Genomic DNA, 144,179 nt, shown 5'->3' with positions numbered 1-144,179 from the left:
CCATCAAACGAGGTTCCCATTCTGCCAAATTGTTCCCTGTCATACCTTGGTATGACATCTTTAAGAGTTCTTTTTTTTTTGCGGGGGCAGTGTCTTTTGCTAGATAACAGTTAGCGAAATAGTGGTCTGCCAACATCTGCCCAATGACAGTCGCACCGACGGGATAAAGGTCTCTACCGGCCGTCATTTGCAGGATCGATGAAACTCTTTAGAATATTGTCAATTATAGCTTCAGATATGAGGGACTCAATACCATGGTCAGCAAGCATGTTAAGGTAGTGTGACGTGTTAGATTGCTCCGCTTTCAATAAATCAATATTTGTATCTGCAAGAATACATGTTGGAAGTGCTAAATTGGGTTTTGCATGCATAATGAGCAATTAAACAAATTTTGAAACATCTACGGAAGGGGGTTAACGTCGGTTAACGACCCGTTTTCATTATGTGAAATGGTGCAATTTCCGCTGCATTGAAGTTTACGTTCCCTTTTGAAACTGACAAAGAATCCTTAAAAGAAACGGCGTGCGATTTTTTCGTGTTTGGAAAAACTCCAGGAAGCAGGAAGGCCGAATGTGCCACTCTTAGCATCGTTTGTGTTAACTTCTTTGAATTTTATTAAGTCTACGTCATTATACACAGTGCACTCGCCGTCACCCAGAAATTAATGCCAGTACTTAAGCCTCCTAATGTTAATGCTTAATATCGTGAATGACCCATTTTTAACGGGTTGGCAGTTCTCAACAAAACACTTAAAATTAGTTAATTTCGCCATAGAGGGTCTTGAGCTTCACAGCATGCGATCCACGTCATCAAGGGAAGCAAATTTGATCAAGGGACCCCTTTGTCTTTTCTAGCGAAGATTTCGCCCTTATCGGGCCACACGAACCTTTACGACTTTGCCTTTCTTTGGACCCTGCCCTCCAAAAGAGGTTACTTTTCACTCACGTCAGTTTCTCGTTGAAAAGGAGAGAGAGAGAGAGAGAGAGAGAGGAAAACATCTTTATTTGCCCTTCTATAAAGGCTTCTGCGTTGCTGGGGGAAGGAGCTGATGTTCCCAGTCGCCCCCAAGAACTGCCTCAATGTGTTGGAGGAGGGCCTCCCAGTGCTCCTCTTCTGTCAGTCGTAATGAGGAGGTGGTCAATTGTCGGACTGAGGGCGCGTACCGGCCGGCGCTTTTCATCCGCTTGCGGAGAGCGAGTTTGAGTTGTTTTGGGGGATCCTCTGGGGGGTCAAGCCACTCCGCCCAAGTGCCAGGAGTAGGGGAAAGGGAGTCTGTGTATATGTTTCTTGTCTGTATAATCTCTAAGCAGTACCACATGTAGTGCTGGTTGTTAGGGTACCCGTGACCGCAGCGTGGGCAGCTAGGGTGGCCAGGTTTATTTTCTATGTAGTGCATGATATGTGGGGTGCGTAGGACACCTGCTTGAGCTCGGCGGATGCAACTTGTCTTCGATCGCAGCCAAGAGATGGGAGGAACGCAGTGTGTGTCTTGATCGGTGCGAAGGTCTACCAACTTTTGGTGCCTGGCTTGTCTTTCTTCGACGCGGCTGGTGTGGCGGTCGTATTCCTCCGGCAGCGCAATTGGAGGCTCAGACTCGCGGAAGAGAGTTTCGCGCGCGAGTTGGTGAGCCGCCACATTTCCTGGTATCCCTTGATGACCTGGGATCCAGCAGAGTTCAACCGAAAGCTCTGGTTGGGAGGTTAGATGCACTTCGAGAATGTTGCGAATGTGCGTGGCTATTTTATTGCGGCAGAAGAGGCGGATCGCATCCTGGCTGTCAGTCAGTATAAGCAGTTTCCGTCAGCCGGTGAAGTTCGTGATGGCATCTGCTATGGCTAACGCTTCAGCATGAACGGGATCACTAATTCCTAGGAAGCGACGAGTACTTTGTCCGTTCCCGTAGTACGCGGCGGTAGCAACTATACCGTCGTCTGATACGGCGGCGTCGGTGTAGACCGGAGTGTAACCCTGGTCTATCTTCTGCGCCACTAAATGGCGGGTGGCACGCTCTCTGTGGGCTCTGCACTCGTGGTCGTTTTCCACACTCATGTGGCGGGGGATAGGATGTACAGTCAGCCTTGGCAGGTGTTCCCAAGGAGGGCGTTCTTTAATGTAGCCTTCTGGTTCCTCGATTTGTGCCCCTAGGGAACGGAGTATAGCTCGTCCCTGTCTAGAGGCGCGCAGCCGTGACTCTTGCGCTTCTTTGTGGATGTCTATGCGGAGTGATATTGGAGTGTGAACTCCCATTAGTCGAATCTCATGTAGTGGGGTGTAATTCGGGAGTCCCAAGGCAACACGAATAGGTTTGCGCAGTTGCGTTTCTAATTTTTCTATCTGAGTGCGTGTTAGCCGCATGTAAGGGGCTGCGTACATGATGCGCGGAATGATGAACGCCTCGAAAATTCGTAGTAGTTCATGTTCTTTTACCCCATGTCGCTTCCTTGAAATCCGTTTCATCATGTGCGTGATCTGATTGATCTGTGTCGTGATTTTTTTAACCCAAGTGTCCGCTTTGCCTGGTTGGTGAAGCCCAAAGCCGAGCACTCGAATTTCTTCTTTCCTTGCTATGTTTGTGCCGTCTAGTGTTAATTTGATTAAATTGCGGTTATGGTCAGAGCGGCCGGCTGGACCATCCTCCACGACGATGTATTCGGTCTTAGAGGGGGAGCAGCTGAGACCAACGTCTTTCATGTATGCGGTGATGACATCAATCGCTTGCTGTAGTTGGTGCTCCTGGTGCCCGGGGGAACCCTGACAGCACCACATAGTCAGATCATCAGCATATATGTTGAAGTGAACGTCGGTGATGGGGTCTAGTTTGGCGGGCAGGTCTTTGAGGACTATGTTAAAAAGAGTTGGGGAAAGAATAGAGCCTTGCGGCACTCCTTTACTTGGTTTGAAAGGGCCTACCAAGCGGCCGTCTACAAGGACCTCCGTTTTTCTGTCGCTTAAAAAGTTCCGTATGTAATTATATAATCGCTCACCGCATTGTATACTTTGGAGCTTTTCTAAGATGGCTTTATGACTTGCGTTGTCGAATGCCTTGTAGATATCGAGCGCTACAATTGTCCTTAGTTGTGCACTGCTGGGGGAGTCGTAAATATCGTGCTTGAGGCGGAGCATGCAGTCTTGAGTCGACACGTGCCGCCTAAATCCTGTCATGTCTTGGTGCAGCACTGCCTTGATGTTTATCATCCACGTAAGGCGCTCTAGAATCATCATCTCCGCGAGTTTGCCACAGCATGACGTTAGTGATATTGGGCGGAGATGCTCAAGGCGATTGGGTGGTTTTCCCGGTTTTGGTATGGGTGTCATTATTGTCTCTTTCCATTCTTTGGGAAGAACACTGGATATCCACGCTTCGTTTATGTACCGAAGTAGTTCATTCATAGCGTTTTCTGGCAAATTTTTGATAAGTTTGTATGTGATTCGGTCCTTTCCCGGTGCCGTGTTTTTCTTTATATTACTTAAACAGTTGTCCAATTCTTGCCTGGAGAACGGTGCGTTGATACCTTCCTCCAATGATTCCCCAGGACCAGGAATGTAATCGGCTAGAGTTTCTGGCTTGTAGCTGTCGGGGTGTATCGTTCGGTGGAACTCCTTAGCGAAGTCTTCGTCTGAAAGCCCCATGGCCATCTGGATCTTCTTCGTTGTGTGCCTAGGCCTGGCTTGTCCCAGCAAGCTACGCAGGATTTGCCACGCTTGCTTCGTGTCTAGTGATCTGTTGATTTTAGTGTGGCAGAAATCCATCCACTGTTTCGAGGCCAGTTCATTTGCGTAGCGCACCCTATCCTCTGTAATGTTTCGCACGATCTTTTTTAGTTGTTTGTCTCTTTTAGTCCTGCTCCACTTCTTCTTTAGTTTCTTTTGCTTTGCGAGAAGGTTTAAGAAGTGCCGGTCTGGAACGGCCTCCTTGAATTCAGCAGGGCAAGTCGTAGTGTGCTTTTCTTGAGCCTCTAGGACCAGTTGGGTCCAGTCGCACAAGGGAATGTTCACTGTCTGTGCGTTTCCTATGGCCTCTCGGAATTTATCCCAGTCAGTGTGTTTTATTTTGGCCGTATTCCTCTTTGCTGTCGTTCCCAGGTCTAAATCCGCAAGAAGTACGCAGTGATCGCTGCCTAAAGTTTCTAAAGTGTTGCTCCATGAGATTTCTCCTTGTCCCTTGTGCCAGGTAAGATCGGGATTAGAGTCTCTCTGCACACGGTTCCCGTACCTGGTGGGCAGCATTAGGTCATTTGTAAGAGTCATTTGGTGCTGTTCCATGGCATGTTCCAAGAGTCGCCCGGATTTTGATGTTGAGGTGTAGCCCCATGCTACGTGCGGGCTGTTAAAATCTCCTGCAATGACTACGTCTTTGTCTCTATGCTTCTGTAGCAACCCATGAAGCCAATTCTTGGGGCTGTGATGCGATCCTCCTGGGAGCCAATATGCGTTAACTAGGATTACATGGCGATCTGAAAATCCCGGGTGTACTTCTACGGTGACATGTTCTTGTCTTTCGTTGTTGCAATGAGTTGAGTCGTGCTGAATGGCTGCCAGTGATTTGTGTACCAGCGTGACACACATTGTGGGGGCGCTTTTTTCTTCCGGATTGCCTTTCCGCGTCTTTTGTACGATACTCTTCTGGGAGAAGGTTTCGTAACCTGAGATTCCAAATTCACCCCTTGTTTGTTGCAGGAGTATAATCTGTGGTTTTTTCTTTAATGTATCCAGATATTTTGCTAGCAGATTCCTTTTACGCTTGAGGCCGCGGCAGTTCCATTGCAGTATGGTCAGGGTTGGTCTAGGGAGGGGCTGTCGTGGTACTGCGAGATCATTGGGATGAGAACCTCTGATTATGACAGGACTTGCTGTTGTCGTAGGCGTAGTTTCTTGCGCGCTTTGCTGTGTATCGGTGGCACAGTCCTGGTCACTCATCATTGGGTGAGTGACTGGCTTCTGGCGCAGACGATTCAACGGCTCGTCTCTTAGGCATGATACCTATACGGGCCTCAATGTCACTTATGCGTTCTTCGAAACGTTCGGAGAGCCTGGCGACTACAGTATCTATTACGCGCAGTGCAATGGTGTCTATTGTAGTCTCGATTAGGCGACGATGGGTTGCCTCTATAATTGCCTCAACTGTGCGCAACTGCTCCTCTTTTACAGCGTTCATTTCCGAGCGTAGTTCTTGGAGCATGGTGAAAACATCGCTTATGGGGGGGACGGGCGATCCGCTCGATGCATCAGTTTCCATTTGAATGGGTGGCGGTACACATTCGTCGGTTTTTTGGACTGGCTCATTCGTTAATAGGGGGTGCGAGTTTGTGTCTAGTCCTAATGCTTGCTTGTATGTTTTGGTGGCTGTTATTGGTGTGATGTGTGTGGTCCGCTTGTTTTGGTTGTTGCCCTGTAGGGGAAGGGAGTAAGGACGGAGTGGCTCGCTCACCTCAGATCCGGCACCCGCCTCTCGCAACCTCTGCGGCGCCGTTGTCACAGTGATGGTCTGGTGGGGGGTACCCGTATTTTCTTTGGATGCTCCACAAGTGTTCGTCTCTCGGCTTGTTTCAGATGAGGCACATCGGGGGGGGTCTCACCGGTTGATCAACTGCAGTTCTTTGGAAGTTACCGCTGACTGCACCTCCTGGTGGCTGCTGCAGTTGGACACGTCGCGGCAGGCGAGGTTCTTGTGCGTCGTGCTTTGCGTTCCTGCGCGAAAGGCTAGGACTTCTTCGCCGTGAGTCCGGGGGATGCTTGAGCCATTTTCCCAAAAATTCATGAGTCCGGGCTGGTTTATCTTCTATTTCGCGGGCATTATTAGCGGCGATAAGGCGCTTTCGGCGTGTGTTTGCCAGTCTTCTTGCATTCTCGTCCGCGGCAGTTCTCGATTTGCAGTCGGGGTCTGTAGCAGGATGTTCACCGTTGCAGTTGTAGCAGCGTGTCTCGCAAGAGTGGGCCACCTCCAGCCCCGGGTTGGCTGCAAAGATGCCTCCGCAGTTGGGACAGGTGACAGTAATGCCTTTTTTGGGACATACTTCGGATTTGTGTCCGATAACCATGCAATTCAGGCATAGTATGCTTCTTGGGCGATGAGGATAGCAGCGCATGGCGGTACGGTGAAATAGCACGTAGTGGGGCACCCTTAGGCCTTCAAATGTCACAAGGATGGTGTTGGACCGACCCATGGGACGGGCGAACAGAATGCGGGTTTGTTCTGATTCCAGGTGTTGCCGAAGCTCTTGTTCGGTTGTTTCAGCGGAGATTCCATGTACGACATTCTTGCAAGAGTTCTCCGGCGTGGCTGTGTAAGCCGAAAACGGATGTGGACCGTCCTCTAGAGACACTTGCTTGATGGCTAGAATTTTATCCTTGGCGGACTTGCGGTAGGTGTCGATCACCGTCAGGTTTTGTCTGGGGCGAGGTTTGCAGTAGGTGTCACGTCGTTCCGCCGAGTTCAGTCCCGCAGCATTTATGACAGCATTGGCGAGAAGTCCACTAGCAGGCAATTTGCAGGACTTACTAAGTCTGCGTAGCTTGCCCCTAGAACTCGGATATTTCTCTCGCACCGATAGCGAAGAAAACAGGAATATATAATAAGCCGGAATAACCGGAATAAGGTAACTGCAGTACATTATTACGGCTCTCAAAACACAGATAACTGCTTTAACAAAAATCCCAACAGTAAAAACCTAACCACACAGATTATTAACCAGGGAAATCTGCTTTTTACATCGCACATGTGCAGGATTACTGTACCGAGAGAGAGAGATTCCTTATGTCGTTAGTTTCGCAAAACATTTGTTCGCAAAAAATCAAAGGCTAATGGTCAGCAAAAACTGACCGATAATCAACGGCTATACGTAGTTCACTACCAACAATTTACCCACTCACTCACTCACCATTGAAGCGAGACCAGTCTCGCTTGCGTGGCGACCAGCCCTATGTATTTAGTAAGCCCCACATGTTCATTTTTCTAAGCTTGCTAAAGCGAGAAAAAGTTCTTCTATTTCGGGATCGCAAATCAAATGAATTGTCGTAGTTACGGGAACAGTAACGACATTACATTTTGCGAGTCTCATGCCAAGGCCAGAAAAAAGAAATCCAGGTGCTTGGTGTGAACTATCTAAAAGTGGTAAGTATAGAGTTCGAAGATGCATGGATGCACATAAAACTCGGCGGACCGTAGTGTCATCAACTGCGCATCGAGGCGCCTACCTAAATCGCTGCTAACCGACGATCGCTCAGATTGTACGGCACTCCGTTGCCCCTGACATCCAGAAAAACAAGCGCAGTGTACCAAGAGGTAGGACCTTCCACATGCGCCTCCATACCCCAATCAAGCGAGGGATCATGGATGGCAAGGCAGGCTAAGCAAACGCATATGGTGTTGCGTTTTCTAAAATTTAAAAACGCAATTTTGGGGTGCAATATTACCCTGTGACAAACTGTCCCGTTCATTAGTTTTCTTCTCTCGATCCTAGCACTAGACATCAAAGAAGCATTTGACAACATGCCCCATCACGAAATTCTACAAGGTCTCTTCTCCACTAACTCTGGACAACGTCTGTACGACTACATTTCCTCTTTCGTAACTAACCATACTACAGCGATGAGAATCGCGAACCACCGTTCCGGCACTTTTCAAACTACCGACGAGTCGCGATAATTCATACTCGGAATATTCACAGTTTCGCTTAATTCAAAACGAATTTCAACATTTCCGTTGGCACGCTGTTTTCGATGTATTTTAAAGACGCTTGATTCAAACTGCCCTCTTGCGGAAATTCGGTTAATTCGTACATTTTACCTGTCCTTGCCGGAAGATATCTGCTAAATATTTTGCTTCTACCTCTACATTTGCATTTTTTCAACACGTTTATGCGATCCGCAAGTTTTAAATGAGTGCACAGAACTCTCGCAATAAATTGGATGCCTTACTGGCATCCAAAACTTTGTTCTGAACACTCATGCGAAGATCGAGCAATCATCCAATAGTGATTTTGTTCACAAAGTGAGCATAGCAGTTCTTTAGTGTGAGTGAACAGTGTGTTATTAAAGATATGTGAATTTTTCATTCAAACAGAAGCAGGGAAGTTGCCCCGAGTCATATTTATGAAAAAATCTCATAATTCAGGCTTCGGATAATTCAATCAAAGTCACGGCGTTCCTCCGAGTTTGAATTATCGCTAGTCGACTATACACCTTAACTACTTCGGGATTGGGGTGACGACTGCCGGCCTCCCAGCGCCCTTCACTAGTGATGGTGAGAAGAAGGGGCGTGGTCGGTGCCTGGATAGTGGGATGCAATCACAGGACCACACGGGGAGGGATAGCGATGCGTGAGGGGCAGAAGAATACGGACTGGCGCCAATGTAAATTTATTTATTTTCATTTATTTACAGGTACCCTCAGGGCCGAAGCATTACAGAGGGGAGTGGGTTTTAAGATTCACGAAAAATTACAGTTCCCAGTGCATGTGAAGCAAACATACAAAAAGTAGGAATTGCGCGAGAACACATCATAAAAAAGTTGCAAAGTTCTGTGCACAAAGGGTCAATAACTACAAGGAGAAGCCAACATTGCTTTTACGAGAAAGAGAAAGCCACCCTTCTAAAGACCAATATCCAAACTGCCGAAGTCTGAAGTCAAGGTCCACCTACTCTCAGCCAGTGTCCAACGCCAATGCCCGAGCTACGAAGCCAAAGGAAGTGCGGCGTGTCCCTGAATCGATGCTAGCGCAATCGTATAGTTGCCTGTCTCATAACGCCATGGACCTAGGGTTGAAATCCCACCACATGAAGCGATAATTGTTTAAAGGAGCCATGAAGACAAAATACAAGTTGGGTTTATTAGAAAGACTGCTTAGTCCCGATAACAATGATACCAATATCATCGCAATCTTGTAACAAATAACGGAGATATTAAAGAAAACGTTTGAAGCAGTTGCGACCCCCTAGCCAATTTCCCGCAACTTTTCTATGACGTCACGGAACCTTGTTTGTGCGATTGGCGGCCGCCTAACGGACCTGTCGCGACGATACATGACTGGACGTCTGTAATGGGGCCTCGTGTTCCATTTGACCGCATCACTTGAATTCTAACGTGCAGTTAACGCACTGAAAATTTTGTTTTATTGTTGGCCCGTATGACGTCATTCTTGCTCATAAAACGTCACTGTGGCGCAAAATTTGAAAGTTTTTAAATACTTCTTGCTTTTTTTTCGTTAAAAAACGTATTTTGTGGTTCTAATGGAGCTGAGTGAGATACTGAATCCTAGTTCTTTTAATGTCAAAGAAGTTGTATTTTCTCTTCATGGCTCCTTTAAGCGCGCACTCCCAAAACCTTCTCGCGGGCCTCTTCCCCCTGACCACTTTCCCTCACACTTTTAGGCTTAGCGTTTTCACTCTTAACGCGTCAAGCGAGAGAGTTTTCTTTTCACGATCCACACGGACAGAAGGAAGTTTAAACAGCTCTGCTCTTAAAAACAACCGCTTGGAAAGTTAAAAACGGCACAAAAATGTTCCAGCTCGAGCTACATAAAAACGAACATGAAAAGAACATGGGTCCAGCTTGTGCTGTTCCAGGCAGAACCAGAAAGAAAAGAGAAGGGAAAGGATGTACGCGGAATCACCAGACTGCGCGAGCAGTGCGAAGGCAGGAAAAGTGAATTGCATTGAAGAAACCTTCGTTGAAATTATCACGAGGAGAGAGAGAGGGAGGGGAAGAGCGCGAGGGTGGTAGCGAAGAGAGGAGAAGGGGTTGCGTGGAAAAGGCGGCTGACGACAGTTCCCTAAAGTTCAATTGATTCTGTGGGCAGTTTTTAAGCTAGCAACATGACAAGATGCGTTGGCGCAAGCTTTTTGGGCGAATGCCGCAAGCATTAGTATTTAATGCGGCGCACTGAGAACGATCACCCGCCACTATCAAGTCGTGCGGAGTTCAGCTCTGTTCATCGTCATCACCATCAGACCACCATCGGAGATTATGATACACTGATTGCTGGAAGAAGACATCACTGGGTCTCCGCACGTGCGCAACGCGGCTTCTACACCACCGGTAGGTGGCAATGAAGTCAATACTATCAATTTTCAACCACCAAGATCGATCGTTTTGACGGTGACAACTTCTGTGTCGCGGGAAGGTACATATGTCGTTTACAGGGCGTAGCCAGGGGTGAGGGGGGTTCGGTGTCAGAGCACCCCCCAAATTTATGACTCCAGAATAATGACATATGTTTTGGGTGCACGGCCTGTCTCTCTTTCATTTATTTGTGTTTCCCCAGTGGCGTGTAATACCCCTCGAAATATATTTATGGCTACAATACTGGCGGTTTCTATTTTGCACAATCATCTTCTACCGTTTTTATTAAGACCACAGCAATGATAGTCATCGTTTTTAAATTTTCAAATATTATATTTTTTTAGCTCCTACTTCAAAAGTACTAGTTCCTTCAACATTACACTTCCGTTCCCTATTAGTGACTGCTCATACAGGCAAAATGTGACTTTATCTGGCTCCAGTTACAGTCCAATTACCCTAATATAGCACATTCCTAAATCATCGGGAACAAAAAAAACGAAACCAAAATAATTGAGTCCTGATCATTCTTTTTCTTTGCTGTTGTCATGTTACTTTCCAAGCCTTCATAAACCTCCCGGCATTCTATTCAGTTACCATGATATGATTCCGTCTGGTGTGTGCGACAAAAATTGCTATCGAAGCCGAAGAAGAAGAAGCAGACCACCAGAAGTGTACCAGCTTTCCACCACCACCACCGCAGCACCTTTGCGTTTGAGCGATGGACCTTTTTTTCACTGAACGCCTCAACCACCGCAACTTCCTACTCAGCGAGTCGTTCGACTGCTATGACGGCTTAGGGCACGGAGCTTTTCAGAAGCGTTTGTTTCTGATTTGCACCCTCAGCATATTTACATTCAGCTGCTACAACTACATCGCGTCGGTCATTGCCGGAGACGTCGACCACTGGTGCAGGCAACCCCCGCACTCCAACATGTCGGCGATTGCCTGGAAGACCGACGGCATCCCCCTGGAAGACAATGGGCAACTGAGCAAGTGCCGCCGATACGACAACCCCGACGAACACAACCTCAGCCGGACAGTTCCTTGCGAATATTGGGACTACGATGGTGACAAAGCGATGACCACCATGCGAAGCAAATGGAACCTGGTGTGCGACAGACAAGTGCTCTTCAAGGCTGCTCTCTTGAGCGAAAGGGTGGCATCGGTCGTGTTCGGGGTCATCGCAGGATACGTTGCAGACTGGGTAGGTCGCATCCCGGTTATGACTATGGCAGTCACGCTGGTTTTGGCATCAACATTGTGCAGCTGCTTCGCGAGTAGTTACGTACTATACGTGGTGTCCAGATTCTTTGCTCAGGGCGGCGCTATAGCTACATACCTCGTCAATGGAATCATGCTCTTTGAGGTGACGACCCACAAGAACAGGCCGATCCATGTCGTCATAAGCGGAGCAGCCGCCTCTGTGCTTTCGGAATCATGGATTGTAATAATGACGGAAGTAAGGATGGCTTGGGAGGTTAAGCAAGTACTCTTTGTAGCACCAACGCTGCTACTGATAACGACATTCTTCACTCATCTGGAATCACCCCGGTGGCTGATATCAAAATCCCGGCTTACAGAGGCGGAAGACGTCATGCTTGACGCTGCCGAAATCAACAACTTCCCCTTGCAAAACACCGCCTGCCTCATCCAAGACCTAAAAGACGAATTCGCCAAGGCACCACCCCAAGTTACCTTCACTGAAGCCCAAGACCACCTTCTCAGTGGAGGTTCCATCCGGAAACACGCGTTTGGCACATTCGCGCTTTATTTTTCTCTGGTATATGCTTTGCGTGCGGTGAACATGCTGACTGTGATGCGAAATGAACCTCGGGTCAAGCAGGCTGCTTTTGTGGTCACCTTGCTTTGGTACCCCGCGATGATCCACCTACTCAGAAAGGTCACCATGAGAAAATTTATCATAGCCTGCTTCTCACTACTTGACGTACTTATGTGTCTGCTCAGCCTCCTGATCACATTCGAAGCCACAGTAGTGAGCGACGTATTCCTCGTTTTAGACAAAGCTCTGAGCGCTCCGGCGAACGTAGTCTTCGTCGCCTACACGTTGGAGCTGTTTCCTACTGGCGTACGTGGCACTGCTGCCGGCTGGGTCTTCGCCGCTGGAGCGACGGGCGCCCTGTTCGCATCGGCCAGCCTCACTCTGCGCAAGGACATGCGCCAACACGCGACCTTAGCTGCCGCCGCAACTTTTCTCTTCGCGTCAGTACTGGCTCAAAGGGCTCTTCCGACGGACACCACAGCGGAGTGTGCGATGATTTCAAGCAGGCGGGAATCCGCAGCTTCCAGAAAGGTGATGAAACATATGAAAAGCTCACTCGAAACCCCTGCAACACCTAGACTGAACTGATGTTATCGAAGGCTCCTATTTGCCAGAATGACTCTTGTAAGAACTCAAGACAACAGCACTAACATTTGCCACAATTTACCTCGCCATCTGGCTGGACAATCAAATTGAATCTAGAATAACTTGTGGCCTCATTTATTCTGAATAGTGTTCCGGCAGGTAAAACTTATTTTGAGTTTTCGGCAAGCCTGCCGAAACGTCTCGGGAATATAAATTAAAACTATCGTTTTTACCCTGTCTCAAAAAAGCATTTGCTTCTGTTGCTCAATTTAGGGAGTGGAAACTATGCGGCGTCGCTCTGCTTAATCAGTACAAACAGAGACCAATGGCACGGTTTAACGTAATGAAAGTTTACCAGCTCTAAGTGTTTTTAAATGTAGGAATGACATCATGCGACAAGAAAATGCCGAATCCCAAACGCGTTCTGAGGACAAAACAAACAAGTACAACGAGGCATCGGTCGCTAACCGGTGCCGGGAGGTGACTGGTGCCGCTCAAGCGCAGAAAGAATTCCAGAAACCGATGGCTTTTGGTCGGATTGCCTTCGCCTTTCGCACCAAATCACTGCCCCCACTCTCCCTATCACGGAGCTATCACCCATGCTGGCGTGCGAGCAGTAGTTGCCGAAGGCCACCGAAGCGATGCGACACCGCCCCATGCCCTCCTTGACACCGAGCGCAGCAGCGCCCCCGAGAAGCCGTCATCATCATCATCAAGTCCACTCGAACGAGACGCGCACTCGCAAGGGCACTTGCGCCGCAGCATGCGGCATATCGAATGTGCCCGTGATGGGGAGTTGGATGCACGCGTAAAGCAGCGGTACACATTGGCATAAGATTTCCAAGGGGATCTTTACACTGTTCGATATAGACGATAATTCGATGTATACGAGTTCGATATATGTCCGTGTTTGACTGTATATGCCTCGTAGGACAAGCTGTGAGGAAACAATCAGAGCACAACACGAGGACTGCAAGTCTGGACAGGGCAACAGCTCTAGAGCAGTGAATACCGCTGCTCCACGTGCAATTCAAGCCGCATTAAAATGGAAGGGTACCGTTGGGGGCTTACCCCTGTAATGCCCAAACAAAGAAAACCATGGATTAAAAACTCGACTGCTTTATCGTATTATAATTTGTGACTCAAAAAATCAATAAACCCGAAAAGAAATTTTTTCCACCCGAGGCTATGGAAAACATACAGTATCATATATACATAAAAAGTAGGTATATGTATACCTACATATATAATGTAGGCGTATAAGGTATCATATACCCATTTATTTGCAGGCATGTAAGTATCTACATATGAGGCATTTTTTTATGAAATAAGCTAGATCCACCTAATGCGAATTTGAGAAACAAGCGGATGTTTATTACCGGACCTAAATGCGGGTCCGTCAAAACTATTATGGGATATTTTTTACATGTCAGCTAGGGGAGTTTATGGCCACAAATAATAAAAATTATGCCGTGAATTTTACCGATATTAACGTGATAAGTTTCGATCTGGGTCATATTGAATTTAAACATTCAAGTTGGTCCTGCATTCTTAGGAAAAAATTATTTAAATTTACTTGCAAGCATTGTGCGATTGAGTTTTTGGTGATAAAGGCATTAAAAATCTGCAACAGGGCCTCAAATACAGTACAACTATACATGGAGAGCAGGTGAATGCCCTTGGGACCATTAGGTGCTCTTTTCGAATTCTTCGCTAGGATAATATTTTTTGACAGGCCTCAAGGAACTCACGAAGTCAGCAAGCTCTTCATTGCTTTGACACGAATTTCCAAAACGCTTCACAAGAAGGCAGCTCATGTATTAACTTTGATGAAGTGGTTGCTAGTGCTTGTACGCGGGGGCTATTTAGTTAAGCACTCAAATGTTAAATATGGGAGTAGAATATACACATAACCAGAGTTATTTCGTAGGAACGGGGAGACGGAATGAAATCATTGTTTCACACCTGTTTCATTTCGTTCACTTTTTCCATCCACTTAATCGTTGGCACCTGGGGACAGATCCTTGGCCAATCTCCTAATTGCCACCTGAAATCATACTAAGCCAGCTCCGAAACGAAAAAAAGAAATTTTCGAAAACACCCACGAAACAGTATGAATACTCAAACCAAAAGCAAACTCGCATTGCGCAAATGCATTTGGCTCATATTGATCCGTGAAAATCTGGCATATTTTTAATGCGAACTACGACCTGCGTACACTTTTTCAGAGCTTTTTCTTAACTATTTTGTAGCCACCCGTTTTTAGGGGAATGATGCGGAGTTTTTTTTTTCTCACTGCAGCTTTATCCGACTCAGTTTCGGTTTCAGAATCTGTTTCGGTTTCAGAATAAAAGCATGTATATAATGTATCACACACGCGTAAAAGGTGTATCATATACCCATAAAAAGCAGTTGTAAACCCATCAGGCGCGCTAGCGAGGGAGGGGGCTATATTTCTAACTGAACACGAGACTCCATGCGGCCAGTCATGGAACTATTGTTTTTTGAAAAACCCTCAGGAGGTATCAGAAATGATACAGTGGGCGCTTCTGATGCAGTCGTGCCAACTGTATCAGAAGTGATACAGTCGGCACAGGTGGGAGTAACCAACTACAAAAGATTGCGTATCTTATTCAATACTTTGGGCATCACATGGTTAAAGGAGACTCGTGGCAATGGCAATGGAGTGGAAAGAGCTTTGTTGGGTGCCGGTGAGATGGCGGCAGACGTGACCACAGAGTTCAACAGGAGTAGCAAAAGCTTGATATGGACCACTTGGTACATTACGCTTGATAATTACTACGGCGCAATAAAACAGCGACGAAAAAGGAACACGGACAAACTGGGTTGTTCGTACGCATTTCTTCTTCGTCCCAGTTTTATTGCGCCGCAGTAATTCCCAAACAGAAATAACAGCAGCAAATCAACAGAAGCTCCGATGAGGCCTTGTTATTTTTTAATGTTTTAAGCATCCCCCCTAATTTTTTCCCGTGTGCAATCTTTCTGTGTGACCATTTTTTATTCGTGATTGACAGCGGTCCTCGCTCTTAAGCGTGGTCACTTTGCATGAAATCATCGTACGACCTTTGCAAGGACGTAAGCAGCATCCTGAGGAACGGAGAAAGAGTAGATAGGCTGGGAAGTAGGATACTACGTACGGAATTTTCTGGGAAATTTTTTGCGGTCTTGGCTTGGATTGCGATATCGAGAGAAGAAAAGCCCTTCTGGCTTGGAGCCACGTTTCGCATGTCGTGGCAAAACCATTTTATTCTCGGTAAACAAGCATCGCAAGAATATGCAAAGAACGCGCTCCGCTCAATATTTGGAGCGAACGCCAAGCAGCAGGTACCCATTCGCGCAGTACACCCAAGACCTAAACTTTAGGCCATGTTCAATAATTGAGGAGGGACTGCAAGAGGGACTTGTCCCAAAGTTTCTTTGCGTTGCTTGTGATATAAGGGCTTTTTAGTGGTCCTTCCAATATATGCTTTCGGAAAATGGAACACCAAGTCTCTTTGTAGGTTTTAAAGCGAAGCTTTAGTTCTCACGGATGGCGTTTAACGCAAATACGACCTGCACCACAGTGAACGTTTTCTGATAATAATGGTTATTACGGGTGAAGTGTTGCAGCGCTTCTCTTCGTAGCTCGGCGACAGCTCCCTTGCGCCCCCTCAACTAAATGTTGATATGCAGCAGGGGAAGGAGGCTACTCAGGCGTGGGACAGCGCGACGTAAATATATATGCCTAACGAAACGTTGTGAGGTGAACATCGACAGCCGTTACCCAGGGGCAGACGTAGTATGAGAATGGCGTTGTTCTGCGTGCCAAAAGGCTGGTAGCGAAAACTAACATACCCTTTTTAGGTTTAGGACGTAAGACCTAACATCACATCTTGGTGCTAAACACCTCAAATTGGTACCCACTCAAAAAATTTGTTCACTGAAAGCCAAGGAGCAGGCACCGATTTGCGTCGTACACCCAAACCCCAAACGTTACATCTACTGAGTGCACACCGGAGAATTGATGTGTGTGTACACTAGAAGAGTGTTAACGCAACTCCGGAGTAGCACATACACAGTAGCACATAGAGTAGGAATCTGTAGGCAGGGCCGACCGTCGCGTAAAAAGGGGGGCCGGCCGCTCCCATAAATGTTGCCCGCACTTGTGGCCTACGCAGGGCGCAGACGCAGGACGCAGACGCGGTGCTGGTGCTCGAGCCTGGAAGCGAACCTCCTTCTCTTATTCTTCGAATCACGCAACAGCCTACCGATGACGACAGTGGTGTTGAAAATGCTGCAACAAATGCCCTCCCCCTCTAGCGAACAGGAATAAGTGAGCGAAGAAAAGCTTTGAGAATGCACACGAGCTATATATAAAAACTGCATAACCACGTTAACAACTCGCTTTAGATGAGATAATAAAGTGGTATAACACTCTAAAGATGCGTACGAACAGTGGTGTCATCAATCAAGATCAGTATGTCCAATTTTCATGGCCAGTCGAGATCATTTCGGCACCGGCAGCTACAGTGCGAGTGCGCGTGATTGGTGATGCTATTACCCGAACTCCAAACGCCGCAGTGCGTGCATCTGTGAACAGAGACTCTCCGATGAGTCGGAGGGAGCGTGATGATGCGGATACGTGCTCGAGACTCGGCAGAGGGACGGAGAAGACTCGGTCGGGGATGGTTCCGAAGAGGAACGTGGAGTCCTTGAGAAGAATACCGGGACGTAGGGATTCAGTGATCGCGCGGGGGACGACCACGGCATCGATGCCACGCACGGCGCTTGGTACGTCGTGCCCTGCGTCACGCATCCAAAGTGAATGCCTTCTTCGCGAAACGGAGGTCAAGGACTGGGGTAAACCTTACGTGAGGATCATTTTGGTGAGACGCCAGGCATTCAAGACCAGGGTCGCCGATGCGAAAACCAATGGTGCGAGTTCTACGCTGGCCTGTAGCAGTTCAAAAGGAACTGCGATCTGGATAGCCAGAGGCCCACGGCAGTGCATCAGATAAGGGAACCGCAGCTCAGCAAGGCAACTTTGTTGGTTCGCCCGTGTACTCTCGCGTTAACGACGGCCTCGAAAGGTGAAGCAAAGAGACGTGCTGACGCTGAAGAAAAAAAGGGAAGAAAGCGTTTATTCAAGATGACGTCACTTTTACAACTGTAGTATCGGGGTTCTCGCATTACGGCGCTTTCGTGGTTTTACCACCAGGGGGCTAAGCCGAAGAATGCACAGGGATACGACCACCGTGGGGTGAGGTGGAAACGACGTTGGCGGAAGCTTTGGGATTTGGAGTGAGGGGGAACCTCAACTTCAAGGCCATAAAGGTGACGCAAAGCCGACTAGAATGGTGGTGGTGGAAAAGTATACAAAGGAATCGGTACGCAGGATGAGTAATCTAACATATAAGAATTTAGAACAGCAGGGGGGAGAAAAAAGGGTGTGGGAGCGATGAGAGTTTTAAACAAGGTTGAAGAGAGATAAAGTGGAAGAAGCAAATCTATAATGTTAGCAAGGATAAGGTAAAGTAAGTGGGAAAAAACAGGCAAGTCGGTTCCTGACGACCGACGCCCCGATTCAAAGGGAGAGCCACTAATCCTCATGATCATCAGTGACATCATCTTGAATAAGCGGTATCTTTCCTTCTACTCTTCAACGTAAGCACACGTCTCTTTGCTTTGCAAATTCAGAGCATTCGCAGACGCGACACAACAGTGGAGTAGCCGACGCTAGCACCGTCCGAAAAGTAAGCGCTCCTCATCCCTTGAATAATATGTAAGCCGCCAGACAGGCAGCACGTTTTTTTGTTTTGTTTTCACAAAATCAGTGCCGAAATGTTTAGCCGATGTCGATAGACAATTAGGCCCACGTGCAACATCGTACAGGGGAGAAAATGGCGGCCCGCATCACAGTAACGAAATCGGCTTTCATCGAGCCACCAACAATGAGTCCACCCAGCGAAATGATTTGATTAATTGATTGTAAGGTTGAACGCGCCGACGCAACGCAGGCGATGAAGCGCGCCTAAATGGAGGGCTCCAGATTAATTTTGATCACCTGGGGATCTTTACGGCCTCCGAAATGACGTACACACGGGCGTTTTTGCTTTTCTCCTCCATCAGAAGAGCAGCTGCAGCGGCCGGGAATCGAACCCACGACCTCGTGCTCAGCAGCGGAACGCCTTAGCCGCTGAGCCACCTCGGCGGGTATCCAGCCAAATGTCAAAGCAAAGCCAGAGTACAAAACACGGACATGTTCCACCAAGTATTTCCTTTGAGCAAGCAAATGTCGTACTACGCCTTTCAGTAGTTTGTGAGCGCTCCTTCCACGCCTGAGAGCCAACATGGCTGACATCGCAGCGAAACCAACTCCATGTTTGTCGGACCCGGGGAGTCTGGCCATTCCATGGAAGGAGTGGTACCTCTCCTTGAAAACATATCTCTTCGGGATGCAACATTTTCATACCGCAATAGAAAGCGGCACTTCTGAAGAATTTGTTAGGAACAGAAGCAAATACAATCGCTCCTATGATCGAGTCAACCAGACCGGCGGGTAGAAATGTTATCAACGAATATGAATATCTTGTCAAAGGCCTCGCCGCTCACTTCGACGTAGCGGCATCAAAGCTGATCAATCGCGTACAATTTCGAAGCTCACGTCAAAAAGAGACCCAATCGGCGTTCGCGTTTGCCGGCCGTGATCAACATTTGGATCGACAAGGCAACTTCGGCGCCCAAGAAGCCTCCTCACTCTTGGTTCGATTCATCGTGGGACTTACGTCAGAACGCACCAGCGAACGCCGGCCTGTAGAAGCCATGGCATTTCCGTTTGAAAAAGCCATCAAAGTTATACAAAACAAAACAGAAGTCCAACATTTACTTCAACAATGTCGTGCAACTAAGGATGAAATCATTGAATCGCCGACGAGACGCAACAATGGATTCCAGCCCGATTCCCCGTCGCGAAGTTCGCTCCAGTACCCTCCGGAGCAGGACTCCATCACCATCTGGTCCGCGACTTAGTCTCTCAAACCAGTGGTCGGCGCTCCCTGCCTCCAAAGTGCGGCCGTTTTTCAGGACTTGACATCCTCTCCAACAGTGCCCAGACCTAGCGTAACCATGTTTTCTATGCTGCTAACTAGGCCTCTTTGGAAATGTGTACCACACGTTACATCCTGCAGTCACGCATCCGCATTTACACCGCGTGAAACGGCAAACACGTCCACCGGTATGAAACATCGCAATCCCACCCGAATACGCAGACGACATAGTCGTCGTCAACCAGCTCGGCCAACACGCAACTCCATCACGCCCAGGATTCTACGCTGACGTCAAAGTTCATGAAACTTTACTTTCCTTTCTGGTAGACACAGGATCAGCTGTCTCAATATTGTCCGAACAAATATTTAACCGTCACTTTGGTGCGCAAATGCCCCATGCAGCTCCAGCACGGTTTCTCAAATATCACTCGGGTGTTATATCTGTATAAGGATGTCTCACACGCCGTGTTGAGATTAAAAATATTCAGGAATCAATTTTATTTTAGGTTGTGCCAAAAGTCGGACCTCCCTTCGGCATAGATGCTACTTATGCCCTCCATTAGACACTCGCGGGAGACCAGCTTCGATACTGGAAAACCACTACAGCTCCTCTGAGTCACAACACCCATCATCAGGAGGCAAAGCACAGACACCTTCATGTAACTTTCCGGACTGCTTCACGCAATTCTAACCACTTTCACTCCAGGACTGGGACACGTAAAGAACTATATAAATTAAGTCAACGTACGCTTGTCTCTAGTCACCAAGCAGCTGACGTTGCGCAGATTACCACTAGCATTACGCAAACCAGTATCCAATAAAATTGAGACACTACGCAAAACTGACGTCTTTGAGCGTATATGTGCTTCAGATTGGTTGTCTCCCATAGGGGTCGTTCGGAAGCCGAATAGTCAATCAGGATGTGCATTGATTTGCGAGAACAAAATCAAGCTGTTGTCATTGACAGTTGTCCTCTTCTTCATATAGAGAAAATACTCCAGTCGCTCCAGGGCGCCACGCACTTCTCCAAACTGGACTTCGCATCTGCATATCATCCATTTCCTTTACATGTCAACAGCCGTAACCTGACAGCATTTATACCTCACCAAGGTTTATTTCGTTTTAAACGAGTTTGTTTCGCTCTCGCATCGGCCCGAGCAGCTTTTGAACAAATATTTCACGACATCCTGCGAGGTTGCAATGGAGTGCAATACTATATTGATGATTTCATAACATATTGCCCCTCTCAGTTGAAGCAGGATCAATATCTGCGACTATTCTTGCAATGCATCTCATAAGAAGGCATGAAACTCAATGACAAGTGCATTTCGTAGTATCTGCAAATGTCATTCAGCCGTTCAGCAAGAATCTCAAGCAGATCGACTCATCTGCCCAATCATCAAGCGTCTCGCAGGTCCGCTGGTTCTTGGGACTCGCTGAATGTTACTCCAACTTCATACACATTTAGCAGACATCGTCGAACCGTTCCGTACGCTGCTCGGAAAAATCGTCCATTTGTATGGGGCAAGGAAATAGATGATAACTTTCAAAGGTAAGCACACTCACATATAGCACCAATTTTGTCCCTCTCCTATCCAAACAACCCCGTAATAGTCGCCACAGATGCATCAGATTAAGGCATCGGTGCAGTTCTACAACAACAAGATGTAAATGCTATCCGCACAATACAATATGCCTCTCGAGCACTTATCCATGGCGGAGTGTAAATGATCCACAAGGGAAAGAGGAGCGCTTGCATGTCTTTGGGCCTGTGAGAAATTACACTGATTTCTTTGGGGTTGTCATTTTACATTGACTAATGCTCCCAGGTTCTGGCAACACTCTTGTCATCCAAAGGATCGGGACGCCGCCCTATACGTATCGGGCGTTGGTCAGCTGGGCTCTTGAATTATACTTTTGATGTCCACTATCGAAAAGGAAGCAAAAATAAGGTTGCTTACGCGCTATCGCGAAGTCCAGAAGTAACTGAGCCAGAAAAAACACCTTTCGCAGAATAGGTCAGAGCAACAGTCCATTCCCTCTTCTCTAAAGAAGAATTTCAATGTGTACTGTAAAGGATCTGGTTATATCAGGGGTTGTGTCGTATTTGGGTGATCAATGGCCCCCAAAAAGGCAACTCTCACTTAATCTTACCCATACTTTGAAGCCATGCATGGGTTCTCCCTAGTGGAGAATTTCATTAGTAGGGTGAATACGTTGTACCCCCCTCTGTTCTACAGAAAGGCATCTTGCAACTCGCACACCAAGGACACCCGGGTATTATCCTGATGCAGGCATCTCTTAAGACAGAATACCGGTGGCCAGCATTCACCGCGATGTCGAACAGGTAGTCGCGGACTGCCCTACTAGTCACTCAGTTGACGAGTACGAGAAAACACAGCACGGTCCGTTGCAATCAGTCGCATATCCTGAAAAGGCGTGTTGAAAATTTGCGATTGATCATAGGTTTATTTGTGACAGCGATAGAAAACTGTCGCTACATTTTAGTTCTCATGGACTACTTCAACAAGTCGCCAGAAATCGGTTTCACAACCTCAATTTCCTCAACCAGCATTATTGACATTATTGACGGAACATTTGCTCCAAAAGGTCTCTCTGACAAATCTCTTCATAAATTTCCATATCAACTTTCGTGTTAAAACTGTTGTGGTTCGCTTGTACTATAAACTGAACAAAAATAAAGTGTGGTGAATAAGATAATTACTGAAGACGACCAGTTATCATTACTCTGCACATACACAAAATATTCCACATATATAGCCCACAAATTAAATTATATTGCCTATCTTATCAGACATCGCGATACACCACATATTTTTTCTTTATAACGAGAAGTTTCAAAGGCTGCGAAAGTTATTTTTGGAGGTTACCAGAGTAACTTCCGTTCGTTTCGGGACTCAAAATATCTTCATTAGATTCCTTAGAGAGTATCTTCTTAGAGGATATATTTTATGATATCTTTATAGGCCATGTTTCTCAAGTTTGTGCACACGTTTCCTCTGAGACAGACTTTCTTCTGAAGCGTTTTCTCCACGATGCGCCGAGAATCTATTCCGAGGTTTTCGACGTTCTCCTGCCTCAGGAGTGCGTCTGAATCTTGTTTAGTGTAAATTTGAAATCAGATCAAATCAAATCAAGTTTGTTGTTTAACAGCAATAAAAGAACTATCTGTAAAGCTTTACCAAGAAGGGTTCCAAAGATATTAAACTGCGAAGGAACCTTTTAAACAATAAAGCAAAAACAGGCTCAATACGCACGGCAGCAACGCAAGCTTAACCAAAGATACGGCCCATATAAAACTGATCAAAATTCTACCAATTGACATAGTTACCTCAGCAACAAAATTTCCGGGAAAAAGATCTTAAGCACACCGATGTTTATGGCACGTGGGCAACAAAAAATGAAAAGGGGAAATGAAAGTAAAAAGCAGGTAAATCAGTTAAATGTCCCATATACAATGTAAAGACAGAAATGATACATTGAATAAAAAGAAATCCACAAAAGCAAAAACTGCCAATCGCATAAAAACGAAAGACTTTGGAATAGTGGCAAAACATTGGGCATAATGTGATGGTCTCTATACTTGGGACAGCAGATTTCTTTCCTGCAGGTTGACGTCACAATGAGGCAGAGAGGAGACGAAGGACGAGTAAACTATTTTACGTGAGCCTTAGGTGCTGATGTCTGGAAATTCGCCTGGTGTTAAGCTTCCTCTAATCGGGGATACCTTGGCCTGCGCTGGCCACCCGGGCCCTCTACACCAGGTTACGCTAGAAGGAGACGTCGGAGCTGGTCAACAGTGCCAGCCACTGCTGGTAGGAAGATAAACACTTAATCATTTGTTGCCGGCCGAATTGCCATCGGGCTTTCGCGTAGACCGAGTCCTGTTTTCGTGGTAGCGGACGCCCTTTTCCCAATCATGTTTCATTCTAGCTCTAGTTATCTCAGTTCGAATGCCTCTTCAGCTTAGAGAATTTAGCAGCGCCAAAAAAGCTAGACAACTCTAATATCTCTTCAGAGTACAGCCACCACTTAGTAGCTGTGTTCGAAAGCTTGTAGCGGTTGCCACCGAGCCCTTGAATAGAAAATAACGGCGGTTTATCTGCCCTTACGCGTGCTTTCTTTCCAAACTGAAATGGGCCACTGCAACTTGCCTGTGCCACCGGTGGTATTAGTTCCATCTCCACCAGGATTTTTAAAATTCTAGAGAGAGGAGGTTTTGTCAATAGTTCGCGGTAGTGGTGCCTGAGGGTGAGGTGTTGATACATCGCTAAGATTTATTACACTACTATATAGTATGCCAAATCCTTACTAAGTTCTCCCAAAACAACCCGTATTGCACCCTACTGGAATTTGAAACCAGTAGTCTGTCACGCTGACACCGCTTCTGCTTGTTGCCAACGAGTGCCGAGCATATCACAGATCGTTTTTACCAACACCCGTTTTTGTAGTAAAACGATCAAAGTATTGCTATGCGTGATCCCAGGCACACACAAAAACAAAAAAACTGTGGTTGATTCCTCTGTCATAGAAATCAGTAAAACGAGTAAGTGAAATGGGCAGCGAGATCTGCAGCTGAGCATGATTTGCAGGTCGGCGGCTGCCTTGTGGGCGTGCTTAGCGAGCGACGTCCTGCTGGCGGGTCGCTTCGGCAAAGCTGCTCTGCCATCCGTTCCATGACGAATATGACGTCAGTGAAATCTTGGTGTTTCCGGCATAAAACAGCTTCGTATTAAAATGTAAAACCCGAAACCAAACAACCCCAACTATAACGTACTCTTTAGTACTAAAGGTTGCTTTCCCGCAAAAAGACCCTGTGTGCAGGGGTGCACCCTTTACAGCCGCCTGATTCCTTTTACTGGCGTCACTTCCGTGGCGGATATGACGTAAGTAAAATCTTTGTGTATCCGGGAATAAAACACTTTCGTGTTAAAAACTTGTGACGAAGTACTGCAAACATATGTTCGACGCGGCGTCGTTTACAAACAGTGGACCACGATAAATCGAGGCGAATTTCAGCTCCCCCGCGGTTCCAAAATCCCCCAATTTAAGCCAGATCGATTATATTGGCACTATGCAACAACTTCCCTTGAAAGTATATTACGGTAAGGAACGTAGAACGCACGACAACGAAATATTCGCCGAAACGCCGCTGGCGTCCATAAGCACCGGAGAAAACGCCCAAGCCAGAAAATCAGCCAGCTGCGCACGCAAGATGGCGGCGCCCTCCTTGGAACGGTCTACACTGGATTTCTTTTTATGCATCAATTATTATTGCCACACAGAACAGGTGACACATTGGAACGTAAGGGAATACAAGAGGCCGTATACCTTGGTTTTATACAAGTACGACGGATGATAGTTCACATTCTTAGGTGATATCTCATGCGATAATGTCATAACTGATGGGACTGTGTACCAAAGCATAACAAACAGAGGGAAGTGAATTGGATGAAAAACAACTCTGCTTTAATCAATGCCAAAATACCGAATGCACACTTTGCAACTCGAAAGCCTTATATGTCTCATTAGAAGCTGGACTGCGAGTGACACCGGCATCGACACCAATGACGCAAATGCCCCAAAAAACGATGAAAATCCGGTGGCGAACCAAACCATGCGAGCCGTTTAAAAGAGTTGATGTGTGATAGCAAAGTTAATGTGGGTTAGTGATTGATAGTACTGATGGGTAAGGTGAGATTAGGGTTGATTAGGATGAAATAAATTGGGGTAAGGTTAAGACGTACATTACCATGGAGTAATCATTCATTATTGACTGATAGTAAAGATTAATAAGGTTGAAATACGGTGGATTAGGATGAATAAGATATATCAAGGTGGATTGGGCACATAGAGGTAGATTAACGCACATATTAAAGGGACACTGAAGTGATTTGTAAACATTGCGGGATTACTAGCGCAAATTGTAGTTCGGAGTCCGTAGGCATTGTTTCGACCACTCTGGCCGCGTTTACGCGAATTTATTTAGTAGAAAAATCAATTCGAAAATGCTGTCCTCCTCTCTTTACGCTCGCCCATTTTCTGTGGCGTTTTCGTGTGACGTCAGCAGGAGATGAGCTGGAAAATGGCTGCGCTACTGCACGGTTCGCCGACCAGCCGACCTACCGATCGAGTCAGTCGGCCCAGCGTTTCGTCCGCCGGCCGCCGACGGGTCGTCGCTATTCGCTCGCTCAATTGAAACTAAGCCACAACACCTTTGTGAATGAAAAAATGTGCCTTTCCTTACTTTGTTAGTTTGTACACTGTGTCAAACTCAGAGTCCGGGTCGCTCCACACAAGCGCTGCAGAAGTGCACATGCGACGCTTCGCTGACTTTACGCTAGTAGGAAAATCTAAGGCCAATTGAAGGCGGGAGAAGAGTCAGCGAAGTCAATATAGGTACTAAGAAAATAAAATCACCTGAAACATTTACCGTACAGCGCAAAACTAGGGAGCAGGAAGCACTTTTTTTGCGCTGGGTAAACAAGCACAGCGGTCAGCAGCACGACCGCACATCTGCGAACGCTTTTCCGTCAAACAAATGCAATTGCTAGACGTGAGATATTGTGGAAGTTTGGGGGACACTTACTGCAGGAGTGATATACAACAAATAGTCACATAAAATACTTAAAATGCTTAAAATAAATAAAAGTGTAAACTGGTCATACATTATAAACCTTGTATATCCGAACCGGCCAGTGCCGGCTCGTGGCCTAGCGGTCTGAGGCGCTGGAGTTTGTTTTGAAAGTCGCAAGTTCGAATCCCCAAGGGTACATGTATGTTTTTTTTTGTAAGTTGATTTTTTCGTCTGCAGCCGATGTTTTCTGAACTGAGTTCACCATCTTTGGGCCGTAACATTCACTGCTCCACGAGTGAGATCGCAGAACGCGCGCATACTAACAATGACGCGCTAGCGAGTTCTCGTTGGCGTGCTGTTGCCACAAGCACCGACTGCTTGCGGGCAGTGGGCCCAGGCCTGAATCAGCACACCCTTGGCCTGGTGCGAACTAGCTTTTTAGGAACAGACATGAGTGAGGCAAGCTTCGAATATGCGGGAAAAGCGCATGGCATTTGAGTGTCTGCGGTGACGCGGAGGGCGTTCATCTACTGCGTAGGCCTCGTCTAGTGATTTCTACGATTCCAAGCCGCCCTGGGAGGTTTATCTTAGACATTTGACAGCCGACAACATGGCAGAAGCGCGGTACGGCGATAATTGAGAAATCGTGAATGCCCATCCAACAAGATGTCAAGCATGTTGTTTTACAGAACCGAAACCGAAACTTTTGATTGCTAACCTTGGGCATTGTCCAATCATGGTGCCCCCCCCCCCCCTCCAGACGTCACAGCCTTTAGTTGGTGCGGCCGCCGCAAACCGCGCATAGTAGTTTTTCTTCTTTCGCGCTTTGTAAAATAATTACCGATTTGTCAACCGGATAAACGATGAATAGTGTGTTAATTTGAGCCAGTCTACACAGTGCAAGCAAAAACGGGAGCTTGACAAATTCACTTCAGTGTCCCTTTAAGCTGGATTGAGTTTGAACGCGTTATGTAAGATTAAGGTTGATTAAAGACGATAAAATTCGATTGTAAGATCCTTAACAAACAATTACAAGCAACAGGGCGAAGCATGCCCCTAACGCTAACATAAAACCTCGACTGTTTCTATTCGCCCCGAGCGCGAACACTGTCGGCCCCTGGCGGCGGCGGGACGAACCGCTCCTAGTGTGGATGGCGCTCTCGCGTCGTCTGCTTTTTCACGTTGCGTGCGGCGCAAGACGCGTGCTGCACACGACAAAACAATCAACATGTGTGCTCGTTTGGCAGTAAGCAATGACATAGTTACCTCTGCTTGCGCATTTCCTCTAGAAACGCAATAATCAGCGGCCGTTGCGGGTTAATGCGCTGGTTTAATTCCACGAAACATCTTCGCCCTGGTCACCGCTTGAGTGCGAAACGTGTTATAAACATTGCTTCCACACATTGCACTTTTCCTATTTTTGAGTGCAGTCGTCTACCGTTTCGGGAATGTCGAAGGGTGCTTTTTGAAGGTGGCGTGGTTTAAAGGATAAAAGTTTAGTACGCGAAACGGGTAAGAAGCGACAAGACCTGTGCATACGCGTGCAAATCCCACACCCTTGTAAAATTGCGCTGTGTCCTTACAGAAAGAAGAAACAAACGAAAACATTTACACTGCACACGATCCGTGCGCTATCGCCCATACATACCGGACACGTATTTTACACCCGCAAGCGCCTGTGTGATCGTGTCCTTCCCGTACCTTTTCTAAAATAAATGTCATTTTTGGACAGTCGTTGTTTATACTGAGGAGGAGGAATAAACATTTATTCAACTGTATCGAGTAGCTAATTTTACGTATTATTTAAAATACGTTTCTATGGATGCGCAAGAGTATTTAGGGGGGATTTTTCGGTAAAATTAAGCAGTTGTGAGTTTGCGTCTGTCATGTGGCATTTCGTGTGTCATTTTCATATATATCATTTTCAAATCCGACATGAATCACCTTGTCCAGAAACTCACTCAGCATAACCAAATGCCTAATATTGTCACGTCTTAACCTCTTAAGGTGGACCTAAGTTTAACGAAAGAGGAGAAAACGCGTAATATAATGCACGTTGTTGCCCACATGTGTGAAAGGTGTGTGCCATGACCCGCAGTTTTTTTTTCCACAATGCTTGCTTTCAATACAATTTTGAAAAAAGGCGAGCCACAATTCCTGAACAATCTCGGACCAAAGGGGGGTAATGAGTTTCGAAAATACGTACTGCTTTTTCACCGCTACTGAACACGACACCTAGTCTAGTTTCGATTGTAGCTAATACTGATAACCATAGTTTGGCTTTTCGCGTTACATGCGTTCTCTTCTCGCTGCTCTTGCAACGTTGGCAGGACCCCCCGCCCTTCCCGGACAAAAACTAAATATACAGAATTTCATTTTTTAACCAATCCTCAAGAATTAAATGACAAGAAAAAGGCGATATTCAGTTTACAAAACAAAGTAGTTACCGGGAACCCGTTGCGCTGATTCGCAACGAGAAATAAAAAAGGAAATGTTTTACTACATCTGCAACAGCGCAACTTCATTTATTGCCATCTTTAGGGTTCGTAAGTGACCTTATACGCAAGAATGCAAACACATCTCGCTGTTGCAGGCGCCTGTTAGATTTTAAAAGGAACGGAAATGGTCAACACAGCAGCCGTAACAGAAAATTTGTGCTCACTGTGAGGTCACAGAAGCTTGGTTTGCACACTGTAAACCTGCTTGTCACTTTGCGAAAACCTAGCTAAACATGAGATGTTGATTGTACTGCGTGCGTTGACAATTCAATTCGCAAGTTCACTTGCGACGAAAGCCGTAAATAAGTGATCCGAAACCGCTATTCATCATACCTTCCTTCAGAGTCGTCAAAACTTCATTTAAAAGACCCTTTAGAGCGGTTACATTTATATCTCTGCGCTGATAAAAATTCAGTAATTTTATGTTGCCTTTTGAACACACAAAAAATATCGTAAGCTCTTAGAAAGAATTTCGGGGTTACCATTTCAGGGCATCCCACAAATGCAGAAATGTGTCATGCTACCAGTGAAAGCGATTGAGATTGCCGTTGTAAACTGAATTTCAGAGATTGAGGCTTCCTGATTTGTTTTTATTTATGCTTTTATTGAAGGCTCAACGCCATAGTCTGTAAAGATCGAGCTTGCTACGAGCCACAGCGTACAAGTTCATCGTCACAATTACGGCCATTCTGAGATTCCCGATGAGTCGTCACTTTTTTTTTTGCGTAGTAATGAAAACTGACTGTTGCTTCCATGCTATACATTGAACGTTGAGTAACCGAACTACAGCATACCACTCTTGTTTGCACCTTTCGTGCGCACATACGGCGGGAAAAAGGCACGAAGCGCGCCCACAGTGTGCATACTTACGGGCCGCCAGCGGAGCATCCACACTAGCAGCGCGACGCTGTCGCCACCTACATGTCGAGCTCGCGGCGAATAGAAGGTCGGCGCCCACGTCATCGATGTATCCAAGCAGTTGTATTTATTAATTGTGCATTCCCGTCAAGTGCAACAACGGACTTCCATGCTTAATCTAAAACAACTCACAAACTCCGGTGCATGCTTTCATGGCATGACAAAGAACTCCCGTCGCGATGGGGTTCGCAAAAAGTTCATTGATCACAGTGTCAGTTCTTTTATCGCCGCAAAAACAAGAGATGTCATGGCGCGCCACATGTGCCGCTGAATTGTTTTGTCCCGCACTACGTCTGTATGATTCAGCACAAGCTTGTTTAGAACTGCATAATTTTCTAAGCCACAGCAAGTCCTGTAATGATTCAGCGCAAGGACGGTTTCTGGCACTTTAACTTCCCGCCGTCCAGGCGTGTGCTTCCACACAAAGTGAACTCCTCCCATCACGACCGCGCTCGTGGAAGCAATGTACTTGGAGCGCACTTTATAGAACCACGGTTTACGTTCTCGCGTGGTCAGGGCTGTAGTCAAGAAAAAGGGTGGTCCTCTAAAGACTGAACTATTGGCAGGGTATTCGAAACAAAACATCCAGTTGGGTACAAGCATACTACCAAGTGAACGTTCTCCTACAGACTTTTCGAGATCAACAACCGCATGGGACAAAGTGCGGCCAGCTGTGGGAACGATGAATTCGTCCAGGTCCACATTCACCACGTATTTCGAAGACCTCTTCGAACGGTATATGCAGTCCTGAATGGCTGCTAATTGCCCGTGAATCATAAAGTGTCTCCCCTCATTTTCTATGTTCCACCAGTGGAATTTGATACTCACGTTTGCACGGGTTTGAAGGTGCAGAAGAAGAAACGTGACAGCCTGGGATGCGTTCTCTAGGTATACATGGAAGGTTTCAACGCCCATGGTGGTGTAGTAAGTAAAAAATTCTGCTACATGGGAAACGTGGGGGTAGTTTCCGAATATTGGACCTACACACACTGACATTAATGATATTTGCGCGTTGAGGGGTTGGTAAATGATGAGCCAGTGAAGACTTGATTGGTTTTCTAGAGGACCGATGGCGACCTTCATAGGGCGAAGATTACCATTAGTGTATAGGCGGCAGGATATCATTGCTGTTACATACTCTCCAGACAGATGCTCGGGAACAACTCGCATTTTAAAAGAAACGGTGAATTTTGTTTTGCCATCATCAATATGACAAGCCAGTTCTGCCTGCATTGTAACATTGTGAGCCAAAACCTTGGATACTATGCTGACAATATCGATTTTCCAAGAGGAATCCTTGGCATCCTCAATGAAAGCAGAGTAAGTAAAAATGTCATTCGAATAAGTTTTGAGAAACATGGAATTATCTTCATATGTCAGAGAACGCGGAAATGGACCTCGTTGAGCGATGATCTTGGTAAGTTGCTCGTCGGAAGATTGAATTGCAAACTTCAGTCGCTTAAAATTGTCGTTGTTGCAGCAGTACTTCTCCTTGAAGACTTCGCCTGCGATAACAAAAAATTACCATTTAGGTGGTATCTGCGTACGCCGAGTGCAATCAAACTGGGTCTGACTGTAGTAAAACCTAATGTCCCTTCTTGGCTGAGAATTGAAGAGTAAGGCAACTGAGAGGACTTAGCCAAAAAAGCGCAATTCCAGGGAAAGTTCTTTTTTGACATGTTTCCTGCGATTTTACAGCAACGTAATTGAATAGCACGAGACTGAATGTTAAGATGGGGCTTACTATTGTCACAAGTTTCTAGTACTGGTTATTGTGAGGTAAATAGCGTGGCTTGTACGTTCGTTATAGCTATAGCCACTAATGTTCTGATGACTACGCAAAACTTTTTCTTACAATATTTTCTTCGTAAAACTTTTGTTGTGAGCCCCCTAAAGTAAACATAAACGTACACATTCTTGCTCGAACGTGCAGCAATAATTAAGGTTGTTTCAACAATTTTTACTTCTTACCTCTTCCGAATCACTTTGGGTAAAGTAGCCAAGGAAACACGTAATGAGTAGGAGGCCGCAATGAAATCTTCTAGGGGGTGGAATAGGAGGAATCTAGGGAAGATGTATTCAGCTCTATGCAGCGCCAGCTTAGAATTCCAAAGCTGGCACTTATCCCGCCTCATCATGCCTATAATTGAGGGAAGACCAAGGTGGTCATGATTTATCGAGTGCTCAGCTCAAAAACGAAACGCTACATTTCATCTGATACACCATGAAATAAACCACGCGGCATTCCACTACCCTGAAAGGCCTTCAACTACACAAAACGCGGGCTCAAGCTATTCGAGGGAAAGATTGCTCGACAGAACAAATGACTACCCAGGCATGACGCTCTTCAGTGCAGAGCCTGAATAGCGATCTGCAGATGAGGGACGAGCTGTGGCCAAATGCTAAATCTCTCACTCGCAGCAGAAATAACTTTGTGTGCAGCTGTGCGTTAGGACTCACAGTGCACAGTTAAATCTTCCCCCTTGTATAGTTATTGGTGGTGTAGCCTTAGTGAAGCCCTTTTAGCCCTTTTCGTAGAAAGGGTACACCCCTCTCTTTATGGGTAACAGGAGCCCTTTAACTGCAGACCACCGTGTGTCAGGCAGTCGTATGCCGGTGTTGGATATTTCATTGTTACAGCTGATTACTGCTCCAATAAAATTCTTTTTTCTAAAATATGCCCCACTCCTTGAATTTTCAAAGTTTCCCGCACAGCCACGCTGTTTAACGTGTTCTGAAAGCAGCTATAACCATTTTGTACTTCGATTTCTTCCATTCTAAGAGTAATTACATGCCAAAACGAGTGCGAGTAAAGTCACTTCTGTAACGTAGTTCCAAAACTTGTATTCTTGTTCGGCGTTCCTCTGGCCGTGCCTATATCCTCCTCAAATGTGCTCCCATCCATAACACTAATATGCACGATGTTTGTGGATTGGAGTTTTCGTTTCGTTTTATATTCGTTTTCTTCATTACGTCTTCGAAATATTTGCCAAAACAAATTAATAAATTTATGGAGATGCCAGTGTAGAATAATGCACTTGTTTTACTTTATTTTCGTTAAGTTGTAAAATTTACTTTCCTGGTAATGCAAATTAGAGGAAATATAATAAATGTCACACATTATAAGCGACAATTCCACGTTTCACTGCAGATGAATCGCAGTATCACTCGTGCTGTTCAGATGATAGCGCCCGCAAAATAGGGTAAAAATAGTTCCAACAAGCGCAGCAAACAATCTCCGGTTTCTGCGATTAGAAAGTGCTTTCTTGGAAGAAGCCCAGGGTCACACAGAAGTTTGTGTTACTCAGCGAGAAGTTAAATTTGTGCAATACTTGAACAGTTTCAAACTGCCATAAAGTCAGAGTAGTGTGGGACCTTGGCAAAGCACTACGGATGTTCACTTTATTGAACTCCCTATATGTCGTGTTATTTCAAGTGGCATAATCGCTTGCACTGCTATGCGAAACAACCATTGAACAAACCTTCGGTAGGTATGATCATCCGTAACGACGCGTACACGGATGCGCTGGCGACAGCGAATAACACAAGTAGCACCACCTGCCGCCGTCGGGAGGTGCTCAGGTGATGTACGGGGGTCTGCGTATATTGAATAACAGAACCGTCAGTCAGAAACACCAACTCGTAACACGCAATGACAGTAACTTCAGGTAATGTAAAACGCAGTGATCGTTGCGAATGTGCTGCAAGGAGTAGTTAAGAAAGTGGAAAAACCAAAACGTGCGTGAAGTGGAGAAAAACATGCCCGCTGGGTAAGATCCGGATCCGACCCGGCGAGCATGTTTTCCTCCGCTTTCCTTCCTTCCTTCTTTCTCTTAAAGACGATAGCCTTTTGGGGCTACTGAAACGCATAAATTTTGGTCTGTCTGTTTGTCTGTCTGTCTGTCTGTCTGTCTGTCTGTCTGTCTGTCTGTCTGTATGTATGTATGTATGTATGTATGTATGTATGTATGTATGTATGTATGTATGTATGTATGTATGTATGTATGTATGTATGTATGTATGTATGTATGTATGTATGTATGTATGCCTGCCTGCCTGCCTGCCTACCTGCCTGTCTGCCTGTCTGTCTGTCTGTCTGTCTGTCTGTCTGTCTGTCTGTCTGTCTGTCTGTCTGTCTGTCTGTCTGTCTGTCGGTCTATGACTCGATTCAGCCACCCGGCCAAAGTAAAACAGAAACTGCGCAATAGTCTTATATACCCACAGCCAAATCGAAACGTCCGAACCCGGTGTTAATGTTCATACTTGCAATTTGTTGAACAAGGAGGAATATGTTTATTGTCAGAGGGGGCATGAATGCCCTGTTGGTGAAGGAGATGTATACGGAGGAAGGGAGAGAATATACGAAAAAAAATCACTGTTCATTGTTCAATCACTTGAAATGGTGGATAGCATTTTAAAGTATACGGTTCCGTGCATATATAGTTTGCAGATTTCGTGAAGTAACAGGCGGTACGTTTATGACAGGTGTGCGTCCAGGTTATCACACCACTTGTAGAGACCACTGGTCAGTAGTATTCAGTAATTTTCTGTAGCGCTGAGGGGTCCTCTCGAATGCGTTGCAAATGCGCTTCTTCATCTGCGGGTGGGGAACCGAGGTCCAATAGTGGCTTGAGACTGGCCGTTAAGTGTGTACAGTGCCATATTATCAAATGATATAGGTTAGGGATGCACGTCTCGTCGCAATACGCGCAGGGTCGGATGTGCGGGCTGGGTACGTGGGTCCATTTATGTACTACATCAGGGGTTAGGGCCGTGTTAGCATATAGATCTTATTACCTATCACCTCCCCCGAGCGTGTGAGAGTCTTGAGCGGGTCTAGTACACCCACCGGTCTGCTATCTTGCAGCCTCTTGCGACTCTCTGTCTTGAATTGCCGCAGGTAAAGTTGCTACTCTGGTCATGGTAGGTGTTGCAACGGGGCGCTGGAAACACCTGGAGGTGTGTCAAGTCTCTTCCGTGCAGCGATATGGGCCGTGTGGTTGCCATGCACCCCGGGCGTGTGTCCCGGCGACCAGGCGATGCGGATGGCGATGCCTTCCAGTTGAAGGTCTCGGGTGGCATATCTATATCCGAGGCCGCATAATTAGGTGAAAATGTTCTGCTCAATTCTTTCAGGGCGACGGGAGAATGCATACTGATGCGAAATTTTCGAGCTGAGAGGGAGTCACAATGGTCGCAGATGTGAGGGACAGCGCCCAGGACACCCATGAGTTTGGCTTCTTCAGCTAGGCCATATGTATCAGAGATCGTCCGGGACCCATTTAGCAAGGGGGCGTCCGAAGATGTCCATGTGATCGAAACCTCATTGCCGCGCGCGGCGGCGTCCGTGAAGATGTCGACTTCGTTCTCCATCTTGTCGTTTTTGATGGTGCGAACGTATAACACGCGTGCTGTCGTCTGCCGCCGAGGTATAGGGCGACGCCGAAGGATGCTAATTGCTGGCCGCTACCAAGGCGGAAGGGACAATGAGTAACGAGTGGAGTCGAATTTAGTGTCCATGTAGTCCCATGAGCCTAGAGCCTTGCCATGCGGGCACTGCTGAAGATGATCCTGAAAACGTAGCTTGGTCTCTACGGAAGGGGTTGGGTACAATTTGGTGAAAAATGTCTACCGGGGTGAATTGAGGAATACCACTAATTGTACGGAGAATGTGCCATCTAATATATGGAAATCTTATAAGTGAGCTGGGCGAAGATTATATACCGGAACGCCGTAAGTGAGGCGCCCGTGGACCATCACACGGCAAAGCATTGTACAAGCCTGCTGACGGGCACTATCGAACTTATTGGATAGGCGGAGGATGGCATGCATGGTGTTGCGTGAGGTTGCTTTCCGATTGAGGATCGATTAAAACTGCTAATGAGCAGGCCGAGGAGACGAATGGTGCCGTTACGAGAATTCATATGCGTATCCCCGATCTGGATGGAACTGACCTGTTCTTAATTTGTGCCGTTTTTGCCGTCAACGCTGAGTAGCTCCGTTTTAGTGGGTGATAGCCGTAATTAGAACTGGGAAAGGTCGCGTTCATGGCGGAATACGGCAGCCGGCAGTTCTGTTCGCATGGTACCTTTGCAGGGATAGTCCTTAGCTTCTATCCAGACCACTACCTTGTCCGCATAAAAGGCAAACCGAGCAGCAGTGTCTTGTTTAAGTGTTCTTGCCACCTAATTCATGACTCGGTTAAACAAAATTGGAGCTATGATGTAGCCTTGTGGAACACCGTGATCTAAAAAGAAAGTGGTCAGCGGGTGTATGGAAGGATTTAGTCGAATGAATAGTCAGTTCACCCTGTATATTTCATTGGGCTGGTTACTGTATTGGACCCATACTCTCTGCTGTCGGCTGCTGGACTATTCGCCTTCCTGGGCATAGCCTGCAAAGTATCTTATTCAGATCCCGAGGCACACGTTGCAACATTCGTGTTCTATCAAACCATTGGCAGAGTGAGTGGGGCTTTTGTTTTTAGAATGCGAGCTTTATTACTCCAGATACAGACCCAGAAAACTCCTTGTTCAGTGAATATCTTGCAGTCTCAATGTGACCTCCAACTTTAGCCAGAGGGAAGCCAGTGCTATGTACAGCTGCGTTGAGTGATGGTCTAACCATGTGTTCATTCAAGGGGTTGTGCAGAGAGAGATACGGGGCAAGGGTAAAGGTACGTGCCATAGGACAATGATACAAGGAGGGTGGCTGCTTCCAAGGTGTCTGCACGCACATTCGCATCGAGACTGGAGACTGCACCGAACAGCATTGCATTCCATACGAGTTCGTGCCCTCGGCGCAAAAACTATTCTATCACCCAACAAACTTCATTTAACGTTGTTCAACCTCGACATTTTTTTGCAATGTAGAACTTATCTTTGCTGACCCACTCTTTCTGCACATGTAGTAACAACGAAAAGACGCTACTTGCTCGAAGATTTTTTTTATGGAAAAAGCCCCAAGGCATCAGCAGGAGAGGTCGTCGCATTCGATACGCTTCACTCACAGCCTTGGACATCGTGGATGGGTTCCCATTGCTGCTGTCTGTGTTTTGGCTGTTCAGTGTGTGATACGCTCCAAACGCGAAGAGCGGCTTCTTGCTTCCGCAGACGTTACTTCGGCTCAACCCCAATGTGGTGGTCCCTGCAGTTGTGAAGGCTGCCACCGACATTGTGAAAAAGTCATCTCGAACGTGTTTGTTTTTAATACTAAGTTCTGCCTTCTTTAAATCTTACTAGCGCAACCTGCATTTTAGAACTACCACTACTAAAAAACTCAGCGGGAAGGTTTCATGCTGTTTCCTATTGTCCCACCAACATATATCTATTGCAGAGTTTTTTGTGTCAATGCCTTTTTAACTTATTTGTGTTGATGGCATCTTTCAATGTGTTAATAGTATTCCAAGCCGGATTGTTTTTTAGTTTTCCAAAAATTATTTGTAAAAGTTTTGTTAATGCGTCCTAAATAGGATCTGGCTTTCCGGTTTGTGCGAAGTATTCACTAATGTATAGCAGGTCATTTTGTTTTATATAATAGTGTTAACTATTTTGCCACTGCCGCATTTCTACTGCAGTTTTTCGTACTAATGTCCGTCCCTTTTTACTTGTGGGTAATATTGTCATTTTTATTTTCTTAATATATTATTTGTAGTTTCATTGTTTTCAGCTGCTTTGCTGAATTTTCATTGGTGCATTTTTCTCGAATGTGTCCTGAGTAGGAGCGTGGTATTCTTCTGCGTGGGATAAGTAGGACCCCTTTTTTATGCTGTGATATTTTAATTCCAATTACAATCCTTTTTCTTCGAAAGTGTAGAACGAACATATTGTTATGTGATATGGTGTTGGAAAATAAAGGCTGAGTTCGTTTATCCTTGTTTTATATGTTTTAAAATTACTTGTCCTCTGCTGTTTGCTTGTAACTGTCCTCAGTTCCGTCGTTGGGAGGGTGGTGGTGGTGGTAGCAGGCGGAGGGAAAAGACGCTGCCGTACCGGGAATAGCGGAATACTCTTGGGGCGTAACGGCTTGCTTTCCAGAGAGAGTAGAGCACCCTTCTGCAGTATCCGGTAACGCCGCAGTCAATAGAGATTATTTACTCTTAAAGGGCGTGACGGAACGCTGCCGTGTAGATGTTATTGTAATTCTCATACAGGGCTCAGGTACTCCGCCTCGAAGGCAGCGAGTGACTCCTACGAGGAGCATTTCGCCTCTCGTATTGGCGGCCACGCACCACTCCCGGGAAGAGTGGCCCAATGCTTCAAAAAAGAGTGAAATATGGGGCAAACGTTTTTACTCCTAGACAGAGTGCCCAACACTCTTCGACTACTTAGAGGGCGGACAGGCCCCTATGGCGCGGTTGCGTCTGTCCATGCTCAAGAAAAGCACAGCGGTGCGGCGAACAAGGTCGGTTCGCGCTGCCGCGGGCGGAGCGTCAACACCTAAATATTCTTACAACGTGAACTAGAGCCAGTGCTGCTTTTTCTGCAGTGGTGGGGTTTGCTGCGCGTGTTGAGGCGTTGATTTCTGGTTCCGTTTCTGTGGCTGCGGCTATGCCGCGGCGTTGCGAAGGCCGCTCTGTCGGTGTTGCCGTGCCGCATCCACATTTTGAATTCACTCCTTTCTGGGCCTCTCTCAAAACACCGCGTATGTTATTTATTATACCTGGCCGCCAGCAGCGAAACTGGTTCAGTGTTCACCAAAACAGTCAAACTAGTGTGGGACCAACTTTGGCACTACACCGTGGAGTAGTGCGAAGCACTTGCTGCGAGTAACGCATAATTTGTTATTGATCGGGCATGTTCAGAAAGAAGATTTCTGTAACTTGGAGTACTGGGTTCTGGTACGGGAACGCCTGTTTCCTATCTGAATATATTCTACATATTTGTGAATTTTTGTACGCGATTTATTTCTTCACTATGATGTTTTGTTCCCGTCAAGGGAGAGTTACATTCCTTTATTGCAATTGAAAAGAGAGCTCTTTAAGTTAGGCTTGGATCAGAGAACCGACTAAAGTAAAATATATTCTTCGCTCAAATAGAGAAACATAAATGGACTTGGGCTGGCCACGTAGTTAGGCGAAACGACAACAGCTGGATTACCAATGTGACAGAGTGGATAATGAGAGACGGGTCAGAGGAAGGGAAGGACATTAGTACATGGAAGGGCGAAATGAGAAATTTCGAAGGCAAAACATGGACTCGAGCGCCCCGGGACAGGCCCAGTTGGAGGCCGAAGGACCTGGAGGTATGTGTCCTGCAGTGGACCTACTGTGCTGTTGATGATGATGATAATGATGATGAATATATTTTTCTCCAGAAAAGCCGTATAATTGATGGGTCAATTGCTTTTACACACACAACATTGATATGGCGTGTTTTCCTATGTTAATGAAATGGGTACGGTATTGGCGCACGCAGTGACAAGAAATAGTACTACATGAAGAGTTGAAGATTTGTTGTCATACATAACTGCGCCCGGCGGCAATACGGACTGCATGCAATACACCAATAATTAAACCGGAGACCGACCTTCGCGGTTTCAAAATCGAAAACATTATTTACAATAAAGCACCTCGGGTCTGGTGTGCTCAAATTTTTTCCTTTCTTTTCTCGCGCACAGTTCTTGCAGAAGTCATGTGACCATTCCGGCTTTATATATTTCCCGATCGAACATTAAACAGGGCCATTCTTTGCTTGCACCGACCCCTTTTCTGTCTGCGGTGATTCAGCGAAGGCCTCCTAGGACGATATCGGGACGCTGGGGTTTACACCGCACGCATTTCAGAGCTTCTGTGTGGCTGAGTGTTATTTCGATATGATTTACTTTTTTTTTTGTTGGCAGTTTGCGAGATTCTCTTCTTCCCGTTCTTTGAATAAGCTGCCCGAGAACCGTTTTTTCCTCTTCAGGATGGCCATAATTTTAATTCCCCGGCTGGACAGAAAACCAAACGGGTCCGCCGCAATGGCGCTGACGTTACGCTGCTTCGCTCCTGGTCCCAGGTACGCCGGTTAAATCCCCACCACTGTGGCTGCATGTTCGTGGGAGCAGTAAGAATGATAAGATAGTGCATTTTAAACAACCCCTGGTGGCTGAAATGTATCCGAAGCACTGCACAATAGTATCCCTCATATCCGAAGTCATTGCAAGACTTTAAACCCCACAAATAAAACCACATGGCGGAAAAACACTGTTTGCTTCGTCATGGTAACGACACCTTTTCGGGACATTGGCTCAGTATGAGTTAGAGCGTAAAGAGTGAGTAGAAAGGTGTCCACGCTCCTGCTGAACCATATGGCCCTCGAGAACTAAGCCGCCACTGAGAAGTTGCACATTCCTGGAATTTCTCCCAAACCAATTAACTATTGATCACTAAAATGAGCACTCAACTCATCAGAGGAGTAGTTGCACGAAAAACAAATACTCAAAAAATGAGTGGTTCAATTTCACTGTCTGCAATCATGTCACGTATCTACGTTTTAGCCTCAACTTGCACTTCTTGAGCGCAGCAGGTTTGCCAGTTTTCCTGGCTCAAAGACGCCAGGGCTGCTGGCAGGAGCTTTTCAACCTCACAGAGTGAAGAGCGCGTTACACCTTGCGGTGTACTCCGTCACTTGGGGCCAAGCAAGTTAAATCGGGTTGAACTCGCAGTTGTATGGTTTCACACGAAGCACGTCTTAGCCGTGGGCAGCAGCCAGAGTGTCGCTGCGGTACAGAATGCTGATTTGTGTTGCCCTTTTGCGAAAGTTCCAGTATTTCTGCTTTCACCATGTCCTGTTACCACGGAACAGCTTTCTTTGTGAGCCAAAGCTGAATATCAGCTTTGCGCGTCGACTTGATAGGAGCTTTTTAAAGAGCTAGACATAGCTTGGTATGGCGCATGTCCATGGCAGTAAAGCTATTGGTCGGAATGTTTGGCAACATTTTGTGGGTGAACCACTTCTAAAAGTATTTTTTTATGGATCTCAGCGGGGTAATCAGCGTTGGTACGTTTTTTCTCGAAAGCAGTCAGCAGCTCTTTGTACGAAACCATTTGCACAGCTACCAGCATGTACGAAAATCAAAGGGGCCCATTTTCCCGAGGGCGTAGCCGTTCTTGTTGTCAGAACTTTCAGGAAAGCATCATTACATGATTTCAGTCTGGCCCTGCCAGGCAAATTCGATTGTGGTACCTGGGAAAATGCACATTTCATCTAACTGGAACAATCACCTGTACAGACAAAACAAACGAGTGCACCAGTTAGTGCATGCAAGTGAACATACGTACTGCAGCAGGGCGAGTGTTAGCATGACCCTAATCGCAAATACTGCAAAGGTGAATATGAGACAAAATAGTACAAACTTGTTTCATATGAATAACCTATTTTTTATGTTGCCAATTATTACGCTGACTGCTCTCTCACAAACACTTGTGAAAGAGCAGTCAAGAAGAAAATCTTGACGTAACTGCTTCATTGTCCGGGTTTACATTTCGCACTCAGGTTGCATTTGGCAGTCACTTTATTTCATTATAAGTCTAGGTTTCTCGCTTGCCTGGTTGGGTAAAATTAATTGGCAGTCCCCATAATTTCCGGCGACTGCACACAAAAATAGACAAAGTTCGCAGCAGTGCTGCTGGCGACTTGCGCCTTTAAGGGGAACAAGCGCTGTATAGTGGATGTTGACTCATTCCTTCAGTGCAAACGAGATTGCACAATCCACAGCAATTATATGACAGTGTTGGTAACCTTGTTGGTTTAGCTTACCGCACCAAACGGCGGAGATTTAGCGAATAACTCTGACCTATTCAGGTAAGTACCCCGCCCAACAAAACAAAACTGGTCGTGAAGTGCGACCTCTCTGCAAAAGTTCAACAGTAACAACCGCGTTGCTGAACCGATTTCTTTTTTATTATTTTTTTTATTCAGATGTAATACTATGTATTCCGGTTATAAGGTTGCAATGCTGCCACCAAGTGTTATAAGAAGGCACTCTAAACGTGTTGCGTAAAAAAATAGGGAAAGAACGATTCCGACGTGCCCTGCCTTCGGTATTCCTTGATCGCAATCAAGTACCTGCGACGCAAGACAATTGTGTCACTGCACTCGACCAGCGCAAGATTCTCTTTTGCCTATTAAATGAGAAAACGATGTCCTTTATTAACCTACAAAAGGTCCTTTTCGTGACGCTCGGCAAATGGCCGTCTTCGCTGACAGCTTTTCTCACGCTGTCCAGTGTTAGGACCGCCCTCTTGGCGTACATGCTTTGGATTTTGAGGCGGATATCAGGAACTCTGAAGCTGTCATGTTTGACGGTTCCCGTGCTTGAAATCTTCATGTCGTGAGGTCGTTTCTTTGGAAACACCAAAGGCTCGCGCAGACTGTAAGCCTTCAATGTCGTGACGCTACCGGGAGGAGATACTCCTTTGTCCTCGCTTGCAACACTAGGTACTTCGGACGGATTTCTCCGGAAAACGCATCCTGGTACACACGTACATATTTGCAATTACTTTCTTGGCGTTACTTGGCAACGTCGATGTACAAACCTTCGAAAGAATGCGTACAGGAGAGGTGGTCGAGGCCACAGACCTGGACGCCAGTATCCCAAACTGACTCAAAGAGTAAACAAAAGTACAGTGTTCAAGAAATAAAACAATACATGGCGACCAGAGTTGCGCAGAAAGGAAAAACCAGATGCAGAAAAACGACAAACATTAAATACATATTAGCATATTTCGATTGTTTGTCCAGCCATACAAGCGTTTTTTGTCAAGCTGATGATAAATGTTTATACATTAAGGTTGCCGGCGAAGTACTTTTTGTTTGTCGCTCACCGCACGCAACGCACAATTGGGTCGCGGAAGTGCACAGCGCAAACAAGACCTCTGGTTTTGACAGCGTTGCACTTGGTATATAAAACCGAGTACGGTGAACGAGCACGGCAGGTTGCTAGGGTATTAAGATAAACCACCGAGCCTGGTTTCATGGGGGAACTAAAAGGGTTTGTTTTAAGGAGTAACAAAACTTCCTGATATTTTCCGGCAAGATGCTGACAAGAAGCTTCCGGTATTCGCTTTCTCCGGATTTTCACCTCACCCGATGAATGCAGACTAACTAAAATCAATAAAATCCGAACATAAGCGCAAGCAGTGGGATAGCATGCACGTTGTGCTTTGTAAGTTTGTTGTCCAGCAGGTGCAAAGTGAAATGTTCTTAAGAAAGAAACCAGTTGCAGTTTGTTACCTCTATTTATATTTCGTGCAGTAAATGCATTTCACAAAAAGGCTAAGCGCTATATGCTGCTGGACTCATTCAAGTGCAACGCCTTTTTTAGTAACGTGAGGGCACTTATTTAAATGCTTATTCCGTCAGTAGGAACCGAAATAAATTTTGGTATTGGCAGGCTGTGCAAAGTAAGCAGGGCGCTCTCCATTTAATCTATAGCCACCAACGATGCGGACCCCGCCGCCTGAAAACACATGACCGAGAAGCAGCGGAATTCACCGTCGCCTCCAATTCTCCCCATACACGGCTTCCAAAACGAGCGGCGGCCAACGTGTAGGAGAGAGATAAAATCCATTCTAAACTTTGTTTCCTAAATAGGTGCAACAAAATGAAACCGAAACATCTGCACTGGGCAATGCGTCATGTTTCTGTCCGAACACAGTGCCACGCGCGAAACTCCGCACAGTGAGTTGTGAGTAGCATGAGAGTAGGCAGGTGTAACGGTGGGATGAATATTTGCCTATCAGCAGGCGCAGCGTTCTACAAATGCTATATACTCTCAAGTAGACCCTAAATTACCAGGCCGTAACATCCTGAACACCCGTAAGACCCTAAATTATCAGAACGTCAAGATATCAGGACATCTGTGTCGTGCTCACCAGTTTTTTACCGGGATTGATCATGGGATTTGCTGCCGGTGTAGATATTCATCGACCTACTAAATAAGAGTAATCCTAATCGCTAGCAGTCACCTTACTTCCCACTTTTTACTATTTCTCATACTCTTCTGATGATATAAATCACATTTATGGTGAGTGCTCCGAATACTTTCATGAGAGAGAGCTCGTGTGCGTGTCCGATGTGGTTTTTAGTTGTACTTCGTCGAAGGAATGGCAGAAATTATCTTATTTATCTGCCAGCGGCACCTGTATACGCTTTCAAATTTAAATTTATTTCGAAGAAAATAAAAAAAGCAACACAACCGAAAAGCGGCAGGGTTAGAAATACTGGGTATTATTTGTGTGTCAATTTTTTTTTACGATGTATTTCTGGTATCCACAAAATATTCTCTTTTTCTCTTCTTTTCCCAGAGCATCGAAATATTTGTGTCAGCAGTAAACAGCCTTCAAAACCATAACGTCTGGCGTGCAGTCTCAGCCCGTAATTTTTTTGGTCTCAATTTGTTTCACGGACTATGGAGAAAGCCGTGAGCATAGTGAAAATTTTATATAGAACACAACATGTCTTCCTGTTTCATTTTTTTGTAATGCGACTGAATTTAGGAAATTAATAACTGTAGCTTCAATGTGTGCGGCCCTGAAGTTTTCTTTAACACACCAGACAAAACAGCAAAAAATTATGAATGCTCGAGCTCCACATACAAAACGCAGCGCATTTCGGGCACGCGCATCCTTTCCTCACATGTGGCGTTACGAAAAACTCGCTGGTTTCGCCTCATTGTCGTCCAGGCCACAGACACTTGTCGCTAGGGTAGGACGATTCCCGAGTGCTTTAGACACCTCCACTACTTTTTTCAGGGGCAAGGTTTGGTAAAATGCACTAAATCAACTGGCCTATATAGCCTTGATGATGAACGCGTGGAAGCTGTAGATAAAATAATGTTATAACTAAAAAGAAGAAGTTTTCCTCACCCGCCATCTTCGTGCCATTCCCTCCTAAGCAGGGTTGCAATGCTCACAAACCACGTGATTTACTTCAGTAGGCATCGCTCAGGTATGACCCAAAACTGCAGCTGTGCATCTCGTACGCAAATACGGACGCCCAAGTGTATACCACGCTGGGTTACGCTCAGCCACCTGTGTTGCAGGAATATAAAAAGCTCGACACATGTTGCCGGGAAGTGGAATTTTTTTGCTGCTGACTATGATAATCTCCCGCTGACGGCGGAGAACAATTGCGCTTCTGTCACGTTTTGGGTTTTGGTCAGCGTTCAATTTTTGCAATAGCTTGGGATGTCAGCTTTTACCGCGTTTACGCGCCGAAGCTACAACTGGGCTATGGGGCGTGCCGATGTGCAAGCATCCTCCGAATTACTATGACTACTTAGCGTTCGTTAACATGCGCCAAAATCTCAGCACACGGGCGTTTTCTCTTTTCGCGTCCACCAGAAGTGCAGCCATAGCGGCTGAGACAGAACCCGCCGCCAATTGCAAAACTTCAAAGCGTAAGCGGGTCTCCAAACGTCTTCCCCATATAAGAGTAATCGGACGAAACATACATGCGCTAGCTCAGGGACGTACCCAGAGGGGGTGCCCGGGGGGGCGCCCCCCCCCCCTCCGAACGTTTTTTGGGCCATCCCCCCCCCCCCCTTCTCTTCGGCCACCTCTCTTCTCCACTCGCACACATTCTAAAGTGCCACCATATAGTTCCTGGGCTTGATAGCTATTTGAGGCGTTTTTTTTTTTTCGAAATGATCCAAATCCACCTAGCGCGAATTTTAGGGGAAAAAAACTAAAGTTTGGTTCCGGACTTAAATGAGATGCTGTAAAAACTATTATATGACACGTTTTACACGCCAGCTAGGGGAAATTTATGGCGACAAGTAATTAAGAATTATGCGGAAAATTTGAGCAATATTAGAATAAGTTCGGATTTGGCTCGTACTGAATTGAAGCAGTCAAGTTGGGTGCGGCATTCTTACGCAAACTTTATTGCAATTGACTTTCAAGAATGGTACGGTAGAGTTTTAAGTAAAAAAAGGAAATGAACATATATGCAATAGGGCTTCAAGAACAGTAAAACTATACATGAAGAGCCGGTGAGTCCTCTTGGCAGCGTTAGCAGCTCTTTTCTAATTGTTCCACAGTACTTTTTTGGGCAGGCCTGAAGATACTCGCCAAGCTTTTCATCGCCTTGCCATAAGTTTCCAAACGCTTCCCTCGATTATTAAAGGACTAGAACAACAACGAAACGCTACACATGAAGCCTGCTCATATCATCTTCTTCACCTTAATGAAGTTGCTCGTACCCACAGAGGGAGGGGATTTACCATGGCTTGTAAGCGGCCCTTAATTTGTTAGGTACCTAAATGGGAAATATGAGAGTAATAATATTAACAATAATCAGATACACTCCGTAAGGATGAGGGATATGAAATAAAATGATTGTTTCACATCTCTCAGTTTCATTTCGTTCACTTCGGTTCACGTTATCGTGGGCGTCTGGCGGACGATCTTTCGCCGATCTCCGAGTTGCTGTCTTAGCACATGATAAGCCAGCTCTCAAAAGAAAAAAAAATCTGATGAGAACACCCACAAAACAGCCCGAAAAGTCATACTAAGAGCGAAATTCTATTGGGCTAATGAGTTTGGCGCTCTTTGATCCGTACCACAGCAGTGTCTGGCTCATTTTGCATGCGAAGTAAGAGATCTGCGTACACGTTTGCATTTATTTCCACGTTTGCATTTGCAACTATTTTCTTGCAACATTTTTTCTAGGGGAAAGTTGCCGGGATTTTCTTGGCGGTGCCATTTTTTTATTTATTTTTGGTTTGTGGATTACATTTATTTCGAAAATAAAGATGCCTCATTTGGTGGTCAACGTGGGATATAAAAAACAAAAAAAAACACGCGAGGCTTATTTGCTCCGTTTACACGGAAGCCAGTACCGCTGAAGACTGGCTTCGTGCTCTGCTGCCGACTTGCCATTCGCTGCACCCCCTTTACCCTGTTCGTCTGCAATCAATGCTTGGGTCTTCTCGGACAGCAGCAACTTATCGCTTGTTTCCCCAGGGTGGTGGTTTCAGCGGCTCGCGTCGCGTATGACTTGGTGGGGAAGAAAACTTTTATTTTTTAACTACTCAACAAATCGCTCCGTCCCAGCGCGCAGTGGTGTCGGCAGATACTGTCGCCCATGCCTGGTGTTTGTGGCTAAACCGTTTCCATCCTTGAGGCAAACTTACAGCGTGTTCTACACTCGTTTTCGTGGGAACGCTGCTTTTGTGTTTGTCGGCACGAAGTCTGCTTACCGCTGAAAGATCTGCTGTTGGGATCAAAGCCCCATAAGCCCACGAAATATGCCTTCCCATGTTCGGCTCGCGCACGTATGCAGTGTCCGCCGAACAAGCCAAGGCGACACAAAGCCTTAAAGGGACACTGAAGTGAATTTGTCAAGCTCCCGGTTTTGCTTGCACTGTGTAGACTGGCTCAAATTAGCACACTTTTCATCGTTTTTACGATTGACAAATCGGTAATTATTTTACAAAGCGCGAAAGAAGAAAAACTACCATGCGCGGTTTGCGGCGGCCGCACCAACTAAAGCTGTGACGTTAGGAGGAGCGGGCACCGTGATTGGACGATGCCCAAGGTGAGCAACCAAACAAGTTTCGGTTTCGGTTCTGTAAAACACAACCGGTGGCGTTGTTGGATGGGCATTCTCAATGACTCAGTAATCATCGTACCGCGCTTCTGTCATGTTGTCAGCTGTAAAAATGCATAAAGATAAGCCTCCTAGGACGGCTTGGAATCGTAGCATTCACTAGCCGAAACCTACGCAGTGCATGAACGCCCTCCACGTACCCGTAGACGCCCAAATGTCATGCGCTTTTCCCCCATAATTGGAGCTTGCCTCCCTCATGCCTGTATCGTAAAAAGCGTGTTCGCACCAGGCCAAGGGTCTGTTCATTCTGGCCTGTGCCCACTGCCTGCAAGCAGTCGGTGCTTATGGCAACAGCACGCCAACGAGAACTCGCTAGCGCGCCATGCATGTGCCAGCCTGCGCGCGTTTTGTGAACTAGTTCGTGTAGCCATGAACGTTGCCGCCCAAAAAAAGGTGAACTCAATATAGAAAACATCGGCGGAAAACAAAAAAGTTAACTTACAAAAAAAAAAAAAGACCACGTACACGCGGGGATTCGAACTCGTGCCTTGCAAAACTTTTGCGGTCACATACCCAGCGCCTCAGACTACTGAGCCACGGAGCGGGATGCGAGGCTCATGCTAATATAGGGTATATATTGTACAACCGGTTTACACTTTTATTTAGTTATGGCATTTCAAGCAGCTTAGGTGACTATTTGTTGTACTGCGATCGTGCAGTAAGCGTCGCCCGAGTTTCCACAGTAGCTCACGTCTAGCAATTGCATTTCGTAGACGGAAAAGCGTTCGCAGATGCGTAGTCGTGCTGCTGACCGCTGTGCTTGTTCGCCCAGCGCAAAAAAGTGCTTCCCGCGCCCTAGTTTTACGCTGTACGGTAAAAATATCAGTTGATTTTATTTCCTTATTGACTTCGCTGACTCTTCTCCCGCCTTCAAGAGGCCTTATATTTTCCTACTGGCGTACCAGTCAGCGAAGCGTCGCATGTGCGCTTGTGCAGCACTTGTGTGAAGCGAACTTGACTTGGAGCTAGATACAGTGTACAAACAAACCAAGTAAAGAAAGGCACATTCTTCCATTCACAAACGTGTCCTGGCTTCGTTTCAACTAAGCGAACGAATTGCGACCAAGCAATTTTTTTTTTAACCTCCTTGATTGCGACGACCCGCCGGCGGCCGGCGGACGAAACACTGGACGCTGGGCCGACTGACTCTGTCGGCCGGGGAGCCGTGCAGTAGCGCAGCCGTGGCGCAGCCAATTGCCAGCTCATCCCCTCCTGACGTCACACGAAAACGCCACAGAAAATGGGCGAGCGTAAAGAGAGGAGGACAGCATTTTCGAATTAGTTTTTCTACTAAATAAAATCGCGTAAACGCGCCTAGAGTGGTCGAAACATGGCCTGGGGACTCCGGACTACAATTTGCGCTAGTAATCCCGCAATGTTTACATATCACTTCAGTGTCCCTTTAAAGCCGTATGGCGACGAACGGAGTGGCGCGAGGGGATGCTTGACCCATCGCCTGGCTCCTCTAACGACTGTTACTCCACCTAAGAGAAAATTACCGTGGGAGTACCAAAGCCCTGTTCTAGAGTCGGCGCGTCGGTTTGGACAAGAAAGATGGCTCACAAAGGAGCGCAAGAATGTTACAAAGCCCGACGAAGGCAAGGTGACCAAGTGTAGGCGCGCATCGCAGTTGTATGGCGGCAAGAGACACCGGCGGCATTCCTTCGGACAACTAAAGCCAGTGACAGCGGCATCCTTGATTGACAGCCATGTGGTTAATGGCTGCTGTGCACAACAGCGGGTTTACGAACCGCGAGCTGCATTCCTATGAACAGGCCTCGAGCACCGGGTTTGAGCGGGGAAAGGCACAAAGTCAAGGTGGCCAATGGTCAACGTGAGAGAGACGGGTGTGCAGCGGGTGATTGGTGAAAATGAACCCGGGCCGGACATCTCGACGGCCACCAATCAGACTTTTGGCCGAGGGAAATTTCGGCTTCACCATTGGACTGTGAACTGTTTCTTTGTATTAGAGAAGTTATAAAACCCCGTGTACACAGGATGTGAACACGAGACGCACTAAACATACCGTATTCTTGCGATGTCGGATTGTCGTCAAGGCATCTGCCGATAGCAACGAGTTTTACTTTACCAACTGGCCGAACGAGAGGACGGAGGAGAAGCGCATTCCCGCCTTGCACCCTGAGCCGTTGCTATGGGCAAAGACAGCTGGACAAGCCACGCTTCGACGTCGAGGAAGCGACAAGGCGCATCCCTGGAAATAACAAGCTTCTTTGCAAAACTTCCAAAGGTAAGCGCTGACGATTGTCACCGTTTTTTTTTTATTATTATTATTATCTACGTATACTGTAGTACAGTGTGTCTCGATTCTGCAATTGCCGCGGCTTGAAGTGTTGGCGCTTAGAATGGTAGGCCGTTAAACGCTGAACTCTAGTGGTGGTTTAAGGCAATATCCCACGAAATAAGGCGGACATCTCCGATTTACCTAGCATTCTGCTTCCGTCCTTCACAACTAAGTAGTCGCAGGTTTTGTTCGGAGAAAACTATGGAAGCACAAGGGGTTTTCCACTGAGATCTGAACTCTCGAGCACCTATATACATGTACTTCTGTTTCTGCCGATTTCGATGGCGTAAAACGTATAAGATGCTCCGGAAATATGGCTTAACATTTGGAGACGGAATGTATAGTTACTGTGCAGTTGCATTTATTCCTGTAATTATTTTAATTACTGCTGTTCTTTTATTTTGCAAACTTGGCGTAGAGGTAATTTCTTTTTGTAGCTCCGTATTTATATTATAAACGAATAAAGTGTAATAACAAAAGTTCCATGCTATGATTTGCTCAAACTGATGTAATGTACAGGGTACAAAATTCAATAAACGATCTTTGGCGGGGCCCGGGCAGTTTATCAAACGCCGTTTTATCGAACGCCGTTTCATCGAAGCCGTTTTATCGAACACCGTTTTATCGAAGCCGTTTTACCAAAAATGTTTTTCTTAGCCTTTTCCTTTGAGAAAAGTTGGAGTATATTTTTAAGGGTCCTCTGTGTCTCCACAGAGGGTCCTTATTATTTAACAAAATTTGTAGTATTTCTAGTAGACGCCTTTTATTTCCTCATGATTTTTATGGTTTTGAGATGCAGGGAGTTTCTCTCCGACAATTTTTTGTTTGGTTCATTGTGCAGGTGGAACTGCTATAACGTATCTCCGTCTCTGTATAGTTCCCATCTGATCTGCAGCATGTCACGTCATTGTAGCGTATAGGCGCACGTCAAAGATCCCTAAGTGGTCAGAATTATTCCGGAGCCCTCAACTTCGTGCGCCTCATAGCCGTGGACTTGCTTCCACGCGTTAAACCCCAAAATCAATCAAATCTGCACTTGTGGCTCCAATGCCAAAACTCCAAATCGGACAGCTAGTCTCGCCTCCCCCATTTCTGCATTTCTAGCTCTCTAGCGGCACGGTATTTACTTCTAGTGAGTTACTAAGCCTTGTCCTACTGTTCTCAACCACTTACTCAATTGAAACTAAAGATAAAAACAATTGGCTCCAATCCACGCTGCAAAGGTAGTTGGACTGCACGCGAAGCTGTGAACTACACCCGCAATGATTACCTTTGCGACGTCGCTTGAATTCGCTCACGCCGCTCTACAAAGAGTGAAACCAGAGACTCTGGCAGCCAGATAACGTGATGTAGAGCGTCGGCGTCAGGTGTACATTTGGCAATATCGCAGCCGCGGCGCCCTGTGGGCTCGGCGGCTGTGCCTCTGATACGATGCATCGTTTGACGTCCTTCGTCTTCCTCACGCAGGTGCGTACATACGAACCTCTTCTACCAAAAAAAAACAGCAATCGTTTTTTGGTGCAGCTGCCGAGCCCTCAGTGCCTTGTTACCCTGTTTTCCCAGTGTACTGATGTTGTTGGCCAACTATTATTACTCTCGGGAGATGTGCAAACGAACCCAGGGCCTAAAACGCGACAAAACACACACAGCGAATCTGACGACGACGTACACTCCATACTAACCAAGCTCGAAGAAGGTCAAGCCGCTATTTTGGCTGAACTGAAAAATATAAATGCCAGACTTACCACAACTGAGCAAACCATGGCCGACCTAGTCGCTCGAATTTCCAAAACGGAATCTGAGTGTTCTAACTTGCCTTCTATCCGTACAGACATTAAAAAGTTACAATCTACCGCAAACGAATCAGCAAAGGCGTTTTCTAACATCAATGACAGACTAAACGATGCAGAAGATAGATCCCGCCGCAACAATCTAATATTTCTTTGGCGTCGAAGAAAGCGACTCCGAAACGTGGAGCGACAGTGAAAAACTTATCACAGATATTTGTAGCCAGCATCTCGAAGTAACTCTTGAGCCTCATGAAATAGAAAGAGCGCACCGCATCGGAAAGCCTCAAGATAAAAAAAAACGACCAGTAATTGTTAAACTCACGAATTCCAAAACGAAGGAAACGGTGTTAACTAAAGGCGTCAAATTTAAAGATACGCCTTACAGCGTTGGTGAAGACTTTTGCAGTGCTACACGTTTCATACGTAAAGAGCTGCTCCAATTTGCGCGCCAGAACAACGCCCCTTTCAAACTGCGTCACAAAAAACTACTGATCGGGAAAACAACATTCTACTACGATATGAACACTAGCCAAGTAAAGGAGACCGTATCGTCTACACAATAGCTACCACCGAATCAGGCGAAAAGAAAAGAGTCATCTCAAGCGCAACCAAATCCTAAGCTACACCCGCCAGCCCGTGCAAATTCTTGTTCATCCTTTTCTATTCTCTACACTAACATTCGAAGCATAATGCCCAAACGCGATGAGATAACTGACCTAATACAGACTTCGGAATGCGACATCGTCATGCTGACTGAGACTTGGTTATCCGCCGCTATTATCGACTCTGAAATCTTTCCATCGCTCCCGAACTTTCTGGTCTACCGACATGACCGATTACTGCAACGTGGTGGGGGTGTGTTAATAGGAGTAAAAAGATCTGTCCGTCACTCTAAAATTGAAATAAACTGCCCCCTTGAAGCGCTCTGGATATCGTGCGAAAGCCCTCGAGGCACTACGATATTTGGTGTGTGTTATCGCCCCCCTAAGCCAGATTACGATTTCCCCACCCATCTTAACGACGCCCTTGACCTACACAAACAATTTCCAAAAGGTAGCTTCATTCTCGTAGGTGATCTCAACTATCCAAGCATTAATTGGCGAGATAACTGCACCATCTATCCACATTCAGAATGTAATGAATTTCTAAACTGCTTGGAAAACTATCAGTTAACTCAAGTGATCACACAGGCTACCAGAGAAACAGCAACAACATCCAACATTCTGGACCTAATACTGTTGTCGGACCCAAGCAGCCTGCAGTCGGTCTTATACCTGCAGGAGTTAAGTGACCACAAAGTTATTCTAGCAGCATTTACAACGCATCTTATAGTTGAGAAATCCCGAAACAAACGAATCAAACTCTATGATCGGGGGAATTATGAAGCTATTAACACGGCACTGGATGAGTTCTACCACTCTTTCAAAGAAGGATTCGATGACCGATCTGTACAGAAGAACTGGCATCTTTTTTTCATCTAAAATAACCGAACTGAGTGAAACATTTATACCAACAATCACAATCAAAGAAAAAAAAATTCCCCGCATTTCCCCGAGGGGAAGAATGTGAAAGTGCGAATGCACGAGTTGAATTTGCGCGGTTCGGTAATGTTCGCGAAAGAGAGATCACACACACACACACAACTACAAAGAAAGTAAGATGCATTTAAGCGGGTGCATTAGCCCTTCTCACGCCCGATTCCTGGCCAATCCCCCACGTGGGTATGTGCCATGTCAGCGGCCAGGCAGCGCGCGCCCATCTCCCCCCGTTGCCAAGGAAGACGAGGAGATTCCTGGCCAATCCCCCACGTGGGTATGTGATGCGGACATCGCCGGTGGACGCAGGTTCAGGGTCGCTTAAGAAGTGCATTGCACTTAAAACCATCAACCCCTTGGTTCACCAAGACAATTAAAAGAATGATAGGCAAGAAAAAACGCCTGTTTAAAACAGCAAGGAAGAAAAACCACAAGTCAGCATGGGAATCCTACCACAAGGCGGAAATAGAACTAAAAAAAGCCATTAGCACTGCCAAATATCAGTTTTTTCGCGTCAGCTTACGTAACATGCTCAAGACTAATCCCAAGCAGTTTTGGCGAACCATAATTCCGTCCACTTCTTCTTCATTAATTTTATCCGGCAACTCAGACGAAACGCTAGGCGATAAAGATTGCGCAAACGTACTTAATGACGTATTCTGTTCCGTGTTTACGAAAGAACGCACCACTACCTTCCCAGCAGACCACACTGTCATTCTGAATAATATGCCCCCATTACAATTGACACCAACGGAATCACCTACCTAATCAAAAGCTTTAAGAACTCTTCAGCTGCGGGGCCCGATAGCATCGTATCAAAAATACTTAAAAACACAATGAATGTGACAAGCGCATTATTGACAATGCTGTTCTCCCAATCGCTATCATCAAGCCATATACCTTGGGAATGGAAACTCGCAAAAATTGTCCCAATCTTTAAAAGTGGTAACAAATCATCGCCACGTAACTATCGTCAGATATCACTAACCAGCATTCCCTCAAAGATTATGGAACATATCATTTTTACAAATGTGATAAATCACCTGGAAAACAACAACTTCATACATCAGTCACAGCACGGCTTCCGGAAAAGATTGTCGTGTGAAACACAGCTCGCTACATTCCTTCATGATTTGCACACAAACCTTGATAATAACATTCAAACCGACGCAATATTTCTGGACTTCGAAAAGGCATTTGATAAAGCTCCTCATCGTCGTTTGATGCATACATTAAAACAGCTGAACCTTGATTCATTTGTATTAGCCTGGATATGTAACTTTCTTACTAATAGAAAACAATATGTAGTCGTAAACAACACTGCTTCCAATACTACCAAAGTGCACACTGGAGTGCCACAATGCACTGTACTCGGACCACTTCTGTTCCTAATATATATCAATGACCTTCCTTCCCGAGTAACTAATACAATTCGGCTTTTTGCGGACGATTGTGAGATATATACCAGAATAAATAGCCGCGACGATCAATTAACCTTATAAGGAGACCTTTTAGCTATTGAAAATTGGTGTAGCGAGTGGCAAATGTCGCTAAATGTTCTGAAATGCAAAACCGTATCTTTCCATAGACGCGCAAACCCACTTAATTACAATTACTCCCTCCACGGTTCGGTACTCCAACCTACTAACTCGTACAAATACCTAGGTGCACATCTAACAAATGATCTGACCTGGTCCGTTCATGCTAAATTTGTTGTTTCTGCAGCAACCAAAACTCTCGGTATTCTCCAACGTAATTTAAAACTGGCCCCTCCAGAACTAAAATTACTAGCCTACAGAACACTAGTACGCCCAAAATTAGAATATTCAGCCGCTATCTAGGATCCCCACCAAAAGTACCTTGTTCAGGCATTGGAAGCAGTGCAAAATCGTGCAGTCAGGTTTGCATTTTCAGATTATTCATCTTTTACGAGCGTAACCGAGCTAAAACACCGTGCTTCTCTTCCACTTCTAAGTCACCGTCGAAAGCTTGCCCGACTAGCACTCTTTCATAAATATTATTACACACTGTCACCTAACGAATACGTCATACGTCGCGCAAGGTTTTCGAGCCGAAGCAAAAACATTTTCCAAGTATCGTATACGCGGCCCAAAACCGCTACGTTTGCACACTCTGTTTTCATTCGCACAGCCAAAGACTGGAACGATATCCCGCAGGAACTGGCGCAGATCAGAGATACAGTACAGTTCAGGCAATCGCTGTTAAAAATGCCAGCCGATTGATTTCGCTTAGTTTGCGTGCATTTCTTTCTCCCTGATAGCACGTTTTCGATTATCTGCATGTCTTTAAAAATTGCTTTGATCCTTCTTCTGGCATCTTCAACTTCTTCTTAATTGCTTTTGCTCTTTATTTTTCCCCTTGTGACCCGCCGCCCTACTGTTTAAATCAATTGCTTGTCAAGTTCGTTCATGTCTTGCGTGATTTTTCACCTGTGAATTTTTTATTCTGTGTGTATGCCATCAACTTTTTACCACTCCTTCCGCCTTTTCATTTTTTTTCTCCACTTTTGACCAGTCCTCCCCTGCAGTTTTTCAAATCAATTGTTTGTCAAATGTTTTGTTAATATCTCGCGTGGTTTTTTTCCCAGTGATTTTTCTTTTGAGCTCACCCCTCTTGCAATGCCTGTCGACCAGGCCTTTGAGGTACTAAAATAAATAAATAAATAAATACACCGAACACAACTAAGGAATATTGTGTACGGGGTTATGGTTTGTAATATAGCGGCACCTATTGTAATACAAAAATTGGAATATACATGCTTGAGAGCTATCAATGAACACACAAAAAAATTAAGGACAAGTCATCAAATGAATCTGGCCGACAACAATGAAAGGGAGGAAAAGACGCGTCAACGCATATATGCACGTTGCGGGACATGGTGCACGGTCGGGACAATGTAGAATCAAACTGGCTGCAGATTACGTTACTGCAAAGCCCAGTTAAACGAAATAAACACTGAAAATTACAGTGAAAGCCGAGAAACAACTTTCAATAAAACGGACGAAGGTGGTTCGTTAAAATGGTATTCGATAAAACGACGTTCGATAAAACGACGTTGGATAAACTGTCTGGGAACCGTCTTTGGCTGCATGCTTTTGCCCAGGACTGTACATGTCTAAAAAACTGGGACACTGTATTGTAATATCATCGCATGGCGCTTTCTAATGGCGGCCAGCAGTCCCGCCATGCAACCTTACTGGGTGAGATCGAGCATTGTAACTCAAAGAAAGGTTTTTAACAATGTCTAGATGCATCACGTAAGACTATGTTGGGGCTAATTTCAAATAATTTTTTTCCTCTTAATAGGAGTCACGCACTGGCTCACCTCAAGCTTCCACTTCATCAAATGCAAGCGTAGCAGCGACAGGCGGGGATTCCGGGACATCTGATCTGGCCGAGGAAGCAGCAGGAACTGCCATCCCAGTTAGCGAATACGACATTGGACTCTACGGTAACTGCGCTGACATACCTGATGACGTCAAAGATCGGGCATACTCCAAAGCCTGGACACCGCCTTCCGACTACGAATTTGAGCCATCGGTTTCAAATGACGGCAAGAGACGAAAGTTTCAGTCCCACTGGCTTCAACAATATCAGTGGCTTTCTTTTTCTGATGTTAAGAATGAAGCATTTTGCAAAACTTGCGTGCTTTTTTGTGCTAAAGCAGAAGCTGGTAAACGGGCTCATCAACCGTGCAAAAGTCTCGTGACCACGCCATTTAGAAAGTGGAAACATGCCATTGAGACTTTCGAAAGCCATTCGCGGACAGATTACCACAAGAACGCCACTATTGATGCGCAAAGTTTCCGTGATGTGATGAGAGGCAAAGTGGTTAGCGTCCATATGCAGCTCAACCAGCAAGCGAAGGATTTGGTTGAGGACAGCAAGGCTAAACTCCGCGCAATCGTTGAGACAATCGTGCTGTGCGGAAGACAAGACCTCGCTCTCAGAGGCGACAAAGACTCAGGGCGACTTACTCTTGAAGAGCCAGCTAATAGCGATGGTAACTTTAGGACGCTTTTACGCTACAGAGCAAACGGATGGAACACCGTGCTGGTTGATCACATTCAAACAGCCGCAAACAACGCTCTGTACTCAAGTCCACGCGTACAAAATGAAATCATTTCTGTTATTGGGAAACAGATCCAAGATAGAATCGCCAGCGAAGTCAACAACGCAGTATTTTTTTTCCGTGCTAGCAGACGAAACATCGGACATATCGCAAAAAGAACAATTTTCATTGTGCGTGCGATTCGTCGACCCCGACACTTTGTGCATTCGGGAGGATTTCTTGTCTTTTGTGGCTGTGGAAGATGTCAGTGCTTCTAGCTTAGCTCACACGCTGAAAAGTAAGCTAGGCCTTCAGCTGGAACACATGAGAGGCCAAGGTTACGATGGCGCGGCGGTGATGAGTGGAGAATTCCATGGCGTACAGGTAATCATTCGAGAAGAGTTTCCAACTGCGTTGTACACGCATTGCTCATCGCACTCCCTCAACCTCTGCCTGAGTGACGCCTCCAAAGTTAGAGACATTCAACGCGCCTTCGGCACGATGAAGGAAGTTTGCGCTTTCTTCAGGGGATCGCCTAAAAGAACTGCACTCCTGAAGAGGCACCTTGAATGTGCCTCGAAATCCTTCTGCCGCTTACAACGGTATTGTGAAACGAGGTGGGTGGAACGCCATGAGGCGGTCTCATTGTTTAGTGAGGCATTGCCCCAAATAGTTGCCGCACTAGAAGAGCTCATTGAGACAGCCCGCGATGCAACCAGCGCTTCCACCGCGTCTGCACTCCACCATCGAGTATGCTCCTTCAACTTTCTCATATGTCTTGCTGTTTGTGACACCTTCTTAAAGGGGCCCTAAATAGGCTGCCAAATGTTACGATTTTGCGTGCGCAGTCCCTGGCGTACTATCCAAGGAACGTCATCCCGCAGAAATTATTTAAATGCGTTAAGTATTAGCCGAGTTATCGCTCATTAAAAGGGGCCACCCATAAGGCCTGGGGCTCTCCTCCTCTAGTAGCTCCTCCGAAGCACTGTGGAAGCCGCGACGTCATCGACCCGGCGCAAGACCACCGAGAGAAACAGGGCAATCCATCACCCTCCTTGATGTACGTGCAGTCATTGGCTGCGCCAAGCCCTGCGCGCGCTTTTTTTTTTAGCACTGGACGCGCATGCTCCGCCCACCAGATTCCGGTTGCACGGTGAGCGCTGTCGCTGTGGTTCGCGTTCGCGGCGCCGCACTGGGCAGTGTCTCGTGCGTCATAGAGGCGCGTCAGAGCCGGAAAGAACTGCGTCAGAGCGCGCAAGTGTGGCGGCAAGGTATGGTTGGTGAGCCAGGGGAGGACGTGAAATCTTCTTTTCGTGTTTGTGCGGCCCCTGCTTTACGCAGAGGTGTAATATTTGGTACACGTTGTCCTGAAGGGATACTCTAGCGATTGCGCGATTGAAATGGCGACATTTGGAAGCCTCTTTAGGGCCCCTTTAAGCTTCACACATCGTTTGTCCGAATACTTACAGAGCACGTCTGTTGATATGAACGTCGCTTTAGAGTACGTAGACCTCGTGTTGAATAAGCTAGAAGAAATGGCTGTTAATTCCGAGGCTGAGTTTCGGAAAAAATTTTCCGTATGTCAAAAGACAGCGTCTGATTTCGGCGTAAACTGTGAAATGCCGCGAGTAGTCGGCACGCAGAAACATCGGGCTAACTTCTCATCAACTTCAACAGAGGAATACTATAGGCTAGCGACGTTTATTCCCTACATGGACGATCTGAGAGCTTCCCTCGAGCGCCGATTTGCAAGTCACAGGTCAGTTTTGAGTAGTCTGCAGTTTGTTCTACCCAAACACGCCTATAAAGGAAACTTTGAGTCCGTGCAGCCGGCATTCCAATTTTACATACAGGACACGCAGACAGCGCACATTCCCGCACTGAGGGGAGAGTGGTAAATGTGGAAAAAGAAATGGGAAGCAACAGCAGTCGAGGAGATGCCGCGCTAGGCAACTGACGCTTTGCAGAAATGCGCCGGGTGCCTATTTCCGAACGTTCACACGCTGCTCAAGCTCTTGGCTACGCTTCCAGTGACAACCGCCACGGCAGAACGGAGTTTCTCGACATTAAAGAGGGTTAAGACGTACCTAAGAAACCGAACCGCTGAGGAGCGCCTTAACGGGCTAGCCCTCATGTCAATTCATCGGGCACCAGTCAACGTAGACGAAATTATTTCAACGTTTATGAAGAAACCACGCCGAATTGTCATGGCTTGAAAAGGATTTTTGAACCGACACAAAATACAACCGGCGGAGAGAAAAAAAAAACATCACCGGTAAATACAGCGCTGAGCTTTTCTCATTTATGGTGTTCTAGGGGTAATGCTTATTTATAACGGTACACAAGTTGCTTAATTCTCTTTTGTACCAGGATGTTTGCTGTTGTGTGTGCAATGAGTATATGTTTGCTTGTTTAAACCATGTGTGTGTAACTCTCTCAGTGCGTATCCTTGTAGCGGCTTCGTCTGTGTAAATAGCGTATGTAGTGAAGATATCGTATACTAAGTCATACAATAACGAGGCACTGTATTTTTTTGTATGTAATTTTCAGTTTATTCCCATTTCAACTTCCTTCCTGATTCATTAAAAAATTATGCTTTCATGCACTGTATTATACTTCCTTCCTTCCTTAAGGAATTGTGTTACGATCTTTTGTCAAATTGGGGTGGGATGAGTTGGGATTTCCTTGTTTTCGTGGTTCAAGTTTTTCCACTTAGCTGAGCACTTCTTTTACTTCTGAGTATGCTGCTGCTGTATAATCATGTCCCTGTGTTGCATTGAACAATTGCAGAGTATAAAACTTCGCCTGTGTCAGTCATTGTTCATATTTATTCTCCGTCTCGGTTAAAAAAAAACTGGTTTGGCCCGCGCTATACACCACACCCCTTTGTTATCTGGGCATTCCGCTTCTATTTTCGCACCTTTTGGATGACGGTAGTTATAGGCATCTCCTGCCTGAGGTGTGACTCGACCAATAGGAGATCGTAACGGCAGATCACGCCACATAGACGGAGCACGGTGTTGTACTTGATTTAGTAAGTCTCGCGTTCCCCCATCGTTGTCGTTTCGACAAAGGGGTATATAGTTGATTTATTTGTATCGAAATCTTTTTATTTAAAAAGATAGTAGAGAAAACTCCGTCGCCGGTAAAGGGTGATTCCGTGTCCTTTGCCCTTATCTGCCGTGTTTATGTGACACTTTCTAATTTCGCGCCGTGGGCGCGGTACGTCTAGGACCACTGCGACTTGCACTCTACGCTGTTGTGCAGCGGCGCCAGCAACATCCCAAATAACATTACTAGTCGGGTTTGTCACTGGGCTTGGTAGAGGAGTTCAGAATGGATCCAAAAGAACTTTGATTTCTCCGCCAACGTATCTTTCTCTTTGCCTCTTCCAGAACTAACCCAACAAACCAGAATAGATATCTTTATTTTGCATTTTTACGTTTTTACATTTTACTTTTTCTTGGTAGCATCGTTCCTGCGTTTCTTTGGCGAGTTCATTCGATCTGGTTCCTTGCTTACCAAGTGAGGGTATACGCGTGTATCTTACAAGCGCATCTATTAGATACACTTCAATGGATTAATTAGTTGATTGATTTATTTATTTATTTGTTGTGGGGTTTAACGGGTCTACGCTACTCAGGCGATGAGGCACGCCGTCGTGGAGGGCTCCGGATTAATTTGACCACCTGGGAATCTTTAAAGGGACCCTGCAACACTTGCCATCGACTACTAGTAATGTATTTTGGGATAAAGTCTATTGTCCCAGAAATCTCCTCCCGCAAGAATTATGAAAATCCGTTCACAATTAACGAAACTACGCGAGATGAGAAATCGCGCATAATCGTTCCCTCTCAACTCGACCGCGGACAACGCGACGAAAGCTGCGCGCTCTCTCCTGGAGAGGGGGGCGGCTCGCGGCGTTCTCTTCGGCGGCCTTCGATATATCACATGTCGGGTAGTTTTCTCCTTTTCTCCGCAACGCGGAGGGGCCTATTCCCGGTCTGGTGCCACAAAAAAGCAGGCATGGGTGCCTGCTCGCAAGTGCGCGCTCGCGCTGGTAGGGCGTTTTTGAAGCAATAAACGTTTGTAGTCGAGTGGTCCCGTTGAAAGGGAAGTATTGAGCTCATCACTCAAGCTCCGCGCGCACTCAAAACACAAAAGAAACGGCAAAACTGTGCCTACAGGTTCAGGCATAGAAGGGGTTCGTACACAGCGATGACGACGACGGAAATGGGAGAATCTAGCCGCATAGTTGACCAGTGACAGCCGATCGGGCAGCCATGGCCTATGTGGCGTTCCTTAGGCAATGTCAGGGGTTGCATAATGAGGACAACTGAAGAGAGAGCGGTTGGTTTTTCCGCGTCTTTCACATCGATTTGCGCGCTCACCGCTTCACGTGCACGTGTAATATTTGGCTCAGGTATTCTGGGCAGTGTAATCTAAACGTCGCGCAGATTTACTTGCACTGCTCAAAGAGTGTTGCAGGGTCCCTTTAATGTGCGCTGAAATCTCGAACACAGGGGCGTTTTCACACTTCGCCTCCATAACAAAAGCGGGTAAACTAAATTTAATTTCTCTGTGCAGTTTTACGCGCCTTTATGGTGAACTCTGGGTGTTCATCGTGTTTGCACTAGTAACAGTCGGTACCCTCGCTCCCCCCCCCCTTAATTCACATGAAAAGTTACCTTGGGTTGCCCCCCCCCCTCCCGAAAAAAAATCCTGGGTACGTGCCTGGTTGGGAGCAGTACTGCCGAAGTTTAGAAAAGGTCCCCACTCGGCGTATTTCCTGCATAGATCAAGTTGGGAGCTAAGTGGACCGACACCCCGGACCTACCGATGGCCTCACTTCTCTGCTACAACCGGACCGGCCGTGGTGGAACCGGCTTTCCACGCGGGTGTGCGAGCGCGCGCGCGCTCGGTGTGTACGTGTGTAGTGTGTGTACCACTAGCCAATAGGAGAGCCCCTACGTAAGCACGCAACCTCCGGTTTTGGATGAGAACGGGGGGGGGATTTGGTGCGCGCGCAAAATCCGCGCGACTGCGTTTGCGATGCAGCGGCAAATAAAGCTTTGCATGGCAAAGCTTGTGTACATACTGAAGCAGAAGCAAGAAGGCTCCCGCACACACTGGGCGAGACCCGTGTGGCAAAAACGACGTCAAGAAAACGAATTCTTCACGGCGTTCTGTTGGAGCCGAGAGACGAGGCGCAGAAGGAAAAGCGCGCGCTATCACTAACCCAAACCAGTTTTAGAGATGCAATGAAGTGCAAAAAGCAAGGTAGATTGGCGTAATACTTTTTAGTCATGCTTTTTATTGAAACATTGAAATCGCCATCCTCAGTCGCTCGAGCCGTCGCTGTCATGTGGTTGCCTCCTCCCGAAACCGCTGGCCTATAGTCACTTCCATCCAGAGATCTTCTCGGATAAGTGCAAGCACTGCGGCCACCGCGCAGACCTCACGCACATTATGTCGAAATGCCAAAGAAAACCACCCCAAGCAGCAGAAATTGCCAAGCCCAAGCATGGCAAATCATCAGTGGCCAATGTGTCCGAGCTTGGCAATACCTCGGCCGCCAATATTGGCTGGTGTTTGGGAAAGGTGACAAGCCAACAATTGGCCAAGCCCTGGAAGGCCAATATTGGACAACGCTTGGCAAAGTATCTTGCCATGATAATGCCAATGGGTGGACCCCACGCTATTTTCATGCACATTTTTGACTTTGTGGCCAGTCCTTATGACCAATGCTTATTTTATGAGTTGCCTCGCGGCCCGATTTCTGCTTTATACATGCCAGTATACAGGAAATTATTAAACGAGTGCGCATTATTTATTTAATGCGCACTCGTTAAATAATTTCATGTAAAATGGCATGTATAAAACAGAAATGGGACCGCGAGGCACAATAAGCAAACTGCATCAACTTTGCGAAGCAATTATAGATAAGTGACTTGCCAAAAACAATTGAGCAACACAACACACCGAGTCTCTCTGTGTAGCTTTTTTATTATGCACATCAAATATACGAGAAACCTGGCTTAACAGTGGCAAGAATACGAACACACACATGAAAGCAAACACAAACACAACAGTCGAGAAAAAATTTTAAAAAGCACTGCTCATGAAGCGCGAACCGATTATCATTCGTTTAACTGCTTGAGATGCCTACAAAACAGAAGCATTCAGGTAAATGAAAACAGGACCCTCATTCCCGGTAATTCGCCGACGTGCCAAGATCACAATATGTTGTTGAACAGCACTATTGTAGAATAGCCCAGCTTGGAAAGCTTGTCACTGCTGCACCCGCCACTTGTCCACGGGAAACACCTGTGCGTCGTAGCGCCTGTAATAAGTAAAAAAAAAAATAGTTCACTATAATGCAAAATTCACGCTGCTTACTAAATACAGCACCTATACAAGCCTTACCACATGTCCGTGTGAAAATATTCAGCCTAAAGTTCTAGCTTGTTAACACTCGCTATGAAACATAAAACGTACTGCACTATTCATTTTTCAATACTGCGTTTTACGGTAGCAGTTACTTGGCTCGTTCTTGAGAAAACAGTCCGGAATTTCACCGAAAATGGGCTTCACTCGTATTGCAGTCGCGCAAGGTAATATAAAAAGTCCAATAGACAAAGCAACACGCCAGCGGTTCCGTGAAATTTTGTTGTGCCTTCGCTCACTTCTGCCCCGTCAGACGCGCAAGACGCGAACGGAACCGACGGAGAAGCCCAGCGGTAGTGTAATTACTTTGTCGCTCGACAATACCTTTACGTTGCTCAAGAAAATAATGAATTCATTAATAACTAGAGTTTAATTAAGCCAGCTTAATACATCCGCAACTCTTATACGGCACACGAGTCTTGCTTCAACGCATGCTGAACGTCGTGAACGAGCAGTGGGAGCACGGCTGTTTGTTCGGAAAACACAAAGCCGGAAAAAAGATAGCTAGAACTGGCGTCACACAATTGGAAGCACATGTATGTGACCACTTTTTTTTTCGCAACTGCTGTAGTTCGCGAGCGCCAGAACTCGCGAACGACAGCTGAAGTTTTGGCGGGAACGAGCGCGAGCACTCCCGCACCGCGAAAAAATGAAATGGTGACTTACGTTTTCAGCGGCGGCCGTAGCAGGCAAACGATGTTATTACACCAGTCAGGTATACTTCACACAGCCACCGACACCAAAACGCACCTCACAGACACGTACAGGAGTACTACCGCAGTTTCAATGCCACAAAAGAGACGGAGCCGTCGGTGCAACGCGTCCGTCCACCGACCCGCCGCGGATTCAAAGAACGCGCAAAGGCACAACGCTGAAGTAGTCCGACGTTCACCGTTGCATTAGGACACACAAATGACCAATTCCTACTGAACGTTTAACACTCTCTCTCACGCTGTTTTGAATAAGCTGCACTTTAGTTTAAGTACGCTTTGTTTCGTGGCACGGTGCTGTGGCTCTTTAGGCAACTACTTTTTGCTGCGTTTTGGCCTGTTCACCGCGCTCTAACCGTTATGTTGGGGAACCGCCGCGGGCAACGACCGCAGTGCTGCCCTCGAGTGGTGCTGCTTGCGCGCCGGGTGCGCTTGTATACACGCAAAATAACGCACACGAGTGCTCTACAGTGAGACTTCATGCAGCGGTATGCAACAACAGGTAAGGCTGTGGGCATTTACACTTGCCAATACTTTTTATTTAAACGTGATACTTGACACAAGCTTGAAAATGATTTGGAACTACTTTTTGTTGTGCGCTGCGCGTGAAAACAAATTCAAAAACACGGCAACTTCAGTAATCTTTTGAGTGAACTTGAGTGGTCATTCAACTAACAAGAACATGCCAAGACGTGTGTAAATGCACTCATAAATACCTGCGTCGCATATAGGCTACTAGTCTTCATAAAATTTTATGATAAAAAATTACGTCTGAATGAGCGCGCTGTCCAGTGCGATTTTTCGCGCACCGGCCAATGCGTGTCCTCAAGGCCTGTCGTATAGCGCGCGTTGTCCACGAATGGCTTTTGCGTACAGGCCGGCGTGTGGCCAAGCTATCGGAAGCCAAAGGGAAGCCAAGGGGCGTCCAATGATTGGCTATCGGCCAATGCTGCTTGGGACGGAGCAAGACCCCTCTACCCCCATAGATATCAACCACCTAGAGCACTGGGAAACCCTGCTGCGCAGCTCTGATCCTCTAACGCAGCTACGCCTTGTCCAGATGGCCGAAGAAGCCGCCAGGGACCAAGATCTTCTGGTACATAGAATAGAACGTGGTCTATAGAAGGTTGAATTTGTGTCGAAAAAAAGGGCGTTTTTCTTTTACACGCAATGGTCCATTTATTGTAGCGTTTTCCTAGCGAGAAATCAACATTAGGTTTGTACTGAAAGTTATCGAGACTTTGGTTATTGCTCTGAATGCACTGCACTGAAAAGTAACCGCCCTTCCTGACCGCGATGGCGGCACTTCGTTGCGTTGTTCCTCCCCTTTGTCCCCCTCCATCTCAGGGAGTGCGCTCGGCCACATTTTTTCTCCGCTCGCATGTCTTTGCGCAGCTTGTCGACACACATCTGTCGTCGCATTTGGTGAATTGACGCTTAATAAAAGGCCAAAAAAGAAATAATCGCGACACAATGGCCAAAAAAACCCGCCAATGACAACCGGTTTTAAGTACGGACCGCCAGCCGGCCTGCTGTCTAAAAAAACCGGTTGGGCCGGTCCAGAACCGGGCAGGTGGAAACCCTAGTTGAACTCCGACCTCGCTTGTCCCACGCCGATGCGTCAACGTATGTGGCAGCTCCGCAGCCTCCGTTGACGCAAAGGCCCCGCGGGCAGTTAGTCGCGTAGAGAGCAACCTTAGACGCTTGAGGCGGCTTTGCTGCCCTCGCCTGCCCAACCCCCCTGTCGGACTTCACCATCCTCCGGACCCAACAAACTGTCTTCTCCTTCAACTCTATAATCCCGGGTGCCCCGTTAAAATGCACTCGCGACACTACCCACTCGTCGTTCACTAAGTGATAAGCGGGAGTCAGCACTTGCAAAGGAAGTAATTGAAATTCAACATAATGATATTAGGTACACCGAAGCAGCTGAAATTGCTTGTGCTTTCCATGACCATTACAGCACACTATATGCGGGGTCAAGTCAATTGGCTCGGGAGCAGAAATTTAGTTCCCTCATTGAGTTACTGCCTAAGCTGACAGACGATGAGTGCGCTCTTATTTCTGGGCCTATTACACTCGAAGATGTTAAGGCTGCCATCTCTGACCTTAAGACAAACAAAACCCCTGGGCTAGATGGTTTGAGTAGAGAGTTTTATCAAAATGGCCCTGCTATCCTTGCTCCCGTTCTGTTAGACATATTCACAGCAGCATACGTGCATTAGGTTTTGCCGCCAACCTTTTATTTAGGCCACACAGTTTTAATTCCGAAAACGCAAGATGAACAAAAGCTGAAATCGATTGACGGCTATTGGCTAATATCTCTCTGCAATGTAGATTATAAAATTTTTGCAAAAATTTTATCTCGGCGCCTTCGACTTGTCATCACTAGTTTAGTAGGACCTCACGAAACTTGCGGTATTCGAGGTAGGAGCATTCAAACAAACATACATGTTGCTCGTTTCGTCTGTGTTCAATATTGGAGGGTTCTACTGTACACCGCAGCAGCTAAAACTTGTCACGGCCCGCCAGAGCGGGTCTATTGATGAAAATCAGCGTATAAATGAATGAAAGGGGGTGATTATGCGGTGAAAGACTGCGCTGGTGATCGTCGTCGGCGAGGCTTCGTAAAGAGGTGACTGAATAACTGCGGCGATGCTAAGCCTCTTCTGCCGACCTCAGAGGGTCCAGAGCCGTGACAGCACCGCATGCAGAAACGTTAGCGGGACGCTAGTCGTCGGAAGTAACCTTCAATTACTGTCGTGAGCAAGCAAATTGTGTTTGGGACACCCCCTATCTGGGTTTCAAACGCTCATTTCCTCTATTCTAACTGATGTGCCGACACAAGCACGGCCGACGTGAGAGGCACGGCCTCCCGGCAGTTCAAGCGGGCGGACCGCTCACCTGCCCCGCTCGGAAATAGTAGGCGGGGCATGCGCACCGGCTGCCACAGACAAAAGTGTGCGGTACTGCCGAGCGGAGCCAATGGCTGCGCGTATGTCGAACCTCATAGCTTCCACAGTGCTTTGGAGGTGTGAAGGAAGGGTGAATGCTCCAGGCCTTATTGCTAGAACCAGGTATTACTCAATGCTTTTAAACTATTTTTGCAGCAGGCCTGACGTTCCTTGGATAGTACTCTAGCGATTGCGCACGTAAAATTGCAATCTCTGGAACCCTGTTCAGGGCCCCTTTAAGATTTGGCTCCATACTCGGTACAAATTTTTCGTTTCAGATCTCTCTTGATGGTGTTCTGCACTCTGTCGCAGAGAAACAACTCACAGTGACCTTACACCTTTTTTGCAGTGCACAAGCTTGCCTGCTCCTGCTATCCGCTGTTTCCTTTCAGTGCCTATCACCCTTTTCACGTGCCAGTGCAGCACCTGTTCTCTTGCACCGTTGCTGGTAGCAGAGGACTTGCACACACAAACACCACCACAGTGAGCCGCAGTGCTTTGGCAGGCTCCCCCACAGTGCAGCAAGCACTCTTTATAAACCATAGTTTCGGCTTATCCGTTGCTTCCGATTCACCTACAATTAGCAGCCCCTGCTTTTTTTTTAATATCTGTCAGAACACCCTCAAACACTTTTACATTTCCTGGCCGTGTTTGTACAAAATTCCTGCCATTTATTTTATTGCCCAAGCACATGCTGAAACAAGCTGCATAAATCAAACGCAGCTTTTAAATTAAACGAATATTAAATTAAGCGAATTTAAATTAAAATAAATTAAACGAATTTAAATCAATTTAAATTAAACGACTAGTGCACCTGAAACAGTGTAAAGGGCAAAACTGCTGTCCTTTATTCAATGGCAGAGGATGGGCTATTTACAAAACGGTGTGGGTGACCGCTTGAGGGACCTCTCGTCTCACTGCAAGTCTTCGTCGTCGAACAGGTCGTCGAAATCTGGAATGGCAAAGCGCCAAGAGAACGTCAGTGCCCGACAAATTGTGGCGCAAACGACAGCAGCTGAGAATGTACCCTAAACCAAACAGAACTTAAACATGGCTTCCAGGCTAAGCAGTGCACACCTCTTGGCTGTTGTCTCCCTTTTTCATGTGTGTGTGTGTGTGCACAGATGCCACCGCTTATGAACTCACAAGAAATAGAAATTAGTACAACGCAGTTTCATGTTAACACACACAGGCCCCTTTACAATGAAACTACTTTAGTCAAATTATTGTACTGCTCAAAATTGCCCATAATCTCCCAACTGAACAATGCACATTTTGTGCTGGGTGATTTGAAGTACAATGATGGGGCACCTCATGACGTAAAAAGGGCAGGCACACAGAGCACATCTCCCATCTACTCTTGCACCACATTTTTGCTGCTGCCCTGTGAACCCAAGAATATGCTACAGGACCCTGGCTGTTTCTCAGGGGGCCTTCTTACGTACCGCCATATTTTCACTTAGAATTATGACTTTTGCTGGCAGCGTCACAACTAAATAGGTCGAGACACCTTTTGCAGCAATTTTTCCCTCCTGCTCGCCCGCTGCTGGTGGATAGGAATACACATAAAGCTTACTACTACAGAGTAAAGGAATTCGGAATGTGAAAACAAGCAATAACACGAGAAGTAAGGTGAAAATTCAGAATTCCTCAGTGCTGATTAACTATTCGCATATGTGCGCACGCCTATGAATTCAGCCTGGCACAGTTCGGCAGCATATTTGTTCCTGGTTGGGACAACTGCTCCAGGACATCGTCCACGTATGTCACCACTGAAGTCAGTTCAAAGATGTTTGAACCTACAGCAGAAAATAGCAGCAATGCACCGGGTTAAACGAAGCCTAGGCAGCACCAAGACTGCTCATCTTACTGAATAAAATGTACTGTATTTTCCTATGTATAAGTCGCAGTTTTTTTGTGAAATTTTCGTTGGTTCGTCTTATCTACCGGGTGCGACTTATGTATGGAATTAATTTGGTACGCAGCGGCTGCACATGGTCCGCTCTTGAAAAGGTGCCTCTGCGCTGCGTGATGTCAGCGCACGTGAAGAGACACAGAACTATCGTCTAAATGAATGAATTATCTGTTAGCAAGTCGGAGCAAGTTAGCAAGGCTTCGATGGTTTTGCCTAAACACCGTCTGTAAGTACATGCCGTCTTTGTGTATCAATAAACCATTTCTGAGAAGTTAGTTCTGTACAGACTTTGGATGGTATTTGCACATGTCTAGCCCTGCTTACCAGGGAATGCGTTCAGAGGCGGCGGCTGCCACAACCATGTACTTTCGCTGAACTTTCTAACAAACTTATCTTCTACGGGTTTACCTGATTAGCAAGTGTGTTTTGCACACACTTATACACCGGTTCGACTTATATGTTTTCTTTTTCGGAAAAACTGCCGTTTTGAGGGGGGTGCGACTAACACAAAAGTGCAACTGATAGACCGGAAAATACAGTACAGGTTTTTACGCAGACTAAAAAATTCTTCAGCAAGGCATTTGCAATTCCATGTATTCAACAGACGGTGTCTTCTCGACTAGACATTAAGGAGGCCAGCCAGCATTCAAATGCCAAGAACAGAAAATCAGGTAATCGCTTTGTTTCCTCAACTAAAGAGATTGGAAAGAAAAAGTTTCACTGTTGGGAACACCTAACAGACGTCATGACGATTTAAAATATGAAAGAAAACTGCAAGCACCAACAGCTAAAAAGCCTACTAACCAGGCATTCAAAAACAAAATAAGCCTTGTGGAGATTGACACAGCCAAACTGTTGCGTATTTCACGCAATCTGACTGAAACTCTCCCCTGCATTAAAGGGACACTGAAGTGAATTTGTCAAGCTCCCGTTTTTGCTTGCACTGCGTAGACTGGCTCAAATTAGCACACTTTTCATCGTTTATCCGGTTGACAAATCGGTAATTATTTTACAAAGCGCGAAAGAAGAAAAACTACCATGCGCGGTTTGCGGCGGCCGCACCAACCAAAGCTGTGACGTTAGGAGGAGCGGGCACCGTGATTGGACGATGCCCAAGGTGAGCAACCAAACAAGTTTCGGTTTCGGTTCTGTAAAACACAACCGGTGGCGTTGTTGGATGGGCATTCTCAATAACTCAGTAATCATCGTACCGCGCTTCTGCCATGTTGTCACCTGTAAAAATGCATAAAGATAAGCCTCCCAGGACGGCTTGGAATCGTAGCATTCACTAGCCGAGGCCTACGCAGTGCATGGACGCCCTCCGCGTACCCGCAGACGCCCAAATGTCATGCGCTTTTCCCCCATATTTGGAGCTTGCCTCACTCATGCCTGTACCGTAAAAAGCGTGTTCGCACCAGGCCAAGGGTCTGTTCATTCTGGCCTGTGCCCACTGCCCGCAAGCAGTCGGTGCTTATGGCAACAGCACGCCAACGAGAAGTCGCTAGCGCGCCAGTACCAGCCTGCGCGCGTTCTGTGAACTAGTTCGTGGAGCCATGAACGTTGCGGCCCAAAAAAAGGTGAACTCAATGTAGAAAACATCGGCAGAAAACGAAAAAGCTAACTTACAAAAAAAAAAGCACGTACCCGCGGGGACTCGAATTCGTGACTTGCAAAACACTTGCGGCAACATACCTAGCGCCCAGACCACTGGGCCACGGAGCGGGCTCGGCGACCCTGGTAATACAAGGTATATATTGTAAACAAGTTTACACTTTTATTTAGTTTTGGCATTTCAAGCAGCTTAGGTGACTATTTGTTGTATTGCGCTCGTGCAGTAAGCGTCCCTCGAGTTTCCACAATAGCTCACGTCTAGCAATTGCATTTCGTAGCCGGAAAAGCGTTCGCAGATGCGTAGTCGTGCTGCTGACCGCTGTGCTTGTTCGCCCAGCGCAAAAAAGTGCTTCCCGCACCCTAGTTTTACGCTGTACGGTAAAAATATCAGTTGATTTTATTTCCTTAGTACCTATATTGACTTCGCTGACTCTTCTCCCGCCTTCAAGAGGCCTTATATTTTCCTACTGGCGTACCAGTCAGTGAAGCGTCGCATGTGCGCTTGTGCAGCGCTTGTGTGAAGCGACCTTTACTTGGTTAGTTTGTACACTATATCTAGCTCCAAGTCAAGAAAGGCCCATTCTTCCATTCAAAAACGTGTCCTGGCTTCGTTTCAACTGAGCGAACGAATTGCGACGACCCGTCGGCGACCGGCGGACGAAACGCTGGCTGACTGTCTGAAGGCCGGGGAGCCGTGCAGTAGCGCAGCCAATTGCGAGCTCGGCTCCTCTCGACGTCACACGAAAACGCCGCAGAAAATGGGCGAGCGTAAAGAGAGAAGGACAGCATTTTCGAATTAATTTTTCTACTAGATAAAATCGCGTAAACGCGCCCAGAGTGGTCGTAACATGGCCTGGGGACTCCGGACTACAATTTGCGCAAGTAATCCCGCAATGTTTACATATCACATCAGTGTCCCTTTAAAAACGAGCCCCTTCACAAGACTCAATGTACTAGCACACATTGATGACTTTTTCGAAAACTGGGGAAAACCGTGTTGATGCACTCGACAATTCTTTTTGTTTTGTTTTGCTGAGGTCATTGGTTTGGCATATAATGTAGCATTCCAAAAGGTTGATTGATTGATTGTGGGTTTAATGCGCCAATGCAACGCAGGCGATGAGGCGCGCCGTAGTGGAGAGCTCCGGATTAATTTTGACCACCTGGGGATCTTTAACGTGTGCCGAAATGTCGTACACACGGGCGTTCTTGCATCTCGCCTCCATCAGAAAAGCGGTCGCCGCGGCCGGGAATGGAACCCGCGACCTCGCGCTCAGCAGCGTAACGCCTTAGCCACTGAGCCACTGCAGCGGGTCATTCCAAAAGGTTATATGAATGCCCTTCCCACCAATGCCAGCCTTTAAATTTTTCTTTACAATACTCTGGACATGTTGAATAGCAAAGGGGGCACAACTTGCACAGATACCTGACATACATCACGCTCTATTTGCTGATTATCTCATGCTCTTCCGTGCTTCTGTATGAAACGGTATGAAACCTTCCGTGCTTCTGTATGAAAATGATATCGCGTATCTTTCAAATTTCCTCCTCCCTTGCCATCTGTAATTTCCTTTTTCCCTTTCCATTGCTTTGTAGATGTGTATATAAGCCACCTGCAAGCAATAAAACCTGGTTGTTAGTCATCGCCGCGTGTTTGTATTCTACTCTGCGTCCTGTCCTCTGCGCTGTTTCTTACACTTTTAAACCTGCACCAACCAGCCCACTTGCTCCCCGTCCTAGGGTACATTTCTGGACTAACACAGGCTCCGCAGGTTACCAGCAAGACCATTCACAGCAAGCAGTCGACGTCATCTTGCATTACCTCCGTACGTGCGGACTCTCATGTGCCCCATCTATATCCGCCCTCCTCGTTCTCAGAAACACGACCCGAGGACGACCAGCGAACCCGACACCCGACCCCACAATACACATGGGCAGCCAACTGATCCCAACTGTCAAGACTCTGCGCATTCTGGGGGTTCACTACCACCACGACGGCTCCGGAGCTGCGTATCTCCCCAGACTACAAACTACTATGTCACAACTAACGCATCTGATTCGACGAACCTGTTCGAGAAGACACGGTCTCAGAGAAGCCGACACCTGCCGCATTCTCCAAGCAATGCTAACCAGTCGGATCACCTACGGAGCTCCATACCTCGCTCTCAAACTGCGAGAACAGGCCAAAACTGACATTCTAATTCGGAAATCCTACAAGACAGCGCTTGGCTTGCCCGTGTACACCTCGACCGAACGGCTACTGCAACTCGGCCTCCATAATACTCTCACCGAATTGATGGAGGCCCACATAAACAACCAGTTGCAAAGACTGCAGCTCACCCCAACGGGCAGACACCTGCTGCATAAGCTGGGTCGACATGTAGAGCAGACTCCCGATACCCCCCAACGAATACCCACTGCTCAACGTGCTAACATACGGGTGCTTCCCATCCCACGCCATATGCACCCCACGTACAACATCGGACGACGACAGCATCGGACCCGCCTCTTTCTGCGAAAATACGGCAGTGATTCAACTGCCCTTTACACCAACGCCACTCCCTACCCCCAACAACGAGCACACGTAGCTGCCGTAGTGCGCTCGGACGCCACCACCCTCGTTGCTTCCAGCCTGCAAACAGCATCAACGAGCACGGCAGAAGAAGCCGCTATAGCCCTCGCCATCGCTCACGCTACGACTCCAACTGTCACGGTGCTCACGGACTTTCAAGCCGCCTGCCGTCGCTACGCTCAAGGCAGAGTTTCCACCCTGGCACTCCACATCCTGTCCCAACGCCGCACTCTACCTTTAACCCGCATCGTGTGGACATCGAGCCACACATCCCTTCCTGGGAACGAAGTGGCTCACGCCACAGCCCGCGATCTTCTTACCCGGGCCCTCCCAGACGAGGCCTGCCGCCCCAACCTAGACCACGGTCTCTCTGCTCTGATCCCCCTCCAACAAACCTACACCGACATCCTGTACAACTACAGGGCTGCCCGACGCACTTATCCCCCTCCTCACCCTTCGCTCTCTGTTCCCGATGCCTGCATCTGGCAAAGACTCCAAACTCGCACATACCACAACCACGTTGCCCTCCACCGTATCTCCCCCACCTGCTATGCACCCAACTGCGCATGCTGCGACACTCCCAACACGACTCCGCACCTTGTCTGGCTGTGCCCACTGAACCCCCAACCACCCGATCCCCCTTCTGTAGAGCGATGGGAGAGTGCGTTGCGCAGTCGCCAGCTCGAGGACCAGGAAGCCCTGATCTCTCGGGCGAAGGCGGCGGCGAATCTGCGAGGCCTACCGGAATAGGATGGCCACCCACCGCTCCTAACTCTTTCTCTCCCCCTCCCCTCTCCATTTTTCTTAATGAATGTTTTCCAACAACAACAACAACAATACTTGGGAATGCAAGAAGTTTGCCAAATCAAAATTACCGTGCAGCTTTAAGAAAATTATCACGCAGCCTTAAAAAAATTTACGAAAAAAAGTTGTATATAAAAATGTCAACACCAAAATAAATTTAGAATTTATATTTAATAGGTAAGCATTTCGAAAACACTTCCTCAAAGGTAAACAATTTGCACCCTACCGTGTTTCCAGATACAAAAAGAGATGTTTGCTTCATGGGGCTTGTGCCAAGCAGTGAAGCAGATTTTCAAGTTAACTCTCTGTGATTTTGGTCGGTCCCCTTGAAGAAGCATGATGGTTTTCTATTCCTGGCGGCAAAAAAATTGTCTCCGTGCAATGTATAAACCTTGTGAATGACAGATTTTTACATTTACAGCCCACACAAGATTCTCCACCCACTTGTGAAGCCAAGAAACCACTCTACACTGAAAACAAAACTTGACAGCAAACAGCCGGCTACATTCCAGTTCGATTTAAAGTCCTCTACTTGTTCAAACTGATACCAGACAACTGGCTGTTATCTTTCAAATTGCCGCAGGTACACTTATCATTAAGTTCGGTGCAGAAGCATGAAAATCACGAGTGACACGCTTTTTTCAAGAAACAATACAGTGCAAAGAAGCAGCCATGGTGAAATGGCTCACAGTTGAGAAACCAGTAGCACCAAATATGGGTAACAGCTCAGAAACAAAACCGAAACTGCAGAAAATGGTCTGCAAACGAAGGGACCCACACAACGCACGCACCACAAATAAAACTGCTCAGAATCCAAAAGTGCCTTACTAATGAGCACTTCGACTTTGAAGTTTTATTATTTCCAAAAAGAATTACTAGTTATAAAATCAAGGGTACACAGACGAGGGTCTCAGAGCCGAAGACTTTAGTTATCAGCCAGCCGATTATCAGTTTAGATTTAGTTATCAGCCAATATTATCAGCCGATTTTAGGAATTACTGCCAGAGTGTAAATCCAACTACGAAAAATTGACTGCAACTCAGCATTGGTGCCACAATAACAAGAGCCATGCCCTGATGCTACATCATCATGAGTACTAAGCTCTTTTTTTTATCAGAAGCAGTCGCAAGGAATTGGGCAATACGAATTTGCACCTAAAATCACAATTCTATTGCATAAAAGAATACTAAACTGGTTATGAAAGGGCATTTCCTCTGAAAACCGCCAGACAGCTTTGCTTGTCTTAGAAACACCTGGAATGCAATATACAATTGGGCACAGGAGTCATTGATTTACATGATTGATTTCAATAAGTGCAGTAGCAAAAGGGTTAACCTGCACGGTAAGTAGAATTATGCACTCACGTGTCATTTCCTCCTGGTAAAATTTCATGGTTCCAGTTGTTCCTCTAACAATTTCTGCAGAAATTGCACATAACCTCCAAAACTTAGCTCCAACAAATTCATTACCGCTTTAACTAGCAACCCTGGAAACTTGTCCAAACTGATATTTGCCTGCTGGGAGTTAAATTCCTACTTGTAGCTGGCACTCTTACTGCAGAAATCAGGTACAGATCTGTAAAAAATTGAGTGCCATGCTTTTGCATGGAGCAGTGCGTTCATTGAAGTCTGTATGACAAATTGGCTTACAGCTGGGTAACTGTATGGCACTGTTAAATATGAATTTTCTGCTCTGAGAACAAAAGCGAAACTGACGTAACTTTTTTTACAAATGGTCCTAATAGCGTTTAGGACCTCCACAAAACTTTAAACAATGCGCGCAACAATAAAACTGCTTGGAATAAAGAGCTATCTTAAGGTCGATATTTTTAAGTGAACTTGACAGACTCCTTTCAGACCGTAAAGCTGACAAATGCAAGTTGCCTACCGATTTATCGGTGGCACCCTCATAACGAAAACCAAACAATGATGTACCGTAATAACTAGCAGCATGTTTTTCATTTTCGTTTTGTGCGATAACCCCACCCGCTTATCACACTTAGCGGACACAAGTTTTCTTTAAAAATTCTCCCATTACTGAATAATGACAAAACAAACTTTAGAATGGTGTTTTATGAGCTAACCACTATATGGGCTTACTTGTCTAATAAACACTTTAAAGGTGATGCAGTTTTTCTCTCTTTTTTTTTTACTCCGTATTTTTGTCATGCGGCATATGAAGAAAAGATAAGATAAAGCGTAGAAGACAGAAAAGGGGTACAAAATCACAGGTAGTCAGGAAGTTGATGAGTTCTGCAATGGAAGTGCCAGTCCAAATTATATTCATAACGAATCAGCACTGTAGGCACAGTACTGCGGCAGTCAAGCAAATTTGACAGTTATGTGTGGATGTATTGCGCCGTTTAGCCCATGTAATTTATTATTTGGGTATTCGTTGGTAATAGACGGCAAAACAGAAGACACCAAGTGCCATTCGTGGCTGCCGTGCCAACTACCGCAAATGACACCACACTGGCTTGCCATACCTTTTCCTGCAACCTCAGCCTTAAAATTTCAATTTTCATTCATTTCACCGTCAATATTGAGTTCTTATTTGTTTAGGCACACTTTGTACGGGCTAAACATGCCAGTAATCACTACATTTAGCACTGTCAACTTGCCGGGGTGCCTTCATACCAATGTCAGCAAACTGGTGGAGAGGATGGTGAGAAGAAAATGCCTCTTCACAGCACTTTTTCTGGTCAAAAAATGCAAGTGTATTGCCCAAAGAAAACCTTTAACAGCCAGAGCATTTCAGGTTTTAAACTAGTAAGGTAATTAGACACTTTGCCACTCACTTTCATGCCCCTTTAAAGGGCAGTGAGAAGCGTAAGAAAGCATTGTTGCTTAGGATGTGTAGTGTATTCTATGCAAATTCAATGAATAGCTCCATTCATCGTCCATTTGATCAATGAATCTACCGAAAATTTGTGTCTAGTTTGCACGGATATACATAATGTTGACTAATTTAGCTGCAATCATTATGAAGTTAACTAACGGACAGTAGCACAAAACAAGACAGGGGTGGAGAAAGAGCAACAAGGACTGCGCTAAACTTCCAAATGATTTGTTTTGAATAAAACACAGTATATACATGCCGTCCAACCAGAGGGCCTCATCTGTGCATGCGTAGAAACGTGTTAAAGATAGGTTGTGTTAACGGCAGGGCGAGGGAGCTAACAAAACGTGAAAAATGCACGGGAGAAAAAAGATACAGGTTTTCTTGCAAGCCATTGTTTGAATTACAAAGATTGTTCACCTGACTTGAAAAGTACTTCCGTCATTAGGAAGCGCAAAAGACGTCTGAATCATCATGCAGTAGAAACAAAACGAATTTTAGCACTTGGGGAGGCATGCGTCAGCGGAGTTCCCATTACGCTTTCTGAAAAAGATGTGACCTTTCTACACATCCGCATCCGAGCAGCCTCTGACTGGATGGCATGTATAAATTAATTCATTCAAAATAAATGAGTTAGAAATTCAGTGTAGTCCTTGCCGTCCTGCCTCTTCCTCTGTCCTGTATCGTGCTGCTATCCGTGAAGCATGTACTACCAGCATGCCCAATTTTCCATGTTAACTGACAAAGGCAATTCAGAATTTCATGGCAGGACAGACATCTCACTTCTGTCATTGATCCTTGCATTCTCCACACAGATCTTATAAGTCACAACATCCCTGCACTTGAGTAATTTATCCCTACTTCCGTGACAGTAATACCATATAAGGCGGAATACAGGTCAAGCTTTTTTACCAAAAAATTTTCTGAGAAGTCCCCTCTCGGTCTATATAGCGGAAACTGGCCTAATTCTAGTTGTCATCTGGCAACAGGGCAACCCAACAAGCCCACCCAAGCCACAAAGGCACCATCGCAGCACCATCGCCACCACCATCAAATCCAACGCGCTGCCATCTTTGTTGTGCTGCTTCCCTTGCTGTCAGTGAATGTGTGTGTGACGCCACCGATAAGTGGATAGCGTCACGCTACCAAACAGGTGGGTCCACACGGAGTTGCAGGGAAAAGCGGCCACACAGGTTTGGCTATGGAAACAATTTAATTAGCAATGAAGCTGGGCTGGTGCCGACGCCCTCACCCGGCGAGATGGTGTGACTCGTAGGAGCGGGTCAGGAAGGTGGCTGGCGCTGGACCTCGGAGACTGGGCCTCTCACTCTGAGGCCGGGGCACAATGGGTGCACTTGCTCTGTTGGCCCGGGAAGGTCGGGACTCTCGTTCCAGGGCACAGTGACGTCCACACGCGCTGCAGGGCCGTGGGGGCAAACTCAAAGTGCTGCTGCGGGCTCGTTGGTTGCGTAGATGGATCTGAGGGACGATAGTCGTCTCGATCTCGGCCGGGACTCAGCAGCGCTTTCAGACGTCTCCTACGGCATCTCCAACAACAGCAGGTGGTGAGAGAGCGATTGAGGGGGGTGCGGGCTGGGCCTTCTTATGCCTTCTGCAGGTGCGTGCTGGTTCGGGGAACTGGCGGATGGACGGTCATTGCCTGCTCTGCGCACATAGGTGACACCCCCATCGCCACCGGGGTGTCAGTATGGTGATGTCTCCCAAGGGTGGTCATTGCTCAAACGCAGGGTGGGACGTGCGTCGGCTCTTCCGAGTTTCAGCGTACGCCGTCGGCTGCCGGTATCAATGTCTGAACGTCACATGTGCGTGCTACTTTCTTGTTAAACATGAGTTTAGGAATTTGGTGCTAGTTCACAGCAGCATTTAAAAGAAAAGTTGGGGTTTTTCTAAAAATAAACGACGTGTCCGCCTTGCACCAGTTCGGTGTCACCAAAAGAAGTATACACTACTGGCATTAGCTGAAGGGGAAGCTCTCGGTATGCAACTCCCGGAAGACCTCGTTTCATGGGCGCTGCTCTGTGCACTTGTGCTGCTGTACAAAGTGGCGACTTTTGTCTGCAAGCATCGTGCGACGTCCCTATAAATGGATATCCCAAGATGCTTGCTGGCTGCCTGCACAGACTGGCTCTCGCTTCAGTCTGCGTACAAATGTCCCATGCTTTGCTTCACGATGACATGGTCTTGTCAGTGTTTAATAAGAAGTGCTGCGTAAGCAATTCCCTAGACTGCACTGAGGACGACTTGCTGTGTGGGTAACAGCCAGTGAGAAGCAGTCGTCCAACGACATTTCAGACAAATTTATCGAGTAATCTGAGCCCAAACAAGTTATATCCTCAATAAAACGATGTTGTGTGCCGAATTATTATTTTTTTGCATTTTTCGGCTACAAGGTAAGGCGGCCGACCTACATTCCAACTCGACCTATATTCCGCATTATACGGTACATTCAGCCATGGCAGGATTCGACAATGCTCCCTTCCCATGAACACTCAGACCCTGCATAGAATTTTTTTTAGACTAGAAACAGCCCAGCACACAGCACCATACTGCTAACACCTCACCATAGCCTCAGATGCACCCGGGGGCACCTTCTAGTAAGCATGCATGCCCTTTACAGTGCACATGCAACTCAAGCTAAAAAATTAATTTTGATGTGGCAGTTTTGCACACTGTGTTTGTAGGTCAGGCGGTGTTTGTTCTTCAAGTTATGGACGTTGCATTTTATTCTGCGTGTCGCTACAGAAAAGCAGATTGCCTTGTGTGCACTCTCTTTTCTACTTGCAGACACACGACTCCATTGTGACTAGGGAGTCGACCCTGTTCGAAGACTTTGGGAACCGCCTACGACGACGACGATTAGCGTGCAATTGATGAAACGTCACTCAGCAGCTGACTTTGTCAGCTTCCGAAGAAACATGTGAAGGAGGCTGTTCTTTTCGGACACCAGATTAGAATGTCATGGAATGACCCTGTTACCCTGAAGGAATGATGAGGAAAGGTGTCACTTGGAGCTTTGTTTCATCAAAAGGCTACGAGCACATAAAAACACCTGAGCTTCTGATACTGTTTGCAAACTGTATATTTCAAAAGTACGTCAGCTTCAGCCTAACCTTCTTAGGCATGAGCACCACCATGAACGAGAGGTTTGTGCTTGAACCTAGTCCATGCTAAGCAATGAAGAGTGCGCGGCTTCTTTGAGTGTAGATGCGGATGGCAATTAAGGGTTTTATAGGACAAGGACAACAGATGCAAAGGGCGCCACGACAACGATGCTAGGTCTCTCTGAGATGTGGTGATACAATCTGACGAAATTAATTATTTTCATAATTTCCCTTTAAAGTTGGAGCCTCTTAAAATAAACCAAGAGCAGTCTATGTCAAAACACACCAACAAGATACTAAGGAACAGTGGTTTTTAACATTCTGCAGCTCGCACGTGCGACCCGCTCCTAGAGCCTCATATCGTACCTAGAGCCTAGAGATCCTAGAGCCTAGAGTCGTGTACCCGCTCCTACATCCTCGCGTCATAGTCATCGTAACACTGTTTACCCACCATGCGCTAACACTACAACTTTTCAGCAATCATTTTGTGTTTCATACAGCAAACAACTAGAAGAATCTTCCTGCAAACTATTCGTTATTGCAAACAACAGTCGTTTTAGGTATGTGATAGAAGAATTGTGTACTGGGGCGGTATCCTCGAGTTTTGTCCCTTTTGCGTCCCTTTCAAAAGTGTCCCTTTTGGCGAGTCCTGATTGGCTAAAAGCAAACAATCGGAAGTGACGTAACGCAAGCGCGGCAAACATACTGTCAACGCCGACTGCTTAACCGGAAGTACATCCCGATGAAGGGGGCGCAAAAGGGACGTTTTCAAAAGGGACAGTTACGAGAATACCGCCCCTGATCTGTAACCCCTTCTTGTTTTATACTTTTCCACTGTATTTTGCTTCCCTTTTTTTCTGCCCACCCCTCATGTAATGCCTCCAAAACGGTCCTTGAGGTACGAATAAATAAAAAATAAAAGCCGCATTACTCTGTTCAGCACTTTTGAAAAGTTTCTTGCTTTAGCTACTCGATAACTTATAGACTGACTCTGCACAACGGCAGCCTTCCAAGTACAGTTCATACCACAAGCTACGTGCAACACTGTGGAGGCTACATTGTCATCAAGAGTCTGCCTACTGAGCGCGTCTAACTCACCGTGAAGGGGACCTTGAAAGGACATTCTTTCTCCCCTCTGGGCAAGTGGCACGCACCGCAAGGCCCCAATGCCTTTTGTCGCTTCCTTCACGGTGAGTTAGGTGCTCCCAGTGGGCGGACTGTTGAAAACACTGTAGCCTCCACAGCGCTGCGCGTAGCTTGTGGAATGAACTATACGTACTAAACGCACAAACACAGCAATGCTGCTGGCTACAGCTCCCCAATACACCGTTCACTCCACTCATGAGAATACTGAAATGCTAATGACACATAACTGCTGAAACGGATAGCTCTTAAAATCAGGTCGAGAGAAATGGCAATTTCAAAAGCATTCTGTGGTTCGTAACAAGCACTCAACCGACAGTAAGCTGTACGGCCGCACTGATTAATACCCCTGTCACACGGCAGATCTAATGACATTTAGAGCAAATGTCATTCGCTCCAAATGCCATTAATTTGTTGCTACACGAGAATACCAGATGACATTTTCATTTTTATTTCATTTATTTACTCTCAAGGCACGGGGCATTACAGAGAGGAGTAGGCTAACAAAAAATATACAGTAAAAAGGCAGTGTTACAAGGAATTACAATTCAGTGTTCGAAATGGCTGTTTTGAAGGCGTTGGCGTCAGTGATTGATGCAATGAATGCTGGAAGGTGATTCCAGTCGCCGGACGTTTTTGGAACAAAAGAGTGGAAATATGGGTTCATGTGGCTGAAAGGAACGCCAACCTTGTATTGGTGATCACTACGGGATGATATGTAGGTTGGGGGCAAAAACAGTGAATCGGAGAGGGCTCTATTAGTATGATAAATCTTATGAAAGAGACACAGACGTGAATTTCTGCGTCGTAGGGAAAGGTTAGGCAGGTTAAGATTGGCTTTCATTGACGTGACACTTGCAGTCCGAAAGTAGTTAGACATAATAAAACGTGCAGAGCGATTCTGAATGGATTCGATACTGTCTATGAGGGTGTTAAGGTGAGGATCCCAAATAGAAGACGCATATTCAAGTTTTGGCCGGACTAGTGTTTTATAAAGAAGTAGTTTCAGGTTTACTGGAGCAAGAGAAAAATTTCGACGTAAGTAACCAAGAGTGCGGTTAGCATTGGATGTTATATAATCAACGTGAGCCTGCCATGAAAGGTTATTAGAGACGACAACACCAAGGTACTTGTAAGAAGAAACGTTGTTTAGTGGGGAGTTGTTGAGCAGGTACGAGGGGGTTGTAGCTTTTGATGGGTTACTAGTGATCCTCACTGATTTACATTTAGATACGTTAAGTTTCATTAACCAAGTATTGCACCACAAGGAAATGTTATTCAGGTCAGTTTGCAGGACATCAGGGTCGTCAGGGCATAGAATTTCACATTAAATAACACAATCGTCGGCGAATAACCTAATGGAAGAGGATATGTTATCAGGTAAGTCATTAATATATATTAGGAAAAGCAAAGGACCCAAGACGGATCCCTGCGGGACACCTGATGTAACAGGGGTGGGAGGAGAGTCACATTCATTTACAGTTACGAATTGTTCACGGTTACACAAAAAACATTCGATCCACTTTAGGATGTTAGGGTCAATGTTTAGTTTACTCAACTTAAGCAGTAGCAATGTATGACATACAGTATCGAACTCTTTAGAGAAGTCTATAAATACACAATCAATAAACGAACCGCAATCAACAGCAGAGAACAAATCATTAGTAAAACACAATAATTGGGTTTCACAAGAGTAGCCTTTGAGGTGAATGAGATTTAGCGGCCAACTGAGGTCCCGAACCTCAGTTGGCGGCCAAATGAGTAGCCTCGACAGCAGTGGTGTGTCACTAGACAAGAAATAAAGTAATGAACCAAAGAATACTGTTTCTAAAAACTGTCAGTACACTTATATTTTTCTCTTCGTGTTGGTGTTCAAGTAAAGAAAGACAAACAAGTACAAACAAAAAAGAAAATCTCGTCCCCAGTGCATAAGCTACCCTAATATGAATTTTTTTGCGGAGTTGTCTCGGCTTGTAATTTCTACTGTCACCTAAACCGGTGATTTTCTTACTTTTATTTTTAAAAAGTAATCCTTTGCTCTCTTTTTAAACAATATTATGTGTGACAACATTTTAGATGCACTTTATAATTTTGCGGTTCTGCGAGCTCGCTAATCATCACCGCTCTCACAATGCAATGACATTTGTTTCGCCGGGTAGACCTGCAAGGCCGAACCGAATGTCATTAACAGCTAAGGTCATTCACTTTGAATGACATTAGATTTGCCGTATGACAGGGGTACAAGCTCCAAAACACGAATCAATGCAAAATGCCAGCTAGATGGTGAAGACAACAGGTTCCTAGGCCAGTTAGAAATGCGCACAGGTGCAGGGCCAAACCAGATCAGGTAGTGTGACTGCCTGCACAGAGTTGCTTTCGAGGAAGGGATCACCAGAGCTCAACTCCTCCATTCATAAATCCACGGCACAACATGGTCAATGCCACAGAAAAACGAAGACCGGGCCAAACGAAGAATGCACACATTGAGCTACGGAGAGAAGAGTGACAGGAGTACCGTAAAAACCCGCGTATAGCCCGGGGTTTTTTTTTTTTAAATTTTAGGATGCGAAATTTCGGCCCCGTACTACAGTCGAACACGGATATATCGAACACGCCTATATCGAATTATTGTCTATATCGAACAGTCTGAACATCCCCTTGGAAATCCCCTGCAATAGCATAGCGCTGCTGTACGCGTGTATCGAGCTCCCGATCATGGGCACATTCGATATATCGAACGCTGCGCCTCAAGTTACCGCTTGTCGCAACTGTGAAAAGCTCTGTGATGTGCGGAGCTTTCAGATAAGCTTTAGATGGCATATTGTATATTTCGAATGATTGATATATCGAACTTTTTCACGATCCCCTTGGAGTTCGATATATGCGTGTTCGACTGTATATGCGGATCCCAAAAATTTTCGGCCCGAATTCACAGTTTTGGTTTCGGTTTCGCAATTGGGTGGTGATATCATCATCATCATCAGTGTCTGCGCACTTCTGCGTTAGGTAGCGTTAGTGGCGTTGGTGGCGTTAGTCCTAGAGCCCTACAGGTACAGGCGTGCAACAGTGGCCATTGCAATCACTTGGCGCACATCACGACGGCCACGATTTTACTCCTGTGATTTTACGCCATGTCAGGACCCCGCAGGCAGTACTCGGCTGCCTTTAAAAGAAAAGTTATTTCTGCTGCCGAAACCATCGGCAACTGCGCTGCGTAGCGGCTGTTCGGCGTGAACGAGCGGAGCATTCACGGTTGGAGGAAGCAGAAGGAAACCCTTTTTGCATGCAGCGGCCAGAGAAAAAAGTTTCTGGGGACCAAAAAATGGAGCGTTTCCCGACGTGGAACGATAACTGACGGACTTCGTTCGGGAGCAACAAGCTGCACATCCCGCTGTGAACATCGAGCTGCTGCAAGCAAAGGCAAGGGAGATCGCTCGAGACAACGGCATTCAGCGGGCGGACTTCAAGGCAAGCAAGCATTGGGTGTCTCGCTTCATGCACCACGCTGGGTTCTCCCTACGTCGGTGTACGTTGGTCTCGCAGAAGCTGCCAGAAAGCTACGAAGAGCTGCTTGTGGCCTTTCAGGCCTTTTTGTGGCCTCCACCTCAAACGCACTTGATGGCACGGAGGATGAAGTGCTGTGGGAGAACATTTCCGACAAGGGAGCTTCGGAACAGAGTGCGTCAGACGAGGACGACGAATAATCAAATGTGTAAATAAAATGCATTTTTCTGTTTTCCTCGAACTATAGTCATGTGAAAACGTTTTTTCTCATGTTTGCTATCCTCGAATCATACCTCCGACTATATGCGGTCCGAACTATACGCAGTTTTTTACGGTAAAGCTCAGAGATAGGAAGCGAGCACCTTGTACTAGAGAGCAAACTCGAGTGGGCGATGTCCTCGATCGAATCAACAGAATGGACCACCTGGGTAATGTAGTGGGTACGAAGAGATGGGACTGGAAGTAGGGAAACACCGGTAACTCGATGGCGGGATGAGATACGGAAATTTGGTGGCCAAGGATGGGCTCGGTCAGCACACTATAGGAGCAGTTGCAAGTCAATGGGGGAGGCCTTCGTTCTGCAGTGGATATAATGAATGGGCTGATGATGAAGAAGAAAGAACTACCACTACAAATGCGGGTGTCCTTACAAACCGTTCCAAGGCTGCCCAGTTATACAGCTAAGCACATCACGATTTATTTTTTTATTTATTTATTACCATCAAATAGTCTAAAATACTTAGCACAAACTGTTGGGCCAATAGCCGAAGCTAGTTCAGGCCCATTACATAAATATACAATACAGCAGCCACCATTATACAGGTACTAAAATCAAAGGATTGCATAAAACTGACAACAGCAAAAAGAACGGGAGTTCATAAGATGTTGGATAGGTAGTACCTTTTTAGTCTAAATACAAAGTTATTAGCTATTTCTATTTCTATAGGTAAAGTGCTCAATGCGCACACCACCGGGTGCTAACGAGCTGTGACTGGGAGTGACTGAAATCTGGACACAACACCGCTATGCTGGAAGCATATTATTGGCAACACGATGGCCCTGACTATGAGAGGCGCTAGTCAAGATTGCAGAATTATCACTTTGAAAATATCAGACAAAATTGCTAGGAAGGCATCACAGGAATTTTCGAATCCAAAAACACCGCTCTTCAATGCTCCCTCATTGTGCTACATGTTCCTAGCAATGATTCGAGTTGGCTTTGTCACGAGGAATTTGCATCCCCCAGGCTATTTGCAATAACACAGCGTCTGGCTCAGCAAGTTGGCTTTTCTGCGGAACACCCATGCTGTGCCAGAAGCCAAGCACACACCAAATTCCGACTCAACTAACATATAAGAAATTTACAGCCGCACAGGAAGCGGTTTTCAGAATACCCATGTGGGTCGATGTTGCCAGAGGTGACACACATCACATTTCAACAGCTCACAAGGGGTCTTGACCCACAACTATGGCTCAAAACCACAGAATGAAGTTTAGAGGCTTCCTTATAGTCTCGCGTTCAAAATGGTGCACAACAACACATACACTCGCATGTGATAACTACCGCTTTCTTAAGATTTTCAAGAGACCATGAATTGTCCCTATGCATTGTAATTCGCATCTCGTCACTCACATGTAAAGCCTGCCGCTTCAAAGCAGTTCACGGTTACCCCATCTGCCACTCAACCAACAAAACAGCTGGCTCAATCTTGAAAAGCTGCATGTCGCCTTCCTACAGTGGCTACCTACACTCCCCTGGCAATACCGAAAACCATTCAATAAAACTCCCCTACAGACCGCCAATCCAAATAATTTAATATAAGGACGGTTGACCATTAGTGCAATTTCTATTAAACTAGCTTTTTACTTTTGGTTGTATTTTTTATTTTTATTTTTATCATAAACACGTAATTCTAAATTTTTTTTCCTGTCCAGCCTCCTGTCTCTACACAGTGGTGCCGAACATCTGCTGCTCAACACCCTGTTCAGATTCCTGAACCAATGCAGTGTCAAGAACCACAAATGACACAACACAACAAGGCTGTAGTCTACTTAACCAACATCCACACACAAAACAGCCAATTTACAGCCCCTGCAGCGTTAATTGACGCACACAAAAAAGAAAATCCCAACCTAAACTCTTATTCCATCACGTACCATTGAAGAAATCCACGTGGACCGACTTCTCGTTTGCTGCCAGGTCCATCAGGAGGCCGCTGGAACCCCCAGCCTGCAAAGCACGCCAAGGATTGCTTAGTTATAACAAAGCCCTCCACATTACCATCTACTTTTCCTCACTTTGCAGCAAAAGCAATGATGACTAGTTCAGAAAGGGGACATTAAACGGGCCATGCAGACAAAGCACAAGTTTGGTTCACCCAAAAGATTGCCTCGTGAGAATCATACTGACACCACTTTTAACGCACACTTCGCTCAAATAAGCTATATAACTACATAGAAAGGGAATGGCCATGAAACTCACTAGCTCATCTCCCGCACCAGAACCTATGATGTATTATGCACAGCAGTGCGATTGGCTGAGGCCGGCAAAAGCGAACGCAAATTAAGCACGGCTTATAAGCTTGCTGAACGAGCTATTTGCACCATAATGTAATGCATATTCATTTTACAGCAGTAAGAATGGTGCGATAAACAATGAAAGTTATAAAAGTACAAGCATAGAAGTACTAACAAGATTTACGGCAACCATTGATGTATCACAGATAATGCAGTGCTTCATCACAGCTATATTTCGAAACACCTCATGCCACAAATGTACAATTTCCGGCCACTTTTAACTTTCAAAAACACTTGGTTTCTCATGCAATGTCTCATCTCTGATTATCAGTCTTTTGCTTACTACATACAGCTCAGGAGGCAATGGCACAACCCCTTTGCAAACACTACTAATACAACAGTCCCCCGCAAAAGTGGTTATCGGACTGGCTGCCAACTATCTACAACTTAAGAGTAAACCAACGAGGCCCGCTGTCCCCCGTGCTTACTGAGCAGACTCCTCCCGTTACTTGTAAGGAAAGCGAAAGCTGTCATCTCCTCAGAGACTTCCATTTGCTTCAAGATCCCCATTTTATCTTGTGGCAGTGTCAAGTGAGTTCCATCCAAGTGACCGCACACAAGTTCACACCACAATTATGATACGCTTGAATGGCATACATAGCCTGGCCACTCAGCTGCTGCAGTGATTTCTATATCGCACACACTGGGAAGCCCAGCAAATGGTTTGTTTCAGCATTTACAGATACATTTTTTAACCCTTTGAGGGTCAAATGTTTTTGCCAAATGCGGCCCCCCCAGGGTCGATTTTTTTTTATTGCTGATTTAAATTCTTCGGACGAATCTATTTTAAGAAAAAATTGTCACAATATTTTTAGGGTGACCATAAAGTGACGAAAAAATCATTTGTGTCATTGAAAAAATTCTAAAAAGTTTAGAGGGCACAAGAAGGGGGAGAAGCGCAAGAGGCGGGAAGCGCCCTGAAGAACGAAACCAAAACTAGCTGATGCGCACCCGCACAAGACCGGATGTGCAAGCAATAGCTGGCGCACGCCTGTTGTAAAGCATAAAAAAGAAAAGAAGAGCCATCGGCGCAAGAAAGAAATTTCACGTATTTCCGCAGTGCGGCAGCACACGCCAAGCGAGAGAAATTATTGAAAAAGGCACGATTTTTAAACATACAAGCGAAGATGTACACGTACGTCATTGACCATTTTCAAGGTGTTTGCAGGGGACGTACACATATATAATTGACCCTGAAAGGGTTAAGTTGATTTCAGCACTTTATCCGGTTGTATCTGTTTAGTGGTATAAGCGTCTGCCTTGGCAGCGCTGGTGTAAACATTTTACAATGCACCAATTAGCTCAGCGCTATTGTGTAGATCTGTTTGACTTATAAAACTTGAGGTCCCTTTTACACTGCTCTTGCCAACCTGGACATGGCAGTGCAGAAGATGCATGCATCTTATATGCTGTACAAGGTGCAATTCGAACACCATACCTGCATCAAGTGGCCCAAGAATGCACATCTCAGTATATGTATCAAATGCACTATTATCTAGCCTTCAAGATACCCAGCAATTTAGTGAAGCTGAATTCTTTTTTTGCCTTTCAAGCAAATGCTGAATTTGATTGATTGTAGGGTTTAACGCACCGACACAACGCAGGCGTTGAGGCGCGCCATAGTGGTGGGCTCGAGATTAAATTTTGACCACCTGGGGATCTTTAACGTGCGCCAAAATCTCGTGCACACGTGCGTTTTTGCTTTTGGCCTCTATCAAAAAAGCGGCCACGGCGGCTGGGAATCGAACCCACAAACTCGTGCTCAGCAGCACAACGCCTTAGCCACTGAGCCACCGCGGCGGGTGCAAATGCTGGGTGACGAGGAATTTTTCGCCATTTTTTTTTTATCTTTATAAGTGGGCACGAAATTTACTTGATACTACAGCAGTGCCATTCCTCTTTGGATACCCAGCCTTGCACTGCAGCACGGAGCAAGAATAAGATAGGAGGGGAAACGAAGCTCCCTAGCGCGGCGAGATAATGTCACAAGTGCTCGTCAGAGGTTGAGCTAGCGGCAACTGCCGCGGGTGAAGAAACTGCACGGCCACCGCAATCGGCATTGCACTGCGCAGTCACGGAATGAATTGCGGCCGCTATCATTCTGTCCATCAGGTGCCGCTACCCTCGCCTTCGCAACTACAAAGCTTGGCAGTCCCCCTTGGTTTTCATTGTGACATATCTGGTCGCTTGCCCGTGCTTGCCGCAATGGGCCATTTCGCCTCCTATATATTCCTGCTCTGTGCACTGTATTAATAAGTGCTACAACTCTTCCAGACACCACAACCGACCTCAGTGGCAGGATTTTTTTTGGTACCCCTGATAGCCCCTCAAACAATGCAGTGTCTGTGGTGCGTTAGACCCCCTCCTTCCTCAGAAAAAAATAGAATTACCACAACCCAGCTATTAGCCACCAGTTCAACTGCAGACCTATGGGCTCGAACGGATGGCCAACAAACGTTTCATATTAAAACAATATTGGCTGACACTGGATAGGATAATTCATTATGGGGGCATTCACTTGCAGTGCGAATAAGAAATGCTTCCACATTTGGTGGAACTGAAAACTGATGTGCGCTCTTCATTTAGATGAGAGACTGAGAGAAATACTGAAGTAATTTGTAAACACCACGCAATTGCTTGTGCAGATTAAAGGCAGCAGTTCCTAAGTAATGTTTTCACGACTCTGTGTGCGTTTACGTGAATTTAACTCGAAGAAAAATCAATTTTAAAGTGCTATTTCCCTTTTTGTTCTGCATCCTACTGGGCAATTTCACGACATTTTGAGTGATGTGCAAAGTTTCTCCAGGGTAGCTTGGCTGCAGGGCTGCACAATCAGGATCACTGACAAAACCACCTGGCCAACTGGTACACCGACAGTTTATCGAAAATCAACCGCAAAGCAAGAACTGGCCAAGACAGGAGTTCTGCCTGAAGAATATGGTTCCATTTTGTGAATTTACGGGGTGCAGTAAGCTCATAAAAATCTATTAGAACAACTCCTCATACTCGCATATTCATTCCGCAGTTTGGCTTACGACGCTTCATTGATGTCACTTCAGGTGGAGTTGTAAACAGTAAAAGCATATGTGGCTAGTACACTTGAAAAAATCTAAGGTCGGTTTAGGGCAGGAGAAGAGTTACTGAAGTTAATCTAGATAATAAGAATTAAACTAAACTCAAGTGTTTTTTTCGTAAGGTGTAAAACCAAGGTACAAGGAGCACTTCTTACACAGGGTGAGCTCACGGCCTGCAGAATGAATACACATTTGCGATCACTTTTCCTGCCTCAGGCAACGCAGTCACTGGTGATAGCTATGTGTGTGGGCTAGGAGATGGGGAAGTTTGCTGCACAAGCATTATCCAACAAATCCTTAGCTAAGCCACTCGCAATGCTCCAATCCAACAGATGAAGAGCAATGTACTGTTATTTCCATGTCATCCTATATAATTCTATTCCCGCAGCATCCAACATATATGAAAGGTGGCAATGCCTGTTTACAATTATACTGTCGTGCCCAATTTAGACGGAACCGTACTCAAAACAGCACCACCATTATGCGCTCTGAATTAGACTGATGTCAGCGTGACAGAAAAGAAGTTTAGCAAGCCCTGTGACCAGCAACGCTTTCGCTAATAACCACTGCACCCAGCAATGTAAAGTTTATTGCATTTAAAATAACTATGCCAGTTTTACAAGCTTAAGGGAAAACCTCTGGTCAGCTACGCCCCACACTGGGAGCATACATAGTACACACTGAACTGTTACATATTAGGTTTTCAGTTGTTTTCCGAATGCGAACGTTTGCTTCTAGGCACGTACTGCGGCCGAATTTTTTTAATATCGCGGGAGGGGCGACCGACGGGTGCGTCAGCGCCTTATCACGCTAGAAAGCGGTAAAACGAGCGAGAATATATCGCACAGTTCGCATGCCCAGAACGGTCCTGCCAGTGCAGCCGTCGTCTGCTAGGGTGTTTCCACAAGCACGACATAACCCCTTCCCTCTGGTAATTAACCGGCTATCTTTATTTCGGGTGGTGACAGCAATTTCTCCTGCGCCTTGTACCGGGCAATGAAGCTAGACGGCTCATTACAAACGGCAAGCGGAAAGGGGTTGCGACGAACTTACGGGAACACCCTAGCAGACGACGGTTGCACTGCCGGGAACGTTCTGCGTTTGCGAACTGTGTGGTCTATTCTCGATCGTTTTACCGCTTTCAACCGCGATAAGGCGCTGAGCCACCCGTCGGTCGACGCTCCCGTGGTATTATTGAGAATTTATTGAGCACATGAAATGAAAGCTTTCGAAGAGCAGGGTACAAAAACATTGTCAGCATTATTGCCACAATCGGTGCAGCATAAAATGGAGGCAACACAGTTCGAAACAAGACAATCACTCAGTATTACGCAAGACGCAAGTTTGAATGGCAGGTCAACACATTTTCAAGAGAACTGGTAGGCAACCCTCAAGGGGTGCAAGCAACCGCCTCCTTATTGCAGCGACGATTCCGGAGAAAGCCAGCATTGGAGAAGTGCGAGTGCGTACTGCCAAGTCACACGCACTCGTTATAACCTCAGCAAAAAGCAAGTTTGTGTACGGCAGTTCTCGAAGCTTACCTCTTCGAGGTCTGGGTAAGGTCCAGCGCCTTCGGGGAACATCTCGTCCGCGACCACGACTCCGGGCTTCATCGCTCCAACTCCTCACTTGGCTGTCGACTCTGTGATAAGAGAGACGTATTCACTGTAAAGAATATATTTGCGGAAAAAGCGACCTACAACTCGCAAATCGACGTACAGCACAACTCGCGAAACGTGCGAACCTATGGCCGTGGCTTCGGCTTGGAACTGCTTCGAATGCTTCAGTTTCTATTTTAATTTTTGTGCATGCATAATACATTATGTAATCTGTGCTTGGTGATTACCATGATTACTGTTAGCCATGTCTCCTCTATTCTCTAAGGCATGGTGAAGCAAAATCCTTGAGTGATGTGACCTTGGCAAGAAAAGTTGGACCCCATGTACTGGGATCCAATGGCGCTTCTCGGCGGCACTTTCAAACATAAAAGACTTTCAAAGGGGTTCGTTTATAATCGCTAAAATGAAAAACTCTCACGATAATTCCCCAAGGGAGGCTTTTATTCGCTTTGCTACTTTTGTTATCACACTTAAACACGCTTGTACTTACACACACGTGCGCGCGCGCGTGTACATTGCGGCTCTATGGAAGACGTACTATTCATTTTCATTATACATTTCGCAGTTCGCATTACCAAAAACAATATGTCCTCTTGTTCTAAAATTCACAGTGCTAAACGATGCAGGTCTTATCAGAAGAACAACGTAGTATAAAACGCGCTGCGTTGGCAAAATAGTACCAATCTTGTCACTGGGCTAATAAGACGCTGTGCGCCGCTTGGGGGTATAGCTCAGTGGTAGAGCATTCGACTGCAGATCGAGAGGTCCCCGGTTCAAACCCGGGTGCCCCCTTTCGTGTTTTATTTTGTTTTTTGTTGTTTTTTTCAGCTATGTAGAGGCAACTTCCCTTTTTCCAGCTTGCGATTTGTGCTTAGGGGTTGCTAAAGACTTCATTTTTTGACGCCCATATGCACAGCCAATTAAACGCCTAGTTGTGTGGAGGCCAGTGACATGCCAAGCAAACCCAAGATAAAGTACCTCCCTCCTATCCCAAGGCAGCCCGCTGACTATAGTGTACTAGAATTAGGTACTATACGCTGACTATCCAGAATATGTAAAGTAAATCTGGGTTGCCAACAGTTTGTCATCAAGCGTGAAAAGTCGACAGGCAGGGTCTGCTCAAGCATTCGTCAGGTCTGCGTAGCGTTATCCAGTCATCCATTACGATAGCATTAAATTTAGCTAACTTAACAATTCTTGGATCCGATTCTGACTTTGTTGGAACATGACACTAACGAGGAGCTGCATCGTGTACACTCCCATTAAAGGTCGCCTTCTCTCTCTCTCTCTCTCTCCTTCGTTCCCTCCTTTCCTCTCTCTCTCTCTCTCCTTCGTTCCTTCCTTTCCTCTCTCTCTCTCTCTCTCTCTCTCTCTCTGCATGCACTACAAGGGTTAGATCAGTTTCCGGTGTATCCAGATTTTTTTACGAGAAGCATCGATTTCGTGGCTTAACCAGTGACGAAACACCAGAAAGTCAGCAGAGCGTGCATGCAGCCTTTTATAATGAATAAAGTGTGGGCGTACATATTTACCCGTCCTGGATCGTCCGCGGGCAGTCCGAGGACGGCCTTGGGATCGGACTTTCTGTTGGAATACACTGGAAAATCGAGCGCCGGATTGCGTTCCAGGCAGTGCAGTCCGTGGGCGGTACGGGACTGTAATCAAGGATGCCCTTTATGTAGACTGAAAAAAAAGTCCATTTTATATAGGGTGACCAGACGTTCCGTTTAGGCCAGGCCAGTCCCGTTTTTGAGGTCCACTTCGTCTGATACCATGAACTGGACTATTAACTGCAGATACCAGAACTGGCCCAATATTTCTTCAACGAACTGAGCCTCTAGATATAGTGTGTTGCGACGATAATTGGAACACTTTAAAAAATTTTCCTGAGCGATCCGCCGTTGTGTTCACGCTCAAACTTCACACAAAGGTCGCATTTTGTGGTCTATTTTCACCAGTAACAACAACGGTACTTACCTGTTTATTCTGAAAATAAATAAAAACGATTTTCGCCTATGGGAAAATGGCGGCGATTTGGACGTGCGAGCCCGAAAACCGGGTTTTCTGATCGTCTGTTAGCTCATTTCTAGGTGCATTTTCTGATCGTCTGCTGCACCATTTGGCTCCGTACGTGAATCCCAAACATGCGTTTCACTCTGCAGGTGGTTCCGTCGTTCCAACATCAACTTGCGCTGGCTCGCACGTCCAAATCAGCGGCCATTTTCCCATAGGCGAAAATCGTTTTCATTTATTGTCAGAATAAACAGGTAGGTACCACTGTTATTCCCGGTGTCAAACAAAATAGACCACAAAATGCGACCCTTGTGTGAAGTTTGAGCGCGAACAGAGCGGCGGATCGCTCAGAAATTTTTTTTTTAAAGTGTTCCAATTATCATCGCAACACCAGCTGATACTGCCAGTACTTTTTTTATTTTCCCTTTTCCTAGCTCCCTCCCTCCACGTCCGTTTCTTCCATCGTAGCTGGTGGTTTAATTCCTTCAGTCAGTAAAAGTTCTACTACTGTATACTTTTAGTTTTCGTAAAGCCAATATTTGTTAGAGCGAGAACTGCATCTGCATGCTGAGTGAGTATCCTAAAAAGGTTTCTGCGTTAGAAAGAAACAATCTGCGTACGGTGCTTTTCAGATATACCAATAATGTCGTCTGCAGCCAGAAATATCTTTTTGGGCGTGTTGCGCTGCTGGTAAAAAACTAAAAGAGCATTTGCGCCCAAACAACACTTTAGTCATTTTTAGCTGCTTTTATTTATTTATTTATTTATTTATTTATTTATTTATTTATTTATTTATTTATTTATTTATTTATTTAAGAATTAATTAAATAATAAGGCCTACCGGTTAGTTGTTTGTTTACTGTAATATAAACACGAAATACGAGTGCACGCAGTTCTTTGGGGAATTGAACATTTTTTTTATTAAGAAAAGAAAACAGAGCTCGCATCAAAAAGAACTCAAAAGTACGATAACATTCCTGAAAAAGTACGACAACACGAGAATAATTAAGGGCCACTGTGAGAAATTCAACGCTGAACTGATGGGCGATGTGGTCCCGATAATAGAAAAGTTGAGCGACTTCCTCTGCAACCTAAATGAAATTCACTAGTCCATTCTCCACACTGACACGGTCTCAGAAGAGACCGACCGGTATTGCGACTCAAGACCACGCAACCCGGACATTTATTTATTTATTTATTTATTTATTTATTTATTTATTTATTTATTTATTTATTTATTTATTTATTTATTTATCTCGCCATCACAGCACACGCACGCAGCCCGAGTGCTGCGTTCCCCCTCTGGGACTTCGCACGCGAGGCTGACATTCTGAGCCGGACTTAATTTTACTCCCTCCTTTTCCGCCCTACCATTCCTATAGGCCTCTGAGCCAGCCCTTCCCCTAATAAAGTTACATCTATCTATCTATTTATTCACCTCTGGGATTTCGCATGCAAGGCTGACATTGCGAGCCGTATTTAATTTTACCCCCTTCTTTCCCTCCATGCACTCCTTTTGGCCTCTGTGCCGGCCCCGTTCCCAATAAAGTTACATTTAATTAATTAATTAATTAAATTTACAATACTGCGGGGCACGGATCAGCCCAAGGAGGAGTGGGGGTATTACGTCGAGTGAGTTTATACTGTAAAGAAGAAACATCAGCGGTCTTGAACATGGGCGTCAGCAGGGGAACGCAAAAGGAGCCCCCCCCCCCTCAAAGACGGCCCCCTCGCCCTCTTCCCCCTCAATACATGTGGTTTGCTCCCCTCAAAGCAAAATGTTGCCGACGCCTATGAATGGTCTTGAATTAACATTTCATAAGTGCGACACCATCCGATCGATCCATGAGCTGTCTGCAACTTGGCCTGGTTGGTGGCGGCCACTTTGTCCGCAGTTGTAAAATGCTCTAGTACGTGTCAGCGTCCATGGAGGCAGATCGTGAACGGTGGTGGAGCCTGGTCGAACGCGGGGCTGTTGCGCGAGCCCCGGCACTGGTGACAAGGTCCTCGGCGATCGTGTGGCAGCTTCGATGCTACGGAGTTTCCGTCAAATGGAAAATGTCGTTGATGACCGGCCCAATGGACTCACACCAATCCAACCACCTGTACATGTCTAGAAAGACGTACATTTGCCCGCGGGCAGTGGCAGCGATATCCAGCGAATCAGGTAGTTTATTTACTGTGATTATGAATAACACCATTCGGCATGATGTTCTGGTATGAGAGTGAGCCATAACCACGTGCGTGATCTCCCATCACAAAAAAATCATGCTGTGGATTCCACATCGGGAACGTCTAGCTGTGAAGTGCGTTCCGTCTGCGGAGTGATTTAAAGCCAAACATTTTTCCTACATTCAGAGATTGCACAAATGCTATAATAACTTAATGTCATCTAATCACTCCGTTCAAATTATGCGGGTCCACCGTAGCAGACGACGCTCGCCAGAAACGGAGAAGCGCAATATGCAGCCATAGTCATAGCCTCGTTTCAAGACTGCCATCTAGCCAGTTCGCGACAATCCAATCCAAGTTTTGCCAAGGCGGTGGTGGTTTTGCGCGGCACGTCTCTTTCAGTGGCAGTCGGTGAAGAACAGAAATATGGGCAAGCGTTATCACTGTGATTACTGCGACAAGACATTTCCTGACAGCGCGGGAAATCGTAAGAAGCACCTGCAAGGCACATATCACATGCGCATGAAGAAACTCCACTACGATGCATTCCTCGACGCCGCAAGTGTGCTCAAGGTTCGTCGCGTTCTTGGGGCTTCGTTTGGCCCCTTTGATCCCGTCCCAGTGCGGCTTCTGTGTGTTTGAGCCTGTGTTAGGAATTTTGTGAAGCACGTTACGCAACTCCGTCGACTTTCTTGCGCACGATGAAAGGCAAGACATGCAAAATGTCGACCGCTGCTTCTCATTTTAGTGCATCGATCGTTTCTTCGCTGACCTTGTAATGTACTCGGCGAAGCGTGTGCGGCTAAGGCATGGTAGATTTTTTATGTCTGAGAATGACAACTCCCAAGGCTCCAAGTGTTTTGTAGGGCAACGCGTTTGAAAACGAACGTCCTGATGTGTGTGTGCGTGCGGTGTGCACCATTGAAGTCGCACGCCGTTCAAAACATGATTGCACGTCTCGTCACTTGGGTGTGCATCCTGAGTAGATTAGTTAATAGTAGGCACCGTTTTTGAAATCAAAACACGACTTAGACCTCGAGCTTATTCGTCTCATCACTGTATACACGCGTTTTGAGACTCAGATTAGTTGCGTAATAGGCAGCATTCGCAAGATCAGTCGAGTCAAATTAAAAGTGTGCGCATGTTTCTGGGCTGCAAAGAATCCAAAGCAAACGCTTAATGTTTAACTGTGACGTAATTATTCTATAACAGTAACAAAGACAGGTGCTATCGACATCTTTTCGGCATGGAATGTTTCAGCCACACTCGAGACGTAAGCTTATAAATTGTTAGTGGTCTATGTGCTTTTGACGTGGCATAGAAAATTTTGAGAAATTTTTCTTAGTTATGACTGCCGTGAACACTGAAAAGAGATAAAATTTACCCGTACCTTTCACCGAAAATCCCTGTCACCTGTATGTCTTGTACTTAAAAGCTTCGCTGGTCGTCCATCATTAGAACTGGTCACTATATATATATATATATATTTTTTTTTTTTGCCCCTTGCAGGCTGAAGCAACCAAAAAGCCTTGCCGTCGATTCCAGCATACGGGCACCTGCGACTATGGCAACGCGTGCAAATTTACTCACCTAAGTTCCTCTGACCTCGCCGAGTTGGCAGCCCGTGCAGAAGCCGAAAGCAGTGCCGTCAAGCAGCGCACTTCTGCACCTCTCGCACCACACATCACCGTGCAAGAGTGGACGCGGAAACGACTCAAAACCCAAGAGAGCTTGCCGGAGCCGTTCGCTTACAAAGACATGATTGCAGCCACGCAGCTGCGGACCACAGCAGTGAACCACGTGATGAGTGCGTCCATGCGTGCACCGAACCTCGACGATTTGTTGGCGTGTGTGCCAAACCACTGGGGCTGAAGTGGGCTGGACTGCCGCTCCAGTTGCTGGAGTCTCGCCACCCACTATCTCAATCTGTCTAGTCCAGAGTGCCGGAGCTGTATTGTTTCAGCTTGCTGTCAACTGCTTCAAAGTGCTACGACAGAGAAGACCGGGACACATGTATGAAGTTAACGGCTGTCAATCTGTGTTTCACGAACTGGGCTGTTGCAGTGAAAGAAATTAATTGTCTGTGTGAGCAGAAAGCAGTGTTGTATGTTATTGCAGGGAACAATGAACCCTTTACAACAGTTGTGTGGATTAGGAACAGGTTCAGTTATTATCACCCCTGGTTAAAATAATTGTATTGCTAGAAACACTCGAAACTTTATTTGGAACAGTTGCAGTTGCAGTGAGGTTGTTCTCTCTTGTTTCAGTTATTGCATCGTTCCAACGAGTAGCGGCAGTTAAAGGATGGTGAAATTTTCATGGGTTTCATTTCTTTCCATCTTCATATTTTTGTGAATTGTGCTAGGTGGAGAATTGTGTGGTTTTGGGGTTAGAGACCAGGTGATGTGGGTTTATATCTAGAACAGGAAGGTGATAAAGAAGCATTGAGAAACAGCATTTCAGTGTTACATGAATATGTCCTTGACAACTGTGTGAGGTATTAATATGAGGAAAAATTGAAGGAGATTGGGGAATTTGTCATGAAAAAGGAAGTTCAGTAGAATTGTGGCAAGTGGAAACCAGCTTAGTACTATCCAAAACACTTTCTCAGAGTGGTTTGGTTTCATAGTTGCATTATGTAAAAATACTCCCACTAGATGGACCAAAGGCTTTTGCACTCTCGGTAAGTGAAACAGCCAAGCCGGTTGCAAGCACTCGGCAGGCAGGTTTGAGCATTGCAAACACTCTGTTATTTCGAACAGAAGGAAGGCTCAGAAATATTGTGTAATCTAAGGTTCGTAGATGATGTTACTGGAAGAAAAGCAATGCAAGAACTTGAAGGAGCCATTAAGACAAAATACAAGTTTGTTTTGTTCGAAAGATTTCGTGTTCTATAGTGTCCCCAGCACTTGTTCGGATGGAAACGATGCTTCACTCACTGAGAAATTCATCAATTTGCGTTAAAATTTTGATTTTCCCGCTAAATAGTGTGTTTTAGTGGTCTCAGCTGATTGGAAAGCCTTGTTTATCGTTAGTGAACCTAGATGGTGCCACCATATCGTGGGAAGCCATTTTCTGCCTCCGGTTTGTTTTTGACTGTATTTGAACCTGGCTTGTTTTTGTTCAGGGAGGAAATGACTGGCTTCGTGAAACATAGTGCTCGCTCGACAAATATGGTCACGTAAGACATCATTGCTTGCGTCAATCGGCCAGTGTCGTCTGAGACTACCCCAAAGCTCCGCAGTCCTGTGCTGCTAAACCAAGCATAGTTCGCGCAGTACTAACAGAAGTACGCATTGGTACTTCTATGTTTACGTATGCTTTCAAAACTCCCACTGTCGGTCCCACCATTCTTACTGCTTTAAAAAGAATGTGGCCTAATATTAAGAGCAAATAGCCCGTTCGGCAAGCTTATGAGCTTTGCCTAATTGGCGTTTGCTTTTGCCGGCCTCCGCCAATCGCAGAGCTGGCTGGTATGACATTACAGGTTCTGTTGCGGGAAATGAGTGAGTGATTCGCATGGCCTTTCCCTTTTTTCCTAATTATACAGCTTACCGTATTTGAGTGAAATTTATGTTAAAAGTGGTGTCAGTATGATTCTAACGAGGCAATCTTTTGAATGAACCAAACTTGTGTTTTGTCTTCACGGCTCCTTTAAGTAAAGAAATAGTGTCCTATTTTTTTGCTACTTGGGGTTGGTAGCGACGTGAGGTCACGACTGTTGATGTGCACAATTGGCAGCAATTTTGCACTGCTCATTATCTATCAAGGCTTCTGGTGGTCTTTGTATACCACTGAATTTTGATGAAAATGGTACCACGATTATTGGTGTGGAAGGTCTCAGGTGAGTCTGTGGTCATAAGGTTAGCTAGAATAATTGGAAGGTTTCATTTGGGCGTTTACGACAGCTGTGTTAGACCAAGAAACATTTCTGGCCAGACTGACCCTGTAGATAATTAATTCATAAAAAGATATTGTATGCAACGGCGGGTGACGCCACCCGCCCAAGCCAGCAGCAATAATGCTATGCGAGGAGGCTTGCGGGGGCTGCCGCCGCCGCTTCAATAGAGAGTGCACCCCGATGGGCCACGGGAGAGGCTGGACGATTATCACATATGAGCTATGCATTAATGAAACGAGTTTGTATTGTTATTGTGTGGAGCCAGGTCTTTGGGGTGGGTATTTTCAAAGACCGTTAGGATATCAGTCCAATCAGTTTACTGCCCATTTCACATTGTTTATCATGAGAATGGTTAACTGGATGTGTCAGAAGCTGTCAGCTCCCCAACACAATGCTGAGCTACGTTTAATTCTCTACTAGAGCGTATTATATCTATGCTGGAGCATTCCAGAGCAAAGTTGCCATGCATAGTAGCACAGCAGAATGGGGTAGCCATAGATAGCTAACTGAAAAGTACGTGACCAGGGGTGACCTTTGTGGTTAGTAACCTGTGACTGTCCTGTTCTGCCACACTATGCAGGGAAACTCTAAACTTGGCTAGCGTGGTAGCACCGTGAAAATCGTTACAGTGCTCCCCTCGGGGATATTTGTCCTTCTGGGCCTCTCAAAGCGGCACCCCAACCCGAGAACACATGCATTTTCACGGCACTACCGCGATCGTTTCAAAACGACGACCTCTCGTTTTAGAGAAGTGAGCCCCAGGAATCCTTTATGCCTTACCACTGCCACCTGAACTAATCAACCAGCCTGCCCCTGGCTACGTCAGTAATACTTTTGTCAGTTCTGGCAAGTGATTCCAATACTTACCTGGCGCGGTAGCTTGGTAGCTGTGGCGTTGTGCTGCCTAGTTCAAGGACATGGGTTTGACCCCGGCCGCAGTTGCTGCTTTTCTGATGAAGGAAAAAGAATTGCAGGCCAGTCCACTTGGTGGAGCTGGTTGGGAAGCAAAGCTTTATACACAGTCTACCACGGGTGACTGTGGCTTGGTTGTGTTAATCGCACATTGCACTGTACCTGTAACACGTTTTTTATTATTGCACTTCAGCACGACGTCCAGGATGGCCTTATGATCCATGTGATACACGCTCAGACTTTGCGCTGAGTTATATTCTTCGTGAATGTTAAATCAATGCACGTTGCACGGATGGTAGCCGGTTGTTTGGTGTCGCTGTTGCACATGAGTCCAAACTCTTCGAGGATGAACTGGACGAATCACTGGCACGTGCACGGCCGCTACACCTGCCGTGGGCGGAGCCCACAGTGGCACGAGAGGTCGCATGACGCTATCACGTGACATTTAGCGAGAACACAGGGGGTAAACCCACAGCTGTGCTTGGTGACTATAACTTCTGTCTCCCCCGCCTCCGCCCGCACCTCAATTGGTGAGTTGGTGAGACAACGGGCTCTCACACCATTTCTCTGTTCAGTCCAGGGTCGATTCGTGGCGGTGCCAATAATTTCTTTTATTTGTTTGCGGGAGTTTTCTGCTGACGCCGATGGTCGCGACATCCGTTGGCTGGTAGAGGTACACAGCGTCGCTTTAAAAGTGGGAACACCAGTGTGTTGAGATTTGGCGCACATTGTTAAAGATGCCCAGGTGGTCAATGTTAAACTGGAGCCCTGGACTACAGCGTGCCTCATAACCCAGGGGTACCTTTGGCGAGTTAAACCCCCAACTTATAATTCTTTTTGACCCCAACACTTGCTCTAACATCACTGCTCTTGATAGTCTTTCTGACTATGCCATTACCACTGGTAGCTTGACTTGCCTCCATGTTGAAAGAAAAATAAAAAATGCAACAGCTGTAGGTGCTACAGTAGAGGCAACTTTGGAGGCATAAACTGGGTTATTTATCTTTCATGAATTATTCATAAGCATGCACACTTGCTAAACAAAGTTGAAGGACACTGGTTGGTGTTTGAAAATATGCTCACTGACCTGATAAAAAAAATTATACTAGTCCTAAGAGGAAAAAGCACAAGCATGATTTCTTGGTTTACCAATTTGTGCAGACCTTTGCATACATTTACATACATGATATCACATGTGCAATAATGTTGCTCGCAAACTTGGCGTCTGTGCTCCCCACTTCAAATGCGAATGCACATGAACTGACGAGGAGAACAGCACATAAGTGACACGCCACAAACGCTGGGGAGAGTGTTCTCGAAAGTCGAGCTGGCCAACGCCGGGTGCTCCTTACGAGGCACATGCTCACGTGCACTGGGTCAATTTTTTTGGTATTGCCCGACGGCAGAACTAAAAGCTTAAACAGCTAAGCTGTTAAAACGAAAATTTTCTAGTAATCCTTCTGGAATTAGCTGGATTGTTGTTACATCAGGTGAACATTCACCCATATAGAAAACAGTTATAGGCTCAAAGAAAAAAAAAAAGAACTAGGTGGGATTGCTGCAATGTTTCCAAAATAGTGTGCATGAATTGCAGTCTACACAGATCCCATACAAAAACCCACAAGATCAGACCGTATCTCGTGTAGCTTCCTCCGCACCATCCAAAAACAGTCGCGAGAAACAGCGCTATTCTCAACTTCATCAAATGAACACCCGCAGCCATTGAAACAATCCTGTCCAAAAAAAAAAAGGAACTTGCAATGTGCCCTTGACTCCTGAAGTAATCCATTACAATAGTGCAATCATGTCGCGAATTTGACGGAAGGAACGACGCAAAGTTGAAGGGCTTCTCATGTTGAAGCTCCTAGCAGCTATAGGTCCTCTTTATCCACGTAGCCTTCAAGTTACCAGCGTGACTTGCTCCAAACATCAGCGCACAATTGCCTTCGTACCGGCGTAAATAACCAGACGCCTTGAGTGCTTCCTCCAATGTTGTGTTCTATTTGCGAAATCCAGCAGATTTACAAGATTTTGGATGCTGTGCATTTACGCACTTGATAAGTTGCACTGCTTGGATGCATTGCAAAACAAAGCTTACACCACGCAGACAAAAGTTTCCAAGAATAATGCAAGGGGGGCATCAGTTTTCTCAATTGGTTAACGCAAGTTCCCACTCCCCTGTCGATTCACCAATTACCCTTTCAACTTGCCATAAATTCCCCTGTTCCTTGTCGTAGAAGTACCCATCTACATCGATTTGAAAGAATTAAGTACAAAGTGACAGGAAACATTTGGAGAAGCAGAAATAAGTTGTACAATAAAACCACTTTCCATTTCGAATTTGGCACATTACATTTTGCTTGTAGTTATGCACCGAAATGCTCCCAGCAAATAACTTGAGAGAGAGAACTGAATGATCGTGTAGTTGTGGCCACATTCATTACCTAAATGACCGCTGTCAATGACGTTTCATCCAATTGTGTGTCAGATTACAGTATTGCGATCAAGTTGCATCCCTTTATTTGCATTTGTCACTTAATTTTAGAGACTGACTAGCAAGAGCACACCCTTGGCCACAAGATTGGCTGTTCCTTCCCAGTCTGACTGCCGGGGAGCTTCTGAAGTGTTTGCCAACGCTAGCTAGTTCACAGTATTCGATTCAATGCATAAGTTATGCAACGCTTACTCTGACTGGAAAGGTAAGTCCCCATCCAACCACTACTCACGCTGCCGGAAAACACACCAACATGCGCTCCGTCTCTACACTCGCACTGCACTCTTTGGTCAACCAAATTAAAACTGGTGTTGCACTGCTAAGTCCTAACCACTACCATGACCAGTTTTCAAAAAATCACTACTGGAAGTGGAGAGGCAATGGCAAAAAAAAAAAAAAAATTAAAGCCGTTCCACTCAACGTGAAAGCTGGCGGAAGTGCAGAGCAGTCATTCGCCATAATGGGCTGTAGCGCCGTTATCCGCTCACTGCTACTACCCAATGCAGTTTAAGTTTCCCGCCTTCGCAGTGCTGTGCCAGCGGGAGTTCTGTCTTTTTTGTGCTCGCTTTTCTTACTGCACGTGCCGGCGTTGCACTGCCACTTTTTTTCGCTTGCTATCGTAAAATCCAACCCAACGAGCGCTCCTAACTAAATGAATGCGGGCGTTGACAGTTAATTACGGTAGTATTAACTCTATGTAATTACGTGTATTTTGTCTCCAATGTACCTGCAGTTTTCTTTGCGCTAAACAACGGGGCAGATGTATTACAGGTGCCAGTGGTTCACGGGTTTCAAATGCTTACGACTATATAAACCGCTTGGCTTTCAAAGCCTCTGGGTTATGCCGCAATGACAGAACTGCTGTGGGGCTCTACTTGGGTCCAGCGAGCGAGCTACAACTACAAGGCAAACCCCTAAAGTGCTCTGCACTTAAAAAAGCCTCTTAACATCAGGCACTGCCATGCATTGACCGTGCAGCCACTGGGCGGTCTTGTACATCCACATATACATACCGGTTTCTCCAAAGCATGCCATTGTTTCCATGGAAGTGAAAAGGATTGCCGTCATTTTACGATCCCTAAACTTTGAAGTGAATGCAAGTTCAAGTGACTGGATATTAACCAAAGTGTACAAACTGTGTGGCAATAAACGTTCCAGAACTTGAGTGTCCCTGAGACGATGACTAAGACTGAAATGCTGCATAGAGTTGTGCTCTGTTCCGAAGATGCGTAACTTTGCTTGACCTCACTGATGGCTGAATTAGCTGTACTTCATATTAAATAAAACTTGGAATTACCCATAATTACGAATAATTCAGTTGTGCAGTTTGTTCTGGCAAAGCGTCATAGAAGTTTATGTAAAGCAAGGCCCCTTTAAGCACGTCAATTCAAGCGCGAATAGGTTGAATTTGAACTCCACACCAGCACTGTTGCCTGGCACACGGACACAGGAACCCTGCCTGGACACGAAGCTGTCACCTTGAGAACAAACAGAGAAGGTCAAGCCAACCTAAAACCCATGTGCCGGGCGTCTTGGAAGAATTACTCTGCGCGGACAACCATAAAGTTCTGAAAGAACACCCACCAAAACTACGGAGATATCAAGTGCGAAATAGAGCATGAGCGACCTTTTGGGTCAGGTATGAAAAACTAGAAAAAGTTGGCTGCACCACCAACAAAACTGCGGAGTTATCAAATAAGAAAGCCAGACAGGTTGTGTCTCTTACGTTCAAAATCAAGACATCGGCGGCTTTCGCCACTGTGGGATGTTTTCGCAGAGGTAGCTACCCGGGCTTTTGAAGGCGTCGAAGCCTACACATTTTAGCGGGTGGCCAATCTTTGGGGTCTTTTAGTGAGTTGAAGATTTTGCTCCTAACGGGTGGTGGACCCACGGAGCCAGCTCGCACATCCAACGCTGCCCGTATTGTGACGAGAAGTGTATCCCTAACCTGTACCATTTGATATGGCACTGTGAGCACTTCAAGACCGATCGCGTGCCACTATTGGACCTCGGTTCCCCACCCGGAGATGAAGAAGCGCACCTGCAACGCGTTCGAGAGGACCCCTCAGTACTTGAGAAAGTTATTGAATACGCACTAACCAGTGGTCTTTACAAGCTGGTGTAATAACCTGGACCGACACCTCTAAAAATCGTCGCACCTATCTCTTCAGGGTTTCTGCGAACTATATGTTCACGGACTTTACAATGCTATCCACCATTTAAGGTGATTGAACCTTGAACATTGTTCTTTTTTTTTCGATTATTCCCTCCCTTCCTTCATGTCCCTTTCCTTCCCTAACAGAGCATTCATGCCCCCTCTGATAATAAAGGCATTCCTCCTCCTAACGGGGCTGGGCGATGTTTCGGGGGAGGGCGCTCTCTCGGAACTTTACGAGAAGTCCACGCGGACACAAGTGCAGTGGTGTGTGGTGCACTGACAGATGAGGACATATTGCGGGTCAAAAGCACAGTCTGTCACTGCCAGTGACAACAAAAGAGGAGGAGGAAGTGCGGCTGTCTGTGCAGAAGTCGTGACCAAATTAGATGTAGTCCATCTCTTCAGTCGTTAAAAATGTGAGAAGGAGGCTTTCTGCTGCATCTGCTCATTAAAGGGGCGATGCAGACAAAATACAAGCTGGTTTTCTTCGAAAGATTTTGTGATTTATAGTGCCCCCAGCCCTTGTCCACAAGCAAACGATGCTTTATTCACTGAGAAATTAATCAATTTAGCTTAAATTTTTGATTTTCCCACCAAATTGCGTGTTTTCAGGACGTCTGTGCAATGACATCACAACAGCAGGTTTTCAAGCTGCTGCGGAACCTTGTTTACCGTTAGCCAACCTAGATGGTGCGACTATACCGCGGTGGGCTGTCTTCTGCCTTTGCATTTTTTTTTTTTACCGTATTTGTACCTGGCTTGTTTTTGTTTAGGTAGAAAATAATCGTTTCGTGAAACGTGGTGCTCGCTCGACAAATACGGTCACGTAAGACATCGTCGCTTGCGTCAATCGGCAAGTGTCGTCTGAAACAATCCCAAAGCGCCGCAGTGCTGTGCAGCTAAGACAAGCATAGTGCGCGCAGTACCAACAGCAGTACGCATCGGTGCTTCTAAGTTTACGTGTACTTTCGTAGCTTCCACTGTTTACCTCACCATTCTTGCTGCTATAAAAAGAACGTGCCATAAATTTAAGCGCGAATAGCTCGTTTGGCAAGCTTGTAAGCCCTGCCTAATTTGCGTTCGCTTTTGCCGGTGTCTGCCAATCGCAGAGCCGGCTCGTGTGACATCATAGGTTCTGTTGCGGCAAATGAGCTAGTGGGTCGCATTGCCATTCCCCTTTTCTCCTAATTACATAGCTTACTATTTGAGCAAAGTTTACGTTAAAAGTGGTGTCAGTATGATTCTGACGAAACAATCTTTCAAATGAACCAAACTTGTGTATCGTCTGCATGGTCCCTCTAAAGAAAGTGCCATCTGATGCCTTCAAGGCAGACTGCCATCTTGGACGTTAGGCATGAACAGCTATGCAATTACAGTGCTCTGTTGTCAGTCTTCACCTTCATTAGACCAAACAGAGGTGGCCTCCCCTTGCAGTTCAAATTAAAGCTCTTTCACTGTACACCACTCTGCTATCAACCATAGCTCCTGTCATGCTTTCCGCTGCCGTGCATAAATAATAAATACGACAAACAGACTCTAATCGAGAACGGGAAGCTTTTACATTTTAGGCCTTCGATGAACCTTTCTCCCTTTCGAGGATAAGTATTATGAAATACAGGCTCAGATTGTTGACTAAAAAGTAGGGCTGGGTCTTCCAAAGGAACTCCCCACAGTCCTTGCATGCAGGCACAAAGAAGCAAATCAGGACCACGCCAAGTATACAAAGTAAACCTTTACTAACTCTCAGTAAAAACATTCAAACACTCAAAAAACAATGTAACCAGAGACGGGACCACACCTTCGTATCGCGTAACAAACCTATAATCACAGTTGCACAAACAGCGCACCTAACCACGCAGAAAGAGTATGAATCAAAATTTTGTTGCTGTGCGGTTAAAAACCTAGTGATTCGGTGAAAAAACAAACACTCAACACGGACGAGAAAAACACTATTAGGAATCGATGCCCCGTGGCCCCCAACTCAGCCCCGTAAGTTTCTTGAAACCCCCGGAAAAAAAAAAAACCATCATCCTCTCAGTCTCATCTCCGCAGCAGTCACTCGGATAAAAAAACCACTCTTATTCCACGCATCTCACACGGCTTCTTAACGAAGCCGAAGGACTAGGTTGGGGGAAGGAATGGTATTCTTTGCTATTAAAAGTGCACGTAGCGTGCACGCAAATTTCAAACTAAAACAACCCTAGAGGGTGCAATCAACTGACTGAGTGATATTTACAGTAGGAGGGATTTGTTGTTGCCGCAACTGCGACACTGCGCTGTGCAAATTCTCAGCTAAGCAACACATCTCGGTACCGCGTTACTACAGCTCGAAAAAACCTCCGCAGCACACGACACACCCGCACTCATCAACGTGTGGGCCAGGCTTACCCACCACGAGCATTGAAGGGGTCGGATAGAGTTTGATGAGGGAGGCGTAAAAATAGCAAGAGAATAAGGGGATGCGGGAGGGGCAGGGGCCTAAAGTCTGCATTCACCAAGCCTCCTGTCATTTAACAAAAAAGACACTTGAGTACTTTAGCATGCCTCAGCAGGAACCTTACAAGCCTATCCTTAAAGGGAGGAGGCAGATACTGCACCAATTAAGGTAACTAAGAAAATTAGGCTGCTTTAGGGGAACACGAAGGGACGTAAAAAATAAGGAGTGGGGTCTCTACAAAGATGGACATCACTGCAGAAAAGGGGCAGGCGATTATTAAGGGCCGCGTCTTCTCGTAAAACAGTGCACTATGGCCGGACGTTTAGGCGATTTGCGGTGGAGGGGGGCGAATAGTGGAATTGGGAAGCAGTAAGTGCGAGGGAAGGGGAGGAGAGAGGTGTTAGGGAAGCACAGGGAGTGCGCAGAAGTGAGGGGAGGAGGGAGGGCAGGAGGAGGAGAGAAGCGTACGAGGGAGCTCCCCCCCCAGGTCTTGTGTGCATAAATTGAACGGCGCTAAGACGTCCCAGCTACAAAGTCTACTACAAGGCCTCGTACTCGTAGTCACTCCTCTTGGTGAGGCAGCCGTAGAGGATGCAGACGATGAACGCGATGATGACGACGGCAACCAGGGTAGCACCCACAGCAACGCGCACGGTGTTGCTGCTGCCGCCAGCCACACACTCGACCGCTGCGCAGGAAACACAGGGGGCTCAGAGGAGGCAGAACAATTATCTGAAGAACAGCACAACACTACAGACTGCCGCTCAACCTGCAGAAGGAAATGACGAAGGACAAGTAAACTTCGGCCAAGTTCGTTTGCCACTGATTCAAAGCTCACACCTACCGAGATTTTATGCTACAAACATGGCTGCTGAAAAGTTCCACTAGAGCCCTTCCACGACCGGGCACACTGCCTGAGATGCTACACCATGGCACAAAGAACTTAACAACTGCTGGCAGCAAGTACACCACCTTTTACATCTGCGCCCCCGCAACACCGACCACTGAATCTTACCGGTACTCACCTACGGGGCAGAAACTTGCAGGCTCACCAAGAGGGTCCAACTTAAATTGAGGACGACTCGGCGAGGAATGGAACGGAAGATGATAGGTGTAACATTAGGGAACAAGGAGAGAGCAGAGTGGGTCAGCGAACAGATGCGTGTTAAGGACATACTAGTAGAAATTAAGAAGAAGAAATGGACGTGGGCAGGGTATGTAATGCGCAGGCAAGATAACCGTTGGTCATTAAGGGTAACAGAGTGGATCCCTAGAGAAGGCAAGCATGGCAAGGGGCGGCAGAGAGATAGGTGGTGAGAAGAGATCAAGAAGTTTGCAGAAATAAATTGGTCGCAGTTAGCACAGGACTGGGGTAATTGCAGATTAATGGGAGAGGCCTCTGCCCTACAGTGGGTGTAGAAAGGCTGTTGATGGTGATGACACCACCTTTTATTGCTCAGTTGTCATGCAATCATAGCTGTACAGTTCATCCTAACCCTGCAAGAGCAGAGGTTCTGTCAAACTGCAGTAGTAGAGGGCCAAAGCCTTCAAACATGGTGACAGTAAGCACCTCTGCAGCATCCCTTATTTCCGCATTGAATGGGTTCCCAAACGTTTAATCTAGGTTAACCCCGACACAAACACATTGATTCGATACCATTTCCTTTTTGTAGGCTATAATTTGCAATGTAGTGAAAGGCAAGGTTCCCAATGTAACCACCCCTTTGCCCAAGAACGGTGCTAAGATAGGTTCAGCTGCGACTGCAGCAGTTACGCAGCATCCAATAACGGACAGCACCATTTCTATTAATCGTTGCAAGCGGGACAGTGAGACGACCACAGCCTGTAGAACCTTGAACCACGGAGCAAGAATATGAGGCGGAGTTGCCCATTGCAGCGGGTGTGGGCGAACGACCTAATCATGTCACAACAGAAACTAACACTGACTACAAGGCTTCAAAACTGCAACGATGAAAAAGAGAGCAGCGGCACCTGGCGGACGAAAGCACAGCGGCCGCAATTCAATTCAGGGATGTGCAGTGAAATGCATCTCCCGCTACAGATGCTGCTAGCTCAACTTGTACCAAGCGCTTGTGACGCTATCTGGCCAGCCTAGGAAGCAAAGTTTCCCCTCCCGTCTTGTTCTTACTCCCTGCCTCGAACGCACCTGCAGCGGCGCCACCACCAATATGCCGCCAAGCGTACAAGCAAGAATGATGGCAACAGAGGGTGAAGGGGGTGAAGACTCACCGGCTCCAAACTGTCCAGGTTGCTGGGTGGTGGCGTTGATGAAGGCCTGCATCTGGACACTGATGACGTCGAGGGAGAGTCCAGCTCCGATGTACACAGCCTGGTCCGCGGTGCAGTGGTACGACCTCCCTTCAGGCACACTGTACATCATGAGGGTGTTGTTGCGCACGGTCACGTTCGCATCTGTTTAGGAGCAGAGCAAAGGAAGGCAGGGGCGGTGAAAGAGGGGAAATCACCAACAGTCAGGCTGTGAATAAACAAATAGTTGCGAGTTAACGCTGTGTCGTCTGTTTTTCTACTCTTGTCCCCGTTGTGTGAGCGCTTTCACCTTCAAGATGAACGTTGTATAGTTTATTTTGTCACCAAGAGATGACACCTAAGGTTGCCACCTGCCCGGTTTTGGACCGGCCCGACCGGTTTTTTAAACAGCGGGCCGGTTGCCGGTCCATACTTGAAACCGGCCGCCATTGGCCGGTTTTTTGGCCCTCGTAACGTGATTATGTCCGTTTTGGTGTTTTATAAGGGTCAATTCAACAATTAAGTCGACAAATGTGTGTTGACAAGCTGCGCAAAGACACGCGAGCAGAGAAAATACGTGGGCAAGCATGCTGCCTGAGGGGGAGGGGGACCTAACGGAGGAACAAACAACGAAATGCTGCTGCCGCGGTCAGCAATTGCGATTACTTTGCAGTGAAGCACATACACAGCAATAATCAAGCTCTCAATCGCTTTCAGTACAAACGCTATGTTGATTTCTCTCTAACAAAGTGCTACAATAAATGGCACTGCATGTCAAAAACATGGCGTCTTTTTTTCAGCACAAATTAAACATTTTTTTTTCAGAGAAAGGTGGCAATCCTAATGACACCACTGTACGAAAAATCCAAAACAGTGGATCAATCGTAGGGTCGATTTTTGATGAATGGGGCCTAAGGGTAGTTTCGTAACTCCTATATCAAGCAACTCATCACCACATTGTCCCAGTGATGCTGGTAATTCCGGGTCACCATCCTTTCTTTCAACCTTTTGACGTGGTGAGAGTTTGTAGGGACCCCACCCCAGGTCTTTCATTAGCTTTTCCAGCCATGAGCGGAGTGCGGGATCCATTAGCACAACGAAAATGATAAAAAAAATGGCTGTAGCTTAACTCTGCTAGGCCAGTTACGCAAGCAAAAGCAGCCAAAGCACATTTCCAACCGAATGATATGGACTAAGTCAAATGCTCCGTACTATGAGCACTCACTATCATCGTTTGGTCAGTTTCCGAGAGAAGAAAGCCAAAAAAGCGTGTCAAAAAAAAAAAAAAAAAAAAAAAGCAGCAGTGCTTTTGATGGCAGTCAGCGGAGTAAAAACTGGAAGAGGTTGGAGACAACACCTGTGAGGAGCAAAGCATCATGGGAGGGAACTCTCGCGTGCCACACACAGCGAGGAGAATGGTGAATAGATGAGAAAACACGCCGCAGCATTAATCCGTGGTTTTTGATTTAGAATTTCTCAGCTAATTAACACTCATCGCTTTGACAAAATTCTTGAAGGAGGTGATTACTAATGTGATGAATGGCCACTCGAGTGATTTAACTGCACATTTGAGCCAGCGAGAACAACAGAGATGATGACAAGGAAGAGAGCGCGCGTGAGTGACCGCGGAAGCTGGAACGACGATGACTGGAAGCCAAGTGGTAGAACAAGGTGCAGTTACAAACTACCCCATGAGACGCCTGGTCTACAGGCCACCTTCACCAGGACTGTCGCTACCTTCCACCAAGGCTTGAGACTGCGTCTGGGCGCCATCATCGTGCCACGCTGGTGCGCTGACTGCTGGCTTTCTGGTCTGGCAGTTGGGCGCTGCCGTTCCTGCTGTTGGAGCCGCTAGAAACCCGTCGCGATGGAACGTGAGCTGACTTGCTTATTGGGCATTGCTCTCGGGCCTAACGAACTGCCAGACTAATTGTGTACCTTCAAACTGTTGCCTGTGTTTTCTGCGTGAGCCAAACCCATCTTGTCTATAATGTCTCATCGTCTGCTATGGTCCTGTCCTGTACTTGTCCTCCATCGTGCTAAATATAGTCTTCGGCGTGGTAACCAGCGTTCGTCTCTGCTTGGTGGTCCTTGGCCCATTCACAACAACTAATACATTGCTTTATGTGGTTACATGCACATCCATGTACCGGCAGAGGGAATTTTAGGCCCCTTTAGGTGCCATCTTCCACGATTACCAGTGTGTGGAGTTAGTGCCGACAATCTTCGCAAAAACAAATAGATATTTAGGTACAGTTTCTTCCCCTCAAACAACTGAAGGTTGGAATTCGTTTCCTGCACAATTATTCCTTTGTTCCAATTCCGTCATTGAGTTAGAAAAGCATTTCGCTTATTAAATTTTTGGGACAAAACATTTATTCATTCTTCTCAATGTGTGACCTTCTTTATGTGAACTGGGTCGTGCATTCTATGTGGTACCCACTCCTGCTTGGGCCAAATTATTGGCCCGCAGTATTGTCTAATAAAAAAAAACTTGCCAAAAGAAGGCTGGTGCACAGGAAATAGCAATGTTTACAAAGCTCAACTGCCTGCATCAAAATGTCAGTTCCTAGCTTATACAAGAATCTTTCCTTCGAGAACATTTGTTGGTTGCCCACCAGAAGCCTCCTCCATGAAACCGAACTTGTATTTTGCCCTCATCGCTGCAGTTTTCAGGAGATGTAAATTCAACTGCCAATGAACAAAGTGCGCAATCTGAAACCAATGGTTTTGAACAAAATTCCAGCGACTGCAGCATCATTTCTCATTGCACAAAGACCCACAGGGATTGTACAAAGGTCTACAGCTTGCAGTACGACTAAAGGAAATTGGGCCCCTCCCTCCTGGGCCCGTGTATTATCGTGATAAAGTGAAATACGAACAACGGAGCGCGTGGCTTTCAGTACATGTCGCGCATTCTGGCGATGGGCCGCGTATGGGCAGTGCAAACATGTTATGACAGTTTGCGTCCAACACTGATAAGGAAACACCGTCGTTCGGCGTGTGAGCGTTTTGGTTTGTCTTCCCACCGCGTTCAGTGCCCGCTCACGCAAGCTCTACGTAACTTTGTTGTTGCGATGAGTGAAAACGGCGCACTCAGCTAAATTCCTTTATTTTTATTTTGTGCTGAGCGACCAACGGATGATGGAAATACAATGGTCATTCCATATCACGGTTGGTCACGAACTCTCGTAACTTGTTCGCACTGCACATACGCGGCCCGTCGCCAGGATGCGTGGCATGTACTGAAAGCCACGTGCTCCGTTGTTCATGAGAGAGAGAGAGAAAACGTTTATTGAAACAACAGGGACGGGGTAGGGGAGAAAAAGAGTTAGGAGCTGTGGGCGGCCATCCTATTCCAGTAGGCCGCGTGCCGCGGCTGCCATCCTCGCCCGAGAGATCAGGGCCTCCTGGTCTTTGAGCTGGCAGCTCTGCAACGCGCACTCCCACTGCTTATTTCAATTTATCACGATAGTACCTCAGCTAAGGAGACAGTTTCTAACAGATTGGGGAAAGGTCAATGTACACTGGAGGGAGGCATTGGGGAAGTGAACGGGGTCCAGGCTGAAGCGAGCGCTGACGTCACCCAGGTAGACGGTGGCGTTCTTGAAGAAGACCAGAGTCAGGGTGTAGTTGCGGCTGAAGCGCAGGGCCAGCGTTTGGGTCTGGTTCTCGCCATGGCCCATACCACAGCTGCTGAGGGCGTGGTCGACCGCGGTCTCGTTGTCCAAGGGTAGCACGCCAACTTTGGTCTGGGTGGTGGGGGGGGGGACAAATTTAGGGCCACGGCCGGCAACCAAACCCACCACATATTGCGACTGGCAGCACTGAGTACTATCAGGCTATCGGGGGGAAAGCCAGAGAGAGAGAGAGAGAGAATGAACGTTTAATAGAGCAAACGGTGGTTGTTGAGCCATCACTCAGTGGGTGGGTTCGCCTCAGTCCAGATACCCACAGGCCTTGGCTACAGCCCTGGCACGGGTTATCAGAAAGATCTGGTCAGCGTGACGGGAGCTGGTCAGCACACCCAACCACTGCTCGGGGGAGGGGTTGGGATTGAGTATGAGCAATGGGGTGTTTTGACAGGCCCACACGATGTGGTAGTTTGTATTACGAGAGGGGCAGAAGTGACAGGTGAGGGGGTATTGGCTAGGAGATATAGATCAAAGGATATAGATTAATTGTATCGTGCAATCACATGCAGGGTAGAACAAAGGGGCATGCACGGCCCCAAAACCCGCACCACTCTTCCAAAACTGCTCGTAATATTGGTTACGGTGTGCTTGTCTAATTCATAAACACAGAGTTGTGTAGAAGTTTCCGGGAAAGTGGGGGGAGGATCAAATTCACGACGCACGCTAAAGAATTTCTCTGTGCCGTATCGTGCAACCCTTTGACTGCGTTTTTGTTACAGTTATAAATGTCATAGAAGCAATCGGAATAACGGAATGAAATAGTACTGCTGCTTGTGTGGTGCTTGCACGACGTCACCACAACCTGACCAAGCTGAACATTGGCACGAATGAGGGACCAATTAAGCAATATATAAACCAACACCGGTTCGGAATGCATGTACATGCTTACCCTAACAAATTCTGAGGCGATTCTTTAGTCATTCACTCACATATTTCCGACTCCCATTATACATACAAATACATGTTGATGGCGCATCCACCAGGTGACTCTGACACAGTCGTTCCAGGTTTTCGCGCAATCTTTCGGCGTGGAGTGCAAACGTAAAAATTTCACCCCATTCCTTCTGTCAGCTTTTCCAGCCGTGAGCGGTGTGCACGATTTATAAGCAGAATGGCAAATGAAAAAGAACGGCGCAAACGCAACGCCAGCAGTCAGATGGCCCCGTCCCAAAGCGACGCTCGCAATGCGGTATTGGCGCAGTAGCAGACGCGTGCAACCGGACGTTGTTGCAGACACCACCAAGAAGCGAAGCATCATGAGCAGTATCCGAGCGGAGCGCTGACGCGGGACGAGGAGAAAGGAAAAACGAGGGAGAAACGTTCCGCTAACGAAAACGCACTGTTTTGATGCAATGACTAATACTCATTGCTTTAGCAAGTTACTGAAGGAGGTGATTACGAGGACGTTGATTTACCTGAAAATGCGAACACCCACGTATCGGCAAAGCCTCTTTCAGTGCGCTCTTGTAGCTCATTTAGTGTATCACTCCGCCAAAGTGACGGACCCAGATGTCAACTTGTGCGCATTTTGAAACCAGATTGTGCTTAATGTGAAACATCGTCTTATTTTTTTCGAATCTATAGTTTTTTTGTCATCACTTCAGTAATTTATAAGCAGATTAAGTGCGAGAAATGACGGAAATGACTCGCGTCACTTTCAAAATACTCGCAGTCATGCACTTTTGCAGCTATGCACTCACAGTTATGCTCTCGCGAGTGCACAACTTATACAGTTACGCACATGCAGTTATGCACACCCAGCTACGGTGATGAGGTACAGGGGCATTTTTTGATGTCGTTCTTAAGTCATGACGCGGCTTGAGGTTTCATTGACTGAGCCGATGTCGAAACTCCTGACACGGGCGCGCACTCGATACGACGGTCAGGATGGGACAGGCTGGTGTTCTACAGAGACATAGTTGACCATTATAGACTGGAAAGGGCCAAATACCGAGCCCCAGACGAGACACTGAGCAAATGGCAGCCAGTAGCGTGGCGACGGCTGCAGACAGATTGTTTCCCAATCCAGTGGCTTACAGCCGATGTTATCCAGGGCTCTATTCAGATAAATGCAAAGCGTGCGGTGACAGGGCTGACCTACATCACATGGTATGGTCTTGCCCTCTCCGGAGAAATGACCCACAAAGCAGTAAGGCAGGGCAGCCTGCACTCAGCATAAGTTCGAAGGAGCAGTGGGAGACCGCGCTACTACTCAGCTCCGACCCGGGTATCCAGACCCGGCTCGTCCAGACGGCCACGACCGCCGCCAGGGACCAAGGACTCCTGACCAACGGCAAAGCGACAAATCTGGGCAAATAAGCATTTGTTCAATCCAATCCAACCTTAAGTTGTCCCCGAATATAGTATGTATTAGTATGTAACTGGTTATAGCTTTATAGAGCTGCCCTAGCCCATGCGTAGGACGAGGAAGCCTACTAAGCCCCTGGCCACACCAGCAGTGTGGCCGAGTGCCCACTTAACTCCCACTCACCTTGTTGTCGGTGGTGGGGTAGATGTACTTGAGCTGGAGGGCGGCCGTCATGAGGACGCAGGTGTGGTTGGTGCCCGGCTCGGTCACATTGTAGCTGTTCACCGAGGGCTCCTTCGGGGCCGGAGGGGCCGGAGGAGCCGGCGTCGTCGGGCTGGGCTTGGGTGTGGTGGTGGACGACGATGCCGGGGGCGCCGTTGTAGAGCTGGACGTGCTCGAACTGAGGGGCGTGCTGACGCTGCTGCTGGCAGGGCGTGCCGTTGTAGTCTCTACTGAAGAAGCCGCTGTTGTCTTCGGCGGCTCTGTGGGGTCTTGTGCTGCATACCACGAGAAAGAAGATTTTAGATTGCAGTTCGGAAGGAACACAAAGGGAAACGGTGGTGAACGGTCATTCGACAAACAGCAGGCTCAAGAAACACGGATGAGGCAGTAGCCACAGAAATGGTTGCGCAGAAACTGTGTGGAATGAGAAATGTGGGGCCGAAGATGGGGTGCAGCAGCCAATGGGTTAACGAATGTATGCATAGCAAGCAAAAAAAAAAAAACTGTGCAAAGAATTAAGGCACTGAACAGACGAGGACAATGATATCCCAGGTGAAAAAGATTTCCATTTCCAGCTGGATTATGGAACTGGAAATCTCTTCCAGCTGGGAAATATCCCAGCTAGAAATTTGCTTTCCAGCTGGAAGAAATTTCCGGTTCCATAATCCAGCTGGAAACTCCGGCTGGAAATTTCGCATTCCTAGCTGGAATGTTTCCCAGCTGGAAGAGATTTCCGGTTCCATAATCCAGCTGGAAATCTTGGACTTCCAGGCTGCATTTCCAGCTGGAAGTATACTATTTCCTGCTGAATTTTCTGCTAGTATTTTTCAGGGCTCGGGTTACGTACCCAGATGGGACGCACAGTACAGTGCAAAAAAGAACATTGTACTAAGGCAAAGTGCTTCCGAGTGAAGATAATGAACATGCAAGTACATCCGCATTTAAAAAAATAGGCAGAACAAACAGTCTTACCTAAATTACTGCGAAAGAATTTCTACACAACAACGGTCACGCAGGCAGCAAGAAAGCCAACACGAGTGGAAAGTACAGGGAAAGATTTTATTATGCATTATATAGGCAACTTAAAACAGGCAAATGTGGTGTTGGGCTAGTTGGTGAATGGCAACTTACAAAAGATAGAGCTGTAGGTGGACACAAACAAAAGCACAGTTGCTTGTCTACGTGTGTGTGTGTGTGCGTGCGCGCGCGCGCAGTTTTAGTGCTTCATTTTGTATACAGGCCCTGATCTGTTCTTACAAGCAATAAAAAGACAGGTAATAAACAAGTCCTACCTTCGCGGTAACGGGAGCAGTAAACGTCAAAACTCGATGCGAGATAAACGCACAATGAAACCGTTGCGATGACTGCACTTCAATCGTCTTAGAACAAAGACGGTGCGGAGCACAAATCGACCTCTTCATTGTCCACCACGGCTGTGACAAGTAAGGCCTGCACGCCTTCCCGGTAACTAGGAGCCCTGCAGACCTCCATCCACATTACTGGGCTACACAATGTGCGCACTCCGCCAAGTAAAAAGACGCCTAGCACACTTTCTAATGATGTAATTAATCTTGTTGACTCGTTTCTTAGCGCGCGTGATGCTTACAGCTAGCTAACTCGACCGCCATTTTACCGGAAACGGAAAAAATGGTCCCGGAAAAAATGGTCCCGGAAAAATTGGTCCCGGAAAAAATGGTCCCGGAAAAAATGGTCCCGGAAAAAATGGTCCCAGAGGCAATCTAGGAAAAAATGGTCCCGTGCTCTGGTCGCAGTGTTTCCCTTCAAGTTAGTCCGATCTGAACTTTGTTGCAGTTTGATTTTGTCCCTTTGCATTTGAGCTAAAGGATTCAGGAAGAGATGGGATACTTTATTATTCATATATAGGCCAGACGAGAACGCCTCTGGAAGCTAATATCTAGCAAAAGAAACTGGGTAGATAGTATGGATGGACGGACGGACGGACGGTTTGATGGATGGACGATGGATGGATGAATGGATGGATGGATGGATGGATGGCAGTGCTGAGCATCGATTAAAAATTTTAGTCTGAGTAATCGGGAGACAATTTCGAATAACCGATTGCTTTTTACTTGGTGTGGATACAACAAGAATGAATTTTTTTACAAAATTACGGAAAATGGCCAATGGTATACCGCGCAGCATTTCCACAATAATGCAGATTTCGCGAAAGTTTCACATGTAATTGTTATAGCAGCGTAAATGGATATAATTGGTCGAACGAAATTTTGAAAACTGTAAAATAAGAAAACTATAAAAAAATGACGGGAAATGGCAAAGTGTATCACGGCCTGCACATCCAGAATAATGCTGGTTTTGCGAAAATTCTACGTGTAATCGTTATAATTGGATCTGGACATCTAGGTGCGAATATTTCGGTGCGCGGATATTTCGGTGCACGTACTTTTCGGTGCACAGACGTTCCGGTGCAGGACGTCTCTGTGCGGACATTTCGGTGCACGGTCCGTCCCAGGCATTCTGTTAACATTCCGGAACAGCATGTATGCTCATTAGCGAACAGACGTACCACCAGACCTGGCGGCAGCATGCACCCATCTTGCTCGACGACGACACGCACCTGAGAACGTGGTCGGGGCAGGCCTTGCCACTACTGGGAGTGCCAACGTAGACGTTTGCTTCAACGGCACAACCTGCCAGCTACCACTACTTATCGTGCGAGGGGCCGGATCTAGCCACTTGGACCGAAATTGGTTCGATGCTCTTGGGATAACGATCGGAGGTTTCAACCAGGCTACCGAGGACAATATTCCCGAGCAACAGGATTTGGTGGAGCGACCTCAAAAGAAGTACGAAACGGTCTTTGCTAAGGATATTCCCGGTCACAACGGACCTCTCATCAACCTAGAGCTCCATCAGGACGACAGCCCCAAATTTCTCAAAGCCAGGCCAGTACCCTTTGCCATGCAGTCGGCGTACGACAAAGACCTTCGCAAGCTCGAGCAGCAGGATGTGATTGAGCCGACGCAGCACGGCAGTCATCGACGCCCTGCGTGCGTTGTTTGCGACGTTCGGACTACCTCAAAAAATAGTATCGGACAACGGCACGGCATTTGTGTCGGCAGAGATCAGGCGGTTCTACAAACAAAACGGCGTCACAGCTGTGACATCCGCCCCGTACCACCCAGCAACAAACGGCCAAGCCGAACGCTAAGTGGCCGAATTGAAGAGGGCATTTTGCAAGGACGAGACAGGGTTATTACAGCGACGCTTTGCCCGCTTCCTTTTCAAGCAGCACACAACAGTGCAGGCCCCTGCGAGGCTAATGTTTTCGCGGGAAATGAGAACTCCTCTCACGGCCGTAGGACCAGAGCCATCTTCAAAGGCGGCACAGGATGCCCGCGACCCACCGCGTAGCCGGTGGATACAAAAGGGAGAACGCGTGCTCGCCCGCCAGTTTCAACACAAGCCGGAATGGGTCCCAGCGACCGTGAAAAAACGGATTGGCCTGCGGTCGTGGCTCGTCGAGATTTCCGGCACGATAACTCGGCGGCACCTCAACCAGCTCCGCCAGCTGAGGCCGTCTTCAAGCAAACCAGCGCCTTCTGAAGGAAGTTGTGTGTCACCACTTGTCAACAGGGCCTGGCATCTCACTATGGAAAGCGCCGCTGCAACGCCGAAAACCACATGTGCAGACGGCGAGCTCCCGTGTTCGTCCCACCCCCAGGCCGTCGACCTACGCAAATCCACACGGCAGCGACACCCCCCTGACCGCTACCAGGCGCTGTTCTAAGGGGGGAAGAAATGTGTTCGTGCTCCAAAGTGTGTCGGCGCCTCCCAATAGCGCGCCAATTAGTGTCCCCCGAGGAAGGGCCTACCCTTTCCTTCGCCGACGCCGCCCCCGACTCCGCGGGGAGATGGACAATGCACAAAGACCTTGCTTCAGTCCAGACGGAAGGCCGTGCTCTCTTGGGTGATAAACCCTTGAGTGAAATTTAAGCGCAAAAGCACTCGGGAGCCTTTGGGCTGTAAGTTGCCTGGGGTTGCCGTTACTGAAATGATGATGGACACATAGCGAAATCTATTGAGACATCGGTCCGATCTGACAAGTCAACAGACACAGGGACGAGAAAGGGAAACGACACCAGCGGCACCCTATTTTCAAATGTGCCCGTGCGTCAGCTTGTACTGACTGCGCGTACTCTGCTACGGCGCGAGCGGGTGCGTTCCCCCTCAGGCCGTCCCCTCGCGTTCCCCCGTGGCCTTGCAAAAAAAAAAAAAAACTGTTGCGCGACAATAGCCAGAAAATGTATAGCTTGTTTATTGCTTTTTTTTTTTTTTTGCGCGGCGCCAAAACAAGTCCCCCAAGCCAAAAACCCCTTTCTTCACCTTGTTTTTCTATCGCAGGGCCATTCGCCACGAAGGGGCGGGGTCCCCTGTCCCTAACTTGTAAGAAGCTGACTTTTGCGGGAGAAGAGGAAAGGGTGCAGCGTGTGCGGTCCTTTCGAAAGTGGGTAATTTAAAAGCAGGGGCGAAACTGCGTGTGCACGGGCGTTGCAACGTGCACCCCCCTGCCCTCCAACGGCCGTAGAGGTTTGCAAAATCCCCGAACGAACAATATAAATAAAGCAGTCGTCGCGAATCCCTGACCATTCGCAACCTTTATTTTGAAGCTCTGCGCGCGTGCCTTTGAAGTCTCTCAACTACGTACAATCGTTTTATTTGTGAATATCTGCTTTAATTGGTGCTATTATTCTTAGTGGCGGTTATTTGAAGGCGCCGGCTGCGGCGCGTTTTCCTTTGCCCTTTTTGACCAGCGAAACGAGGCTCTACTTCGGATCAGCAGCCACCAAACTGTAAGTAATTGCGTTACCATTTCTTTCCGTTTATGCCGATTTTACGCAAAGCTTTCTGAACTGTATTTAGACTTATATGAAAGTTGATAAAATATATGATTACGCAATTATTTTAAAGACGAATAGTTGGCTTCAGGGCCTTTTTCACTTCATCCGTTAATGATTAGTCAGGACGACAACGTCCATAACACCCTAGAAAAATCATTACTGGACTATAGGAGAATTCATAATTTTGTCTGATGCCGATCACAAATGACCTATACTTGGCTCCTTCTCTAAGTATCTAATTTCGGATTGGCTGCTTTGTCTAGACACTCATTGACTCGAGGTCATAGTTGGGATTCCTACTTAATTAAGGGGTTGTATTTTTGTTCAACACGGAAAGTGAAGCGAGACTGCGCACGACATTTGTCGCATATTTCAAAACGCACGACGTCGCCTAAATTATGTTGCAGCCGTGCACTGCGGTGCGCCTCAAAGCCATGTGTAGCTATGACAAGTTAATGTCACATTAAAAAGAAAAAGGCAGGCAAAACACAAGTTTGAATCAGACTGCCTTGTCCCGATAAAAATGACACCAATCTTAATGCAACTGAAAAAAAAAAAACGTATAAATTCAGAGAAGTGTCTACTAATCCACAGCATTCTTACGCCGCTTGTTTTCATTATGTTTTTAATCAGATTTGGCTATGCCAAAACTGCCTAAAAAGCAGCTAGATACTCCGGGTAATTTTACTGCTTTAAAGATCCCTTTTCTTTCGTCTTAAAAACGACGTTCACTTAGACTACTAGATCAATTAAATGCGTTGACTCCGCCGTTTATGTATTTCTGTACAAATGCACGGTGTTACAGGGTTGGCCTATTTTCACGATCATTTCATTCATCTTTCAGTCCTTCAGTTCAGAAATTTTTCGGGAAGATTTTATTCTTTATTTTTCATTATTTTTCGGGATTATTTTTTGGGAAGATATATGATTCATATTATATAAATATTTTATTATGTTTGTTGAATCGTAGTTTATTTTTGTTTTTTCAGATATAGCCAACTGTTTATGTCACCCCATTTTGGTAACGTAACATGAAAACTGATACCTTGTTTTTAGTGTTCTCTTTTCCCGGCACTGCTGAAGCGTAGCGTGAAGTTTGAAAGCTTGTCTATATTCCTCGCGTTTCTTTTTTTTTTTTTTTTTTTGCATAGAAAACTACTTTCGGGATTGGAGTGGAGCTGAATGAGTTACCAAAGGGTAGCTATGTTAAATTTAAGCTAAGTTGCATTTTGTCTTCACGGGCACCCGTCTTCACGGCCCGGTTCCTGGATACCTTTAAAGAATATCGTCTTATCGAACCACCTGCGTCCGTTTTATCGAAATAGTAGTATTCTTGCTTTCATTATCACGTCATTTACATTATGTAACTGGCCACTTCACTAAACTAATCGCACATGCAAAACGACCCCTATACATTTTGACCTACCTTTTTTGTCGTTGTGTTTTTTCTTTCTTCATTAGGAATTGTTCTTACGTTAAATGATGGCATTAAAGCATGTTTTATAAATATGTATAGCATTCTTTTCGTAGTACCCCTTAAAGCCAGGGCCATGTCACGCCCTGCTTTCGCGCAAAAATGCGGAATTGGCGGGAGTAACATACTAGCGAAATGAAGAGAATTGGTCGAAAAGAATTTGAAATAACAAAGAATAAGAGAAATAGAAAAAATATAGAAATAGAAAGAATAGACAATTTTGTAGTTATGATCCGACGAAATCAAAACTATGCAACTTGTACATATTTACATGTACACTACCCTAGCGTTCATGGTCACGTAATCCAGAGTCTTGTCTTCGCCAAATTTTTCTAATCCCGCAGTTTTTGCGCGATTCCTACCCTGACCATTTGGCGGCATCCACGAAAAAAGAGGGAAGAGCATGAGGAATCGGAGCAAGAGAGATGAGAGGGTGTCACGCGGCAGGGACGGCAGATGATGACCGTCTATAGAATACATTTTCGGTGTAGAAAGCAGACACGGTGCCACTTTTCAATTACCCGCTAGACACAAAAACTCGCCTAACAAATTATTATAAATTTGGTTCTGCTCTATGTTTCAGGATGGAGGTCATCACTTCGAACAAGGGCCAACGCAAGCTATGCTTCGAAGGGTTTATGTATACCCGGCACAAGGAAGTAGCAGCTGGGTTCCGGTGGCGGTGTGTGAGGCGTGCTAAAGGCTGCAAAGGGTCAGTGATCACCGTTGAAGGCACAGAAGACGTCACAATGAGCTCAGATCATGATCACCCACCTAGTACTTCTTCCATTAACGTTGCGAAAGCACGTTTACGTATGAAGACAACTGCTCTCATTTCCAGCGAAAACCCTGCAAAAGTCGTGTCCCAGGCAACGCAGCAGTTGACTGCGGAGGAGAAGGTGATGCTCAAGAGTGAGGACAGCATGAAGAGAGCGATTCGGCAGCAGCGGTGCATTTCCCACCCGCCAACGCCAAGCTCCCTCCGCGACCTTCAGATAGTAGGTCCATGGACCTTGACGGGGGGCATTGCTCCAGAAAAGTTCCTCATCCACGACAACGGACCTGACAGCGACTCGAGATTGATAATTTTTGCAACCGTGCCTTGCCTTAGGCTGCTGAGCGAAAGTGCCATCTGGTTCATGGATGGGAACTTTGATCAGGCCCCCAAAGGATTTCTGCAGCTGTACGTAATCCTCGTTCCTCTGGGGGAAGGAACCGTGTCAGTGGCGTACGCGTTTATGACACGAAAGACTCAAGAGGCTTACGAGGAGCTCCTCACTGCCATTATTTCGGAGTGTGCATCCCTGGGATTGCACCCTGCACCTGATGTGGTCATAACAGATTTTGAAAAAGGTGCAATGAACGCCGTAAAGACAGTACTTGGTGAGGACACGCAGACGAAGGCATGCTTTTTTCACCTCTGCCAAAGCACGTGGCGCAAGGTTCAAGAGCTTGGCTTGGTGAGTTCCTACAGGGAAGATGATTCGTTCCGTACCTTTGTCGGCATGTTGAATGCACTTGCGTTCTTGCCGGTGGATGATGTTGAAGATGGCATGCAACTTCTTCGTGCTTTGATGCCAAGCGTTGCCGGTGACCTCACCGAGTACTTCGATTCCACTTACGTCAGCGGGAGCTTTCGGCGCCTGACAAGACCTGACGGAGGACTCCACCTGCGGCGGTTGCCTCCGAGATTTCCATGTGATGAGTGGAACGTTCACGAAGCAACAGTGGAGGACAGCCACCGCACAAACAACAACTGTGAGGCGTGGAACCGCCGATTTAGTAGTTTAGTTGGGCACAGTCATCCAAGTGTCTGGAAGGCCATAGAAGTTCTGCGCTGCGAGGTGTCATCAGTAGCTGCGAAAATTGCACAAGAGGCCGTGGGAGCCCCACCAAAGAAGCGCACGGCGTCATCTCAGGTCCAGATGCAGCGCCGACTGCAGGCTTTGTGCGCCGGGTACACACAAGGAACTAAAACGATGGAACAATTCCTGCGCGGTGTGAGCCACACCATTCGCTTTTAAGTGCCGAGCATAATAAAGTAATTTCCTACATTACTTCAAACTGTAAATAACTTCATACTGTAAATAAATTGTACTTGTTTTTTTTTTCCAGAGATAACTGCCTCGTGTTTCTTGACCTTTCCCCCTGACTTTCCCAAGGCTGCCAAAAATTCATATAAAAGTATGTACCAGAAACTGTGCCCAAGAAGGTTGCGTGAAAGGTTGTATGGCGTGAATGGTTGTAGTAATGTAAATAAATTTAAGATATGCAATCTTGAAAGCCATAGCATGAACAAAGAAAAAATACTTTCAAAAGCAATAAATAGCAACAAAGAGCGTGAGAAAAAAGGAAAATGTGAAGGCGAAAGCATCGTATTTTTTGTTGATATGTCTTGAATTTTATGTAGAAATTTACGGCCGCGCCCGTCCACATTTGACCAGCCCCTGGGCGGCCCCCTCCAACGCTCGTTCTTTTAACTAAACATCACCAGGAGCAGCCTATTTTCCCTTTCGGTACCTTCCGCTTCACCTGTCGCGCGGCACCGGTCTACCCTCCTTTGGCTCTGTCTTTCACTTTCCCGGCGCGCGCTGCGTGACCCTGTATTAGAGCCCTCCTGCAACCCATCTCCCGTACAGCTGTTTTTCTTTCATGCGCACGCGATCTCGCGCTCACGCTCTCCGGCTTGCGCCATGTCCTGGCGCGCCGTTCCGTCTTAAACTTCCCGGGTCGTGCACGATCAACTTTTTATAGCATAATTTTTCTTTGCCTCACAACGTGCGAATTTGAAACATACAGATGTGCTGAGATTTGTGCATGCCGTATGTGGTTGAGATGTCATCAATGTAAATATCTGTCGGTTAAGCTAGTGTAATAGCAAATTAGAAAATAAATGTGAGAGAGGCAATGAAAAGAACACAACCTGAATTTTGGTAAAACATACGGTCATTATTCCATTAGCTGGCATTACTCGAACAAGACTGCATTTTCCTGCGTTGGCATCGGGACCGATTTTTCTGGGACCATTCACAATTAACACGAGACAAAGAAACCACTTTCCGGCGCCTACAAACCAGTTCGTATCGCAATAACACCCCACTAAACGCTTTGTACCCCACCCAATACTCTGCCACCTGTAACTCCTGCCCTGCTGCTGGCATACCACGCGGTATAAGAGGGACAACTGGCCCCACTCTAACCCCAAATCTCAACCCTACCTATGAGCCTATGCCCAGTGGGTGGAGCAGCCGACCAGCTCCGATCTCTCGGACCAGCGCCGACTGGTGGAGCGTGCCCGGACGGCCAGCCAGCTCCAAGGCATCTTGGAATAAGGATGACTCTCACTGGGTGTAGGCCCTAAGAACATCCTGCTCATTAGTACAATAAATGTTTGTCTCTCTCTCTTTCTCTCTTCCTACCTTGGCTTTGGGACCACTAGACTCCGTAAAAAAAGCTGCCGACAACAGTATTTGCAAGTTTATTTTAGCGCCACAGTGCTGCCGGAATGAAACACTTCACATTTTCTGCATTTTGGGAGCAATAATGTTTGTAAAGGTGCTGTCTTGCGATAGTGGGAGTGTGCCTTTTATTTAGAGAAAATGACTTGCAAAATACATCGTAAACATCGACTAATTTCCTTAGCTGATGTGCATGCAGCATAAAAAGAGCGAGTCTACATTATAGAGTGCTGTAGTAAATAAAAGGGTCTGCGAAAGGATTTAATTAGTTGGCTGCGTAATGAATGTTTCCTGAACAAAATATACAAACAGAAATATTGAAATGCTCAATTTATTCAAATAACTGGCGCTAATAAAAATGGCATCAATGTAAATGTGCAAGCACTGCAGTAGATTATTGAGCTCAATAACCCAAGTTACGCGGAAATATAGAATGACTGTTTAAAACAAGTAAGCACCAGATAATTCGTTTGCCGGGAAAGCTTGCGTACCGAAACGTGCATGCGCTCAAATGTCCGTACACCGAACTGTCCGTGCACCGAAATGTCCCGGACCCGAGCGGAAAAGGAAGGGGGGGGGGGTAGCGTTTACCGCCATCGTACTTTGAACCCTCATCTAAATTGACGCAGCTAAGGGAAGAAGGAATAACGCCCCAGTGCTACTTCGGGAAAGCGGCAGGCCCAATGTTCTTCTTGAGAAGATCGTCCAACCTTACTTTACTCTAATTAAAAAAAATTATAGTCAGTGAAAAGAAAATGACGCGCCATAATATCGCCCCGGGAGAATGGGCCGGGAAACTGGCATCGGGGAAAATGGCACGCGGGGATACTGCACGCGGGGCAAATGAGACACGGGGCTAACGTTGCGGGGTTTTCGCGACAGGGATTCTGCACGCGGGGTAATCATGATACACCCCCGAAGAACATCCTGCTCATTAGTACAATAAATGTTTCTCTCTCTCTCTCTCTCTCTCTCTCTCTCTCTTCCTACCTTGGCTTTGGGACCATATTTTCAGGGACTAATTTTTCCCGGACCATTTTTTCCGGGACCATTTTTTCCTACCTTGGCTTTGGGACCATTTTTTCCGGGACCAATTTTTCCGGGACCATTTTTTCCGGGACCATTATTTCCGGGACCATTTTTTCCGGGACCATTTTTTCCTACACATTTTTTCCATTTTTCCTTACACAAACTTTGATTGGCTTGACGTGTCTTGACTTGGCTTTAAAAAAGACTTCGGATGAGCAATGTTGCCAACGTCTTTTCTGTAAAAATGTTTTTTTTTTTTTCGTATCGGGGGTCCTTACCGGTCGCGATTTTGAGGTATGCATAAAAGAGAAGAAATTTGTTCTAACGAGTCTCACTAACTTGTTTAACCCCCCGCTAATAAATAAATAATGTGGTCGACGCTTTGAGGACTTTGTGTGAAACAGGAACTGATTCACATGACATGTTCCGAAATCGTATATATCTTTCACTGAAATCACACAAAAGAAAAATAATTAAATGAATTGGCCGTTTCATAGACCAAAAGTGGAATTACCTTTACCAACTGACACACTGGCAACTTCCTCCCAAGATAAGTACAGTTGGAGCTGAAATTTTTCTCAGCTGGAGTACATGTGCTGCTAGGCTGGAAATTCTCGCCAGCTGGAAAATGCCATTTTCAACTGGAAGCCAACGTGTGCTGCTTGGCTGGAAATTCTTTCCAGCTGGAAACTCTAAGTTCCAGTGGGAAGGCAACATTTCCAGCCTAGGCTGGAAATGTTGCCTGGAAATGTTGGAAATTTCCAGCCTAGGCTGGAAATCTTCTTCAGCTGGAAATGAATTCCCCGCTGGAATGCAACATTCCCAGCTTGACTGGAAGTTCTTTCCAGCAGGGAACTACCATTTCCTGCTGGGACCACGTATTCCAGCGGGATATAACACTGGAAAGAACCGTTTCCAGCTGGAAATACTGTGCCCATTTTCATGTGGGATAGAAACAAACAACATATACAAGCCTACATGCATGCGCGCATGCATGCACACGGGTGGACCACGAAACAACACGAACGCGTTTTGCCTGTCGCAGAATCCCACTCTCAAAATAAACTGGTTATTTCCCCTCGTGTTCAAAATCCTTCCTCTCATATGCACATGTTAGCAGTTGCCCCCTCTCGTGTCCCCTCGACTTTCTCCCTCGAAAACGAAGGTTGGGTCGGCTTTTGTTGCCCTCAAGACGAACAAAGGGGCAGTGGCTGCCGCGGCGTGCAGAATGTTACAGTGCGTGCGCGGGGATGTACAATGAGTGCTCCCCTGCTATACTGGTAAGGGGGGATCGCTTTCACTGATAAGGCGTCCCTGCCTTTCCTTCATCTTAAGCCGCGCTAAAACCGGAAACACAGGCGTCAGAGTGCCGTGCAGATAAAAAGCAGAAGGGACGAAATATTACCAACAATAGTATCGAAACAAAGGCGGAGTAATAACAAACAGATCATACCACACCATTGCAACATTAAGGATGCAATGCCGTAATTTTTATTTATTTATTTACCTTCCCTTTCACCCGCCCCCACTTAGGTTATTAAAGTCTGATTTATTTATTTATTTATTTATTTATTTATTTATTTATTTATTTCGTTAGTTAAAGTTCTCGACAACACCGCAAGGGCCTCCTCGAGGGATGCACTGTGTACACGAATAAAAGGCATACAAAAGACAACATATAGGAAGGGAAATAGTAATTCAAAAAGGGTAAAAATAAATGTGTAGATATATATCAGACAGGCTAGTGATCAAGGAAGGCATTTTTCACATAAAAGGCTTCAGCTATCTCCCTTGTTCTCCTATCTTTGTGAGTCATTAAAGCAGTAGTAGCATCAAACAAGGTATAGCATCCGCAACTCTTACACTGCGATGACAAATGTGACGTGGGCGTGCCCTTGAGGAAGTTTCGATGTTCGCGCAAACGCTCATTCAGGCATCGCCCCGTTCGCCCGTTGTAGTACTTTCTTTTGCACTTCAAAGGAATGCAGTACACGACCGCGAACATCGAAACTGCCTCAAGGGCACGCCCACGTCACATTTATCATCGCATTGTAAGAGTTGCGGATGCTATCCCTTGTTTAATGCTACTACTGCTTTAATGACTCACAAAGATAGGAGAACAAGGGAGATACCTGAAGCCTTTTATGTGAAAAATAATTCAGATGATTCTATTAGTTGCCCGTCCATATCGCTACTGGATTGCGAACTAGCCTATCTGGACAGTTGTTGAATGAGTGGCTGTTCTGTGCACATGTGAGACATACGTCAAGATTGTTATGATCACGCACGCTCTTGTATACTTTTTCACGGTGTAATAAATATTTCAGTTGTTAGTCAGCGCTCGTGTGGTTGTCCTCTTCCTTTTGTCCTTGTTTTTTGCGCGCTGTTTCACCACTATGAATATGTACCAACTGGCCCAGTTCGCGACACTTTTGAACTTTTTCTGTAAAACGGCTTTTGATGAACTGCCCGGACTACCTAGGGGTTTTAAGTTAATCCGTACCTCGACCAGGAACTGTTTCCGAGCATAACGTCCTTACATTTTAAAATAGATCGTGGACACATTCAACAAATGCCGAAGTTATTTAATACTACGAAGAGAGTAAAGGTATTTAAGCTCGAATAATCTGACTTTTTCAGGTGACTTCGAATGGCTGACGAAGAGAGGTCTAGGACATTTCGGTGCAGGACATTTCGGTAAAGGACGTTTCGGTGCGGAATCTTTGGTGAGCGGGCGTTTCGGTGCACGGACAGTTCGGTGTACTGTGCGCAAACTTTCAGGCGACCGATATATCCGGTGCTTCCCTGTTTGAGACAGCCGTTATATGTTTATTTCCGCTTAACGTGGGTGTGGACAACAATCTGGAGCAGTACTTTTATTTTTTCAGTGATGCCATGTTTGATCTTTGCCAGGTAATTTTTAAAAAATTCAATATTTATATATTTTTGTTTAATATCTCGTCTTGGGGACACTTGTTATGCAGCCAACTGATTGAATTTTTTAGCACACGTTTTTTGCTTTCATTTACGACAGGTTGTTTATTTATATTCGCCTTTTTTTGTGGCATGCACATCAGATAAGACAATTGACTGGTGTTTACGATGGTCTAACGCCTTCTTTATGTATTTTTTCAATTACATACAATAAAAATTACATAAATTACATGCACACTCTCAATATCCAAAACATAACAAGCATACGGTAGCCCCCCAAAATGCAGCAAATCTTATGAAGAGTATTACGGGGGCTCTGGTATTACGTAGGCTGAGCTGTCATGCTAAAAAGAATTAGCGAACACTGTTCCCTCCAGTTTTTTTTTTTTTTTTTTACGGACACGTCTAGGACATTCTCGTGGAGGAAGAACGGGCCTTTTTGAAAACATATTTGCAAACTTATTTGTAAGTTAACGGGGGAAAGAACAGGGTAAAAATTAACGAAGTACACAATAAGCATTTCGAATTTTTTAACTGAAGTGAGCACGAAGACGGGCTACATATAGAAAGTGTTTACAAATTGTTGCAAATGAGATTTTCCACAACTTCTGGCATGCGCGTCTTGGGGAAATTTTTGTCACGATGGATGGGCGTTCGTTCTACTTCCGGAACTGCTGTGTTGCTTGCTTCCGTGTTCTCCTCAGTTAATCCATAGAAATGCACTTGCTTATGACTCTCAGGATAGTTTTTTTCTAGGCATGTTGGAGAGTAACTGGCCTGCCATGCGGCCACATGTGCCTCAGGACCTAGCAATGATCCCGAATTTAGTACGGGTCATCAACGTGTAGGTTCCATGCTCGACTGTAGTGTTTAACGCGGCGACGCAACGCAAATGCTGAGGCGCTCCGTAGTGAAGGGCTCCGGATTAATTTTGACCACCTGAGGACCTTTAACGTGCGCGGAAATCTCGTACACATGGGCGATTCTGCTTTTCGCCTCCATCATAAAAGCGGTCGCCGCGCCTCCATGCTGTTATAAAAACGTAACTCACTAGACTCTAGCCGCGTTAACTTTCCTGACTTCCTTCTACATCATTCTTTACTTCCTTCCTAAGTATCCCTTCTCTTTACCGAGCCTAACACTGACGACCCCGCCAGACTGAAGCATTTAAATTTCGCCACAAAGGACAGACACTTCATTCTTTTTACTGCAGTTCTTTTTTCTTTACTTGAAGGCAGGGAGGCACGACTGTCTTTGCTCCCCAGTCGGACCGAGCTAGCACAATGCCAGGCGGGGATCCCCTGCTCGCTCCCCTCTCCAGCTCAGAGAGAGGGCTTTCGCGGCCGGGTGAGGCGCAACACGGGGGAAGAAAGACAGGGATTATGGACAGTGGGATTTTGAGACACGGGGGGAGCGGGGCGGGAAAACTGCGACGGGGGAAATGCGACATGGGCAAACGTGCTACACCCCATGCACACAACCACACACACACGCACACACACAGGGACATCAATAAATGGAACACTAAAAAATTTTCTCCTGAGCGAACCATTATTCTGTTCGAGCTCAAACTTCACACGAAGGTCGCATTTTGTTGTCTACTTTGTTTGACACCAGGAATAACGACTATACTCACATACCTATTCATTCTGAAAATAAATAAAAACAATTTTCGCCTACGGAAAATGGCAGCCAATTTCGAGGTGCAAGCTGATTTTGGAATGATGGCGCCACCTGGGGTATGCAAAACGAAACGCGCGATGGCGATTCACGGTAGCAAGGAGCCAAATGAGGTAGCAGACAATCAGAAAACCTCTTTTCTCAATGGTTTATGATGGCCACAAACAGTTACATAAGAGCTCGTAAGAATCACAGTAAAGTATTCCCATTGTTCATCGTTGTCAATACCAGTCATCTGGTTTCAGATAGTTAGTCGTCTGCTGCGCCAGGTTATCCCGCTTTCCGATATTACAAGGCTCACGATTCGTTGTTCACGTTTGTTGCTATGCAGGTGGACAGCCTGCAGTGAATGATCACCACCTGCAGTGAATGATTGAATGGACCACCTGCAGTGAATGATCTCATGACGTAAAGATCAATGAAAACTGGCTACCACCCCGAAGCACAGGAAATAATTACCTTAAGGTAAATATAAAGAAAGTGGAGGGGAGAACAACAACCCCGCCGGTAATGTAGCGGATCCCACCCGGCATGCATTTTTTCTCTACTTTGTTTGTTTCTTTGAAAAAACAAATATACATACATCTGCTTCAAGAAGAATAAAATGACCTACCACATTTTCTTCCCTTTTGCTTTCCTTGGCTTTCTTGACTGCCTACTGTTCATTCTGTCTATATATATATATATATATATATATATATATATATATATATATATATATATATATATATATATATATATATATATATATATATATATATATATATATATATATATATATATATATACACGCACTGTATTGTTATAGCAGACATACACTGCACCACGTAACGCACACACACAGCCACTTCAGTGAACAATTGTCCTGTTTTATTGGCCCACTATTTTTCTGGCCCGTCTTCATGATATAGGCCATGCAAGACACCCCCAAAGTCAAAAGGGTGTACTGACGGGCTTATTGGTACATTTTAGCGTTTAAAAACAGCGCAGAAGATGAAACCAAGGATGAACAGACAAACCAAGGAAGGAACTAAGGAAGGAGTAGTGCCTGTGTCGTCCGTTCCTTCCTTAGTCCCGTCTTGTACTCTGCTTTTAAACGCCAAAGTCAAAAGCTTGCATGCCTGCCAGTTCTGACAGTTCCCCTTCAGAGCACACGTACCCAAACCAACGCTCGCTGTCATCATTCAGTTCATGCAGGTACTTGCGCAGTATTTGCTCCACATTAATTTACGATCACGCATGCTGCTGCTCGGAAGCGGAACGAGCTCAGCATTGCCCCCTTGTGCTGAAAGAGCACACAAATCCTCCACCATAAAGAAGGCAACACTCCGTGCAGTTTATAGAGAGAAAAGCCTGGGCCAGTACGGTGCCCGGAGCTTAAGTGGCGTTGATCGCCTATCGGATACCTAGGGTTCGTTTTCGGGTTTTACGTATTTTTAAAATCGAGGGGTAAAAGTCAGGTGCTAGTTTTCGAACTGATGATCAGGGAGAAATCAGGTTTTCTGTAAAGCCATTCCGAAATTAGGGTTTTTTTTCGGGTTAAATCTACAGATGTACGAAGTAAAGCACCCAGTTTATTTTGCGAGGTTTCACGAGCTTCTGAACTTCTTAACGCGTCAAAATTGGTGTTTATCTGAAGCTGGTAATCCGGGGCACGTTTTCTAGGAAATGCTGCCTGAAATTTGGCATTTGTCTGGAAATAAATCCATAAATATGACAGTAAAGAGCATTGGTAACTTCTAAGCAATGAAACATTTTATTCACGAAAAGTTGGTCATTGCTTTTGCACTCATCCTGGTGCACATACATTATCATCAGCTTGTACAACATGTCGGTATTCATTCGAGACGTGTCTGATCGCTGAACGTATCTCAACTAGTGCGTTCGGAGGCTGTGATTATGGGGCTTGCTTCCAGCAAATACGGGTTGAGAACGGCGGGCCGTCAGCAAACGATTGTGCAGATCGCTACTTTGAAAAGGTCCATTCGGGGAGAAACCGGGAGCATGTTCGGGGTGCAAGAATCGGGTAAAATCCGGTTTTACCCGAAAACGAACAACTCTACGGATACCGCACCGGGGCTAGATCTCCGCTTTGCTGGCTTTGCCGCCTCTCTACTCCAGGACGGGGTCAAACTTGGCGCCTCCCAGTGACGTCACCAGCAGCTGTCATGTGACCTGACGTCATACTTTCAAGCGGTGCCGTAATGCTCTCTCACAGACTGCACGCGGATGACAGCTGAAAATAAGGCGCGCCCTCCTTGAGCGAACAAGCACTGTCGTTACGACGCAAGAGCATGACGCATATCCAAACTTAATCAGCGCAAGCAAGCAGTTGGGGACACCGTGGCGACGGCGACCAACAACCTTCAAACGGCGTACAACACGCACGCACCGCGTGCACGGTTGCAGTTCGCCATCCCGATGGTGATTCTTTACGTATGAGCGCAAAAAACAGACGTTGGGTGTGGCGGCTGCCGAAATACCTGTCGTAAAGCGGTGTCGTAGGATCCGATCGAGACAGGCGTCCCCCAGCAGTCTGCTTGGAACGCAACTCACCCGACACGATCGTGAAGCAGGCGACGAGGGCGAAAGAGGCAGTCCACTTCATGGTGATTCTCCTTTGGTGCTGAGCCGCGTTCTTGGTACGTTGAATTAAATTACGCTTTAACCAGCGGTGCCCGTCCTAGAAGACATTGCCAACACCAAGAAGAAAGACTGCAACCACACTGCAACAGCGCAAACGAGATTAGTTATGTAATAAACAGCCACCGGATGACGCCAAGCGTACTGCACCGCTTATGCCTGTTGTCCCTATCTGCACTCCTCGGGCGAATAACTTTTAATATTATCCGCACTCCTAGCGCGAACTCCTCTCGTCCGCTACGAGAGAGTCCGCTTGCAGTGGCACTGCCATGTGCCCACTTTCTTCTTTTTGTTTAGCGTTGCGCGACTTCGACAACTTTTACTGTGCTTCGTCGGCTCCAAGACCGCAACATACTGCGCAACACACACACAAAAAGAAACTGGGCACACGGCGCTGCAATCGGGCTCGAAGAGTGCGAACAATTTCAAAAATTATTCGCGCTAGGAGTGTCGATAATTTTAAAAGTTATTCGGGCTAGGAGTGGGGATAGGGACAGCCGCTTACTCGCTGCGCAGGGCTGCGCCCGCGCTTTTGTCTTCGTTTGTACGGGCGTATCGCCTTACACCCGCGCGCTCGCGCGTATTACCTTTCAATAAATAGCATTGCAGCTGGGCCGTCGCTCGCCGTTTCTTTTGGTTCCCCTCGATCCGAAGCTGCTGCAATCTGCGCACTTCGCATCGACCATGATGGCAACGAACTGCAGCAACGGAGTGCTTGCTTTGTGATAACCCGCGAAAGGTTCGACCACGAAGATGCGTGAACTTACAAGCAACACAGTGTCCGGCATACAGCCAGGAAAGAGGTCACCTCGCACAGAAGATTAAGTGCAACTATCTATATCTTTAGACTGTATCTATATCTATGTACAAGGGCGTCCGCAGAACTTTTTGCAAGGGGGGGCATCCATTAGCGGGGGGGGGGGGGGGGTACGGTTGGATAGCACCAAAAAGGCGCTATTTGTGGTTACAAAAAGTACAAACAGCGAATTAGAACCAGACTTGGAGGATATACATTGGATTTTATTACCGAACAAAGAAATAAAGTTAACAAAAAATGCGAAAAGTTACTGTCACTTTGTAAAGAAGAGTGTCCAGTCTCGCTGCGTGAGGGTTCTCGACTCACGCCAACTGATCACCAGCACACTACAATACATTCACATACATAGAACTGCACTCCGTCAATCTTCCTTGAATAGCAGCTGCAGACGCCTCGGGTATTTCTGGGCAAATTGCGAGATGACATTTGTGAAGTCTGTTGAAATGGCTCAAGCAATAAAGATACTACTCGCCTCCCTGGCTTTCAATGCAGTCCAGGCATACAAGCGTTTTGAGGGGCTGTTATAGGTTTTGTTTCGGGGCTTGGGTGGTGCCGACATTTCGTAATTTCGAAGGAAAGGGGTGTACAAGGTGATGGGACGGCACGGGAGGATGTTACACTCTCCCTACTAGGTGTAGCGGTGAAGATAGCTGAAAGGTTGTCCGAAAACTGAAGTTCTTGCGGTAAGACTGGATCTAGATCTAGATCTAGATCCAATAAGATCTAGAGTTTAGAAAAACAAAAACAAAAAAAGTCAAACCTTTCAGAATTGTTCGCTATCTTCAATAGCCAGCACAGACAGTCTGTTTCACTGCGTTCACATGACCGTCGATGTTAGTCGTGTCTAACGGTGCAATGTTGTCCGCAGTCCTGAAGGGCGTTCCATACGGATACGCAAAACCTGAGTGTGCTAATCATTTGAGTTGCGTGGATTGTCGCGCTAGTTGGTTCACTTACACAATTTAAAAAACTTTGCGCTAAAAGACGGGACAAAGGAGAGAACGTCGGTGTCGTTCTCTCCTCTCTTCCGTCCTTCAGGGCAAAGTTATTTAATTATGGGCCAACCAAGCTGTGCAGCTTTTTTGTCGTGCATAAACATATCCGAATTTCCAAGGGGTGGCAGCTGCCCCCCCTTGCCCCCCCTTCCGGACGCCCATGTCTATGTATCTATATCTTTAGTTGTATCAGTCATTGAAAGTTTTCATAGATTGGCACCATATATTTTTTTATTCAATCAATACTGAACACGAATATATACCACGAAGTTATGCATACTAAGCCCTTAAACATACGCGCAGAATAACAAAGCTGCGCTTAACAATATGAAATGCAATTATGTGGCGCTTAAAAATTATTGTTCGTTTATCCCTCAACTTCCGGACGCTTATTTTTGCCCGTTTTCGAAGATCCACGCGGCGGAAATATTAATATTACACACCTTTCTCAATGAAATTTAACTTAGCGTAGCAACAATTGCCAAAGTACCCGCCGCGGTGGCTACGTGGCTAAGGCGGGGTGTAGGTACAAATGGTTCCGGAACGAATGGTCCCGGAACTTATGGTTCCGGAACAAATGGTTCCAACTCCAAAGTAGGAACAAATGGTCCCGGGGCAAATGGTCTCGGAACAAATGGTCCCAGGCACCTCTTCGAGCAAAATTAATCTATAAAACTCCACGTGGGTTCTCTGATTAAATTTGTTGCATCTTGCTGGAGTGCAGTATATCGCCTGCTCTCTCAAAAAATTCCCCGCATTTCCCCGAGGGGAAGAATGTGAAAGTGCGAATGCACGAGTTGAATTTGCGCGGTTCGGTAATGTTCGCGAAAGAGAGATCACACACACACACACAACTACAAAGAAAGAAAGATGCATTTATTCACAGACACGTATTTGTGTTGTCGTTGTACTTGATTGCTATAGAGCGGGTCTCGGCTTTGAAATTTCGTGTCAGTACTCTTTTAAGCAGGTGCATTAGCCCTTCTCACGCCCGATTCTTGGCCAATCCCCCACGTGGGTATGTGCCATCTCAGCGGCCAGGCAGCGCGCGCCCATCTCCCCCCGTTGCCAAGGAAGACGAGGAGATTCCTGGCCAATCCCCCGCGTGGGTATGTGCCATGTCAGCGGCCAGGCTGCGCGCGCCCATCTCCACGTGCGCGGACATCGCCGGTGGACGCAGGTTCAGGGTCGCTTAAGAAGTGCATTGCACTTAAAAGCTGTCAGTAAATCGGCGAGCGCAATGCACCAGTACAGCTCTATGTTGACTGACGGTCAGCAGTACCGGCCTACTCACATTTTTGATATTTTACATAACCTAAATAATACCGTCATTGTAAATGGGCTCAACGCACAAGCTCACGTGGGGCTCGCTTCTCAAGCGTTGACAAAATTTTGTATCCTTGCGAGTATTGCAAGTCAGCCAGCTTAATTTAAACAACAGTTGTGCTGCGCCGCTTCATTTAGAAAATTGCATTCACGAAGAAAATTATGGCAGCTTGTTATTTTATTCGCTTTAAACACCGCCCGTGGGCTGCTCAGTACACGCACATTTTGATTTAAATGTCTGCCACTCGTTTGCCTGGTATTAGGAATAACAAAAAAAAAATGCGAGCAAACGAAGCACGCGAGGACGTACACGTGCGACAAAACATTTGTATACCGCATTTAACTCAAGTAAATTCAGCCGTAGCAAATATATTATATATGAACAGATGCAAAATACATTGTCCACAAATACAAGCATATAAACATAAATACATTGACCCCCTTCCTTCCCTCATACAGGCGCTCGTGCATAGGTACAGTAGGGGTGGGGCCATTTTTCCTAGTTTGAAGTTGGGACCATTTGTTCCGGGACCATTAGTTCCGGAACCATTTGTTCCGGGACCATTTATTCCGCGACAGGCTAAGGCGTTTTGCTGCAGAGCACAAGGACGCGGGTTCGATTCTGATAGAGGCGAAAAGCAAAAGCGCCCGTGTGTTCCGAGATTTCGGCGCAAGTTAAAGATCCCCAGGTGGCCAAAATTGGGTGTGTAGGAAAAAATGGTCCCGGAAAAAATGGTCCCGGAAAAAATGGTCCCGGAAAAAATGGTCCCAAAGCCAAGGTAGGAAAAAATGGTCCCGGAAAAAATGGTCCGGGAAAAATTAGTCCCTGAAAATATGGTCCCAAAGCCAAGGTAGGAAGAGAGAGAGAGAGAGAGAGAGAGAGAGAGAGAGAGAGAGAGAGAAACATTTATTGTACTAATGAGCAGGATGTTCTTCGGGGGTGTATCATGATTACCCCGCGTGCAGAATCCCTGTCGCGAAAACCCCGCAACGTTAGCCCCGTGTCTCATTTGCCCCGCGTGCAGTATCCCCGCGTGCCATTTTCCCCGATGCCAGTTTCCCGGCCCATTCTCCCGGGGCGATATTATGGCGCGTCATTTTCTTTTCACTGACTATAATTTTTTTTAATTAGAGTAAAGTAAGGTTGGACGATCTTCTCAAGAAGAACATTGGGCCTGCCGCTTTCCCGAAGTAGCACTGGGGCGTTATTCCTTCTTCCCTTAGCTGCGTCAATTTAGATGAGGGTTCAAAGTACGATGGCGGTAAACGCTACCCCCCCCCCCCCCCTTCCTTTTCCGCTCGGGTCCGGGACATTTCGGTGCACGGACAGTTCGGTGTACGGACATTTGAGCGCATGCACGTTTCGGTACGCAAGCTTTCCCGGCAAACGAATTATCTGGTGCTTACTTGTTTTAAACAGTCATTCTATATTTCCGCGTAACTTGGGTTATTGAGCTCAATAATCTACTGCAGTGCTTGCACATTTACATTGATGCCATTTTTATTAGCGCCAGTTATTTGAATAAATTGAGCATTTCAATATTTCTGTTTGTATATTTTGTTCAGGAAACATTCATTACGCAGCCAACTAATTAAATCCTTTCGCAGACCCTTTTATTTACTACAGCACTCTATAATGTAGACTCGCTCTTTTTATGCTGCATGCACATCAGCTAAGGAAATTAGTCGATGTTTACGATGTATTTTGCAAGTCATTTTCTCTAAATAAAAGGCACACTCCCACTATCGCAAGACAGCACCTTTACAAACATTATTGCTCCCAAAATGCAGAAAATGTGAAGTGTTTCATTCCGGCAGCACTGTGGCGCTAAAATAAACTTGCAAATACTGTTGTCGGCAGCTTTTTTTACGGAGTCTAGTGGTCCCAAAGCCAAGGTAGGAAGAGAGAAAGAGAGAGAGACAAACATTTATTGTACTAATGAGCAGGATGTTCTTAGGGCCTACACCCAGTGAGAGTCATCCTTATTCCAAGATGCCTTGGAGCTGGCTGGCCGTCCGGGCACGCTCCACCAGTCGGTGCTGGTCCGAGAGATCGGAGCTGGTCGGCTGCTCCACCCACTGGGCATAGGCTCATAGGTAGGGTTGAGATTTGGGGTTAGAGTGGGGCCAGTTGTCCCTCTTATACCGCGTGGTATGCCAGCAGCAGGGCAGGAGTTACAGGTGGCAGAGTATTGGGTGGGGTACAAAGCGTTTAGTGGGGTGTTATTGCGATACGAACTGGTTTGTAGGCGCCGGAAAGTGGTTTCTTTGTCTCGTGTTAATTGTGAATGGTCCCAGAAAAATCGGTCCCGATGCCAACGCAGGAAAATGCAGTCTTGTTCGAGTAATGCCAGCTAATGGAATAATGACCGTATGTTTTACCAAAATTCAGGTTGTGTTCTTTTCATTGCCTCTCTCACATTTATTTTCTAATTTGCTATTACACTAGCTTAACCGACAGATATTTACATTGATGACATCTCAACCACATACGGCATGCACAAATCTCAGCACATCTGTATGTTTCAAATTCGCACGTTGTGAGGCAAAGAAAAATTATGCTAGAAAAAGTTGATCGTGCACGACCCGGGAAGTTTAAGACGGAACGGCGCGCCAGGACATGGCGCAAGCCGGAGAGCGTGAGCGCGAGATCGCGTGCGCATGAAAGAAAAACAGCTGTACGGGAGATGGGTTGCAGGAGGGCTCTAATACAGGGTCACGCAGCGCGCGCCGGGAAAGTGAAAGACAGAGCCAAAGGAGGGTAGACCGGTGCCGCGCGACAGGTGAAGCGGAAGGTACCGAAAGGGAAAATAGGCTGCTCCTGGTGATGTTTAGTTAAAAGAACGAGCGTTGGAGGGGGCCGCCCAGGGGCTGGTCAAATGTGGACGGGCGCGGCCGTAAATTTCTACATAAAATTCAAGACATATCAACAAAAAATACGATGCTTTCGCCTTCACATTTTCCTTTTTTCTCACGCTCTTTGTTGCTGTTTATTGCTTTTAAAAGTATTTTTTCTTTGTTCATGCTATGATTGCATATCTTAAGTTTATTTACATTACTACAACCATTCGCGCCATACAACCTTTCACGCAACCTTCTTGGGCACAGTTTCTGGTACATACTTTTATATGAATTTTTGGCAGCCTTGGGAAAGTCAGGGGGAAAGGTCAAGAAACACGAGGCAGTTATATCTGGAAAAAAAACAAGTACAATTTATTTACAGTATGACGTTATTTACAGTTTGAAGTAATGTAGGAAATTACTTTATTATGCTCGGCACTTAAAAGCGAATGGTGTGGCTCACACCGCGCAGGAATTGTTCCATCGTTTTAGTTCCTTGTGTGTACCCGGCGCACAAAGCCTGGAGTCGGCGCTGCATCTGGACCTGAGATGACGCCGTGCGCTTCTTTGGTGGGGCTCCCACGGCCTCTTGTGCAATTTTCGCAGCTACTGATGACACCTCGCAGCGCAGAACTTCTATGGCCTTCCAGACACTTGGATGACTGTGCCCAACTAAACTACTAAAGCGGCGGTTCCACGCCTCACAGTTGTTGTTTGTGCGGTGGCTGTCCTCCACTGTTGCTTCGTGAACGTTCCACTCATCACATGGAAATCTCGGAGGCAACCGCCGCAGGTGGAGTCCTCCGTCAGGTCTTGTCAGGCGCCGAAAGCTCCCGCTGACGTAAGTGGAATCGAAGTACTCGGTGAGGTCACCGGCAACGCTTGGCATCAAAGCACGAAGAAGTTGCATGCCATCTTCAACATCATCCACCGGCAAGAATGCAAGTGCATTCAACATGCCGACAAAGGTACGGAACGAATCATCTTCCCTGTAGGAACTCACCAAGCCAAGCTCTTGAACCTTGCGCCACGTGCTTTGGCAGAGGTGAAAAAAGCATGCCTTCGTCTGCGTGTCCTCACCGAGTACTGTCTTTACGGCGTTCATTGCACCTTTTTCAAAATCTGTTATGACCACATCAGGTGCAGGGTGCAATCCCAGGGATGCACACTCCGAAATAATGGCAGTGAGGAGCTCCTCGTAAGCCTCTTGAGTCTTTCGTGTCATAAACGCGTACGCCACTGACACGGTTCCTTCCCCCAGAGGAACGAGGATTACGTACAGCTGCAGAAATCCTTTGGGGGCCTGATCAAAGTTCCCATCCATGAACCAGATGGCACTTTCGCTCAGCAGCCTAAGGCAAGGCACGGTTGCAAAAATTAACAATCTCGAGTCGCTGTCAGGTCCGTTGTCGTGGATGAGGAACTTTTCTGGAGCAATGCCCCCCGTCAAGGTCCATGGACCTACTATCTGAAGGTCGCGGAGGGAGCTTGGCGTTGGCGGGTGGGAAATGCACCGCTGCTGCCGAATCGCTCTCTTCATGCTGTCCTCACTCTTGAGCATCACCTTCTCCTCCGCAGTCAACTGCTGCGTTGCCTGGGACACGACTTTTGCAGGGTTTTCGCTGGAAATGAGAGCAGTTGTCTTCATACGTAAACGTGCTTTCGCAACGTTAATGGAAGAAGTACTAGGTGGGTGATCATGATCTGAGCTCATTGTGACGTCTTCTGTGCCTTCAACGGTGATCACTGACCCTTTGCAGCCTTTAGCACGCCTCACACACCGCCACCGGAACCCAGCTGCTACTTCCTTGTGCCGGGTATACATAAACCCTTCGAAGCATAGCTTGCGTTGGCCCTTGTTCGAAGTGATGACCTCCATCCTGAAACATAGAGCAGAACCAAATTTATAATAATTTGTTAGGCGAGTTTTTGTGTCTAGCGGGTAATTGAAAAGTGGCACCGTGTCTGCTTTCTACACCGAAAATGTATTCTATAGACGGTCATCATCTGCCGTCCCTGCCGCGTGACACCCTCTCATCTCTCTTGCTCCGATTCCTCATGCTCTTCCCTCTTTTTTCGTGGATGCCGCCAAATGGTCAGGGTAGGAATCGCGCAAAAACTGCGGGATTAGAAAAATTTGGCGAAGACAAGACTCTGGATTACGTGACCATGAACGCTAGGGTAGTGTACATGTAAATATGTACAAGTTGCATAGTTTTGATTTCGTCGGATCATAACTACAAAATTGTCTATTCTTTCTATTTCTATATTTTTTCTATTTCTCTTATTCTTTGTTATTTCAAATTCTTTTCGACCAATTCTCTTCATTTCGCTAGTATGTTACTCCCGCCAATTCCGCATTTTTGCGCGAAAGCAGGGCGTGACATGGCCCTGGCTTTAAGGGGTACTACGAAAAGAATGCTATACATATTTATAAAACATGCTTTAATGTCATCATTTAACGTAAGAACAATTCCTAATGAAGAAAGAAAAAACACAACGACAAAAAAGGTAGGTCAAAATGTATAGGGGTCGTTTTGCATGTGCGATTAGTTTAGTGAAGTGGCCAGTTACATATAGTAAATGACGTGATAATGAAAGCAAGAATACTACTATTTCGATAAAACGGACGCAGGTGGTTCGATAAGACGATATTCTTTAAAGGTATCCAGGAACCGGGCCGTGAAGACGGGTGCCCGTGAAGACAAAATGCAACTTAGCTTAAATTTAACATAGCTACCCTTTGGTAACTCATTCAGCTCCACTCCAATCCCGAAAGTAGTTTTCAAGGAAAAAAAAAAAAAAAAGAAACGCGAGGAATATAGACAAGCTTTCAAACTTCACGCTACGCTTCAGCAGTGCCGGGAAAAGAGAACACTAAAAACAAGGTATCAGTTTTCATGTTACGTTACCAAAATGGGGTGACATAAACAGTTGGCTATATCTGAAAAAACAAAAATAAACTACGATTCAACAAACATAATAAAATATTTATATAATATGAATCATATATCTTCCCAAAAAATAATCCCGAAAAATAATGAAAAATAAAGAATAAAATCTTCCCGAAAAATTTCTGAACTGAAGGACTGAAAGATGAATGAAAGGATCGTGAAAATAGGCCAACCCTGTAACACCGTGCATTTGTACAGAAATACATAAACGGCGGAGTCAACGCATTTAATTGATCTAGTAGTCTAAGTGAACGTCGTTTTTAAGACGAAAGAAAAGGGATCTTTAAAGCAGTAAAATTACCCGGAGTATCTAGCTGCTTTTTAGGCAGTTTTGGCATAGCCAAATCTGATTAAAAACATAATGAAAACAAGCGGCGTAAGAATGCTGTGGATTAGTAGACACTTCTCTGAATTTATACGTTTTTTTTTCAGTTGCATTAAGATTGGTGTCATTTTTATCGGGACAAGGCAGTCTGATTCAAACTTGTGTTTTGCCTGCCTTTTTCTTTTTAATGTGACATTAACTTATCATAGCTACACATGGCTTTGAGGCGCACCGCAGTGCACGGCTGCAACATAATTTAGGCGACGTCGTGCGTTTTGAAATATGCGACAAATGTCGTGCGCAGTCTCGCTTCACTTTCCGTGTTGAACAAAAATACAACCCCTTAATTAAGTAGGAATCCCAACTATGACCTCGAGTCAATGAGTGTCTAGACAAAGCAGCCAATCCGAAATTAGATACTTAGAGAAGGAGCCAAGTTTAGGTCATTTGTGATCGGCATCAGACAAAATTATGAATTCTCCTATAGTCCACTAATGATTTTTCTAGGGTGTTATGGACGTTGTCGTCCTGACTAATCATTAACGGATGAAGTGAAAAAGGCCCTGAAGCCA

The 144,179-nt window shown here is 46.3% G+C and overlaps 4 protein-coding genes, 1 long non-coding RNA gene and 1 other non-coding gene across 8 annotated transcripts; 3 read left to right on the top strand and 3 right to left on the bottom strand.

Annotated features, from left to right (window-relative positions):
- The first annotated feature begins 10,778 nt into the window (after positions 1-10,778).
- Positions 10,779-12,418, top strand: LOC144168231 (solute carrier family 22 member 13-like). Its single transcript, XM_077697260.1, has 2 exons — positions 10,779-12,280; positions 12,322-12,418. The coding sequence occupies exons 1-2, from the start codon at positions 10,779-10,781 to the stop codon at positions 12,416-12,418; spliced, it is 1,599 nt and encodes a 532-aa protein (XP_077553386.1).
- Positions 12,419-30,127: 17,709 nt separating this feature from the next.
- On the bottom strand, positions 30,128-44,471 carry LOC144169126 (uncharacterized). The gene is made up of 3 exons (XR_013322366.1): positions 44,337-44,471; positions 32,968-33,082; positions 30,128-30,990 (listed from the first exon to the last, which is right to left on the bottom strand). It is a non-coding gene; the product is annotated as an uncharacterized LOC144169126 (long non-coding RNA).
- Positions 44,472-67,717: 23,246 nt separating this feature from the next.
- Positions 67,718-91,892, bottom strand: LOC144169124 (COP9 signalosome complex subunit 9). Of its 3 annotated transcripts, none has more exons than XM_077698152.1 (4): positions 91,772-91,892; positions 91,594-91,694; positions 86,559-86,631; positions 67,718-67,844 (listed from the first exon to the last, which is right to left on the bottom strand). In XM_077698152.1, the coding sequence occupies exons 2-4, from the start codon at positions 91,663-91,665 to the stop codon at positions 67,807-67,809; spliced, it is 183 nt and encodes a 60-aa protein (XP_077554278.1). In that variant the 5' UTR covers positions 91,666-91,694; positions 91,772-91,892; the 3' UTR covers positions 67,718-67,806. The 3 variants fall into 3 exon arrangements, with proteins under 3 accessions (XP_077554278.1, XP_077554279.1, XP_077554280.1); XM_077698153.1 differs by having other exon boundaries at positions 91,753-91,807; XM_077698154.1 differs by lacking the exon at positions 91,772-91,892 and having other exon boundaries at positions 91,594-91,746.
- A 499-nt stretch (positions 91,893-92,391) lies between these two features.
- On the top strand, positions 92,392-92,463 carry Trnac-gca (transfer RNA cysteine (anticodon GCA)). The gene has a single exon. It is a non-coding gene; the product is annotated as a tRNA-Cys (tRNA).
- A 3,749-nt stretch (positions 92,464-96,212) lies between these two features.
- LOC144169123 (zinc finger matrin-type protein 5) lies at positions 96,213-98,767 on the top strand. The gene is made up of 2 exons (XM_077698151.1): positions 96,213-96,429; positions 97,366-98,767. The coding sequence occupies exons 1-2, from the start codon at positions 96,283-96,285 to the stop codon at positions 97,726-97,728; spliced, it is 510 nt and encodes a 169-aa protein (XP_077554277.1). The 5' UTR covers positions 96,213-96,282; the 3' UTR covers positions 97,729-98,767.
- Positions 98,768-107,038: 8,271 nt separating this feature from the next.
- LOC144169122 (lysosome-associated membrane glycoprotein 1-like) lies at positions 107,039-134,532 on the bottom strand. Its single transcript, XM_077698150.1, has 5 exons — positions 134,263-134,532; positions 116,213-116,526; positions 113,553-113,778; positions 110,009-110,191; positions 107,039-108,446 (listed from the first exon to the last, which is right to left on the bottom strand). The coding sequence occupies exons 1-5, from the start codon at positions 134,312-134,314 to the stop codon at positions 108,298-108,300; spliced, it is 924 nt and encodes a 307-aa protein (XP_077554276.1). The 5' UTR covers positions 134,315-134,532; the 3' UTR covers positions 107,039-108,297.
- Between the last annotated feature and the right edge of the window lie 9,647 nt (positions 134,533-144,179).

The sequence above is a fragment of the Haemaphysalis longicornis genome, unplaced genomic scaffold (assembly GCF_048455015.1).
Source record: "Haemaphysalis longicornis isolate Haplotype H1 unplaced genomic scaffold, Haemaphysalis longicornis Haplotype H1 scaffold_2, whole genome shotgun sequence".
Lineage (NCBI taxonomy): Eukaryota > Metazoa > Arthropoda > Arachnida > Ixodida > Ixodidae > Haemaphysalis > Haemaphysalis longicornis.
Note: the sequence above shows the minus strand (reverse complement) of the source record. Positions and strands in the feature narration are given on the sequence as shown.

What these genes read in the sequence shown, in the direction of transcription:
- LOC144168231 (XM_077697260.1), top strand. Translation starts at nt 10,779, where the DNA reads ATGGACCTTTTTTTCACTGAACGCCTCAACCACCGCAACTTCCTACTC. An exon ending in GCCGCAACTTTTCTCTTCGC is followed by an intron (nt 12,281 to 12,321) that starts GTCAGTACTGGC and finishes CGGACACCACAG; the next exon opens with CGGAGTGTGCGATGATTTCA.
- LOC144169124 (XM_077698152.1), bottom strand. Translation starts at nt 91,665, where the DNA reads ATGAAGCCCGGAGTCGTGGTCGCGGACGAGATGTTCCCCGAAGGCGCT. An exon ending in CTTACCCAGACCTCGAAGAG is followed by an intron (nt 86,632 to 91,593) that starts GTAAGCTTCGAG and finishes CGTGCTTTGCAG; the next exon opens with GCTGGGGGTTCCAGCGGCCT. An exon ending in CCACGTGGATTTCTTCAATG is followed by an intron (nt 67,845 to 86,558) that starts GTACGTGATGGA and finishes TTGCCATTCCAG; the next exon opens with ATTTCGACGACCTGTTCGAC.
- LOC144169122 (XM_077698150.1), bottom strand. Translation starts at nt 134,314, where the DNA reads ATGAAGTGGACTGCCTCTTTCGCCCTCGTCGCCTGCTTCACGATCGTG. An exon ending in CTGCTTCACGATCGTGTCGG is followed by an intron (nt 116,527 to 134,262) that starts GTGAGTTGCGTT and finishes CGTGGTATGCAG; the next exon opens with CACAAGACCCCACAGAGCCG. An exon ending in ACCCCACCACCGACAACAAG is followed by an intron (nt 113,779 to 116,212) that starts GTGAGTGGGAGT and finishes CCCACCACCCAG; the next exon opens with ACCAAAGTTGGCGTGCTACC.
- LOC144169123 (XM_077698151.1), top strand. Translation starts at nt 96,283, where the DNA reads ATGGGCAAGCGTTATCACTGTGATTACTGCGACAAGACATTTCCTGAC. An exon ending in ACGCCGCAAGTGTGCTCAAG is followed by an intron (nt 96,430 to 97,365) that starts GTTCGTCGCGTT and finishes TGCCCCTTGCAG; the next exon opens with GCTGAAGCAACCAAAAAGCC.